The sequence below is a fragment of the Pocillopora verrucosa genome, chromosome 5 (genome assembly GCF_036669915.1).
Source record: "Pocillopora verrucosa isolate sample1 chromosome 5, ASM3666991v2, whole genome shotgun sequence".
NCBI lineage: Eukaryota > Metazoa > Cnidaria > Anthozoa > Scleractinia > Pocilloporidae > Pocillopora > Pocillopora verrucosa.
The window spans coordinates 8,483,572-8,585,452 of NC_089316.1; the positions used below are offsets into that span (position 1 = coordinate 8,483,572).

At 37.5% G+C, this 101,881-nt stretch overlaps 7 protein-coding genes across 16 annotated transcripts; all 7 read right to left on the reverse strand.

Annotated features, from left to right (window-relative positions):
- Positions 1–2,144: 2,144 nt before the first annotated feature.
- On the reverse strand, positions 2,145–6,053 carry LOC131773643 (uromodulin-like). The gene is made up of 4 exons (XM_066166330.1): positions 5,765–6,053; positions 5,478–5,627; positions 4,879–5,001; positions 2,145–2,515 (listed from the first exon to the last, which is right to left on the reverse strand). The coding sequence occupies exons 1-4, from the start codon at positions 6,051–6,053 to the stop codon at positions 2,145–2,147; spliced, it is 933 nt and encodes a 310-aa protein (XP_066022427.1).
- A 5,323-nt stretch (positions 6,054–11,376) lies between these two features.
- LOC131773647 (uromodulin-like) lies at positions 11,377–15,124 on the reverse strand. Its single transcript, XM_059089586.2, has 5 exons — positions 15,086–15,124; positions 13,056–13,325; positions 12,568–12,717; positions 12,327–12,449; positions 11,377–11,904 (listed from the first exon to the last, which is right to left on the reverse strand). Exons 2-5 carry the CDS (start codon positions 13,318–13,320, stop codon positions 11,531–11,533), a joined length of 912 nt encoding a protein of 303 aa, XP_058945569.2. The 5' UTR covers positions 13,321–13,325; positions 15,086–15,124; the 3' UTR covers positions 11,377–11,530.
- Positions 15,125–17,759: 2,635 nt separating this feature from the next.
- Positions 17,760–31,021, reverse strand: LOC136280921 (uromodulin-like). 3 transcript variants are annotated; one of them, XM_066166768.1, is made up of 8 exons: positions 30,873–31,021; positions 25,034–25,137; positions 23,696–24,089; positions 23,402–23,551; positions 23,115–23,237; positions 22,255–22,377; positions 21,313–21,432; positions 17,760–19,684 (listed from the first exon to the last, which is right to left on the reverse strand). In XM_066166768.1, exons 3-8 carry the CDS (start codon positions 24,006–24,008, stop codon positions 19,311–19,313), a joined length of 1,203 nt encoding a protein of 400 aa, XP_066022865.1. In that variant the 5' UTR covers positions 24,009–24,089; positions 25,034–25,137; positions 30,873–31,021; the 3' UTR covers positions 17,760–19,310. The 3 variants fall into 3 exon arrangements, with proteins under 3 accessions (XP_066022865.1, XP_066022867.1, XP_066022866.1); XM_066166770.1 differs by lacking the exon at positions 25,034–25,137; XM_066166769.1 differs by lacking the exon at positions 30,873–31,021 and having other exon boundaries at positions 25,034–25,168.
- A 2,395-nt stretch (positions 31,022–33,416) lies between these two features.
- Positions 33,417–34,200, reverse strand: LOC131799510 (neural cell adhesion molecule L1.1-like; the record flags this gene model as incomplete). The annotated part of the gene is made up of 2 exons (XM_066166331.1): positions 33,417–33,769; positions 33,963–34,200. Coding segments are annotated over 2 exons (591 nt in total), but the record flags the coding sequence as incomplete, so codon positions are not given.
- A 4,923-nt stretch (positions 34,201–39,123) lies between these two features.
- LOC131799506 (uncharacterized) lies at positions 39,124–70,243 on the reverse strand. Of its 5 annotated transcripts, none has more exons than XM_066166741.1 (35): positions 69,896–70,236; positions 66,094–66,512; positions 63,640–63,682; positions 62,119–62,215; positions 61,576–61,788; positions 60,977–61,115; positions 60,434–60,557; positions 60,185–60,233; positions 59,497–59,523; positions 58,789–58,941; positions 58,560–58,605; positions 57,999–58,073; positions 56,339–56,576; positions 55,457–55,744; positions 55,155–55,211; positions 54,781–55,062; positions 54,430–54,562; positions 53,789–53,989; positions 52,991–53,126; positions 52,609–52,732; positions 52,315–52,363; positions 52,169–52,195; positions 51,718–51,867; positions 51,032–51,077; positions 50,846–50,890; positions 50,490–50,550; positions 49,257–50,228; positions 48,226–48,632; positions 44,259–47,846; positions 43,494–43,940; positions 42,194–42,607; positions 41,708–41,796; positions 41,514–41,607; positions 40,684–40,879; positions 39,124–40,221 (listed from the first exon to the last, which is right to left on the reverse strand). In XM_066166741.1, the coding sequence occupies exons 1-35, from the start codon at positions 69,897–69,899 to the stop codon at positions 39,914–39,916; spliced, it is 9,741 nt and encodes a 3,246-aa protein (XP_066022838.1). In that variant the 5' UTR covers positions 69,900–70,236; the 3' UTR covers positions 39,124–39,913. The 5 variants fall into 5 exon arrangements, with proteins under 5 accessions (XP_066022838.1, XP_066022837.1, XP_058973196.2 ...); XM_066166740.1 differs by having other exon boundaries at positions 43,458–43,940; positions 69,896–70,235; XM_059117213.2 differs by lacking the exons at positions 66,094–66,512; positions 69,896–70,236 and adding an exon at positions 64,664–64,877 and having other exon boundaries at positions 39,125–40,221; positions 43,458–43,940.
- Positions 70,244–71,440: 1,197 nt separating this feature from the next.
- LOC131799511 (uncharacterized) lies at positions 71,441–94,098 on the reverse strand. 4 transcript variants are annotated; one of them, XM_059117219.2, is made up of 17 exons: positions 93,837–94,098; positions 91,534–91,659; positions 84,669–85,531; positions 81,762–82,322; positions 81,360–81,413; positions 80,302–80,408; positions 79,532–79,634; positions 79,233–79,308; positions 78,594–78,691; positions 77,791–77,919; positions 76,729–77,324; positions 75,856–76,006; positions 75,527–75,632; positions 74,956–75,004; positions 74,274–74,456; positions 73,547–73,743; positions 71,441–72,919 (listed from the first exon to the last, which is right to left on the reverse strand). In XM_059117219.2, exons 1-17 carry the CDS (start codon positions 93,940–93,942, stop codon positions 72,867–72,869), a joined length of 3,558 nt encoding a protein of 1,185 aa, XP_058973202.2. In that variant the 5' UTR covers positions 93,943–94,098; the 3' UTR covers positions 71,441–72,866. The 4 variants fall into 4 exon arrangements, with proteins under 4 accessions (XP_058973202.2, XP_066022842.1, XP_066022843.1 ...); XM_066166745.1 differs by lacking the exons at positions 91,534–91,659; positions 93,837–94,098 and adding an exon at positions 87,408–87,678; XM_066166746.1 differs by lacking the exons at positions 91,534–91,659; positions 93,837–94,098 and adding an exon at positions 87,070–87,241.
- Positions 94,099–97,278: 3,180 nt separating this feature from the next.
- LOC136281071 (uncharacterized) lies at positions 97,279–101,023 on the reverse strand. The gene is made up of 6 exons (XM_066167284.1): positions 100,847–101,023; positions 100,622–100,685; positions 99,625–99,675; positions 99,317–99,433; positions 97,981–98,076; positions 97,279–97,879 (listed from the first exon to the last, which is right to left on the reverse strand). Exons 1-6 carry the CDS (start codon positions 101,021–101,023, stop codon positions 97,866–97,868), a joined length of 519 nt encoding a protein of 172 aa, XP_066023381.1. The 3' UTR covers positions 97,279–97,865.
- Between the last annotated feature and the right edge of the window lie 858 nt (positions 101,024–101,881).

Below are 101,881 nucleotides of genomic sequence, written 5' to 3' on the forward strand. Positions count from 1 at the left end.
CCCATTGTGATTCAAATCTCTAGTTACTGAATGCACCCAAGTTTTAATGGTTTTTATATCCATGTGCTAGTGGTTTAATTTTTCAATTTTCTAACCTCTTACACAAACGTTTACTGCTTATGCACGAACGAGCTTCGCTTGACAGTCGTTTTCCTCTTGTTTGGTTTCTAAGACTGAGTAAAATGTAAGAATGTATATCTTCATACTTCTCTGCCTGACATAAACTAATAGCCGAAAGAGAAGTTGACGTAAGTTAATGAAGAGGCAAATTTTGAAGTTTTTTCTTATGCCAAAAGAAACGTTTTTGAAAAGCGCATTAGTTCCTTATCATTGCAGGTGGTTTGCAAATTATTTTTGTTAATTCAGTGAAAACAAATCTGCGGTTTCTCCGTAGGTTCGCCTCCACGGCTGTATACCCCGTTTTAAAATTGGACATGACAGATACTAAAAGACCTCCCCCTTCCCACTCCCCCTCCTCAATCCTTCCCCCCCCTTGTTTCTTAGCATGTTATTACAAACCCCGAAGCACTAACAAAGGCAGAGATCAAAGCATATGCCCTTATATGTGTTTAATTGACAACTAACTATGAGATTACTTGTGAATACTTGCGAATTAATCAAAAAAGGTTACAGTATTATTTAAATTGTGACATCGGAAATAAAGATTAAATTTACTTGTAGTTCAGCTTTCAGTTGAGTGTCGAAAATGCCGATCCACCCTGTAGTTTCCTATAGCTGTTCTTCGCTTTAAGATCTTTTTGTTCGTTATTTTTGTTATTGTTATTTTTACTTTGTTATGTTTAGTCGACAGGCCGTAACATTTACTTTCGTGTTCCCGTTAAGACACTCAACTGAGACTGGTCCATGTACATGTAAGGATAAATAAATGTGTTTATTGGGAATTTACACCATTTTTGTTAAATAATAAGACGATGCCCGTCTATTTACACCACTCAAGGAGCTGAGCCACAAAGTGATCCAGCTCATATCACTTTTCTTTGTCGAGACCACCAACGATTTTTCGATATTTTGATACGTTTTTAAAAAACTCGCCAATGTGTTGACCCATTCCCTGTGTTTTCGGGTCTTTCCTTGTAAACGCGAGACAAATGAACATCAAATGAATCGAAGACTGGTCAGTCATAGAATAGTGAAATATCAGGCGGTGGCAGTGGTTTTTCAGGCGGGGTTTACTCTCCTTGTCCTCATTCGCTCTTGATAATGGATTTGTTGTATATCTTTATATATACGGCTTATTCCTACTACTTTACCAGGACAAAAAAGTTGAGATTTTCACCGTGTGAAACTGACATTAACAAACTCCAATTTTAATATCAAATCCAAATCACCTGGACGGAAGCTACATTTTCATGGTGATCGTTAATTCCGATTTGAAATCCGTCTAGAATTTAAAGGATCCATTTTGACACACGGTTTCGAGAGGTTTAAGCCGGCAAATCATTCTTACTGTGAGTCTGGAGGTAAGTTAAATCTCTTCTAAATACTTAGGCACGATTACAACGTCAAACTTAGGAATCATTTGCCAAAGCTATCAGATTTTGACCGTCATACCCATTTATTCGTTATACTTTGGGCCTTTCCCTACTAGCGGACGAAACTAGAATTGTCCCTACAAAATCAAGGGACAAATTTTGTCGTGACAATCTTTTTCCGTCAGTTGCATCCGCATGAAAGGTTTAAAAGCCTTCAAATTCCGTCAGCGCCTGATCTGTTCACGAGACCGACAAGCATAGTTGGTAAAGGATTCCACCTCCAATTTCAAGGATTTATCCTCAGTCGTTTTTAGAATTTTAGAATCCCTGCGTTTTTTCAGCAAAAGACAATTTTTGCCTTACTAGTAGACTGATTTCAGTTCAATTACGCGCTTTTCGTAGCTCATACGACCAATGATTGACAAGTTTATCACGTTTTTGTTTATTAAGTCGATTTTGTCGAATTTTAACTAAGATTTGTCCGCTTCAGCCAAAATTTTTCAAATCACGACAAACTACACGCACTTGTAAAATTTGTCGCTAATGCGGAAAGGCCCTAATTTAACTACGTCATATGTTAAATACCTTATACAAAGATATAAAGATCTATTTATGTATCTTCTTATTACGCGAAGTACATTTGCTTTACATTCAATCTGTAGCACAGTAACGCATAAAACAATCTGGTGGCCTGAAAAGTTTGTAGATAAAGTAAGATCCACAGTTTATCACAGAAATATTCTTTATGGCTTTACAATCAGAATTAATATCATTAAAGCAGACCTTCCTGTTCACTTTACCATCTTCCACTGTAGGATGAACACCATCCAACCAGCCTGGCCAGTTTGTACCACATCTGAATGCTGGCACACGTGTTGTTGGCATTTTAGTTCCTGCAGCTCCCACAAAGCGATACCATTCCTCAGGGAGTTGGTCGTCACACACCTCTTGGTACTGGGGTGTTTTGTAACTGCTCTTTCTACTGGCATCACTCAAGCTTTGATAATGATAGCATGGGTTGGCTGAAAAAGTTCAATATAAATTTTTAAAAAATGTTGAACAATCAAAGGCAAATATTTTTTCTTTAACATCTTTTAGAGAATCAGCTCAACAAACAGGAGACGATATTTGCATTTTGCGAAAAAAAAAACTATGCATTAAGTGGAATGGGAATGGGAATAAGAAGTAGTCCGGAGAACAATCATGATGAACAAAGGAATTAACATAAAATGATACCATCATAAAGAATTATGTTTCTTCTTGCCTCAATAGCCTATCTACGTGTGAGACTTTTTGCACTTGCTGAACTTGATGTTACCATGCGCGTTTGAGAAATTTTATAACCCCAGCTCCCGAACACCCATACCACCCTAAAAGGGATTTGTTGTCAATAACTGTTCCTCTACGTGTGTGATGCCTCTGTCTGCTACAATCAACAAATTAAGTTTTTGTAATGGCAGCGCGTCAAATAACTACATGTTGTTATTGTTATAATTTCTCTCAAATAAGGGATTTACTCAAGCTTTAGGAACTGTAGGGAGAGAATCATGTCTGCATTATGGGAAACGTCTTGTAAGAGTTTTTTAAAAATTATTTTAAACATAATTAAGAGATCATTTATTTTTGAGTTTGCGTTACTATGAAGGAGAATTTCGCCCGCTTTTCATGTTTCGGAAGAAAGTCAGCTGTAAACAATTTATTTTTAAATTAAAGCTGAGCTACAAAATAAAACTTACATTACCTCAAAGAAACCGAACGTACCTTTACATTTGAAACCATTTCCAGTGTAAGTAGGATTGCACTGACAGTTGTATGAGCCCTTAGTATTAATGCAAGAGGCATTCGGATGACATTTGTTCAACTTAACGGCATGAGCTTCACTGCATTCGTTAATGTCTAAGAGAGAGGTTATTATTTGAAATGTCAAATAAAAAAATGTGTCATTATCGCGATGATATTAAGGGTTATTGTTTGTTGCCGATATAGGACATGCCAAGGAAAGACGACGGTCTCGTTTACGTTTAAAGGAACCAAAGGAAAACATCACATACCTGTACAGCTGAGTCCATTTCCAGTATATCCAGGGTGACAAGTACAAACATACGATCCTTCGGTGTTTGTGCAGATCGCATTCACGTCGCAAGGTTGGTTTCTTTTACATTCGTTCATATCTGGAAAACCATAAATAAAGTTTACATTTTATCGTTTTGCCTCCATGCATACAAACGGGCGCATGACATGCAAAAATATTAAGAATTGTATTGTCTGACGCTTGTAGGGACAATAGGATGTGGCTAACAAACGCAGAATTGACATCCTAAAAATTAGCTGTTTGAAAGGCTCATCTTTTGTACCTTAACATGATTGTCTGTTTCTCGTTTATCCTTCCTTACCGGTACAATTATGAGAATTAGTGAGAATAAATAACTGTTGTATGTGTTTTTCATGACAATTATTACAGAGGAGAGTTGCCACACAATTCACGATTGAATGAGCGATGTGGGGATTCAGGTACAAAGACCATAGCTGACTATTCCTGCGTTGTCTCTAAACCTATTCCTATATACCTTGGCACGATTGTCCATCCCCAATGTATCCTTCCTTACAGATGCAGTTGTGAGAGCCATTCGTGTTTTCACAGTTTGCATTCACATCACACGAATGACTTCCATTGTTACATTCATTGATATCTTGAAAGAATAAGCAGTGCAATGAAGAGTTACAACGTTAAAGCTGATGACCATGATGATGGTGATGATTGATGGTAATCAAAGTAATGTTAAATGTGGCGATGAAGATGATAACGGTGATGTTGTGAGATGATAATGTGATAGAAATGATTTCAAAGAAAAAATGCTTAGTTTACGTCATATACATGTCATAAACCTGCAGATTATCGTTGCACTGAGAAATATCGGCAAAGCATATTTTTACATGAGGTAATTTAGTGTTAACAACTGGGTTGAAAACGTAAATTAGCCACCGTAAAGAATAAAAAAGCTGACGTTTCGAGCGTTAGCCCTTCGTCAGAGCGATTTGACGAAGGGCTAACGCTCGAGACGTCAGCTTTTTTACTCTTTACGGTGGCTAATTTACGTTTTCAACCCAGTTGTTAACACTAAATTATCTGCTATATTCTCCCACCGACGCAGCACCACAGTTTCTTTAGAAACTTACCCCTTTATATATTTTTACATGAGTCTGTTTGGCAGATTTACTTCCCCCGATGTAATTGCTAGAAGTAACTAATCTAAATGAATCGCTGCATTCGTCAATACATCAGTAATATAATCATTATTTTGAGACGATTAACATAAAAAATAGCTAAAACAGCTACTGGAAGCAAAATAAAACGGGTCATCTTTGAAGATGAAGGTATAAGTACCTGAACAAGAGTGTCCATCACCAGCGTATCCAGCTTTACATTTGCATTTGTAAGAACCGTCCGTGTTAGTGCAGTTTGCATTCACATCGCAGTCACTGATGTCAGATTTACATTCATCCATATCTAGAAATTGCAAAAGAAGAGAAAATATAAGAAAGTAATCCAGACAAGAACTGATACTGACTAAACAAACAACAATGCTAATAATATAAAAAAAAAAAAATATATATATATATATACTGTTACACTGACGTCATAATCTTTATCGTAGTACAGTATGGGAAACTTGATTAGTAAACAATTAGTTGAGTTAGTGAACGCACGTGTTTGGATCTTCTCTTGAGAACTAGAGCCACGAATGTCGGTATGTAAAATCATTTTGTATCGTTTCGCTTTTCAACATCTTGTTACGTTTCTAAATAAGCAAATCGAATCAGTTAACGTTTTGTAATTTATTTTCAGTCGACCTTTTGCTTTATATGGAACACAAGTAAATAAAGTAAATAAGTGCGACAACTGGCAAGCGTTTGTTGAGTATATCCAAAGCATTGACAAACATAACTTCGTAACTTAACTCGAAGAGAACTGATAAGACCTACCCCCGCTAGCCATGTCACAGTCAATCAAAACGGCATTCCCAGTACCAGTCGGATCCAGCCAAAAGTTGCCGCTTATACTTTCGTTTCCTTCACTCGCCTTTATTTCGAGACAGGACAGCGCCGGTAATTCAGGTATAGAACCCAAGGGAGCTGCAGTAAAATACGTTCTCAGTTTTTCTTTTCTCATTGTCAATTCTTGTAAATGGGAAGGAACGCGGTTAGCTAAGGATGGAGAAAATCTAAAGAAGCGAAAAACCACATGGGCACATAAACTTGTGATTTCTTACCTCTGCCGTTCAATCGTCGAATGTAAAACCACGTGGGCGCTAAAAGGAAATTCTCTGGTCTCGCCTCCTTGGTGCGGTTATTTAGTTCACATATTTGGTATTTTTTATTGTAGTTATAGCTTTGGCAGGTGATCTCTTGTTCGCATTTGACATCGCAGAGGTGAGGAGCTGCCACTGACCATCGTTTGAAGACAGAGCGCTTGAGAGCCATTCTGTGTATGTTTACTTCTGTCTTGCATTGTATCTTTTCCTCTGTCCTGTATTGATCATTAGCTGTGACAAACGCCATGGCAGAAGCGAAGAGGAAGAATCTTAAATTGCGTAACATCCAATACATACTTCTTTGCTTGTACTGAATCTACAAATGTAAAGGATAGAACCCTAAAGGTATATCTTATGTTCCTGCGTAACGACAGTCTATTTTGAAGGGGAAAAAAGTAATTGCTCTCAACCAAGTTGGCTAAATACCAGATGAAAAGATAATAATCATATCACATGTACATTAATGTGTCATCCGAAAGTTAGCAAAAACACTCCATACTGATATTGTGTGTATACAATTTACGTGATGCTTGATAGGATTTCAATTAAAATGGCAAGGAAGAATTTTTAAGCGCACTTTTAGCTGCGGTAGATTGTCTGAGTTTTGAAGATAAACGCATTTTTAAATTTTGTGGAATTACGATTTTAATATGCTGATCTGGTGTTACTGACATAGAGGAAAAAATAGATAGGCAGCAGAGAAGATGGCTTTATCAAACTGGCTAACTACGAATTTAGATACTTAAAGGGTAAGATAAATTCAAACAGTAAGGCCCCACCTCAAACAAACTATCCTCTTCTACTTGTAGGAAAATGAATTTATATCCTCTTCCGACTGCAAAAAATTCAAAGTTTTTGGCCAACTTGAAACATTAGCCAAGGCGGCTGTATGTATTGACAGTTTATGAGGTAAACAGAGAAATGTGCGGCGTACCAGAAACAAATATGTAGAGGTTTAGATAGTATACCCGAAGTAGTAAAGAAACTATTTCTTAAAACTAATGATATGGTGTATTTCAAAGCAGCGTTATTTAGTTTGCCGACAACAATTTACCAAGCTCTAACTCGAGAGTTGAGCAAAACTTATCCTATGTAATTCTAAACTACAGAAATATAGGAGATGGGGGTAAAGAAAGATTCTTATTGAATAGAAATTGTCCTGGAAGTGTTGTTTCTTACCTTCTCAGGATGCTTATAAGCGCCTAACTGCTAGGGAATTATGCTTAAAATGCTCTCTTTCATCACAGTATGGTAGCTATGGTTACGATACTTATAGTTGGCTCCAAGTCAAAACAAAAGTAAATACTAAAAACATTTTATTTTTCTCCACTTTAGGTTCCTCGCTCAGGGAGTTAAACGGAAGGGATAATGGTGAGAAAAAAATTCAACAAAATGAGTATCCGACTTTCGAGCAATATCGCTGGACAATGGCAGCGATGACAAGCTTTTTTTTTCTTTAAAAGAAAGAAAAAAAAAACCTCGCGATTCGTTTTCCTTTGAAGTTCCAAATTATTAAAATCGCGTGCATAACAACTAATCGGTCTAAATTAGCTTTTAAACGTATTTTAATTAGATATTCCTCAAATTTTCTCATAATTCAGTGTTTACCTAAGGAAACTAAATAGACCGTTTGCTAAATAAAGGTTATTAATGGTTAAAGCTCTAAAGAAAGAACGTCTTTGGCTACGGAAAAATCAGTTTAGCCTGAGAAACGCTATTTCAGAATCTTTCATTTAATTTTCTATACCCGATTTCATTTTTTTTTTCTGATAACTTCCTCTGTTCTCGTGAGAATCTTCAAACAAACATTAATTTTTTCCAATGTAAACAAGACTTAATCATGTGCGAACAACATAAAGACTAAGATTTACGGAACTTGGCAGCAGAAAATAATAGTTCAAATTCAAATTTTTATAACAACAAGCCGTACGTACATAAAGGTGTAAGCTTGACACTAATTAGTCACCGACAGTACATTTTTTGGTTGGTAATGACGCTACAAACATGTGTGATTATTTTGCCATCCAAAACTAATTGAAAGGTTTTGAAATATTTTTAATCATTGCACTATTGAATTTGTACCTTCTTGTTTTAAACACCGTTAGATTAACACGCAATAGTGTTTTGCAAATAATGTCGTTTCTAACCTATTTTCGCGGTTCTCACGAAGGCTTCATCGTCAAAGTTAATTTTCTCATACTTACAGGGAAAAACATGTGCTTTTATAAAAAATATTATCCGAACTACAAGTGTAAGATGAGAATTGAAATCAGCCGTTTAGCAACATCAGTTTTGCAGAATAAACAATGAATAGAAATCCCCTGCCCCCTTCGTTGTAAGATGACAGACACGAATAAATAGAAGCTCGCTTTAACTTTTTTCTTTTTGTAAGGGTTACTCTTTCTTCCGAAAATTTCCAAATTATTCTTAACGCAGTTCAAGTTCTCATTATGTGTGACTTGCAACTGAAAAATAACAAAGAGATTTTGTACAAAATACTTTTTGTAATGAATAAATCGAGAAAAAATTCCCAGTATGATCCAAAATTTTCATTCTAATAGAGTCTTACTTTCAATTTTTCTGGATTGCTTGTTTCTTTCGAAGGGGTTTCCCGAAGTTTCCAGTATCGCCTAGGTTCTCATGAAATGTTATTTGCTGCTGAACAGCAGTAGAGCAATTTTGAACAAAGTATCACTTGGAGTGAATAATTCGAGGAATAATTGTATGGACCTAACTTGTCTAACTTGCAGTCCTGAAGTCCCTTTTGTTTGAATTGCGCGGGTGGTTCAGTTTATGAAATTTGAAACTTAAAAGAACCTTAGTGCTAATGCACGGATGAGGTTTTCTTGACAGTCCTTCTGATCTTAATTTCATATAGCTCTCAGCCTTAGACGCGGAATGGTTCTGCGTATAAGACCAATAGCTATATGAAATCAAGAAAATCTTCATCTTCATATTCGAAAACGTCGTGTGGGAGGGCGCGTTTTGCCTCGGCCAGGACACTCGTAAGATACATTTTCGAGTTTCATATAATACCATGAATAGCATAATTTAAAATCGTGTTTTGGTCTGCTGGCGATCAATTACACTTAGACCTCGGAGGAATCACTTTTCATTCTTTATCCTTTTCCTTTCCTGAGTACAGAATTAGGAAATTTAATTCCCAACCCCTAAAGTCAGCCAGGAATCAATTTAATCAAGATATCAGTTGTTAATCAGAAGGGTCCAAAATAGACCTTTCCAATCTCGCATTCGGCCGCTATTTTTCTTTCCATCCCGCCATCCCGCCATCCCGCCATCCCGCCATCCCGCCATCCCGCCATCCCGCCATCCCGCCATCCTGCCATCCCGCCATCCGGCCATCCCGTAATCTCGCCGCAATGAAGAAGTGAACTCTTGTAACAAAGTCAAAACTGGACCTACTACGGAGTTATTTAAGTCTGTCAACCCCAATTTACACAGGAGCCTTAATTAAGCCCGTTTCTGAAGCAAATCAATACTCTCTTATGTCTCTGAAGTCGGTGACCCTTAACTAGAGGTAAATTATGATTCCGCCTATACCCATCCTATCTCTAGCTGCAGAGGTAAGACGTTGGAATGGCGGAATTTGTTTTTTTAATTTTGTAGAGATGTAGGCGTATTAATTGACGTGGTTGATATTTACCAAGAATACAATCGAGGAACCTACAGAGATATGCAATTTCAAGGATTTGGTTTTTATTTTTAGGTGTTCCGGAGGGTCTGAGATGAAACCGATTTCATCTTAGCCTCATAACCCTTTAAATTGCATGAGTGACCGAGACAGAACATCTCTTTACAATATCGATGCTGTAGCAAGCAAGTGAGTAGTGGGAACAGAGAAAACATCAATTAAGTATGCGTTGTTGTCCAATACCAAATTCTCGGAACTAACATCTTAAGAACAATATAGAAGTCGGTAAGGTTAATCACTAATGAGTTCTTGGTAATAAAAGGGTTAATATCACAATGATCTTTCCCTTTCCCTTCATTGTTCAACCCCCCCCCCTCCTCCCTCCCCGCCCCCCTTTTTGGTTGAATTTTAGTGATAATCCCTAAGCAGAAACAAACACAGACGAATCAGACACCAATATATGTTTTTACATGTTATTTCATTTAATAATGTATAAAATGACAGGTAATCTTCAGCATTGCAGTGGCGAGTACTATCTTACATAGTAATAATTAAAGGTTACGATATGAAGTAAATAGCAACAACGTAAACATCATCATATTTAACTTACTGTTTTTAGCGGAGTGTCGAAAATGTTTTTTTCCATCTTTCTGATTCTTAGTTTTCAATTTTATGGTCATTGTTTGCCATTCATTGCTAAAAAATTAACCAGGTTCGATTGATAGATCTGTTTTCTCTACGCTTGGCTCTGGGTTTATGCATTTGGCTAAACGTTCCTTGCTATTGAAATATCTAGGTTCTTTATATTAACATGCCCTGTCATCTACTTTAGTCTTAACGTCATCCATTAGGAAACGGTCCACGTGCAATAAATATTTTCACCGTGAGCTGCATAATTACTAATCATTCCATGACTAGATGCGAGATGGTACATAGCCAATGTGGTGCTTAGTGCCGAGTTAGCTATAATCGTTGTGGTATCCAACGAACGCAGTAAAACAATTATTTTATGAAATTTCATTTAATCCTGGACGTTTATTAACTTGTCGCAATACATTTCCATATAAGGCGACTCGAAATATGAGCTAATGACCTGAGTTGAGTGAACCAATCAGAACACTAGAAATCCGATATCCGAAGTTAAATTTTAATAGCCTATTAAAATTTAACTTCGGATATCGGATTTCTACTTTGTTCCAAAGTAGCCATATACGGTCATTGTTTATCGTTAAACAAGGCCTACTTAACTTTAAGCTGATCCGCTTTTCTTGATACGAGTATAATATATATATATAATGTGATCAAATACACGATCTCTCTTTTATTTACATGAAATACGCAATGACCGAGCTATATCACTCCTTCTTTGAGTAGACCCCCTACAATATTTTCTTTCTGTATTCTTCTGTTTCTTAAGTTATTTATTAACATCGCCGTTGTTTTGCCCAATATCGGGTGGATTCAAGTTTTCTTTCGAAATTGAGACTCTTATGAATACCAAATAAATCGCTAAGTACCCTGAGAAGTTGAAAAATATCAACCAATGGTCTTCGAGGGTTTCTTTCGTGAACCCTACTGGGCTTTGGCAACGGAACAGTAACAGTTTTTTTTTCATTTCTACAGCTCGTCTATTAAGCTCAACTATATCCTGCTTTAGTCTTTATTTTATGAAACAAAATGTTAGTAAAGGCTTTCAGCATCAATGCAGAGATCGCGTGTTATGCTTAACTGCTTTTCCATTCCTTAAAAACATCATTCCCCCATCTTTCGTATCGACAAACAGAGACATCCAATCGGGAGTATTGTTCTAAGACTATATACATGTTTTTTTCTAAGAATGATTAATATCACATTCATTCTTAATTTTCTAGGTAGGTAGTCCTCGGTGACACTAGAAATGAGAAATGTTATTTACAGTCAACAAATGAAAGAATATAGCAGTTCGGTAATCACTAGTGTAACGTTTCAATGATTATGATAAAAAGTAAACTATTTTAGTTCTTTTGAAATACATGTGTCCACAGATCGATTTATGAATCAACTGTTTTGTCATGGCGTTATTTGCTCCATATTCAGTCTGTACCACAATAACGCAAGTGACAATCAGGTGGCAGCTGTTGAAGCTTGTAGATAAAGTATGATCCACAGTTTTTAACAGAAATTTCATTTGAGTATTTGCAACCGCCAAATATTTTACTAAAGCAAACCGTTCTGTACACCTCACCATCTTCCACGGTGGGATGAGTACCATTCAACCAACCTGAGAATCTCGTTCCACATCTGTTTGGTGAAACACGCGTTGTTGGCATTTTAGTTCTTGTAGCTCCCACAAAACGATACCATCCCTCAAGGAGCTCATTGTCACATAACGCTTGAGAAGAGATTGTTACGTTGATTGTATTTCTGCTGGCATCACTCAGGTTATAGTAATGATAACATGGTTTGGCTGTAGAGATAAATGATAATTACAAACGGGTTACCATCCCTCAGGGAGTTCGTCATCATGTAACACTGGATAATTAGGTGTTTGATAATTACTCTTTCTATCGGTATCACTAATTTTATTTATTTATTTATTTTTAGTTTCATTTTAGTAAGGATCCGCTGCAAAGGTAAAAAATAAATGAAAGCTGTTAGAGGAATGAAATTATTATGGTTATTTTATAAGTCTCACACTTAACCAGTCGAAACACCGAACAGCAGCACCTACAAGAGCAGCTGTGCATTACGTAAGCGGTAAAATGTACTTGTGTAGGACATTTTCGGTCGACGACACTAAAAAAGGGATTGAGGAAATCATGGTTCTGTTCTGCAAGTATTTACCTATTCCGCCTTCTGCCTCTCAATTGTTGAAAGGTTTTTTTTTACCTGAGCATGAGTGTCCATTCCCAGTAAATCCTTCTTTGCAGGTGCAATTATAAGACCCAACAGTATTTGAGCAGTACGCATTGTCGTCACAGACGTTGTTGCTACCTCTGCACTCATCGATATCTAATTGGAAAGAAATCGAAAGAAAAATAACAAGGAGAGATTCCTTGAGCAGACAGGAAAGGGATACGGGATAAAAAACTCAGCATAAATTGATTTTGCTTTTGCTAAACTCACTTACCATCCAATTTCATGTCGCAGTAAAGCAACTCTGCTTTCTCGGTGCCAGTTGGATCCAACCAGTACATTTTACTAATTGTGTCTTTACCCTCGCTTAACTTTATCTCATGGCAAGATAACGCTGGCAACTCAGCAATGGAGCCTAAGGGGACTGCGATAAAGATTAAATTACATTTTCAGTGGCTATAAAAGTCACAAAAAATAAAGGGTAAAGACTCACTCGGAAAAGATAGAGTCGGAGAAATATATTGGAGCTGTGAGCTATGATCAATATTGATCAAGATAATATATATTATTCTTTGGAAATTGATTCAATATGGAAGGTGAATTTTGCTCTAATGACTGGAATATGAATATGAGTGGAATATAAGTGTTTGAGTACTTTGTAAATAAAGCATTTAAACACTTTTTCCCTCGTAGAGTTGAGGGTTTTCACAAGGAATCACTGAGAAAAATCTGCTCGTATAATGAATTACATTTGATGCTTACTTCTGCCACTGAAGCGTCCCATGTAAAAGCGTAAAACGTCTGACTGAAAATTCTCGGGCCTTGCTTCCTTGGTTCGAGCGCTCAATTCACAGGACTTTTCACCAATCACATAGTTGAAGCTTTGACATTTGGTTTCTCCCCTGCAGGTGATATCGCAATCATGAGGGGCTGTTACTGTAACCTTTTTGAAGATGAAGCCCTTGAGAGCCATGCCAAGTACGCTTACTTCTGTCTTGCATAGATCTTTAGCAGTAGCGAGGTCCATAGCATCTAAAGAGATCAGCAGGCTTAATAAGCAAGAAAACCACATCATTTCCTCGGATTCTGTGCTGAAACTTTAAGGTATGGACAAATCAATTAAATGCGCTTACAGTTTTATTGGTAGACCGTGGATTAAATGCAAATCAAGCCAAGTAAGCAAACAAACACTGAATAGACAGACCAACAAACAAATAAACTGAATCGACCGCCTACTCACGATTTAGGAATCAAAACTCATTGGACCTCCTTCAAAATGCCCGCTCAAACGTTTCTGTGGCAAGAGATTGCCTTTTAATGATGCTCCTCGTTTTTCGAACTTGAAAAGCGAATGAAGTCGATATTATTGCAAATTTTAATGTTATTGTATTTTTATATCTTCTTGTTCCAAATACGGTTTCTTGAATATCCTTGAGAGAATTCTCCGACGATCTTTAATTTCGACTTTACGAGTTATTGAAGAAAATTAGGCGAACGAGGCAAGCATCAAAGTTGCTCTGAGTTGCCATCATTCAAAATGGCTGCCGGTGGAAAAATGTTGTTTGAACGCCTGAGCTGATGCTCGCTTTCGGCAAAAATAACGAACTAACCTCTGCTCAAAATAAGCGCTCTCAAACTTTCAGCATGGTGTGATGACCGTGTTTAAGAACCACATATTGCGTGATCCAGTTCTCAGTCGCTTCCTAACAGATGCAAAGCCTTTTTGAGTTGAAATTTGATTTTAAGATAACCTCTTGAATTTTTTTATATTTCGCTATGGAATTGTAACCCCGGATTGCAAACTCTAAAATATTGATGCATTGGGGAAATTCCTTTTTTAATCAGGTTAGAGAGTGGAGGTTGCTAGAACTTCAATATAAAATTTCCGTTTTAAAAGAGATGCCCTGTGGTCACCAAATACGAACGAAAAAAATATTCGTCTCTAAAGAAATTAAGTCATGAAGATATCAATTCTTAAGAAAGAAAAAAATACGCTCCTACTGCAATTTAAACTTTTCTCTTCCATTTATTCTCAAAAGAAATGTTTGTTGACTTTGCCTTAATTATCAAAAATTTAAAAGGATGTTGCGTCGAATCATTAATCAAAAGTGAAAATAATTATTATGTTCTCCTCAAAACTTGCATCGACGCCGTCAGTATCCTCATCAATATCCTTTACGAAAAATTTGCTGTTCTTCCTAAACATTACCCGGGCACTTTATTCGCATAAACTACGTTCTCGCACGCCATTTGGCAGAATCTATTTTTTTCCATTTGTTTGTTTCAAGGCACCACAAAACTTCAAAACTTTTGAGAAAACTGAAAAAGTTAAAACGCCTTTGTGCACCAGACCATCATCGTTTTTAAGGCAAATAAACACACCCTCAAGGAACGAAGATAAACGGTGTTGGTTTAGGAAGCATCCTTATACGTAAAGTATTCATTTTGATTATAAAACGTTGTTCATGTCGACTTTTAAAGCTGTTTGAAAAAATTCTTTGAAAAGAAGGGGAATATAGCTCGCGTTGCGAATATGCCGGTTAACAAAAAAATGGTGTTTTTTCTGTTAGTTTAAGAGAATTAAAGGTATCTTTTCAATTTTACTGTCTTACTACTCAGCAGAAAATAAGAAAATGCTCAGAACCATATCATTTTCATGTCCTAATTTGTTTACATCCTTTTTTTGTTTTTTTTCCTTTCAGAAATGAAGAAGTATTATGTTCCAAATGATCTAAAGGTAGTATTTCATCTTTCGAGTTTTAAATTGGTAGGATCAAGGAAAACTGGCTTACCAAACACGTTTTCTCCAGAGTTGTTAGTGAGGATTTCAAAACCTCTTGACAAATGATGCTGTCATCCGGGTTCATCCTCTTATAACTGTCATTAGAGCCACAATGGTTAATAAAAAAGTCATTAATAATTCATTTCTTGTTCCTGTGTGGTCCTTGAGATTATGGATACGTTGCTTTTTTCATTCTTATTTCAATTCTGTAGAACTTATTAATAAATTACCAAATTTTCGTTGTCATTTGAATGTCTTGACGGTTAGTTAAGGTAAAAAATTGTAGTGTAATTAATATTCTGAGAGAGTGGTCATCAGCATTAGCTTAAAAGAAGAAAGTTAAAGGACTAATAAATGATGAAAGGGATCCCGAAGGGCAGAATGTTACGAAGGAATATCACGCTTTTGTTCCTCACTACACACGCAGTTATTGGCGCCACAAAGAAGTAATTATCAGCTTAAATAAACTATTTATTCTACACACATCGAACCTCTTCGCGGGTTTCTTCATATATTTTACTCACGTATGAAGCACGTTTGTATCATCAGAAGGTTATAAATTATTTCGCAGACACGAGTCAAAAAGTCCTGCAAATTTCATTAACTTAAACAATGGAAGTCTCACAGTCCATTAGAGACCATAAAATGATATATGTTGAAATTACGTGGAAGTAAAGGCGTCCTGTATTCTTAAAATATGAGTGGAGAGAACCTCTGCACTTTTTGAAGTGAAGGTTAAGTTTGGAACTAGATATTCTAGTTTTGCAAAATTAACCAAAATCGAAGACAGCTTTTGTACATTGTGAAAACTTTGGAAAACTTCTATGTCAAAGCGATCATGCATCCCGGTTTTTATGAGTGAAATAATGGAATAAAATTGAAATGTATAATTTATCTTCAAGGGGTTAAGATCGCAGTAAACTCCCATCAACTTCATTTATGTTTCTTTTCTTTTTCCTTTCTATCAATGCCACAATCGGCAACGGCTGTCTGCGTCTGCACTGGCAGTAACGGATGATGTAGTAACCCCTTTCTTTTCATAACAACCGTGCTCACCCTGAAGGAATAAAGAAATTATTCTCTTTAACCCCGCACTAAACGACGTCGCAAATAATTGATTATCAGCTTTGATGAGCTGTTAAACATGTCGAACCCCTACACAAAACAGGTGCTCTTAAACGGTGAAGTGTATTGTGTTGTCATATTGTAGTAAGTCATCTAGCTGAAGCTGATGACTCAAATTCCGTCAAACCCACATACATCTCACCCCTAATTAAAACCTCTAACTCCTAGCGTAATGCCCGTTTGGGGGTGTTGGGTATTAGATCTCCGGTGTACTCTCCACGTAAGTTGGAGGTATTTTCATATCAAAATAAGGGATTTAACATTGTTTTCTTTTCATTGGGCATAGGTTCGTAGATGAAGAATTTTTCACAAGGTGACCAATTTGTGGAAGAGGCATCTTGCATCCTTAAAGTACAAATTGAAAGAAACCCTCTTTGCTTTTTCAGTGAATTCTGCTGTCCAAGAACTTAAAAAATGAGTGACGAAAGATTAAGAAAATTACGAAAAACATCCTCCCTGATGATGCCGTAGAACGGCGAAAGCTCGGAGTAAATAAAGAAAGAAAGAACCACAGTAGCACTTAAAGGCTTCATTCGATCAATATCCCATTGTTTTGAGAAATACCGCAAATAATTTGCTTATTTCTACTTCAAAAACCTTGGAAATGTGACGAGTGAAATAACAATAGAGATGCACCTGATTAAATAGCAGGACATTTCTTTCTTTGGGCTACGATCATAGTGAGCTAACCCTTTAATACAAAAAGGAAACCTGGCTAATCTTGAGTTTTTTTTTCTTGTAAAATCTCCAATCCTCAATACCTCTGTATGTTTACCAAAAACATGTATTTTCTTTCCGATGAGTTAATACTTGAATAAAGCCTATGCAAAAGTCTCCGAGTTATAAAAGTGTTTTTTTTTCCAAAAAAAATAGCTTGTATATCAGAAGATTATTCTTTATTCTCATTATGGGGGGAACAAGAAGATATTTTACACAGAACCTCATGTTGCGAATTATCTGTCATCACAGTTAATGGTTGCATTTCTAGCTCAAACATCGTCTCCTATATTTGGTAATGGTAACAAATTAGACAAAAAAATCGCGGTTAAAAAGTAGAATTTTCTTTAGAAATTGAGATTCTGTGGCGTAGTATATATATATATTTGGGGAGAACAAACCAGAGTCAAATGAGACCGAGCTGAACTATTTTTATCACTTGGGAACATAAGGCAACAATCTACCCAAAGGAATTATATCTTGCTAGAAATGAAAATGGCAACCGAGCATTCCAAAGTGGTATTCCTTGCAATTCTTAACTATTCAAGAGAGCAATGGTTTTTTCATTTAGTTTTGTATTGGAACCCCCCCCCCTCCCCCCTTCCCTCTCCTTCCCCTTCCCCCTTTGCTTCTTTGCTTGTTTCAAACACTGATAATTAATGAGGCTAGGCAAGAAGCCTTTCCTCTTCTTCAGTTTTTAATTAGGTACCAGTGATAAATGAGAATTAAACTGTAACACCTCTTGTGTTATTGTTTTTGCAAATTGACATATAAACATATACAATATTAGGTAAATTGTTACACAGGGAACTGATGAAGATTAACTCAATCTGCGGAACAGTTTTCAGTTGAGTGCCAAAAGTGACCCGTAACTGTTTTTCTTTCCTCTGTTCTTTCCTTAGCAATCTTGTCAGACAATAAATTTGCCATTTCATGCTGAGCCAGTGAAATGCAAAGTAAAAAAAGTCTTGAATGATCGATTTGTAATCATTGCAACCATTTTGGGCGTCGTTGTAGTCGTTATTATTGACTTTCTTATTTTTTTTTTCTCTTTGGTTCACTGGCTGTAAACATGAGCATTCGAGTATTCTCTTTTACACTCAACTGAAAATAGTCCATCTAGTAGAGAGTTATTTATGCATAGTTATAGAATTTGTTCGTTCAGTAATGATTCTAATAACATAGAATAGATATCTGTTTGTCTACAATTTATGTTGGCCTTTATTTTGTGATCAACCTGGTCCTTGTTGATATTATGTATGTTTCTTTTTTACCTGCAACTAAAAGCACTTAATTTGATGGCATAATTGAACACTTGTGCAGCAGCTTGAAAATCTGACTGCCGTATCAATGATCATGTTAAAAGTGAAGCACGTTACATGTTGAATCCCAGATGTACATGTACCAACAGATCGATTACTATATCCTGTTATTTTGTTAATTAAATTTGCTTCACATTCAGTCTGTGCCTGCCAATAATGTTTAAGACAGAGATGACAGGTTAACTACGTCACATGTTAAAAACCTTATACATGTGTACCTACGGAGCGATTTATCATGATGAGTCCTCTTACTGCGCAACGTAAATTTAGCTTCACATTCAGTCTGTACCACAGTAGCATAAGACACAAACAGGTGAAGGGTGAAGTTTGTAGATGAAGTAGGATCCACAGTTTTAAACAGAATTTGCAAAGTGGGGTCTTAGTGGACGATTACTAAAGCAGACCGTTCTGTGAACTTCATCATCTTCCACTGTAGGATGAGTAGCATCCAACCAGCCTGACCAGTGTCCACCACATCTGTATGCTACCACATGCGTTGTAGGCAATTTTTTGTATTAGGAGTGGGGCTGACATAGGCTGTTTATTTCCTTTTAGCTATGCTGTTTAACTTGATTTCATAAAATTATGAGTTTAATATCAATTTCAATTTTTTTTTCATGAAAATTAGCATGTAACTCCGTTTGCATATGCTTTTAGGTGCTTTTTGAATTATGAAATGCAAGAATTTAACACTTATCACGACTGTATCTATGATCAAAAGGCGTTATTGACCAAGCTTGAGGTCAAGATGGCTCTGTATTCGACCAATACAGAGGATTTGAATTCCATTTGATCGAACAATTTATCTGTTGTTCTTCAATTTATCTATTCTGTACGCATTCTTGATTTTACAGGGATTTTTACCTGGTCCACAAAATAAGCGTTTTTAATTCAACCTTGACGACACTCTTGATACGGCCGGCTAAAATCTGCTAATAATATGATAATAGTGATAATGATAATAATGATCGTAATAGTGAAATAATGACTAGACCACTTCGATTGCCTCAAGGTACCTAAACCTTCAGATCGATTTATTAAAAACTCAATTTTCAAATCTTTGCTTTTTATTCAGTTTGTGGCACAGTAACGTGTGTTGCAAGCAGATGAGGGAGGAAGATTGTAGATGAAGTATGATCCACAGTTTTTAACAGAAATGTTTGTTACGAATTTGCAACCGGAGTGACGATCACTAAAGCAGACCTTTCTGTAAACTTCACCATCTTCCATTGTTGGATGAGCACCATCCAACCACCCTGACCAGTCTGTATCACATTTATATGGTAGCACACGCGTTGTTGGCATTCTTGTACCTGCAGCTCCCACAAAACGATACCATCCATCAGAGAGTTGACTGTCACAAAACGCTGGTCCAGATAGCGGTGTATCGTAATTGCTCCTTCTATTGGCATCACTCAGGTTTTGATAATTATAACAAGGGTCGGCTATTAAAGTAAATAAAAATTGCAAAAGGTTGCAGTATCAATGGTTACATTTTATCGGTGTTAACATTTTTCAAGTCAATCAATTAGGTTCATTTTAAAGAGTAATTTATGTTGCACAACGATGATGCGCAAAGGAACTAAAATGAAGTGATACTGATAGGATTATAAAGAGTTATGTTTTCTCTTGCTGTAATCGTCCATCAAAGCCTGAATTGTCTGTACCTCAACTGGATGCTACCAAATGCGTTTAAGATATTTTTGATCCTCAGCTCCCACACAACAATACCAGCCCAGAGGTATTCGGTAGTTACATGATAATTTCCCAGGAGTGTGTAATAACTTTCTGCTCTATAGCATCAGCCAATTATTATAATCATAACGCGAATTGGCTTGCGAAAGTCAAATAAGTTTAGGAGATGAACTTTGTTCGTTTGTCTCACGATAGAGTCACTTTTGATGCAGATCGCGACGTTTCGAATGGAATACTGCCAGTCTTCATAAGGCGATGAGGTCGATTGTTTACATATCGCTATTTGTAGCACGTTGGTTCGCTGCTACTGTTGCATTTCGATCCTCATTATTATTCCGGTTGTTAGATGGTGTTGTAGGGGGCACCCCACCCCCACTAAGTCACTTGGTCACGTGATCTGCGACCACGAGGTCGAGAGAAAAACCGAAATCGAAGAGAAGATATTAAAAGTTGTTTCATCGTGTTCAGTGTTTTAATCTTTCTAAATTCGGTTGGACTTCGACAACAGCACTAACAGTGTTAACACCTTTGCTTACGATTTGTCGGCGTACCTAGCCAATATCCTGTCCCCTCGACAGGCAAGTCAGACTACTCGGTTATCAATTCTACGCACTTCTTGTCAACCATCAGCCACAAGAAAGTGCATGATAACGAGGTCATGATATCTTTTGACGTAGAATCTTTGTTCACAAACGTACCGATCGAAAGTGCAGTTCAAGCCGCATTACGAAAACAAGAGAACGACAGCGATCTTGCTACCCGCACAAACTTAACACCTACACAAACTGCCGACCTCTTAAATTATTTCCAACAATTATAACGGGTCGATTAATGAACAGCAAGACGGAGCAGCTATGGGAAGCCCCGTTTCTGTGGTTATAGCTACCATCTACAAGGAGGAATTTGAGGAACAAGCAATAACAAATGCGACTTGCAAACCTAAGATCTGGAAACGATATGTAGATGACACTTTCTCGTCTTAGACCGAGAAGATATTTATTTTCAACTTCTTCACCTAAATATATCTTAAGCGTCAACGAAAACGTAGCACCATGGAAAATCACTTACATATTGATCCTGTGCACGAGGTTCGGAGCCGAACGAGCGATTTTAATTTAATGTTTTTGTCAATCATTGTTATAAGGTCAATTGTAAAGCAGAATAACAATGCATCAGTCACCAGCATTGTTCTTTTAAAAGCCAGGAACATTACCTAAGGGGTCCTAACCATGAGAAACGGCTGCTAATATAAAATCAAAGCGAATTATGAGTAATAAATTATCTTATTTTCTTACAACGCAGCTAAATGGTGTGACGCGGTGGTCGAACGTGTCATGCAAGATCATTCTAAATATCGTAGGAAAGGGATTAAATTCACCTGTGCAGTTCTGTCCATTTCCAGTATATCCAGGGTGGCAGTCACAATGATAGGATCCGTTGGTGTTCATACATGTAGCATCTACGTGACAAGAGTGATTTCCTTTACACTCGTCAACATCTGTAAAATCATAAACATAAAAAAACTGTCATTGGGAAAACGTTGCCGAGCGTAAGCTTAGATGCCTTAGTCTTGTTGTCTTGTGTTTGTAGACGCAAGCACCACATATTACCAATCACCAGATTTTTTCTCGGTTCTCCCAAGTTCAAATATGTTGTTCTGTCCTGTAAGCTTAATCCATCAAGCCAATTGAGGTTTTTAACCACTGCATAATTATTTGATACAATTTTGTCATTGTTACCATTGTCTTCAGGCCTACATTCATCTCTTTTTTATGCAATGTATGCTGTAAAAAAAAAGTCTTGCAAAGACGATAGTGCTTTTCTTTTTAATGGGAATGGTTACAAAAGAAACGCATCAAGTACCCGTGCAGTTTTTTCCATTACCAGTACATCCAGCATGACATTGACATACATATGATCCAAGGCTGTTTATGCATGTAGCATTCACGTTACTAGAGTGATTTCTTTTACACTCGTCGATATCGTGCCGTTCTTACTATTCACTCTAAAATGACCGAAGTTTGGTCGAAACTTCATGAAAAACTATTTTGCTGCTAAAATGCGCTCAAAGACTCTTACTTTCTTAGTTGTAACTGCCCGAAATGTATTATAAAAAAATAGAATAAAGGTTTTTGATTTACGAAATAGATACTGGAGATGGCAGCGATATCCACGGGAATAAGCATGGCTTACTTGTGAAAAATAATTCTATTGGATGCTAGAGCTAATCTAACGAGGCGTGCAAATGCAGGGCTATTTGCTTTGTCGTAGAGAAGTAACGGAAATGCGCTAAAGTTCATATGCTAATCTAATAATGTACCTTGGCATGACTCTCCGTTCCCAGCATATCCCTCCTTACAGTTACAAAGGTAAGAGCCTTTGGTGTTGGTGCAATTTGCATTCTCATCACAAGCATGATCTCCATTGCTGCATTCATCGATATCTAGAAGTATATGTGATGTAGAAAAGGAAATTAAATAGAAAGAAAAAAAATGGGCAGAAGAAAAATTAGGCTCAAATATTACTCAGCTGTCACCGAACTATTACTCTTTCACTAAGTAAATACTGTGCATGTAATAAAAAAAATGGAAGCTACATTTCCCACTTCTATGAACAATTTGTTGCTCAGATGCTTAAGTTATTCTTAACACTTGATCGATCCTTAAATTTATCATTCTTTACAACTGCAGTTGCGCGAGGAACAGAAGTATATTCTTATGCAGTGATCAGCCAATTCTATGAACTTTAAAGAATTGGAAATTCCAGTAATAATCCATCCATGCAGTGCAGTATGAGAGCCATCGGTATTAGTGCACTTTGCATTCACGTCACAAACATGGATTTTCTCGCTGCATTAATCGATATATGTAAACAAAAGTGTTTGTAATGATGATGATCAAAGTGATGATGACGATGACTTTTTTAGGTTTGTATCGTATTAATGTCACTCAAAAACATATTTCCATAAGACAGCGTTATACATGTTTCCTTTTGCCTTCGATGCAAGTGTGTGATATAACCTTGATGTATTCCTGCATTCATCAACTACGTCAACACTATAAATTTGCTTTAATCTGTAGCTGAACTCAGCATCATGAGAAGACCTCACATAGCGGTGAGCTAAAACAGTTGATGGAGAAACACATTCATGGTCATCTTGGATGACGAAATTAAGTGTACCTGAACATGAGTGTCCATCGCCAGTGTATCCCGCTTTACAAGTGCATTTGTAAGAAACGTACGTATTAGTGCAGTTTGCATTCACATCGCAGTCACTGATGTTATATTTACATTCATCCATATCTAGAAATAAGAATAAAGGCAAAGAATAAAGTAAAAGGAAGTGAATAGGGTATCCACGCTAGAACTGATATTAACCAAACAAATATTAGTGATAAAAATAAAAATAACATTAATGTAATTTGTGGTATAAAATTAAGTTAACTCGTAAAAAAAATGAGACCTACCCCCGCTAGCCATATCACAATTAATCAATATTGCCTTCCCAGTTCCTGCTGGATCCAGCCAGTACTTGCCGCTGATGGTGTTTTTACCTTCACTCGCCTTTATTTCGAGACAGGATATCGCCGGTAACTCAGGAATAGAACCCAAAGGAGCTGCAGTAAAAATAAAAATTTTGTTTTCGTCCTATTCTTATTTCTTCAATATAGGTGAGAGGAAACGAGATTGGCAAAGTATAGAGAAAAACTAGCGAAACACTAAAATCAGCGAGACACATATATAGACTTCTGACTTCTTACCTCTGCCGTTCAATCGCCTGATGTAAAACCACCCAGGCGCTGAAAGGAAATTCTCTGGTCTCGCCTCCTTGGTGCGGTTATTTAGTTCACATATTTGGTATTTTAGATTGTAGTTATAACTTTGGCACGCGATCTCTAGTCCACATTTGACATCGCAAAGGTGAGGAGTCGCCACTGACCATCTTTTAAAGACAGAGCGTTTGAGAGCCATTCCTTGTATGTTTACTTCTGTCCTGCATTGATCATTAGCTGTGACAAATTCCATGGTAGAAGCGAGGAAAAGGAATCTCAAATTTCGGAATAGCCAATACATACCTCTTCGCTTTTATTGAATTTGAAAATATCGAGGATCAATCCCCAAATGATGTTATATTCCTGCCTGACGACAGTCTACCTTTAAGGGGAAAAAAAGAGGTGTCTTTCAAAAAAAAACTTTAGACATAACAATCATAGTATATGCAAATTTTGATTAAAATTTGTTGCCTGAAAATTCACCAAAACTGTTTTATACAAACGAAACCTCCAAGCGTCTATCAATCTCAATATATTTATTATACTTGAAATCTCGTAAAAACTAAAATACAATGAGCGAAACGAAAGTTATTAACACACGATTCAAGCTAATCGAAATGTCCTAGATTCGAGTACGCGGGGCGTGCACACAGAGAGATCTAAAAGGCATGTCCTATGGGAAACAAAACTGACTTTCATTGTATACGTTTTGGTATCTAAAAACCAAGATATCCGTTCTATTCTAACTCTAGTATTTCGACTCTATCTTTAACGTTAAACAAGTCCGAACTCTTCACATGATTTCAGTACAGTTTACACGACTTTCTAAGTTGTTCTCTAGAGGTAAAAAATCATCTTGTCAGTTATTTCTTTGAATGCAATTTGTTTTTAATTTTTTATTTTCATTTTTTTTTATTCAGTTCCGATCGAGAAAGCAAATATAATAAGGTTGGAATCTTATTCATAAACACAACAGACTTTTTCTTTCCCAGTTGGATGTAGTCTCATTCCTTTATCAGTTTAGAGTTACGCCCTGAAAGAGGACTGAAAAGCTTTTGAAATGATTGTTTTATCAATATTTGTCATTTTGCAGCTACATGCATGTGCCAAGCTGTGATAAACAATTTAGGGTGCGTTGGTAAAAGATGAGAGCTGGCTCATTTGAAGTCCTGAAAACAATATTTTGCACCGTGTGTTCGAGCGTAAACGCTTTGAATTTTATAATTAATATATCAATACAGGGAGAAAGCCCGTTTCATTATCTTTGTATCATCATAGAGAACAACATTTTTTATCATATTAATGATAACAGAGAATGTCACTTACCCTGAAAAGGAATAACGGATGCGAAACACGCAGTTATCCCTTAGAGCCCTCGCACTCACCAACGTCAAAGAGACTTGATTATCAGCTCTCAAAATATTTTGAGCCTAAAAGATATATAATTTACCTCTTCTCAAAAACAAGTGCCCTCAGACATTTCAGAATGATGTGTTGAAATAATTAAGAAAAGCCCTCCAGAAATAAAATCCGCACTTTACGTCAAATCGTTGCCAAAAAGCTTGGTTTCTTTATGCATAGCATTTGTGCATTGAAACTTGAGTCCGAGATAAGTCCGAGATAAAATTGTTTTAAATATGGTTCCATGACCAAAAATTATGAATTTGAAATATTGATGCATTAAGGACATTTATTTTTTATCAGTTTAGAGAATGGAAATTGCCCGAACCCCCTTGAGAGGTTTCTATTGTAGGAAAGGCGCCTCGTGGACGCAAATTACAACCGACTGAGAACATCTGTGCGGCTTGAAGATAATTAAGTCCTGAAGATTCTACTTCTCAAAGCAGAAACGAAGTACAATCGGTCAAGCAATTTGAACGTTATTCTCTTGTTATTTATTTCAAATCACCTTTATCTCAACTCAGTTATCAACAATTAAGTGAAAAGTTGTCTCCAATCATTTATCCAAAGTTACCCACATGATTCCGTCCTTGTCGTATGCTTTCTTTCATCAAAATATTATAACTATGATTACGATACCGATTGTTTGCTTTAAGCCAATGCATAACAATTAACATGAAAAAAGAACTTCATAATTTCTATTTTGGCTCCTCGCAAGCAATGAATTCAACAAAATTCAGGCTCGAAGTTAAAGTTAATCTGTTTGCGATGTTAGTCAACCAATGGCGAAGATACTTATATCATTAATTTGAAAATCAAATTTTATCGGTGTAAATTATTAGCTTTAGGCTAAATTGGTAAATTTTGACTTCAAACTTGCGAAAGCTAATTTAAAATCAGCTCTTAGGAGTATTTTGATAACGTATCCCTCTCGTTTTTCTATTATCCATTTCCTAACTAAAGACACTCATCCATAAGTTAAGGAAAATTTAATTAACACTGAGGAACGTAAAATTGTCTATTTCATTTGTGCACTGTTGTATAATTTTAGACTGGGGACTTAATGATTTGTGATGCAGTTCATTTATTCATAGTAAACAAGATTCCATTATTCGAGAACGACGTACAAACTTGACTGCAGAGATGAAGCTACAATTCGAATTTAAGTTCAGGGTCAGGCCAAGTAATTTGCAGAAAAAGTCTACGGAAATGCAACAAAATGTTTAAATAACAGAACATTTTTAATTACTCACCACTCAGATATGCACGAACAATTCGGTGACCGTGAAGTTCATTTAAGTTACTGACGCTGCAAATGTGACAGGTTCCTTTTTGTCATCCAACGTGTTCAAGTTCTTTTATCCTTTCTTTCCTTAAATTTATGATGTAGGTTGCTCGCAAATTATACCACTTAAGAATTTCTCGTGTGTCTTTCAACCCTTTATCAACACAATATGATATAATATCGTATGGTTTGTTTTAAAATGAAAGACATAACACGGGTCCTACAAGCTATCAGTGACCATATTTGAATACAAAACTTGTATTCTAATAAAGACTAGCTTTAATTTTTTTTCTGGGTTGCTTGTTTGTTGTTTTTTTTTTACGCGGGGTTGCTCAATCTTTTTAACATCGTTTAAGTGTAACATGCAACGAAGGGAGAATTTTGAACAAAATTTTATTTGAAATGAATAAATTGAGTTAGAATTGTGTCATCCTAAAAACGTCTAGTCCTAGAGAATCTTGTGCAAGAGTCACTATTTTTTAACTCTTTAACATTTGTGGAGACGTCAGGTGTGTTAATTTAAATAGACAGAAGTGACTTCTCAGCCTAAAGCAAAGTCACATTACTTTGACCTGCAGGGCTCAAAGTAATGCTTAAGACAATCTCTGGTCATAGAGTGTCCACTGATTGGCGATTCACCTCTATAATAACAATAACCGTAAGATATCAAAGAAAAGGTGTGCAGTAGGAAAATGTAGCAGTATTTTAAGGTATTTTCATTCCGTCGGTTTGGGAGAGAGGAAGTTTGAAACAATTTGCGCATGCCAATCTCAATGGTCGTGGACTAAACTGAACTGGACAGAAAACTGAGCCGAACCCCTCTAAAGAACACAGCCCAATTCTCTCAGTAACTTCCTTTTACGGTTGAGTGAACAAGTATACGATTTAGGAAAGACGTTTAACTATTTCTATGGCCATTCCTGAGATACTGTAGCCCGCTTATTGGGTATTTTGCTGTGTATGGTCTCTTCTCACTGTCAATATCAACGAAACCTCCAAGCTAGCGCCTATCAATCTCAATATATTTATTACATTTGAAATCTCGTAAAAAAGACAAAGAGCAAAAATAAGGCTATTGACATACGATATAAGCTAATCGAAATGTCCCAGACTCGAGCACGCGGGGCGTGCACACAAATGGATCTTAAAAACACACATATCCTAAGGGAAACAAAACTGCCTTTGATTGTACACGTTTCGGTATCTAAAAGCAAAGATAAACCAGATAACATACGTCTCTCCCAATTCTATTACTCTGGTATTTCGACGATCCTTCGATCTCTCTTCTACTCTAAACTTACTTGCAAATAACATGTGTCTCGTTGACCAAATGAAGCATAATGCCGACAATCCGTAGGCATGTCATACAAAACAAAAGAGTATCGAAAGTTACGCAATCACAACTCAAGATGGCCTTCGTTACACTCTTCATTCACTGCTTAAAGGAATTCCTATTCCGACTCGCGAAAATAATCCATATTTTATATCATGAGCACGTAATTTACTTGATGCTCAGTAGGGTGCCAATTTAATGACAAGTACGAATTTTAAGCACATTTATAAGTTTTGTAGATTATCTGAGTTTTGCAAGCCGTTTTCAGCTTTTATGGTATCTTGACTTTAATATGCTGATCCGGTATTACCATAGCAGAGGGAAAAAGAAAGATAAAAGCGAATATGGCTTTTCCGAATTAGCTAACTCAACCTAGTTGCTGCTGTTTGTCCAAATTTTTCGTGAAGCAATTATGTCTAAGTGTGTATGTTTCCCCATTATTCAACAAAAGGTTTCAATGATCAAAAAGTTTCAATGATCAAAAGTGTCAAATAGATCCAAACAGTAAAACTCAACCTTGTTATAAATGATCCTCCTTCAATGCCATTTTGTCATAAAATCAGTTTATTACCTAAGCGAATCCATGTCCAATTTACGAAAGCACACCCTATTTCATATTATCGAGTACAAAAGTTACATAACACTCGATAAGATGCCAGTTTGAATGGCCACAAAGAATATATAGCACACTTTTGAGTTATATTAGATAATTGGAGATTCGTGAGCCGTTTTAAGCTTTCATTTGAAGGACGGTAAAAATTTTCCATGCTGATCAAATGTTACTGACGGAGAGGGGAAAGAAGAAAGGTAAAATCGGGAATGGCTTTACAAATCGGCAGACTCAAACCAAGTTGCTGTCTATCTACATTTTTCACACAGTTGTGTATGTGTGTGTGTGCGTTTGCGTGCGTGCGTGTGTGTGTGTGTGTGTGTTTTTTTGTTTCTACTTATTAACAAAACAGTTCAGTACTCAAAAGTGGGAAATAGGTCCAAACAGTAAACTACGCCCTATAATATGTATTGCTTCCCAAGAGACTATCAATCGAAATTCTCTTTTCGTCCCTCAGTGCCGCTTGTTCAACAAACTAGTTAATTTTTTTTTCTCTTTGCGCGGTCCGTAATTTCCTATCTCTGCCCACTGGCAACGGTAACGCTTGCGTGAGTCGCCGAGTACATCTCTACGTTCATTGCCATTTTTCATAAATATATCTCGTTTTTTCCGGCTGGGCAGTAATTTTAAGCAAAGACGTCAGTCACTACCTCAAGCCGATAAATAATTTATTAATCCTCTCTTTCCACTCTCTCAAATCCCTTTGGTTGACAGAAAAGAAATTGGAAATGAATTTGTATAAGCAAAAGTGTAATTAAATTGGTTGACTAGCGGCCTAAAACCGTCTGCAATTAATTTTAATCCTTCACAAAAAATACCTAGGTATTTGATTACAATCGAATTAATCGATAGAATTTTCATTCATTTAATATCTGAATTATCTCAAACAACTTGCTCGTATTGAAAGGGCGAGCGAAGTTTTCAGGTCTACTACAAAAACGCTTCTCATTCGAATTTAGTTTTCGTGGAGGAAAGATCAGTACACCCGCCATTGAACAAACAAACGAGCAAACTCTTACAACTTCAAAATGAAACATTTGAATTTACTCACTATTACTTTCCTTGCCATTTTCTTATTGAATAATGGTAAATCTTAGTACATTAATTAATCTTCGATGAGTGTGAATGATACTTTCCGTAAATTGAAAAAGACCTTTTCGCGACAGCCTTGCCAAACTAGTTCCGTTGTTTTTTTAAAAAGTGTAATTGCATTTTTTTTTCTTATGCACCTAATTGAAAGGTGTCAAATTTTGACAAGTACTTGTAAAAAAGATGCGTCAAAGTTTGTTGGAAGCCTTTTAAACCACTTATACCATTAGGCAAATGAAGATGGCTCGGTGAAGTAGCTCTCTTTAATTTGCATTACCTCTTTTTAAGTTACTGGAAGATCTTGCTCTAATTACAGCCCCAAATCATTCAGTTTCTTTTGGAAAGAATTTCGCTAGGTTTAAGAGAAAAAATAAAAATTTTATTCACCAGCCTAGGTCAGTCCGTATAAGGAAAAAGTGTGCCCGAGTTCATGAGTCCAATGCGGACCTCCAAGCTGGCGAATAACATATATTTTTTACTTATATGAACTCCTCGTCCGATTCGCGAAATCACTTCCTGTAACGGAGTAAGGCAAACGCTGACATTAATCGATTCTAACTATGCTGCGTCGCAGAAATGACTTATATGAACGAAACCTCCAAGCGTCTATCAATCTCAATATATTTATCATACTCGAAATCTCGCAAAAACTAAAATACAATGAGCAAAAATAAAGTTATTACCACACAGTTTAAGCTAATCGAAATGTCCCAGACTCGGGCACGCGGATGGATCGAAAAGTATATCCTACGGAAAACAAAATTGCCTCTAATTGTACACGTGTCGGTATCTGAAAAACCAAAATAAATGAGATAACAAACGTCTTTCCCCGTTCTATTACTCTAGTATTTTGACTCCATCTTTAACGATAAACACGGCAGAGCTCTGCACATGATTTCCGTACCGTTTACATGACTCTCTAAGTTGTTCTTTAGAGGTAAAAAGTCGTCTTGTCAATTATTTGTTTGGATGTAGTTTGTTTTTAGATTTTTGGTTTCATTTTTGCTATTCAGTTCCATTCGAGAAAGCAAATATAATAAGGTTGGAATCTTATTCATAAACGCAACAGACTTATTCTTTCCTAGTTGGATGTGGTCTCATTCCTATATCAGTTTAGAGTTGCGTCCTGAAAGAGGACTGAAAAACCTTTGAAATGATTGTTTTATCAATATTTGTCATTTTGCAGCTACATGTATGTGCCAAGCTGTGATGAATAATTTAGGGTGCGTTGGTAAAAGATGAGAGCTGGCTCATTTGAAGTCCTCAATAAAATATTTTCCACCATATTTTTGGGCGTAAACGCTTGGAATTTTATATTTAATGTATCAATAGACGGAGAAAGCACGTTCGATTATCTTTGAATTAGCATAGAGAACAAAATTTTTTTCTTATATCAACGATAATAGATGATAAACACGCAATTATCCCTTAGAACCCCCGCACTCACCAACGTCAAGGAGACTTGATTATCAGCTCTCACAATCTTTTAAGCCTAAAAGATATATAATTCGCCTCTGCTCAATAACGAGTGCCCTCAAACATTTCAGAATGATGTGTAGAAATAATTAAGAAAAGCCCTCCAGAAATAAGATCGGCACTTTGCGTCAAATCGTTGCCAAGAAGCTTGGTTTCTTAATGCATAGCCTCTGTGCATTGAAACTTGAGTCCGAGATAAGTCCTTGATAAAATTGTTTTAACTATGGTTTCGTGACCAAATATTATGAATTTGACACGTTGATGCATTAAGGACATCAATTTTTTATCAGCTTAGAGAATGGGAATTGCCCGAACCTCCTTATGAGGTTTCTATTGTAGGAAAGGCGCCTCGTGGACGCAAATTACAACCGACTGAGAACACGTGTGCGGCTTGAAGATAATTAAGTCCTGAAGATCCCAGTTCTCAAAGCAGAAACGAAGTACAATCGGTCAAGCAATTTAAAACTTATTCTCTTACTATTTATTTCAAATCACCTTTATCTCAACTCAGTTATCAACAATGGAGTGAAGAGTTGTCTCCAATCACTTATCCAAAGTTACCCTCATGATTCCGTCCTTGTCCAAACTTACATGAACGCTCTCAATTTTTTACTTCTTATAGCCTGAAAGACTACTCCAGCCTTCTGCACATACAGAATAAAGCAAGTACCCGCACGACATTTGGTACATTTTTTTTTTTCATTCGATCCCTTTCAAGGCACCGCAAAACCTCAAAACCGCGGAGAGAAAGTAGAAACGAAGGAGAATTCGACCATCATCGTGTTAAAACAAATACACAGGCCTTCTATGGATAGCAATCATGGGTGATATTTGAAACCTAAATCCTAAAATTGATGGTCTGGTCTGTTGCAAAGCAGCCGTAGTTAGTTAAAAATTTTCCAAAACCTATTTTGAGATTTAAGCAAATTAAACTTACTCTACGCAACTCTGGAGCTGATAAATATAAGAAATGCGGTCCTCAATCACCTGATTGTTACCGAGTTAAAAATGCTTTCTTTCATCAACTATGATTACGATACCGATTGTTTGCTTTAAGCCATTGTATAATAACTAACATGAAAAAAGAACATCATCATTTCTATTCTGGCTCCTCGCAAGCAATGGATTTAACAAAATTCAGGCCCGAAGTTAAAGTTAATCTGTTTGCGATGTTCGCCAACCAATGGCAAAGATACTTTTATAATTAATTTGAAAATGAAATTTTATCGGTATAAATTATTAGCTTTTAGGCTAAATTGGTAAATTTTGACTTCAAACTTACGAAAGCTAATTTAAATCAGCTCTTAGGAGTGTTTTGATAACGTATCCCTCTCGTTTTTCCATTGTCCATTGCCTAACTAAAGACACTCGTGCATAAGTTAAGGAAAATTTAATTAACATTAATTGACAAATTATCTATTCCATTTGTGCACTGTTGTATAATTTTAGACTGGGGACTTCGAGTTAATATTGATGATTTATGATGCAGTTCATTTATTCATAGTAAACAAGATTCCATTATTCGAGAACGACATACAAACTTGAGTGCAGAGATGAAGCTACAATTCGAATTTAAGTTCAGCATCAGGCCAAATAAATTGCAGAAAAAGTCTCCGGAAATGCAACAAAATGTTTAAATAACAGAACATTTTTAATTAATTGCCACTCAGATATGCACGAAGAATTCGGCGACTGTGAAGTTCATTTAAGTTAATGACGCTGCAAATGTGACAGGTTCTTTTTTGTCATCTGATGTGTTCAAGTTCTTTTATCCTTTCGTTCCTTAAATTTATGATGAACGTTGCTCGCAAATCATACCACCTAAGAATTTCTGGTGTGTCTTCCAACCCTTTATCATCACAATATGGTTTCGTATGGTTTGTTTTAAAATGAAAGACAGAACAGGGGTCCTACAAGCTATCAATGACCATATTTGAATACAAAACTTGTTTTCTAATAAGGAATCGCTTTAATTTTTTTCTGGGTTGCTTTTTTTATTGTTTTTTTGTTTTTTTGTTTTTTCTTTTCTTTTTTTCGCGGGGTTGCTCAATCTTTTAACATCGATTAAGTGTTACATGCAACGAAGGGAAAATTTTAAACAAAATTTTATTTGAAATGACTAAATTGAGTTAGAATTGTGTCGTCCTAAAAACTTCGAGTCCTAGAGAGTCACCTTTTTTAACCCACTAACATTTGTGAAGACGTCAGGTGTGTTAATTTTGATAGACAGAAACGACTTCTCAGCCTAGAGCAAAGTCACTCTCATTTGACCTACAGGGCTCAAAGTAATGCTTAAGACAATCTCTGGCCATAGAGTGCCCACTGATTGGCGATTCACCTCTACAATAACAATAACCGTAACATATCAAAGAAAAGGTGTGCGGGTACAAAGGTATTTTCATTCCGTCGGTTTGGGAGAGGGGAAAGAAAATCCACATGTTTGCAACAATTTGCGCATGTCGATCTTAATGGTCGTGGACTATATCGAACTGGACAGAAAACTGAGGCGAGCTCTTTAAAGAACACAACTCAATTCTCTCAGTAACTTCCTTTTACGGTTACGTGAACAAGAATACGATTTATATATACCCAAACTTGTGTTGGCTTTCGCTGTCACATTCTTTTCATTATAGAATTTGCACTTATAGATTGCAACGTCCCTTGGCTGGAACCCACGAATAACAAGTTCACTCGTGATCAGATTGTGCTCATGAAATACCGCTGTAGAATAAATACGTTTTCCATCCCTGAGCCACTTAACTCGAGGTAACGGTGCTCCACCAGCGGAGCAGTTCAGCTTCACTGTATCGCCAACATTCTGAACATAAATTTCATTGGGAGGACTGAAAACCATGTTGGGATTCACTAAAAGGAAAGATACCAACCGTTAGAGTGCTAAGAAACAAACTGTCACGTTTAATAAGCGACATCGAGGACATTTTTGTCATAACGGTGGTAGAAGTAGTTTTAGTTTTTTCGTCGTTGTGTCCTCGTCCTTCTTTTCTTTTAAGCGAGATGTCATTTCTGTCGTGCTGATCAGTAACGTCTGCCAACTTTCCTACATCTTTAACAATGACCCATGTTACAGCCATGACACTCCCCAATTTATTGGTTCCTTGACACACATAAGCACCGTCATCGTCTTTTGTCGTGTTCCTAATTATAAGCCAGTTGTAATCAATAACATGCCTGTTGAGGGGAAGTTGATTGAGGGATCTTGTCCATGTGATTGCAGGAGTGGGATAGCCAAATATGTCACATTTGATAATAGCGTCCCATGTTTTATAAGCGGTGACAGATTATTCCGGTTTCGCTTTAAATCTTGTTGGAACTGCAAAACAAAAGAATAAGAGGAAGAAATCATAAACTGAGATCTACAATATATCATGACAAAAACCATGGAAGTATTCGACTATTTTGTGGGCAAACAAGAAATTTTAAAATATTGGCACCTTCAACAGTGACTTTCACTGATAATTCAATTCTACCCAACAAATTCTCTGCTGTACAGGTGTAAGTTCCACGATCCTCGAACATAGTTTCCTTTATTTCAAAATTGCGTTCCTTAAACTGCCTTCTCACGTCTTTTATCGGGTATCCATTCTTTTACCATGTAATTACTGGCGGGGGAAACCCACCCGCTTCACAAGGTAATCTCCCATTTTGCTTCTCCTTGACTGTCCAGGAAGATGGAGGCTTTGTGATGAAGTGTGGTAATTCTTAAATTAAAACAGAACTTATTATCGTTAAAGCATTCATTTTGCAATTTGGAGACTGAATTTGCTATCATTATGGCATTTTTTTGCATTTTAGAGACTGAATTTGCTATCATTATGGTAATCATTTTGCAATTTTAAGACTAAATTTCCTACTGTAATGGCATTCATTTTGCAATCAAGCGACAAAATGTATTATCATTGTGGCAATTATTTTGCATTTTAAAGACTGAATTTGCTATCATTAATTATAGCATTAATTTTGCAATTTAGAGACTGAATTTACCATGATTATGGTACTAATTTTATAATTCAAAAAATCAATTGCTGTTATTTTGACATTCATTTTGCAATTTTGAGACTGAACAGGCCATATAATGTCTCCGATTATAAAAAAATAGGAGAGACTGAGAGCATTAATTGATTTTCACTCTTCTACCCGTATAAACAGCCAATCGTTACAGTTCTTCGACCGCATGTGGAGCAGAGTCGATAAATGTCATAAGCTTCGGCTTGTAATTTACAACGATCGAGTTTACAGTTAACACCAAATCGACAGCATCTTGGAATACAAATGTCATAATCATGATAAATGACGAAGAGAACATATACTAAATATCAAACAAACAAAACACGAAGTAATGAAAACATTGAAATATCACGTTCCAGTCTAGAAATTTCCAATTGTTATTTATATTTTGCAAGTTGAGAAAGTATCCATTGTCATAGAGAATCTAGTCATTACCTAAGGAACCTCTATGCTAATGTGGTTTTGATAATCCCGGTGGTCCTGGTGGTCCCGGTGCTCCTGGTGGTTCTCTAGTGCCCTGCTTCCCTCGCCGACCAGCGATGCCCTTAGATCCCTTCTTTCTCCTCTTCCCATTTTTCCAGGAGGCCCCCGTGGTCCTTCCGGGCCTCTAGGGCCAGACGTTCCTGGTGAACCACGAGCCCCTGGGGCACCGGGTACCCCAGGAGGACCAGGTGGACCTTGGGGTACTCCACGACCTGATGAGATGTTAAAAAAGACATTCATTCATTCATTCAAAGACATTCTAACAGAGGTACATAAATGTAGATCCCAGAGAAGAAGAATCCCTCACCAATCTCTGCCTGAAATAAACGAGTGAATTACTCACGGATGGTTACTGGTTTCTAATTTCAAATCTCTTAACCAGGCTTTTCCGTTACCAGATTTGAAGAAAAGTGTAAAAACAAACGTGAAACGAAGGAATGTTGCTTTTGGAAGAGCTTATGACAAGTGAACTAAGTCATTAATTCTTATTAGTTACACTCAAACCGTTCCTAATAAGTTCATCATTTTTACTGGTGGACTTCTCCCGCAGTTAAGTCTTTCAGGTGATGCCAGCAAAAAGAGACATCATATGTCCAACTGGCACGGACTGCCAGGTTAGTGCTGCGATTCCACCCACGTGATTCCATTAGTCTGTCTTTTACCTTCTAATTATAACTAAAAAGCTGTATGTCCCAAAACGACATAAAAAAATTAGTAGTTTTCAAATAACCGCATTGTTTGGAATAGCTATTAGAAACAAGAGTGGCACAGCAAGACACTCAGTATGTGCTAACTCCTAATTATCGAGGCAGGAAGACAAACACCAGTTCGTAATCTCAATCAAAATGCCCGAAAGGTCTCACAGTAAGAAGCACTGCGGATCCTGAGAGCAAGCGTGCGGTGACGTTGGCATTTTTTTACTAGATGGTTATATTGCAGTATCAAAGTTCCATTTTTATGGCATCTTAACTACACTCCACAGTTACGCCGTACACTGACGAATTTACGTTGGGTTTTGTTTCATCTATATAATATTGACATTAAAAGTGAGTAAAACGAGTAGTATCAAGATCGAACAAGGATTGATTCGGACGTCAACCGACGGGGTGTGTCTAGTTAAGTATCAGAGCTCCCAGCTTACATATTATGGGATGTAATCTTTTTTACTTTGATGGCATAGTTGGCAAACCTCTTACAAAAAAAAATGCGTGCAGATGTTAAATCAAAGTTTTTCTGACTAAGGTACCCAAATCCATCTTTTTCTCTAACTGAGGGAGATTCGAGGTAATTCAACTTAGGTGTGCAAAAATATATCAAGATGCTTGACGTACAAAATTTTGTGTTTGAAATGTTATCTGACACTTGTAGGAGTAAAATTTAATTCCGCTCGTTTCAATTATGAATTTCCACATCCGTTTTTTGTTTGTTGGTTGGTTTTATTTTTGACCGATAATGAAATAAGGTTAAATGATGAGATTTCAAATGATGCTTCATATGTAACCCAGCTATAGCGAGAGCAAATCAGGTTGGCCCTTCCATACACACGAAGTTGCAAATTTTTGGTTTAGCTTAAATCCTTCCTATCCCCTATTTCAAAGGCGAACTTCTACATGTAAAATATGACAGTTACGAATAACGAGTAAGATCGGTGACTAACGAGATAGACACTAACAATTTTGCTAACACATGTACATATCCTCATCAATAATTCTTTAAAATTTCTGTAAAATTTGTCTCTGAACAGGCATGTGGAAGTAATCGACGGATGTATCCCTGAGACTAGAGGTGATGAACTTCTGGGTCATTCCATAATGTTTTCCAATGCAGCGCTGCTGGATGTATGACGGATTTAGAAAAAGAACTCAACTTGATATCTGGAAAAAAGTCAAATCATTCGTGATTGCTTGCCGAGAATCAAAGGAACGTGGGGAGAACGGTTTCTTCTCAAACTCCACTGCGTAATCCGGCACTTGGTGAGGATTACTGTTACATCCATTTACATTTAAACATAAATTTCCGTACCTCAATTATTTTTAGCACAATGTCAAGTTGTCGAAAGGACTTCGGGGCTAGAAATCAAGCTAATTGACGAAACATATCTCATTAACCCCAAATACAAATGAGGAAAATTTTTAACGAACAAAATGCTTTGCTAAATGATTGATTGAAACATCATAGAAAAACAAAACAAACCAAAACGATTAAGGTCGGATTCAATACCTTCTAAATTTCATTAACTCTCTAAAATTGGAATTCAAGTAATCGTTTCTTAGAGTGACAGGTATAGAAATTTATCGTTACCACTGATTACAGTTAAAAGTATATTTTTCTACCATTCCCAAAGACTTAACATGGTATCATCTAAAAACTCCTCGTACCTTTATCCCCAAATTGGGAAGTATAGATAAACTAGACATTTAAGTCGTATTTTGATGGGTGAGAGAAATGTTGATCTATGTCTTCTTCTTCCTTTTCTTCTTCTTCTTCTTCTCCTTCTTCTTCTTTTTCTTCTTCTACTTCTTCTTCTTCTTCCTCTTTTTCTTCTTCTTTTTCTTCTTCTACTTCTTCTTCCTCTTTTTCTTCTCCTTTTTCTTCTTCTTTTCTTCTTCTTTTTCTTCTTCTACTTCTTCTTCCTCTTTTTCTTCTCCTTTTTCTTCTTCCTCTTATTCTTCTCCTTTTCTTCTTCTTCTTCTTCCTCTTTTTCTTCTCCATTTTCTTCTTATTCTTCTTCCTCTTCTTTCTTCCTCTTTTTCTTCTTCTTCTTCCTCTTTTTCCTCTTTTTCTTCTCCATTTTCTTCTTCCTCTTCTTCCTCCTCCTCTTCTTCCTCTTTTTCCTCTTTTTCTTCTCCATTTTCCTCTCATTCTTCTTCCTCTTCTTTCTTTTTCTTTTTCTTCTTCTTCTTCCTCTTCTTCCTCTTTTTCTTCTCCTTTTTCTTTTTTTCTACTTCTTTTCTTCATCTTTTTATCGTGGGGTCTGGCTCAAGTGCTAGGCCCCGGATGAACTCGTCACTTTTTATTATTATTAAAATTTGTTTTTTTCGGCGCGGCTTTGCTCGGCAGTCATCTTTTGCATTTTTTTCACGGTTGAAAAAATAGTATCCATAGCTTCAAGTACATTGATACGGTTCTTAAGGTCTACAAGGAGACTGTCACGGTCAAAGGAAACAGTTGTAAGTATCATATTTGTTTGTTTCGTTCTACATTTGTTTTGTGTAATTCTACTCAAATAATTCGGCACTGCGACTACCGTGCGCTGTAATCCATTGCGGTCCTAGTTTTTTTTTTTTTTTTTTTTTTTTTTTTTTTTTTTTGTAGCGATTTGTTTTTCGTTACCGCACTGTGATGAGCATATGCATTACCACAAAGTGTACTTTATACTGTGTATTGCATATGGATAGAATCTGATCCCATCAGTATCTGGGCAACTGCCCACCTACCCCTCCCCTAACCCAACATTAACCCTAACTTGTCATCAATTGATTGTTGTTGGGGGAGGAGAGGGGTAAGTGGGCAGTTGCCCAGATACTGATATTGATCCAAATTTGTGCCAAATGACTCGGTGATTAAAAGAAAATTGTCATTCTGCACTTTGACTTTTTGCTAAGTTGCAGTAAAGCTAGTATTGCAACCACAATTATTATCATTATTATAATTGCTAATGTTGTTAATATTATTGTTACAACTTTCATTATCATCTCTCTGCCTTATTCAGAGCCTTTTTGTCCATGCAATGATCATTTTTGTTGCTTTACCAGTGGTGCCAAAGCCATGGCGTTGTGGTTTGCTCTTTGCTTATTTGTCTTTTCCTTTTTAGTTTGCCATTTTTTGTTGTTACTGTTGTTTTTGTTTTTTCTTGCGTGTGTGTCTGATAATATTGTGTCTGATAATTAGTGAGTTTTAATCATAATTTTATCGGTAGCCGCCTTTGAGGAGCGAGTCCAATGGGTCAGTTTCATCTGAAGAACAATGTGTAAAAATGAAATTGAACATCAGAGACATTTTAGCCAGTTGAGTCTTAAATATGATTTCTTTATTCTATTGTTTCCCACTTTTGTAAAGTTTTCCAAATCATCTACCTCAATCACTAAACGTTAGGTGACGCTCTTAATATTATTTATCCTTTATGCGTTATGGACACGTTGTAATCCTGCAGTTCACCATGGTACTTAAAATATCAATTACATTTTCATTAGGAAAAAACTTTCTTCTCTAGTTTATTACTGCGATCTAGCTCAACGTTAGTCAACTGCTTCGCCTTTTGCAGCCTTGATCTGATTGATTGTCATTGATAGATTATAAATTACTCAATTTTAATTGACTACAACTTCTCTGTAATGCTTATGAGTTGATATACCTTTGAAAATGGTGAGATGGTGTAACACGAAGACTTTTTACCTTGGTTGTTACGCATGCAACATTCATGTAGGTCTCGCCAACCACTCACTAGCAGTTACTTCAAAAATAACTAAAAAATATATTATACATCAATTAACAATATTTTAGTTACCACCCAAACAATTTCTTTCTAGGTTTTCCAGACATAAACTGCTCTAAAACAAACTGGGCAACATCCTTTCTGTTGACCTCCTCGAGCGCTACAGCTAAATGTGAAATCATTTGAGCTCGGCTTAAACGACATCGAGTCCTCCACATGACCAATAATTTAAAAGCTTTCTCCTGAGGACCCATGCTTAGTCCACCGAGCTGACCAAGATCCCTGTCCCCTACCCCAAGGAATGTTCCAAGCCGAGACCACTCCTCTCCATTCAATTTGTAAGCAACTCGCCGTAGTTCGCGGTCGCTTAAACCATCTGTAAGAGACGAAAAAACAAAATGATAATTTGACGGCAGAAACAAAATGGAAGAAGTGTCTTAGAAGTATTTTAAATTGTACTCATTAGTGACCCCCTTCACTCTCTTGTGGCTTAACTGAAGTTCTTCAAAATATCTTATTCAGTGGTTTACTACTCTGCTTCTCTATGCCTTAAATGATGCTAGCTTCTCTTTAATCCTCGACAGCTTTGGCAATTGTTATATCGAATTTGGGTACGTCGCCTTTAGTTGATTTTTATGAACTTTTTATTACTTGAATTGCTTGAACTTGCACAGTTCCTCCACTATGATTAAAGAATTTGTACCCTTAGGTTAAGACCCCGAAAGTTTATTTCTACACTTATCGATTATTAGTGTCAATATCCTGCGTGGAGTCTTGAATTGGTATCTGATGCAAGAATTAGTTAAATGTGAACAAAAATAAATTTAAAAAAACAAACCAGACTGAGTCGCGTCCTTGCCTTTCCCTGGATCTGGAGATACGCCTCCAGCTGAGTCGTCTGAGTTTGAATCGAGGCTTATCGTGCTGCCATGGAAACCGGACGTTTTCACAGTATTCAATTCCTGTTCTAGTTTCCTCCGTTCAGTTTCCGCTTGACTAAGCCTCTTGTCCATCACGATCTTCATTTGACGAATCTTCCAAAGAAAAAAATAACTATCATTATTCTTTCACTTTTCGTTGAGAAGGGACGAACCTGATGTTTAATTCCTGAGTTTGAAGAGTTTTGACGAGTCACATAGAGGCGTTTATTCAAACGTAGAATGACAGAAGCAGATCTGTTCACAATGAAATATGGATATGCCACAACAGGCAGACAAATTGATGATAAATAGCAGCACTCATAGACAAGAATCATTCTCAGGAAGTGATTTTCATAAGAATCTAAATGTGCTTTCTCTAAGAATCACACATACCCTTTGCATGTCGAGACGCGATAGACATGTTATATGCGTATTAAACTATGAATAAAATGGTTTTGGTCTGAATACTTTCTAGGGTCAGTGTGTTGCGTTATTATGTGAGACGCTTAAAAATTACATCGCCCTTTCCTTTTAAGAATTTGAATGGGTACAACTTACGTGTGCGAGAGACTTGACGAATGGCTGGAGACCATACTATGACGTTTTAAATTATCGTTTGGGAAAACAAGAAGGAATCCTTTTCCTTAAATCGATGGAAAAAAGGGGCGAACTTCAAAAGCAATGGAACAGTAAGCTCGTGATATAATGACTTGTTCCATTCGTCACAGCGGATTTGATGACCACTTACAATGTTTTGAAGTTCCACTTCTTTCTTTTGCCAAAGCTGTTTTTCCTTGCTGTGTTTCTCCGACAACTCTGACTGAAGCTCCATGCACTCTTTTCTGATTTAAAAAGGAATGAAATCAAAGTTGTTAGAACTTCAACCTGTTTGGAGATAAGTATTGCGTAGGGTTATAAAAAATTCAAGAAAATAAAACAAACCTCAACCGTTTTGTCCACTTTGCCTCGACTTCGTCCAGCTCTCGCTTTAGTTTGGATTTGTGACTGTTGCTTAGATGTTCAAGTTCAGCCTGGATTGGATAGATTAAGGAAACGTTTTACAAGCTGAGTTAGAGTGGTGGAATGCTAATCTCTGTAATTATGATGTCGGTAATCCCTTACTTTCATGGAGAGGAAAAAAGTGTACAAGTGCAACACATTTTTAAGCCTTCGGTGATTCTGTTAATGGAATGTCATGAGTTACGGGATCGAAAGAGGATTTAAAACTATGTAGATTGAACTAACATTAAGAACGACGGAGGACAAAAAAAAACCAAAACTCTTATAATTATTACTCTTAATCAAACTTACCTCAGAATTACGAAACTCGAATTTTTCTCAGAGCAGGCATAAACTGAGGATCCCACCCTCAACCAGAAATGCCACAACGCAATTGACAAAGTCATGAGTTAACTGAGAATTTCTTACCTCAAGCTCACATACTCTGTGCTTAGTCTTGCTGAGTTCCTCATCTAATGCATTTGTTTGCAAATCAGCCTCGTCGTGAATTCCATTTCTCGATCCATTGACGACATTACTCCTCATCTCGGTCAACTCCCTAACGCGTTTCTCCAAAAGTTCAATTTTCTTATTCTTGGCAGAAATTTCTAGAATGAGCTCTTCTTTTTCGCTTTTTAGAAAGTTATTCATGGCTTCTAACGATTCCATTTTTTTCTGTGATGACGCAAGTATTGGCTCATTTGCAAGTTCTTTCAACCGTTTGTTCTCGCCCTCGAGTCGTAAAATTTCCGCTTTGAAATTTTCTACGTCTGATGAAAAGCTTTCCACTGCCGCATTTCCGGGTGAGGATTCTTCGATTTTGGTCAGCAGTACATCAACTTCCTAGTAAAGAAGGTGTGGGTATATAACGTTACAGACTGAAATAATTTCCTAGAGTTTCAGAAACCACAAAGTGTCGTTAATGTTTTGTGCTGAATTGAAACACGTATAAAAACCTTTTTGTCCATTTCATTATAGACTTACAGAAAGGAAATGAAAGGTGAAACATTTCAGTGCAAATGACTAGCTAAAGCTAAGACTAATTTTTGGTATAAATGAAAAGTGCGAAGGAAAATAATGTGTCTTGATCCAATTTTAAGACCTACCCTATGACTATTCTAGGAATATTTTTGGGAGACTCACTTGGCAGAAGAATGGGCAAAAACAGTTAGTTATATAGTCATTATTGTGCAATAAGGTATCAGTTGTACTAAAGCAGGATGGTTGGTATAACTGTGCATCACGATAGATAAGTGCTTAGGCTATAATTGAAAAAAAAAAGGTGCCTCCGTGCATACGGTTTTTTGTGGTGTAACAATTCACGTGTTTTTTTAACATTTATAGTGCCTTTAATTTATGTGCTATTTTGCAAATAAACAATGATTACTTTAACACCGCAGTGTGTTTCTTTAAGTGTAAACCCTTGAAAATAATTATAGCTACCTGTTCTTACTCTTTTTTTTTTTAGATGGAAATACTTTTTTTTGGCCCATATTATTCTTTTCATTTTACAACAGTAATTAAAATTAATAGTAACTTCCTTAATGCTTATTGTAGCTATAGTTCACTTTTAAAGGTGCAGCTTTTACATTGACAGTGCCATTAGCTTACGGTTGCGTGCGTGAAGTAACAACGTGAATCCTCCAGTGGTTGGTGCAGGTGCATAGAAGTGCATTTCGCTTTGATAACCAACCTGCTCCAATTCGAATATTCTTCGATTTTTCTTTACCAATTGTCGCGCAACTTGAAGTTGCTCCTCGCCTGTCGAGATTTCGCTTCGCTCGTTCCCAGTCCACTGCGTTTTTACGGTGAGAGTCTGTGTGGGAAAATCAACAGGATCTTGCTTCTCTTCGAAGGTATCCCGTTCTTTAAGGATTGAAATGCTCTCCACCGATTGAAATCTACGAAACTTAAACCTTGAGTGAGAGCTCGGCCCCAGTCTCCCATCCGACGTAAAGAGGCTCTTTCCAGCCGCCAGTTGATCTCTCTCTTGGCCAGCAGTTGATTGCATTCGCTTCATAAACTCGATTTTAAGAAGCAGATCTTCTTTTTGTTGTTGAAGTTGTGTCAACTTGTCCTTATCAGAAGCTATTGTCTCGTGAATAGCCTTTATTTCTTGCTTTTTAGATAAGATGTCTTCATCGGTGGGATGTTTACCAACTAATTCTTCAAATTTCTGAAAGAGAATAATGGTTGAAGTACGTGATAATAAGGTCACTTTGTAGGTTATGAAACCTGCTGGTCAAACAAACTGAGACTGGGTCAGTGAGTCAGTCAACTACTGGTGTTAGTCATTCCATCGGTCAGTCATTAAGGTTTGGTATCATGTCAGCTTATCAGCAGTGAAAACGACCACTTGAGAGAGACTATCCTCGGCGAGTTTTCATCGAAAATCTCACCGCTGAGTAGGATCAAATTTACTCGAAAGAAACATCTAGTCCATTCCGTGGCGAATGTATATACTAATTTCTTAGTACTACCAAAACCATCCTACCTTGATTTTTTCTTTGCCTTTCATTGGTTCTTGGCATTCGCGCTTCAGCTCAGTATTTTCTTGCTTTAAGACCTTGTTGTCATTTACCAATCTTTCTCGGTCCCATATCAGGGTTCCAATACTTTCCTTGATGCTCGACCATGCTTTGCTTTTTCCCGCTGATATGTCGGCGGCGGTGACGCGAAATTTCCACGGGAGTTTCGCTTCTTCCAACGGATTTATCACGTTTGAAACAATTCTGTGACGGGTGCTTTCAAGCTCGTAAATTAAGGAGTCGTTTTCTTTTTTCTTCTGGCTGCTCTCTTCATTTTTGCTTTCCCTAATTTTTATTTCGTTGTCAAGTCTTTGTCTAACCTGATCCAATTCTTTAGCCAAGGACTCAGCTCGTTCTTTGTTGGGACGAAGGCTCTTTATTTCTTGTTCTAGTGTCCATACTGTTCTTTCCCCCTGGTTTTGCTGTGGTTTATTTTCCTTTACGTTTTCTGCCCAACCTTGAGGCTTTCGCGTTTCATCCCCCAAAACCTTGACCATGTTCTTTTCTGTGGTGTTCTGGGCTTTGTTCTTCTCCCCGGGAGATCGAGTTTCAAAATCGCCTTTCTGCAGTTGAGCAACACTTATCTTTTTCTCTAGATGTTTAACCTTTTTGGCCACTCCGCCCTGTTCCTGACCACTTAACTCGGGAACTCCTTTCAGTTTGTCAATTTCGTGTTGCAGGTTTAAATTCATTTGTTGAAGAAGGGAATTTTCTTTCTTGAGTTCAGAAATGCGTTCTTTTGCCTCAACGAGCTTTCCAGTCTCGATATCAATGTCCTCCTCGAGTTCTCTGTTCAGTTTCCTGATACGTCCGTACCGTTCCTCCAGTTCGATGTGATTTTGATGTAGTTCCTCATTTTCTTTAAATAGATTTCCAATTTCCTTTTCGGCGTTCTCCAGACTGCGGCACTGAGAATCAAACTTTTCTTTTAAAGTTTCTAGTTCCCTGCTGACTTGGACGTTTTCTTGGGATGTAACTTTCAGCTCGTTTTCAAGTTCAATCTTCGTGTTTTCTAAAAGGTCTCTTACTTCGGTCATACTTTTCATTTCTCTGGACTTTATTTCCAAACTCTTTTCAAGAATGCCAAATTTATCTTTAGAATTATCATATTCTTTTTGCAAGGCGTTATAAGACTGCAAAAGTTCCTTGTGATCTTCACTTAAGTCTTCAACTTCTTTCTGAAGGAAATCCACTTCTTGTTTTAAGGCTTCTGTTTCGTTGCGTTTGTTACACTTTGTAAGTTTAACATTTCCAGGCTTTTCTTCTTCAACGTTGTATTTACCTGCTATTTCTTCAAAAGTTGTGAATTCGTCAAGTTTTCTTCGTACGTCTGTAGCATTGCTAGGTTTCGGTTCGTAAATCTGCTCTGATTCTTCCCCATCTTCCAAGAGTGCTATCGAGGTTTGATTTTCTATGATGGCATTCTGTCCTTGAAGGCGTTCAATTTCCGTTGTCAGAGCGTCATTCTTTTTCTTTAGGACGTTTATTTCCTTTTTCAATCTCATCGTTTCCAAAGCTTGAGTTTCCAAGTTGACTTCGAGATCTCTTGATTCCTTATTAAGTCTCCGATTGCTTTCCAATGAGGCATTGAGATCTTTTTTGATAACATGGAAAGATTCAAGCTCAGCCGAAAGAGCTTCTTTTTCCTTCCTAGATTCACCCAAATCATGATTCAACCTGCTCAGCTCCATCAAATGACTATCATTGAGCAAAGTTAACTCCTTAATTTTGCTCCTTAGAGTTTGGCATTTTTCCGCCAAGACTCCATTTTCCTTGGAAATCCTTTCGGCCTCATCTTCCGCTGCCTTAAATGCTAATGTTATTCTTTGATCGCTTTCTTGTTCTTTGACCAAGGATTCGTTACGCTCAATCAAAATCCTATTTTCTTCAAATGCTCTCTCTTTCTCGCTTTTAATGAGGTCACATTCTCTCTTAAGTTCATCCGTTGCCTTGACCTCTTCCAAAAGAGCAGCATTTTTCTCTCTCAAGCTACTTAACTCTATTAGTCCCATCACTTTCTCTTCTTTCAATGTTTCAAGATCCTCTTGCATTCTGTCATATTCCACAATCTTTTCAAGGTGAAGATTATTTGTATTTCTCAACTCCTCAATTTCTTTCTCTGTGGCCTTTCTCTCGAGTTTTAGAGCCTCGATGTTTTCTCGTAGGCTTTCGGCATCATCTTTAAGTGCTTCAAAGGTTTCTTTCAATTCTTCGAGCTGGTTAGCTTTCTCAAGAAGAAGCTCATTTTCACTTTTTAGTGCTGCAATCTCTCTCGAAGCAATCTCACTTTCTTCTTCTAAAATTCCCAGATGTTGCAATCCGATTGCTTTTTCCGTCCTGAGAGTGTTAAGATCGGCTGTTATTTGGTCGAAATCTTCGCTCTTTTGATTAAGACGTTGGTTTTCATCTTTCAAAGTTTTGATTTCTTTGATCGCTTGCTCTTTGAAGATTTTCAGAGTTTCCACGTCTTCCCTTTCTTTTGCAATTTTCTCTAGATCATGCATCAAATTTTTGCTGTGCTTTCTCAGCCTATCTACTTCCTTAACCGCGTTGCCCTTTTCGTCCTTAAGAAGTCTAATTTCATCGACGTAGGCGTCTATCGCCTTTTTATCAGCTGCCGCGACCAAATCTTGTGTATGCAAACTTTTTTGCATCTCCTCAATCTTTCCTTGTAATACGAAACGGTCTCTTTCCAACTTTTCAGCGCGGAATATTTCGTCCTTTACTTGTTTTTCGAGTTGACGGCGGTCATTTGTTGCCTTAACAAGGTCTTTTTGAAGTATCGAAAATTCCTTTATACCTTCCTCTTTCTCTCGTACCAGCGATCGCAGCTTATCCCGCATGGACTCAATCTCGTCTTTCATGTTCGTCAGTTCAAGAATTCGCGTTTGTAGCGAGTCCTCAAGCTCTCGCGATTTCGTTTCGCTCTCATCGCGCTCATGTTTCTCCTGCTCCAAGATCTTTTTCTCTTTCAACAAATTTCTGTATCTCTCAGAAAGGTTAGTATAAAGTGTGTCACCCTTTTCTCTTTCTTCTTTGATCACTTTTAGTTCTTTTTTCAACGAATCGAGTTGCTTGCAAAGAGCTTCAGTTTCTTCTTCATTACTTTTTAGCTTTTCTCGCAAGCGAGCCTCAACTTGGTTCTCAGGTGATTCATTGTCATTCAGCTGTGCCCTCAATCGATTACATTCCTCCTTTAGCTCTCTGTACAATCTCAGACCTTTCTCTTCCCTTACTTCAAAATCTTCAATCTCATCTTCCAAAATCTGATTCTTCTTTAATTCCTCCGCTAACCTCGTCTCAGCATCCTCAGAAATCCTCCTTACTTTCTCGAACTCTTTTTTCAACAAGACGAACTTCTCGCTTTTTTCTTCTCTGTTCAACTCATTGTTGATTCTTCCCTGAGGCGAAATGCGTTCGTCTCGACCATTTCTATCTTCACTTGGACTATGGTCAGCTGTGTCAAAGCAATCGAAATCCATAGACGCATATTCTAGTGTATTTTCACTTCTTCCAATGATTTCGCCTTCCATATTAGGATCGAGGAAACTTTCCTGAAATATGAATTTGATTAAAGCACAAACCAGAGTAGCCTTGAGGATTTTAAGATACAACCAGCTTCTAATCAGAATCAATTATTTTATTCCGATAAAATATAAACAAGTACTGGTACTTTTCGACGGGCAACACACTTTTTTCGTATCGAAAGGTATTTCAGCAACAGAATCTTTTTATAATGTAATCAGTACAGCAAGTACAACTCGAAAGACGATTACGTGATATGATGGTATAATAATTATGGTAACGAATAGAAAATGAGGCGAGTATGATTTCGATGACCGACTTAAAAATACATAAATAAAGCGTTACACTTCTGTTGCTGTTTCTATCTTATACCTTTATGCGACACTAAAAAAAATACATAATCCATACCTGTGTACTGGATTTCACCTTTTCCTCCAAAGTTTTGTTAAGCTGTTCTGCTGCAGAAAGTTTGCCTTGTAAAGAAGAAATTTCTTTCGTCAGCTTACTCATCATAGATTCGTAATCCTTTATTTTTTCATTCAGGTTTCCTTGGTCTTCTTTAGGCATCGCCGAGCTTGTGCCATCCTTTCTCGTTCTCCAGGACTTAATTTCCTCGTTGGCTACTTCTAACTGTGACTTGTAATTCATGATGTCTTTGTTTCTGTCCTTGTTCTCTGCCTCAAGATGCTCAATTTTCCCTTTTAATTCGACGATTTCAGCTTCCCTGTCGTCAAGATCATCTTCCAGGTTATCCCTTTCCTCCTCCAGGGAAGACAATTTTTCCTTCAAAGCTGAAATATCTTCTTGGCGATTTTCTAAGGAAAATAAAAAACATACGAAACAAAAATAAAACAAACATAAAACAGTAGTTTTGGAGTCCTACAGTTTCATAAGAACTACAAAATTGTATTGAAATACAACATAACAATGAGTGGTCATAATGTTTATCATGCACACTTTCATGCGGAATACCATGACAAATTTTAAGCTTTCTCAAAATCGATAACAAAAAAGCAATGTTTGTATATAACTTATCCTTCAGACACATGCTCTAAATATTTGAGTATATCAATATCTATCAGAGAATTCGTACGTGGCGATGATAGAGCTGTTAGCTGCCTTCTCGTCTTTCGCTCGCTCTCCTGAATATTCTAAACGTTTGCGCACACCACATTCATGACATTGCTCATCTAAGCAGTATGCAAGACGCTTGACGCATCTAAAGCTCCAATCTGCGACTCCCCGCATTGGTTCTTGATTACTCCTAGTTCAATAAATAGTCTTTACTTTCTACAGAGAAAACTGATTGGACACCTTAGCATTTGGAATCAATAACCACTTAACATTTACGTAGGATGCTTGTTTCTTATAGTTGTTTCAGTCTCATGAAGCCTTACTGATAAGCTGACTTCCTAGCGATACATACATGCATTACCCACCTGTCACATGACCCATTTTTGCGGGCTTTAACTGTTCCAATTCTGCGTATGCCTTGCTAAGTTTTGAAGTCAATTCTTCACAAGTTTCCTTGGCTTCGTCTTTTTGTATTTTAACTTTCGTCAATTCTTTTTCTAGTTCTTCTTTTTCTTTCCCCTGCTCATTTTGCTTGGAAACTTCTTTCAAAGATTCTATGTCTTTTGTTAAGTCCTCAAGTTTTAGCCTCAAATTCTTGTTTTCGATTTCAAATGCGCTTAACTTTGTCTCTAGGTTACTCTTATCTTGGCTAAGAGACTTTTTCTGTTCATCTAAAATATTGAATCGCTTCGTGAGTTCCTCGACCAAAGACTCCTTCTCGGTTCGAAGACAAACGTATTGGTTTTCAATCTCGTCTCTGTGCGCTTTAAGCTTTGCAATCTCATTGTCAAGGTCTCTATTGATCAAGGAATTCTTCTCGTTCATTTTTGTTAATTCCTCCTTTTCCACCTGAAGATGTGCAATTTTGTCTTCTAATGACTGCTTTGTATCTCTGAGGTCTTTCCTTTCCCGTTCCAAAAGGTAAACCTTTTCTTCTAGAATATCGTAATTCTCAATCTTTTCCTTGAGAGAGTCGTATTTCTGTGATAAGTTTTCTAAATATTGAGTTTGCTCGGATAGTTTATCTTCCAGGGCTCTCTTATCTCCCTCTGATTCTGCTACCCTTTTTAAAACATCGCTGTTGGTTTTTGCTTTCTTGGAAAGATCTGTCTTTTCAGCTTCCAATTTTGACACCCTGTCTTCCAGAACCCTTCTAGAACTCTGACTTGTGTGAAGATCATCTTCCAGGGCATCGGCGCGGTCTTCCACGTCACGGAGTTTTTCTTCCAATTCTTGGTTTTCCTTTTCCGCGTTTTGTAACTTTGATAACAGTGATTTAACTTTAGACTCTAATTTCCTTGGATCCAGTGGTAATTCTAGCTCAGACTTTCTGCTCTCTGTAGAGACGAAGAGATTTTCTTTTAACATGCGTTGGGGAAATTACCAACATGTGCTTATCCAAGAAATTGCCTTGGAACATGCATTGAAATGATCTTTATAGTCGACCATGAATTACATCCAAATGTTCCAACACCTTTGCCTCCCGTAACATAACAGTAGTAAATTACCACCTTTTCAGACCTAATTAGAGATCGTAACCTAAAATTTATACTCTGTTCGCCAATCCACCTACTGCTGATTCCAATAGCGATAGTTACCTTGTCTCATCAGTTCTGTTGGCGATGTAACGTTTGAGTTTTGGTCAATAGTCATCTCGCCCTGCAATGAGTAAATCTTTGATTGAGAAAGAAAGTGGAACGGGAAACTATCCTTACAAAAAAATAAAACAGATAAATTAGGGCTAATTCCAACGGAAAAAACAAAAATAAGGGACGAAAAGAATAACAGACTAACCACAGACGGATGAACTATCGAGGAAGGAAGAAAAAAGCTTTCAGCAAAAATTTGATTGAATGGATTAACTTTAGTTGTATATAGAATATTGTAATTGAACTTTGAGGAGAAACAATACTAGCAAGAAAAACCAACAAACTATTTTTGTGTATTGACCTACCTCCGAGGAGTTCTTGCTTTTCCGTTTTCCAGTAAACCCTGGTGACTAAAGCCATCATAAAGAGCACAGTTACATGCATTGAAATATGACTTACTGAACCTTAAAAAATGGTCTAGACAGGTCTCTTAATCATGACTTATCGAACATGACGGTAGGCCTTGTAGGGTGATATCAAAATTGATTTACCTTGATCCACTCATGTTCCAGGCATTCGTCTACTTTCATTCTTTTTCTACAGAGAGGATAATAACAAAGCTTTAAACGATTCCTAGCGAGAATGTCATACTCTATGAGATACTTGTTACCAAACAATTGAAGAGAAAAGATCAAAAGAATTACTAAAACGAAACCCCACGAAAAAACTGAAAGAAAAGACAGAGACAGAACACTTAGGAAAGAACAATAGAAAGAAAACATCAAATAACTCGCTGATCCATTGATGGAGCGAGAGGCAAACATTTTGTCGAAAGATGGTATTAAAAGAAAATTTTTTTAAAATCATATGAGTAAGCAAACCAAGCAATCAATGTGCCAACGGAAAGTATAATTGTTGAATTTTTGGCCCGAATTATTCTGACTTGCGCATTGGCTATTGTTTATATTGCACACTTATGTTATGCAGAAATTTCTTCGACTTGAAAACTCTTCACTGTTGTCTCGCCACGAGATGAATTAGATCCCCACAGCGTTCATTACTCCATTGAACAAAACATTGAGTGAAAAAAGAGAAAGGATTGATTCATTAAAGCATAAGAATGCGGGTTCATAAGCACAGACTACTACAGTAACCTATGAACTTATATTTTCGTGCTACTCATGTTGCCGTATAAACGCTACAATTTCATAAAATGTAATCAAGAATCAGCAAATACTTTGGATCTTTGAGAAGTAGCCTGGTTATGAAGTCCTTGGCCTCCTTGCTGACGTAATCAAACACGTCCGTAAATTCCCAGCGTGCATCGGTAATGCGCGAGAAAGTGTCCGCCTCACTCTCACAAAGAAACGGAGATTCGCCACTCAACCTAAATTGAAAATTCACAGTTAGGGCTCATTTTGTGGCGTCACATAAACATGAAAACGAAGCTTTCGTCGTATTAATGGTTGATTTAATGATTAGATTGATAAAGTAAGAGCTACAAGTGTTTTAATTTTTATGCATATACGTGCTGGGGTTATCATCTTTTGGAACACTTTCATGCAAGAAGCAAACACTCAAGTCTTGGCCGAAAAAATAAACTGAATACATTCCTGAATAGGGGTTTCAATCTACAGCTTTCCACTACTGGTTATAATATTTTCCTTTACAAGACTAGCCATACTCACATAATATAAGCAATAACACCAATCGCCCTGAAAGCAAATAAAAAGGATAGATTTGCATCAGTTATCCGTCGACCGATATAAAATGCCCATAATTAAACTCATCACATGTGACTTATTTTTGATACTATTACCACTAAAAATCTTACCACATGTCTGCTGCTAAGGTTACAGGCTCGTAGTTGACAATTTCTGGAGCTGCGTGTGGAAAGAAGGGCACTACGTCTCAGATAATTTTCAAGATTAACCTGGTTTCGAGTTTTACCAGCAACTTCTTAGTACAAGAGGGTAACTCATCAAAGTTCCATATTAACATGGAAAAGAACTAAATAAAGAGAAAACAGACAAGAAACAAAACTACCAGCACTGACCCACCTACACAAGGAAAACGTCAGACAAAATGACAGATAGTTGACTTTGTTAATTAACCGAGGTAAAATTACCAACGTATTCAGCAGTTCCGAACGATATCTTTGTTTCTTGCTCAGGATCAAACTTCTTTGTTAGACTGAAATCGATCAATTTTATCTTTAAACCGCCTTCATTTTTAAACATCACGTTCTGTGGCTGCAGACAAAACCAAGGCGAAAAAGAATTAGTGTTAAGTGTTAGTGTTGCTGCAAGGAAAACGTTTGGAATAGTTAAGTCGGTAGTGAAGTAGCTTAAAGCTCGGATGAAATGACAGGGTTTTTGACGTTAGTTTGAATGAGACTCACAGATGAATTCTCAATGGTGCCGTTGGCTGAGTACACAACTTTCAAATCGAGTTAGGATGCTGTTTGAATTTTTTTTTAATTAGAGGATAAAAGAGGATGATTTGCTAACCTTTAAGTCTAAATGCATGAAACCAAGGTCGTGCATGTACTTGACAGCCTCCAAAACTTGTTTGAGGATTTTTACTGCTTCGAACTCAGGAAGAGAATCGCCATCAATACGATTGAATAAATCACCTCCTCTGCAACTGAAATAAGACAAATCAACATTGGAGTTAAAGAAAAGTAGTTAAGATTTATCCACATTTTATTGAGAAATAAATTAAAAGTTCACATTGGCGACCAAAAAATTCGAAAAATATCTATGTGGGTGGGAGAGAAAATTGGCATCACTCTTGTCGAAAATGAAACATGCAAAGAGCAAAGAATTTGTATCAGATGTTATACGTTTATTTCGCGCCATGCTGGGGTATTTTAGTCACTTCGTTAGATGTTCTAGAATGACGGTTACGAATAACGTCATACCATACGAGCATTGGGGACGAACGATATGATTCCCTACACGGTATCGACGGTATCTATTCGAAGTTATTTGGTAAATTACTATCTATAAGCTAAGCAGACCAGCTTGAAAACCGTCAGTGAAAGAGACTTTAAGGGGATCTAGATGAAAGAAGAGGTATGTTCGTGTATCAGGGCATACCATTCTCTTGGCAAAATAAGGTCCTTTTTCGAGATGAAGGACATTTTTTATATGCACCGTCGCCAAATCTGCTCGGACTTAGGAAATATGGATGAACCTGACTGGGTGGGGTCGGTAGATTTCACGATCTGAGTATCCATTTCATCATTAAAGCAGCAAGCCAAATTCAAGATTAATTGCATAAAAGACTCGTCCAAGGTAACTTACTACTCCAATATAAGGATGATCTGCCTGGGCTCTTCAAACGCATCGTAGAGTCTAATTATCCGGGGATGGTGAAGGGTATTCATGACGTCAATCTCGCGCTTAAACTCCTCCTTTTGACTGGGTCGCGATTTGATTAACTTAGCACAGAACCTCGTTGCAGTGTCAAGTTCGACGCACTTCTTAACAATCCCAAAACGACCCCTGGGTAATAAAAAAGATTTGTTTTACGTCAGTGAAATGTTAAGGTTAAGTGCATCCTACAAATGCATAAAAACTCAGAACAAGCAGAAAGACGGGTTGGCTATAACCGCCAATTGCAGCTGAGCGCAGAAAATGATAAAAGGAGAAGGTGAGCTTTTTTTTTTTTTCCGCATGAATTTATTCAAGGTACACCTGTTCTAACAAGCTGACGAGTTATAGAAAAAAGCAATGTGGCTGACCGAAACACTTTTTCGCATGGCTCGAGAGCCAAGGTACCAAGATTAAACCTTAAAAGGTAAGTGAGGACCTAAAAATGGAAAAACATAACTTTGAAAAGAGTAGGATGAGCCACAGAGAGCGATAGTAAACGCATCAGGATTTCTATGGAAATAATTCAATTCCAAACAGAATCGTTATTAGCCCTCCCATTGTTAACATACCTGCCAACCTCTTCTTCGATACAGTAGAATTTTTGTACATCGCCTTCCCTAATCGCAACAAAATCTTTTGGTACAAATTCATCTTCACTCTCTGACTCAGTCTCTTCGTCATCCTCAGACAAGACGCTTTCCACTGGGAAAACACAAGTTCATTTGAAGTCTTAATCTTCAATATTTAGCCTACTTTGTTGATCTGGAGGCGTTTATTTATTAAAATCATGTGCGATTTTATACTACAAATGATGTAGGACACGCTCAAAGGGATATTAAAAAAAACTGATTTTATGTAGAAGTTTGATGATGAGGCTTAGAAAGTGAGACAACGTGAGAGACATTGGTGTGTAAGCATACCTTCAACGGTTAACCATCCTGCACACGTGACTCTTCCAGCCTCATTCTGAGCTACGCAACAGTACTCTCCGGTGTCGTCGTCCTCACACTCCCGAATGTTAAGGGTAAATCGGCCGTCTTCGTGTTTAACCACGGAAACACGATCGTTTTCAGTTATGTCAACGGCATTTTTAAACCACTCCAGTTCGTAGGGCGAGTCACCACTGACAATCACCTCGAGAATAACGTCGTCATGTTCAATTGCTTTTATGTCGTGGAGTTCTTTCTTGAAAACTGGAACTTCTATTTGAGTTTTAAAAGGTGATCAAAAATTAACATCATGATCAATTTAACCTTTAAAAACACCAACTTCAGCGAAGGCCATCGACATTTACCTATAGAGTTGTCTATTTCTTCATCTTCCTCGTCGGTTTCGTCGCTTTTCGAAAGGGCTGTAAACGGAAATGAGTTAATCAATGTAATCATTCCTATGGTTATTATCATTACTTTTGTCTTAATATTTAATTTCAGAAATTTAACGTCATCTACTTCTCCAATCGAAAGATCATTCGATACAATGAGGAATCATAGCCTTGTCGATTGGCATCACAGATTCTGTGCACGCTACTAAAAATGTTAGATGAATTTCCTGATGGCTATGACATTTGAATATGAGGTAGCCTTAGTTTATACTTACAAGACCGTTGTATGGAAATCGTCCCTGTACTTATCGCCTTTCCAGCCTCGTTCTTAGCTACGCAAGAATACTCTCCGCAATCATCATCTGCTATATCCCCGATGAGGAGCAAATGACGTCCATCATCATGACGTTCAACCTTCAACCGCTGGTTCTCAATTACTTCTACACCATGCTTTAACCAATGAATCTGACAATTGGTGTCGTTCTCGATGACAACTTCAAAGGAAGCCGTTTCTCCCTCTGTGATAGAGAGGTCACTTAATTCTTTGCTGAATACCGGTGGTTCTGTCAATTAATTAATCAATGACTCAGTCAGTCGAATTAACAAACAAATAATCCATGTATGATTCAACTGGTTGATTTAAACCCAACTGAGAAATCATCTTCTACAGTAACATTTCACATTCCAGTCAAATGAAGACGACCCCTTGCCGGCAATGTATCAGTTAGTTTGCACAACTATCAGTAAGTTTCTTATTAAGTGAGTCAATCAGTCATTCACTTACCCAGGAAACAGTCCAGCTTTTTGTTAAGTTAGCTGGTCTGTCAACTTTGAACCACTCACCCACTCACTCGTTATCTCAGTGACTCAAGCACACGTTCGTTCAAGCACGCACGAACGCACGCACGCACTCCCTTACTCATCTCCCTCACTCATCTCACTCACACACTGAGCCGCTTACGGAGTTTTCAGTCAATCAGACAGTCAGTTAGTCATTTAAGCCACTAAATCAAACATAAGAGAAGCTAATAAATCATGGATTCAACTAGGTATTCATTCATCTCGCTCAAGGCTAGTCCGTTTGTCAATTAGCCGGCCAAAGGTTAAAACAGTCAACTTATTCTGTTCATCAATTGTAAGAATGTTTAGACACTTGCCCTTCTGTCTTTCCTCATCATCCTCTTCTTTTAATACGTTTTCCTCGTTTGTTGTTTCTCCAGCGTCATTCTCGTCTTTTCCTTTACGAATTTCATTAGAGCCAGTTGCATCTTCAACATTCTCCTTGGCAGAAGGAAGAGTTGGTAATGACGGTGCAATCGAGGGACGACTCTTGAGGTTCATGAGAGACGACAAGGTGGATAATCGACGGACCGCTTTCAGTGCGTTAACAGATTTCTAAAAGGAAAAAAAAAGTCACTTGACATGTAAGACCTCTGTTTCAATTGCTTTTGGAATAAAATTCTAGGCTTGCATAGATCGGCAATCATATCTTATGAATTGCTTACAGGAAAAGTATTGCACAAAAGAAAATACACCATATCCATGCAACCATAATTTAAAATGGCCGGAGCCGCTGAAAGCGAACCAACTTGCCTTGATATGCGCTTCGTCGTGAGGACAAGTATTTACAAAAAGTAACCAGGGCGCGGTTCGGAGTCTCTATTATATACAATTATCTTAGATCAGCTTCTCCTTTCAGAGTCGTACGATGAGTTAATAAAATGTGTATTTTTAACCTAACTAATGTATTCAATCGTTTCTTTCACGGCTGACATTTTGGATTGCACCGAATTGAATACTAAGTTTTAGGCTTTTGAATTTTGAGGATGCAAACTGAAGTTCGAAGGAGATATAAAGACTTTCAGACAATAGCCCTGATTTAAATTCTGATCAATTTTCTCGCCCCCCTATTGTAAGCCTTAATTTAAGGTTGTCTGGACGTTACCAATACAAATAATCCTTCGGCAAAAGTAAGCAGTAGGAAAGAATTCAACCAACATAAGGACGAAACCATGTCAAGGAAGTGAAAGCAGAGTTTCAAGGAACACAATTTGCGACACGTCTGTTACCATGGCGACACTTGACGATTCCACACTCGACTAACCTCGAGGATTTCATCCTCAGTCAGCATCTTTGGATGATTGGCACATTCGCTTAAGAAGGGAATCTATGAGTACATGATTGTATAGATTTGACTGACGTGATCTGGGTTGCGAGTGCCCGTATTTACCACACAAGTACCGTGCCTGTTAGTTTAGTTTAGATGATACTTTGCTTGGATTTACCATGTTGTGCATTTGTGGCCGAAATTGTGGGACTTTCATCACGGTACTATTTTAAGACGTTTAGAACTGAGCTGTTATCGGTGAGTCATTAACTGAAAGGTTAACGCTATCAAATTAAAACGTGTACTCTAATATCAAGGATACGTGCATACGACAATTGATTAGAACCATAAATAAAACTCAGTATTAAGTCACTAATTTACCGTATTGATTTCAAATTATTGATTATTGTTAGTTATTAAAGTCAGCAAATCACGTCAAATCATCAATGTTAGTAATCATTCATTCATTGCTTCATTAATATTTCATAAATATCTATTACAATATGAAAGGAATAAAGCAAAAACAAATTTTAATCCAAAGGCAAAGAGAAATTGTGGAATGAGTGGGGAAGGTTTTACATGTTCCTTATCTACCCAAGCAAAACATCGCGGACACAAGTCCTGAAGTGAAACAAAAAATATGGTTTTTTGACTAACGCTTCTGTAACAGTGCTATTAAGGACTTTGGGGAATAACTACCAGCCTCTCACCTGCCACCTTCGTTTGGCTAAGAATTGTTTTAACTTCTTGGTGTCTATCTTGATAGCGTTTGTTGACGCACTTTTCTGTCAAAGAAATAAGGAAAATAAAACCAGTAGTCAATAAATTGATCATCTAGTTGGCCTTAGCATTGCAACTGTTTCGCACTTATTTAGTTGTTTTCCATACTTAGCTATTCAAAGTAAAGCCAAGCTTGGATTATTGACGGTTTCCTATTTTTCTAGTTAAGACCGCTCTGGTTGGACCCTTCCTTTTGAACCATAATTAAACAATAACAATCAATAACTTATGCAAAATAATTTGCATTGTCGAGCAAGAGGGTGAGAACTGATAACAAAAATCAGCTCGAGGTGTTGATTTGATCTGACATCGAATCTAGCAGAACCATCACATGAGAAAACGTAAGTCACTCACACAGGAGAATTACTGATTTTGACCAGGAATGTGAAAGCTTCAAACCTTGCCGCTGCTGATTTCAACATCAATGAAATGATTATGCAGAATTTATTAAATTGGCTCTTTAAAAAATGCTTAAAAGCATTATCATTTACCTTCATCCATTCATGCTCCAAACTTTGCGTAACCGTGTTCCTTTTTCTGAAGTTTCAAAATAGGTACATAGAACAGAGATAAAAATTAAAAAATAACATAGATACTGTTATGCTGGTTAGGTATAGAACGTGAACTGTTCAGAAAGTGATGGGTAATAAGAACTCTCATAGAAACCTTAATGTTAGGCAGACAGACCTTATCAGTTGTAACTAAACATACTAAACATACCTGGGGCTTTTCACCATTAGTTGAGCAATGAAATCTTTAGCTTCGTCAGAAATGACGTCAAAGCTCTCGTCTTCAAAGTCCCACTCGACGGCAGTCACATTGGCTAGGGTCTCATTGTTATCCTCTCCCAGAAGTGGCGACAACCCACTGAGGCTTAAAATGAATAAGTAAGAAATTGAACGAGTGCATCACGATTTTCATGAGAAAAAAAAGTTCTAGAATCAAGTTTACTGTCGCATTACGGGTGTCAAATGAGTCTTATTTCATATAAGTGACGTTGCCACACAGAAATTACGTCACTGTTGACAGTAATATTATATGTAAGCTAATGTACTTTTTTTATTTTTTGGAAAATGAGTGACAGAATTTCGGAGATAGATATCAAAGGGAATCACGATGACATGCTTTTTCGACCTTTCTTAAGGTTGAAACAAGAGTTTTCAGCTAGAAGGGAAGTTGAAGACAATTCTCTTTTTGGGTAAATAGACACCAGTGACTTTATAATAAGCCATAAAAAAACGGCCATGTTTGAGGATAGACAAGATAAAACATGAATCGCAAATGGTGAACGAGCGAAATTTAAGCTATTCTTTTCGAAGAACAAACCGTTCGTGAAGAAGGCCTTCAGTGCTTAGTTCACTTGTTATTTGTATATAAAGCCACAAAATTACCGCACAAAGTTCATATCACATAGTGAGAGATACTTACAGGATGTAAGCTATGACACCAACGCTCCTGAAAGGTAAAACATTGAATTTCATCACCTTTATGGTAAAGAGTTAGTCAGTACTCATTCTTTAAGTACTATGAATGCTCTTAAAAGTTATACTCTAGCTTAAGTTCACTTAAACTAAAATATGTATCAAGCGATTTTCATCTGTTGCCCAGGATCGAAGTCGCCACATACACACCAAGCGAAGTCTCCATAGCAACAAGGAAGTGATCTTGAATGTTCTTCCTGGAACAGGTAAAAATCTTTTCCAGAATCCCTTTCCTTCTATTCGTATCCTTATTAGTGGAGTATATGATCTTTTTCTGATGATAAATTCCAATGACCACTTAACTTCCTTCATTTTTTGTTACTGTGTACAACTATATTGTATTAACTATGATTATTAATAAATATGTTGAGTCAAATAAATAATAAGTAGTTTAGCGATTGGCTATTATTGTTGTAAAAAAGACTAAAAAAACTATCATCGCCAACCCTTCCTTGCCTTTAGATCAATTTACTCTTTCTTTTCTATTCATTAAATTCGGTAGCTTGATCCTCAAATTTCTGGAACCGCTTCAAAACAGCGAGATAATGGAGACTTAAGACGACTTTCGTTAAACGAAGAAGTATGTACTTCAATTAAGCATGAAGTGATCATATAAAAGAACTTTAAGAACATACCACATGTCAGTAGCCAATGAAATGGGCTCAAAATTGACCGCTTCTGGAGCTAAAGAAACAAGACAAACAAAACATCAAAAGGCAAAAAACAAAAACCAACAAATATATAAACAAAGTACAAGCATAAGCAGGGGTGGTACTGAAAAAAAAGATAAAAAGAGATAAGCAAAAAGCAAGATGCTGTTCTCGAACAAATTTTATTAACGAAATTCAGTAGTATTTGTGGGGAACATTTTAGAGAAAACGTACCCATAAATTCAGGGGTTCCCTTGAGAGCAGTCATTCTGACCCCCGGCACGAGCTCCTGTGCTAAGCCAAAGTCGATAAGTTTGATATCCCAGCTGTTCTTGCTTACGCATACGATATTTTCAGGCTGCGGAAAAAGTAAAAAAAAAAAGAAAAAGGAGGTTTTGGAAGCGTTTACCTTCTCCTTAATTACCAGTACAAAACTTAGGGAGCAAAATAATTATTCCTCGTTTGTCCTTCCACACCATTAAATTTAGCTCTTCATCCTTGTTGGAAACTCACGACTCGGGCACTTAAACTGCTTGCTTTTTGACAAAATATTTCTTTTACAATACTTATATGAATCTGATTGCATGGTTTCAAATGAACTAAATATCAGTAATGGTGTATATGTGTAATAAAGGTGAGGAAGTAAGTAGCTGTATCTATAGGCTCTTTGTAAGAAGATTTCCTAACGTGTCGGGATGTAGAAGGAAGGTAGAACAATTTTTCATTCTTCTTCTCAGGAGGTTTTACTTTTTAAGCCTAATGTAAGATATTTCCTACCTTTAGATCTAGATGTACAATATTCTTGGTGTGCATGTATTGAAGACCCTGCAGTAATTGATACATGTAAAAAGAAGCTTCCCCCTCCGTCAAGCAATCAGCATCCGCCACTCTTTCAAACAGCTCACCCCCGGACACACTAAACAAAGAGAAGAAAAGTTATCAGAATAATCATCTTGGGTCTCCAATTAATCTTCAAAACCCTGCTGGTCTAAGTTCAACTGAACCAATTTTGAGAGTGAGAGGTACAAAACTAAAACAAATGGCGAGAAAACGTGCGAAAGGTTAGTACATAAAGTGTTATCATCGATGAGTTAAGGCTCGTTATTTTTAAATGAGGCATGCCTGATGTTTTACTCTTACTGGATTCTTGATCGATAATAATTATGTCATAAATATGGTCTTTCCCGCAAGGAAGCTTTCATTGGACGATTCCAAATCCTGTTACCAACTTATAAAAATACGAAAAAAATTACAGGGAACAAGATAGCCATCCTTTAACTAATTCATGAATAAAATATAACAGTTCACGTTTTCCCTTCCGATGTAACACTTACGTTTGAATTTATCTTTACTAGTTTTAATAAAATGATACTCACAATTCCATTATCATGACGATATTCCTGGACGTTTCAAACGCATCAATCAATCCCACAAGCCTCTTGTGGTGTAGCTTGTTCATGATATCAATTTCACGCACGATGTCATCTCGCGATGAACCGCTGCCAGCCGTACTGAGCCGGATGTGTTTGGCGGCAAACGTGGTCTTTGAAGAACGTTCTGTAACTCTCTTCACTACACCAAACTTTCCTCTGTTCGATGAGAAACTAGATTTTAGATGTCACGGGACTAAAAAAATCACGTGCAGCTGGTTATGTTACATTTTATCTAATCACAAGTGTGTCAGGAAACGATTTTCTGGTTGTGGTTGAGTCATCAAGATACTCGGGGAGGCAAACCATTCCATTGCAAGGTATTCAACACGTCGTCTTTTTTTCTAAAAGGTGTGCCTCTTAGACTCCTTAATGAAGAGACTGTGAGACTAAAGTTTCTCACTGAAGTAAACAAAAGGCACAACGTTTATCGCCCCCGTTCAATCTTAACAAGTGATTACATGCCTGTATATGAACACCGTTGCTTACTTTCCGATCTCCTCATGGACATTATAGACATCGTCCAGACCGGACTTCTTTAGTGTCACGGGTGGTTTGGGTTCCAGTTCCAGATTTTCATCCGCACCTGGGATAAAAATCACACACATGTAATTACCTTATCAACGAAAAAATGGTATATGTGGTAATGCAAAATGACCACGAAAGTAAGAACTTTCTCCCCGTATACAGGAGGCCAAGAAAAAAGGTACTAAACAGAACGAGAACACTAAAAGACAAATAATAGGCTGAGAACATAAGTAAATTTTTTAAAAGCATACTTCCTGCCCTAATAATCTTAAATGAAGTATGTGCTAATCATTACAATGACTCTGCTTGAGAGGCATAAGCACACAGGAAGTCAATATAAACCACAACCGTCACAATGGACAAGAAATCTATAAGTGAGCCATCGATGGAAGATATTTCTAAGAGAGGATTATCGATCTCTCAGGCATCGCCCGGCAGGGGAGAATCAGGAAGGCTTCATAGTGAAGGGCAACCTAAGAAAAAAGGCGAATGTACTGGTATGGAAAAGGGATGAGAATAGGAAAACAGAGGAGGGGAACTAAATGAGTCCAACTGTTTTTCAGATGAAAGATCTTGTCGCGATGACTCGCAATTTTGCGTAGAAAAAGATATGTGCAGCACAATACCAGTAAGTCGGAGAAAGATTCGGCTATGGGTGGTTCGCGTGATGAAATAAACGGCAGTAAAGAAAAAAGCACGTTTATCGAAAGAATCACTCGGGCACGAGGAAATGGTGGGAAATGACGAGAATAGGAAGACCTAGGGGCTCAGGAACAACTGAAAGACTGGATGTGAAGGAAACGGGTAAGCGGGGTGACTAGTTGGGAACGAAAGCCAAAACAAAAATTAAGGACTGAAAAATGGACCCGGCCCCTCAGTAAGAAAATTTGGGATTAATTCAAGTGGGGGAACGGGTTCGGAATGAAAGTAAGGAAATAGTAATAGAACGGATGAGTAAACTGACCATCAGATGTCAAAAACCTGTGGCGAAATTCCATTAACAGCAAATGATATAGTTGATGCACAGTTATTCACGGTAAAGAATCATTGTGCAGTCGCCGTATAGGGCAATGAATCGACTTCTAGAGTTTACAAAGTGACCGGACTCAACTTGAAGATATTCGGCTCTATTTGAAATCATGTGGGTCGTATAGACAATATGGCAGAGAGCTGCCTAGAAGACCTTTCTAAAGCGAATAGGGCACATTCGATAACACTCATCCAGACCATTGCAATCCGAGGTAGAACTGTCATCAGCAAAAAAATGATGGGAACACACATTCCTCTTTTTCTTCGATGATTTATTTCTGAAAACATGTTAGGTAAGCTCCAGGCTATAATGATGCATTTTCTTCCCACACGTTTCCATTGTTTCGCCAACAAACTAAATTTGGCATGTGATGAAGGAATCAGCAAGGGATCTAACGAACCTTAACGACTCGCTTACCCCATTGTGAGTCTAATAACAACATAATAGTTTACCTGATGTGAAAATCTCGTCCCTGACATTGCTGTAAGCGGGATCCTAAAAGTAAAGAAAAATAATTCAATGGAAAGACACATCTTTAGGCAATGACTGTGTTCTTGTCAATTAATATTATTAAACCGATCAGTTTGTGGTATGCGCAGTCGTTAGGCAAGGTAAAAGCAACCACAAATAATAACAGAAGTCGTTAAGCGTAATCGCTATTTTCAGATTTCATGAAAAATTCATATTTTTTTAAATAAAAATAGCGTAGGTTCCGTATACAGCTATTCTCTTGTTTTGATTCTAATTCATGGTACAAGAGATAGACCGCCATTTTGATAGTAGTTTTCCAGCGATCTAGATAAAGTAATGTTGTTTAAGATCGGTAAAAGTCAAGCCCCTTTAGCGCAATTCATCTTCCGTCAAGAGGTAAATAGACATTCAGGAATACAGGACTCGGTATTGCATACATAACAAAGCTGAAACTATCGAAAGTATTTTGCAACCACAGTTTTTCGTTATGGTACAAGATAAGTAGAAGGTTGCAGGAAATAAATTTGTCAAACAACGCTTTGCGTGCATTTGGATTTACCAACAACAACATATTTCAGATTCCTCAGAACGTCTACTACCTTACAAATTCACGTGTCTAAAATAACAGGATAAATATTCCAATGACATACATAATTATGCAAAGAACATTTAGAGAAAAATTATGACAAGATTACTTCGCAATATCAGTTCGAAAGTAAATAAAGTGCGCGTATCTAAATCAGTTAACATCTGCGCTATCTTTGAAGCTAGATGCTGGGATTCATTTGATTTTCTGTGCTTTTTCATCTTTTCACACAGACACTTCATCCGTGAACTTTTCATTTGTTTTTATAATGAACTTAAAACTCAAGCAACTTTTCCTTGTCGAAAGTAATTTGTGTGCGATATTGGCGAGCGATGGTAACATTTTACAAAACGGAACGACTTCATCTCTAATGAGGATACATTAAGGCGATAAAAATCGATTTGGAAGGAGAAACTTACCTCAAATATTGTACTCAGTTGCTCGAAGAATTTGTACATCTCGTTATTTACCAAAAGACGGCATGCAGCTTGTGGAACCCATTTTCAGACGTTTCAGAAATCTCGTCGCTTAAAGCAGATTTAGAAACTTAACTGAGATCCGACCTATCGATGTTGGGCCACATTTTTTCGACGTTGCCGAAGCAAAATCGACTTTTTTGGTTGAGAGGTTAGCGCTTCACAACTCTCACACGGAGACAAAAACAGCGCACGGTTCAGTGAATGTATTGTGGTAACGTTTTCGCCCGCGAATAAAAGAGCACACCATTGAGAAATAAAAATGGGATAATTTAATCAATGATTTTTGTTAAATTGAAAAGCTGTGAATTGAGCGGTAGACCATTCCTTGATTTGATTTGCTAAATTTATTGAGAAAATCTACCTTCAAAACAACAATTTGGCCATGGAATACGTTATTATTGAGGAATGTTTTGCCCCTCAAATTAAACTTCCACAATTTTTTAGGATAATTAAGGGACTGATCACACCTTTTCCGTTTCAAAGGCGTCAGAAAATACCTCTAAACAATGATCTGGAACAGTAGCAATCTTCTATTGAACAAATCTATGAACGTAGCAACTACTTAGCCTGCCTATGAAAGTACAGATGATATTTTTAATGCATAGGTGAAGCCTAGCGATTTGTCTAATGACCCCATGTTTACCTCCCTTTTGAAAATCATTGAGTCTATTTGACCTCCAAAATGTTTGACGAATTTGGCACCTAAAGATCATTGTCACGGCTCTTGGTTTTGTTGGTTAAATTCACGAGAGGAAGACAGGATATAAGCACAACTCGCAAAGGACATATTTAAATGTTGGCAGCAATTGGTCAACCTGGCTAGAATATGGTTAACTTAGTCTTCTCGCGGTGTCTTATGATATTTCTCAACCGTATTGAATTTGTAAGTCAGTTGTGATCTCTACATATCTGTTACTGTTCCATGTTCAGCAAAGAGTATTATCCAATTTCCTTCGAATTTTTTGCAAAATGGAGATAAGGACAAACCCACTATACGGGCAAGCAATCATGTGATGTAGTTTTTTTTTCTTTTTCAAATTCTCCACTATTATTACTTTGTAAACATGTCATTACAATTATGTTTTTGTACAATAAAAAAAGCCGAAAATGGTGCACGTATAAGAAGATCTGTGATAGGACAGTTATTCCTTTTGTCGGCCTTGCATTTCTTACAGTTAGTTCTGAGAATTTCGTGTTATATCAAACAGTTTCCCTTGTATGGCATTCTCATCCGCTCTCATCGCTTGTTTCCATGACAATGCTTAGATATATATATATAGAAATTAATAGTTGGTCACTTGTGAGAGTTGAAGGGTGAAATTTATGAATATTCTGATAGATTCAAAGTTGGAGTATTTTTAGAGACGTACCTCTTGTTCACTTGTCATTTTCGCTTCACCTTGGTTAACAATTACTTCAACAATCTGGCTTTTATTCCTGAAATTCTCAAATTCTTTAACTTGAGCCAACGCGTCCTCTTTCTCTTGCAAACATCGTTCTTGTTCAATTTGTAGTTTTATGTGCGTTTGCTGCAACTTGTTCAGGTCAGCCTTGGCATAACCAAATCTTATTTTTAGATCTTCATTCTCCTCGTCCAATTTCCTGTTTTGAATTTGCAGTGTCTCAATCCGCTTGTTCAGTTCTTCGGTCTCGCTTTGTAACTGAAGAGCAATAAGCACAGTGGCTTTGTTCCTCTCCTCGATCGCTTGGTCTCTTTCCTTAACAGCGTCTCTATAGAGCTCCTCCAGGTGACTATATCGTTGTCGTAAATCTTCTATTTCACTGAGCCCTTGAAAAAAATATTGAATTTTTAATTAAGGGAAAAAAAAGATTTCCACAGAACACATATATAACAAGGCAAATATGTTTAATGACTTTATTACGATATTAAGTACATCATCATTCTTTCGAGTATAAGCAACCAGTTTGTTGTCGACTGACGATTGTACAGAAAACTCTGTGAATTTTAAGTTAACCTGAAATCTTTCTTCGAAAGAAATGCCTTTAATTCTCCCTCATATATATCTATTTATTAATTATTCATTTTATTTTCGAAAAGGTGGATTTGAATGTCTTTTAATCACTGATGGCTACACCAACATTGACAGAATTATCTTTGAAATTCCTCTCTGTTCTGTTAAAATTTTCGCGTACTTTGGGTTTTTAGTCTTGGAGACGCATCTGCTCTGACTTTGGGTTAACGCTCGAAACGTTAGATTTAGAAAAATCTTTATTCTTTGTCTATTTACATTAATAACTCAGTTGATGAAACCAAATTATTCAGAACATACCTTGGCTTGGATTATTCGTTTTTTGTCAAACAAAAGCTCCTTTTTTTTTTCCGACCCGAATGACACCATAATTACCTAACTACAAACAAACCATTCGTAATTCCTACAACTCTTTAACTGAAGGTAAGTATCCAACATCAATCAATTCTTCGAAAGCATTCTTCATGAGATAGGAAGTCACATTTTTGACTCGAAATTTCTATTGAGCTGCACTGTTTCAGTTAAATGTAAAGGGAAGGCTGACGTGATTTCGCCAAAGTTTGCCATAAAAAAATAATAATGAGAACGCCTTTATTTAACGCAACTGAGAAGCCATGCTTTTTACTTTGGGTTAAATATTGTTTTATGAGCGGAAGTCAGATTCAAATTTTCGAGTTATCGTCCGTAATGCACTTGAGATGACGTCAGAAGAACGCAAACGATAATTTAGTTGGGCCTGAATTATTTTGTTTTTCATGAACGACAAGTGATAACAAATGACCGATGTGAACTACAAATAAAGGGGGTAAGTTTCTCAAGAAACTGTGGCGCTGTGTCGGTGGGAGAGTATAACAGGTAATTTAGTGTTAACAACTGAGTTGAAAAAATAAATTGACCACCGTAAAGAGTTTAAAGGCTAACGTTTCGAGCGTCAGCCCTTCGTCAGAGCTGACGAAGCGTTAACGCTTGAAACGTTAGCCTTTAAACTCTTTACGGTGGCCAATTTACGTTTTCAACTAAGTTGTTAACCCTAAATTGATCTGGACTACGTCGAGGCCAGTCGAGATAAACACGAGCGAGGGGCTCCTTGTAGAACGACATATTTCTGTCCTTTTCCTCTTCCCATTCTTTTACCCTTCTCTAATTAAGTTTCTCAGAAGTTTCCAAAGTTTTGATTTTTGGTTCATTAATTGAACAGTGCATAAGCTTTTGCTATGTTCCGTTAGACCATAAACTCCCACAAGACAAAAGAGTGGTTAATTTTGTCAAATACAACACAAGACACAAGACACAAGACCAGCGCAAGAGTTAACAAAAGAAACAGGTCGGTTCCTGTTGTTCATTTTTTTCCTTTGTAGTAAGCATGAATGGGCATGAAACAGGATAAACAAAGAAACAGGCATTTCCGAGTGCCGCTATAGAATATGATCGGTATGAGTAATTAGGTGTTTTTACATCATTTTGAGGTTTCTAACAGGCAAAAAGAATGCACGTCTTGTAAAAAAGCGATGAGGCATTGAAAATCTTACACTACAAATAGATCTTTCGAAGTCTTTCTTTGTAAAAATTAATTGTTTCTTGTGCATGTAATCGGATCAATGGGATGAATGTCAATCACTGATGTTGCTAAATTTTAAAATCAAAATTGTATCGCTGTAAAACTATGAAACGACGTTATTTCTTTCCCTTGAACTCAGCTGCCTCGATTCCCACACCAATCTGTGAATTTTTTATTGAATCCCATCAATTCCGAGAGAGAAGTGTTTGTTTGTTTAACTTTCGATGAAATTAAAACACTTTCCAATTTCTAAAGAATTCTCTCGACCCATCAACTGTGATGAAGGCGATATTTTTACAGCATTCGCCCTGATATTCAATCTTTACGAAGTAACAATCATCGTAACTTTTTGTCTATAAACTCGTTTTGAATCGTCGCTTTTAAATTCAATTTAACAAAACAATAAACACTGACATGATTTGGACTGAACAAACAATGTAAGAATGCAAGACAGATTTGAAACGCTGGAACCGATCCACGATGATTTAGCCACTTATCTATTGGAGCTCTTTGCACAACAGAGATATTAAACGCACGGCATGTTCACAAATCCAGAAAAATAACTTTCAAGTAGAATATCGAAAAATTTCACTTTTTCAAAAGAAATGTGAACCCTTACGGTCACCGCCGGCTATTTGGTTGTAGTGGCAGTTCAAAAAGCTCTATGAGTTATTCTTTAGATTCAAAACAAGAGACCAACGTTATGTTCGGAGATTATCATAATTTCTTGTGAGATGCTTGGACCTGTCTCCACCTAATACTGATGCATTCCCGTTTAAGGTTACACCTACCTCGAGCTGCAGTTCCGATGTAGTCTTGTGTTTCGATTGAATGTCTAATTAAGTCAAAATCTTTTTGTTCGCTTGATTAGCACGGATTCTCGAAAGCGGTGTGCAATGAATAACAAACCGATATTGGAGCCTCGAAGCAAACAATGGACTGGTGGTTTCGGCAATTAGCCCGCAGAAATGAGGACATTGTTCATCAATGAGTCGACGCAAAGCGGAGATGACGAACAAGACCGTCACTTTATTCGAGATTCTATAAGGAGGCCTCCAGAATCTTGGCCTCAATTGAGTTGCAAGTTTTTTAGTTCGTTATGGTGACTTTTCGATCGAACTTGTTTTAGTAAAAAAATGAGGAAACAAAAGAAATTCGATAATCATCTAGCATGAAGATAAAACGTAATAACAACATTGAGCGTAAAACTCGGAATTCGATACACTAGTATTCACTTTCATCGCAGAGGATTGTGAAAATTCTAAGCTTATAGTGAGTTACATACTTTTTTTTCTGACCAAAGGTCATTTCAATACTTTATCACTTGATTATGAAAAACTTCCATGGTATTTGACGACAATGAACATGGTTACATAGTGAACAAATAAATTCATCGGTGAAGTAAATTGTGCAACAATTTTTTTTCCTGCATGAAGAGAGAAAGCACATTTGTTAACGCGCTGAAGCAATTTCTATGAATTAAGCCAACCAACATAGCGCACATATCAGTTATATTACTTTGGTTACGATTCTAATTGTTAGATGTGACAAAGTGGTGTCATGCATGGCATAATTAATTCTCTAGACTACCATGTCATAGCGATAAAAATGATCATAACTCACCCATAATTGCTGAAGCGGCTATCCACTTTATTCGGCTTCAAAGATGCGAAAATAAATTAACCTGAATACTCAGCTGAGCTCCCCGAATGTTAAAGTGATGATTAGTCTATGTGCATCCAAATACTGTATCAGAATTTTTTTGCAATATAAGATTTGTCAACGAGTGTTGTCATATTAAGCAAGTTTTCTATCCGCAAACTACTCATTTTCACGTTTTCCAGCGTGACGGTCATCAATTAAGTACTCTAGGACACTAAAATCGACGTTTACCACAAGGAAACGAACTGATTCCTGCGCGATGTGATGTAAATTTGTAGAACTAGCAACCTTTCTGCGAAATACTTCAGTTGCAGACATTCACTTTGCATGTATTCCAAATTATAAGCCCTTTGTGGACATAGGCTTGTGCTTATGTCAACGATATGGTTGAAATGCTTTCAAAACTAAGAGTTGTACATTATAATGGAAATACAGTGCTGCATTACCGCGTTTGCCTTTTCTTACCACTAGAACAAAAGGCTTCTCATGACAACTTGAAACGGTGCCTAAATGATACTAACACTGTCTAGAAATGCAAACAGCACGTGAATTCAAGGATCCTTCCTTTCATCTTTATGCGTGCGTTTGTATTTGTTTTCAGTTTTTTTTCTCTTCTAATTTAAGTACTACAAGTATTGCGCGTCTATTTTGGCTTTCAAACACCATTATCGCCTATATATCGACATGATATAACTGTGCTTAACTAAGTTTCTTTCTCAGAGTTTTCACGCCGATCGTTGGAAGATTTTAGGTGCTTGCTGGAAGATCACGAAACTCGATACAAGCAAAACAGAATGTCAACTCCACGCTGCTAATTAGAGTTGTCAAAAGGAACTTGACCCTGAGTGGTTTTAATTCGTGTCGCATGATCGTACTGCGCGCAACCTCTTTCCACCATCCCTTTCCTCTACCCGGCACTACTAATGTTGCATCTTTAGATTGTTCTCAACCAGCAATATGCTCTCCCATTTCCATCATCACTGAGTGATGTTGCTCGAAATTGATAACGGCTGATCTAGCCAAGGTCGTCGTCATGGTTACCTCGTTTGTCTCTGGCCCTCGTCATAGTTACCTGGTTCGATCGCATCGAACTAGGTACGAACTGCAGAAAATGCGTGGCTTTCGAGGAGTTTCAGATCAAAGAGAAATTTTCTTCAAAGATACTAATATCTTTGGTTGGGTACGTCGCTGTTGATGCACCTCAAAAACTTTAACCTAGCTATTACAATTTATAGTCGATTGCAATTTGCTTTAACCTTCTCTATGTTCCTTAACCATCCGCTGTTGTCAGTCTTAGCCAACTCCGGCCGATCATCGAAAACTCATCTTAATATAATTAGAGTCGAAAGGGAAAAATAAACGAAGGGTGTTGAGGAGCAGGTAACGGCAGAAACAGGACTCAGAACTTGGGGGCGAGGAGGGGTGAGCTTCCCCTTATACTGTTTGTTTGTTTGTTTTTTTGTTAGATTAAGTTGTTTTTTTTTTTCTAGTCTGTTTAATGGTTTGTTTTATTTTTCGTTTGGTTTGTTTTGTTTCGTTTTATAAATTACTTACGATCTCTCCAATAGCAATACAACATCACACACCAAGAAGTGACTTAACTGTAAAAATAATCCTCATTTTTTATGTATCCCGTAAAATAAGGATAACAAGAACAAATACACCTAAGAGGAAGAACTTAAATTATTACTATACATCTTCTTGTTTATAAAAAACTTTCTCTTTTTCACTTTTCGACATTTACTCAAAGAAACTTCTAATATATAAACTTAATGAGATATGACTGATGGAAAACATATTTTCTATGGAAAAGTTGTAATTTCGATTAAAAATTCTTATATTACCTATGTTATGGTCGGACAACATGCATTTGTCATATCATCTATATTAAGAGGAGGAAATATGCATTGAAACAATGAAAATCCTATAAATATTTTGATTTGTCATTTTAAGTGCAACCATCTTCGGCAAAGGGAAAGGTACTATTAACGATATGGATTACATAACTCTCTGATACGTGCCACACGTTTAGGGAGATTGAAATCTTTGGAATAGAGAGATGGGAATATCAAGATTGTTATATGCAGAGTGACACTCGTTAAATAAGTTATATTATTGGTGATCTTCCCCTCTATGGCTGCCCTAATTCATGGCTTACGTTGACAGAATTTCCAAGGCCAAACGGGCGTGCTACTTATCAAATATATAACTAAGCGATTTTCTTAAGACAAATAGTTCAGAATTTCATTACATGCAAATAATCTATATTACCTACGCCATTACACAAAGTATTTTTGTGATGCTTATCTTATGATTAAATACTCAGGAGGATTACAGTATCATCAGTTATGGTTACTTGGTAATCACACCATAATAGAGGGTCTAATTTTCAAAGTGAGACAGAAGGAATCTTAACAGACCATGATGAACGTCAGCCTACTCTTTCTTTTGACCTTGTATTTGTCTCTTGTCAATAGACATTTGTAACTTTTTGCTCTCTTACTGATACCTTAATCTAAGTACCCGAAATGATGGATCTTAGCATCGTTATAAATATTTCGCACTGTTTTTTCAATGGCTAGCTGATATTGTTCTTTCCAAGGGAAACAACAATAAAGATATGAAAATGGGCATTTTGCACTAACGTTCATTAACAATAACATGCGCTTACCTGTACCGCGTTTTAGTAACTAACGAATAAGTTAATATTAAATGTATGTCGCTCTTAAACAATTCCGGTCTTTCTTCTCTTCTTACTGTTGATGCCATGTCGAACGAGGACAATGCACCGAATATGCCGAACTGCACCGTTTAAGCCGATTGTTCTATGATGGTTTCAGATCAACAGTCTGTCATGGGCTCATCCGTTGGTGAAACTTTTGTTAAAAAAGGTAACCATCATGATCTTGGGGCGATCAAACATCGCTGACAATCAGTCTGAAATCTTGCTAAGGATTTCGTAGAAAGTCACTTTGTTTGTATTACCTAGGAAGGAGAAAATGCAGTATGTTGAAAAGTGCAACTAACCCTAATTTTATCCAACGTCTGGAGTATTCTTATCCTTTCAAAAAATCCTGGGAAAAAATTACTTTTATAGGTGAAATCCTTACGTACAATAGGTAAATCCTTACTACATAGGTCTTAACTTTGGCTTTATCTACCCCACAACCGAGCATTTTGGAACCTTGGGCAAACAATTGCAATCAAGTCATGAAGTAAAAGATTTAAAAGGCATTCTACGCCATATAACTATGAAGTTACTTCTGACAGACTTATTTAGTGATCTTATCACCGTATGTGTAAAAAGGTGATCACGGGAGATCGACTGTTCCTGCAAATATTAAATCTACTTCCATGACGGCATGAAGGGACTCAAAGAAAGAAGGATCTATTTTTCCCGCGTTAATGGCTAAGAGAACTGCGAAACTATAAAAAATAAATAAATAGAGGGAAATTGCAGTGATGTTTCTTTTTCGTTTTGCGGAGATATCAGCATATTGAAAGCGAATTAAAGCATGCAATATTGAAATAAAAAGTACTTTAAATCGGCGTCGATACCATGTCGATGAAAAGTTTGAGCTATAAGCAATTGCCAAGGAAGTCTGCTCTCACCGTTTTCATCAGTGTTGTTGGGTAAATCTCTACTCTCGCGTTTCATGAGTTTGCGGTATCGCTGTATGATACTGCGACGTTCAGTTGACGCTCTCTTCAACGTGGATGGTGCGTCATCACTCATCTGTTCCTCTGACTCAGATTCAAACCGCTGAAAAGTTTGCGTCAGGACAGCAGACTCTACATGTTCTGGAATACTGATGAAAAAGCACAAAATTACGCAAATAATTTAAAATTGATCAGTTGGTTCACAACGAGTTAACTTTAAGTTAAAGATCATCAACATTTATGGTGCCGGCTAAAATATTATACATGGTCTCGTCAAGATGTTTCCAAGTGTGTTTGCATTTTTGACAATGCCTTCGACCATTTTGTTTCGAATTTTCAACCTGTCAGAGCTAAAAAAAACCAATGGCAGCTCACGACTATCCTTTTACTCTAGCCACCACTCTATAATTTTTTCCTAATTGTACACCGATTCTTCCTTTCTATCTTCTACAACCTTTTGCTTGATGAGCCAGTTATTTTTTCCGCGTATTTACCGCTACTTTAAATTGTTCAAAATGTACTTTTTAAAATTGCCCCAAATTTAAAGGTAGTTAATTCTAAATGTATCATTTTGAAGTTGCCTTCAGTCTTTCACCAACTCTGTGCTCCGCAAATAGGAAAGGTTTGTCAAAACTTTGTGGCTTGCATTCTTGTTAGTAAAGTCATCAACCGTGTTTACCTTCCCATGCAGGGCACCAGTCCTTCCTCGAGAACCTTCCCGTCCTTCCTCGCACGCTGAGCCACCCACTTCCAGCTCTGTCTCGCCTGATCGTAATTTGCGCGCGTGTTTATCACGTGCAATGTTTCTCCAACAGTAAAACTTAGTTCGTCCGGAGCCATTGCCTTATAAGGGTGAATTGTCCTGTACGGAAGAAGATCGGAGATACACCCTTTTAAACCATCATCTGACTTATTGTACAGTTCTATTGAATTGTTAATATCTCGTTACCTTGAACTTTGAATGTCACGCAACTCTTTCGAATTGGAAATGTCTACAGGAATATGGTGGATGGGAGAGGGGAATTTTGTCAATAGATACAACATTTCAAAATCACGGCATTTTATTGGCTCCCAGAGGCGTGATTTGCGCTCGTAATTTTGCGCCACTTCTGTCTTCCACACATTAAACCACCTCGAGATTGTCAAAAGTTAACTCTTTTCACACTTTAACCGGTACAATATCAAGCAGACGAGTAATGAGAATTAAGAAAAATATCAATTAGGGGATTATTGGTTGATCCAATTCCAAGTTCTCCAAACTAACATCATATAAATTGTATGGTAGACAGTAAGGAGAATCACTTATGAGATCTTGGGAGTTAAAGGGTCAAAAGTCGCCCCTACGCTCTCTATTTACCTACCTGACATAAAGCGAATCGTAGGGTTTGTCTCCAAGGACCTCCTCGTAATCTAAAGTAAGAGTAATTGCTTGATTAGAACTGAACAGAATAACACAAACTAACCGATGATTTAGCGATTTAACTTAAAGAAAGTCGATAAATTGGATCACGTTGCCCCTATACATCCAAGAATGATGCTCGTGTGTGAAATTTGAAGGAATGATGAAAGCACGAGAAAAAGTAAAAGTAAAAAGAGAGAAACAGAGTGACGTTCAGTGAAAAAATTTGTGATTTGAAGAGCTGAGAGGCAGCATCAAACTTTGAGTAGCGCTTAACTATATTCCCGATTATGGCTACTCTTAATATTTCCATTTCAGATAATTGTAAAAATTATGAACCAGTTGTTCGGACTCTTCGTCGACGTCCTGGACCTGGCTTTTACAAACCAGCTGAGACGAAGCGGGACAGGGATGGGGGGCATTGCGCTTCCCCTCCCAAAACGCAGCATGAGCACTTCACTCACATCCTGAAGCTACTCGACCATTACAACCTTTAATAGCAGTAAAGATGGTAGATGTGATGTGAGACTTACTTAATACTTGTTGAGCCTCGATTCTGATATACGTGCACGTGCGTAAAAGACGAACAATCCGTGTGGCGTGATCCAGGGTCGCTCTGGTGAGATCGTAACTGTTAAGCTAAAGGGTAAGAGATGTAATATACCAGTGTTAAATTTGAGCTCATACATCAATTCAGCTTTGACTAAGCTTCTCCGTCATTCAAGACATTAAAGTAAATACTCCCTCACAAACAACACACTGACATCAAATAAACTTTTTCATTTTTTATTATTTGTTTATAGAAACACCAAATATAAAACAGGGAGAGAAAAACAATACAAAAAAAATTTTCATTTTTTACCTTCAGCAGCCTATCTCCAACTTGAAGGCCAACGGCCTTACAGATTGAGTTTTCCTGCAATTCGATGACGTAAATACCTACACGGTAACCACCAGAGACTTCTACTCCCAGGCCATCCAACGATTTCTTCTCGAACCGCATTATACGAGGACTGGGAAGAGACAAGTGGGATTAGTTACCATTTTTTTTCATTTCCAAGATGTGAAAAACAATTCTCCCTACTGTCTGCTTTACATTTCTAATAATTTTTATCTGAGAATTAGGTATGAAATCCAATAATTTTCCCTGATTGATATTTTTCTTTCTTCTAGTTACTTTTCTGCTTGCGAATTAATGGACATTGTAGGAAGAAATTCATTTTGGTCATTCTTGGGGTTGACATAGTAAAAGTGAGCAACATACGAACATGACTTTTCTCTGCCTTGTAAAAAATTACCGTACTAACTTTCGTTAATTTTTAGCACAATTCAAAGAGCATTACTGCTCAAATTTCCTAGTTATATTGAGAGAATATTTTGTTCTTGTTTTTGTTTTGTAGTTGCCGAGTTGTAACACGCTGATTAAGAAGATCTGTTTTGTTAACTGGCTTGTGCAACAAACTACTTTGCGAAAAAACTTTGAAGACCGTTACTAACCATTCTAAATTACGATTTCATCTCAAACTATATGGTATTTGAGGATAATTCAGTGATACTCCTTCGAAATGGAACGAGTGAAATATTCGGTTCTTCCTATCCTTGAATTTTTTTCTGAAACCAAACCACGCTTTAAGGCATATGAAGACGGTTTCAAATTAATTTCACACTTGACAATCGCATGCAACATTTTAAGGAGCAGAGGGTCAGAATCGTGGAAGATCTTAATTCTAATTACCTTCTTCCCAGTGGAACAATCGTTCCACATGTAGAGGATTTCGATAAGTTAGAAGTCAACCCATCATCGTCCACGCGTACAGCAGTGATGGTCGACTGAGCCCGAACTAATGTTCCATCTGCACCCATCGGCGTCAAAAACGTTCCCGACTGCAGTTGCGACGTGCTAACAAACTTTCGGTTCATTGGTGATCGAATGTTGGGTTTTAGAGTGCTATGATTATGCGAATCGCTTTCCTTTGCATCCGTGGAAGTCTGAGAATCGTTCCCAGTCCCTACGTCCGGCCAATCATCTGCGACAATCGTTTCTAATTGAGTGTCAGACGAAGGGCTGTAGATGGTCGTTGGAGTTCGATGCCGGTCGGGCATAAAGAGGCCATACCCAGTGAATCTGTTGCCATAGAGATCCGAGCTCGAATCAGCCAGAGACGAATCATTGTTTGAGCTCATGGAGCCAAGGCTTGAGTTGTAAGAAAATTTGGAGTCACGTGATATTGAGCTGTCATTTGATATGAGTGACAGTCGGTTGTCGCCATTACCGCGTGAGAGGCGTCTTAGTACGACAGTGTCAGATTCGGAGTCAGTATAACTCGTCGGCTAAATGGAAGCGAGAAAAAAAATGTGACATAAATCGTAAATTTTATCGGTTGTAAAATAACGAAGAAGAAAGCCTCGCCTTTTAAACGAAGTCGAACGAAAGCGGAGAGTTTAGAAGATGCTTCAAGAAACAAAAGGAGCATGAAAACGAGTCAGAGTTTCATTGTTCATGTTGTTAACGTCAAAAAGGCTACTAGTGAAAAAGATCGCAAAACTGATGAGTCGAAAATTTCTTGAAATTCGTTTCCCTTACATGAACCTACAGTACACTATTCAGCTTGCTGACAACAATAAAAGTTCGCTGTATCATCTGAACGCGAAATCGAATCTGGCTGTGGTTCGAATTCTCGCTTTTCTTTTTTGTACCACGCCCGTAATAAAGGTTTTCAGAAATCTCTTTTTATCTTTCCATTTTACATCAAAATAAAAGATCAACACCACAAAGGAGAAATAGATCTTACTGTACCTTGAACTCACATGCCATAGGTTTTCCTGAGATCGTTCTAGTGACGTGAAGCTTCAGTTTGTCTCCAGACTTCTTGGTAACCTTTTCCAACGAGGAAGCGATTATCTTATCAAGGTGTTTTCCATTGACCTAGATGAGTAAACAGGACATGAATGGTAAGATTTCAATGCAATGAGTGCAATGTTTAATTGTACAATAATAATACCCCGGGACAAATTTTTCACTTTTGCCCTTTTATACTACAGGACTACAGCTCTCCATATGACATTTTACTAAGCAAAGTTAACTTAAAATCTCTATTCATTAGACGCCTCCAGAACTTCATGATCACGTTATATGAGTCTGTTATTTACAAATTATCCAGGTTATTTAAAAGATATGTTCACCGTCAGGTCTTCATCCTACATTTTGGGCGGAAATCATATCCTGGCCCTTCCCAACCCAAAAACAACGACTTACGGTCTACACTCTTTTTCATAAGTAGCTAGCAAAATATGGAACTCTCTCCCAGACACTTACAAAACATGAAATTTTCAAGAATTCAAGCAGGAGATCCTCATATACGAAGCTTTTCCACGGTAGATCTACAAGTTATATTTCCCTCTGCATGCATAATGTTGTATATAGTTTATAAATAATATTGGAATTGTAATATAGCATATTTTATTTTATTTTAGCTTTTTTTCTCCAAGATATTAGCTCTACAGCTACACTGTGAAATTCGAGCATAAATAAAGTATATGTATGCATGTATATGTATGTGGGCGCAGAATGTTAAAATTTAAATTAGTTTAAGTCAATACCTTCATGACGTAATCTCCAATTTTCAGACTGTTCTGATCCTCTGAAATAAAACCATGCTTTAAATCTTTTATATATAACCCGCATTCGAAACCAAGACCTAAAAGATGTAAACAAATAACTGTTTAGTCCGCATCAAATTTCAGGAAAGTTGTGAATCTCTGTCAGAGTTAAGTTTAGCGATGTTATGTAATAAGGACTGAGTAAGCAGGTGGAGAGTAAAGGTACGGAATATCTGTTTGAATTCATACCTTACAACCTTTAAAACAATTCATATGCACACAGAGTAGATGAAAATATGTGAAAATCATATTCGTGAACTGCAGTTGAAGAACGAATAAGGAAGCGATCCTCGCAGTTATAAACACTAATAATAAGTAATTGTGAAAATAGGACCTTAAAAGATTCAGGCCTGTACGGGATTTGAACCCATGACCCGGCTCTGCGATACCGGTGCAGCGCTCTAGAAACTGAGCTAACAAGCCAACTGGGAGCTGGTTATTATGTTTAGTTCAAATAAACCCACAAGGTGGTGAATAAATGACTGTAAACATATCATTCCTTCAGTAATGTGCGCGAAATTGCAATTACTACACATAAGTGAAGTCTACTTTCTATAGAAAGATGACTACTACACTTACCGACTTTAGATTTCTTCGGTGCTTTGAGGTCCAAGTCAAAGCTTAACTGGTATGTCCCAATTTGCCGCTTGAGAACCTGAGAAACGTCATAAGCAGAACGATGAATAACTCACAATTACTTTATGTTTGTATCAAGAGGTACAACATTGGTCATATGGGTTAGTAAATTTTCCGTTCCTTGCACTTTGCCTTTCTTGCCACGCTCTGCAGCACAAACTCGACACTAAATATGACAGATGTTTCCCTATTACTCAGCAATCTCACACAGAAGGAGGCGCACAAATTACCCCCAGGCTCACCATATTGAGTGTGGTAAGAGCTCCATCCAGTAAAGATCTCACCAGGTTTTGGTCACCCTCTGTTACTGGAATATCGTTGATGGAGACGATCTCGTCATATTTTCTAAAAATTAAAAAAATAATGTTCATCAGCCATTTTACTTTTCTTCTCGTAACAAAGTATACTATAGTGCTAGAATTCGCATCAATGGAAAAAAAAACATTAGCTACCTTTAGTCACTGTGCTTTATGCCTCTCGTGAGGTACACAACAGGATCTTTCAAGAGGTAAGGAGGGCACTGTTTCATAGTATTTTGTTCTCACATTCCGACTGACAGATTTTGATCGACTCTTTATTTTGTGCTCTTAGAAGTTCGTTTCGATTATAATTAATAGCACCACTATCACCATAAAAAAATTGCAACTTTGATTCAAAAACTCGTAAGTTCGTAAGTTATTGAAAGATGCAGTAACATTTCATCGTTCAATTTCACAATTCAAATGTTCCGTACGAACGAGCTGCGTGCTCCTCCTTTCCTTATACCTTTTTGACAATTTGAAATTCTTTTTTTTTAACACCAGAGTACAGCGTCTTTCTTTACTTCCTGTTTTTAACCTCTCGAACTCGAGGGGTTTATGGGAACTAACAACCCAAAGGCAGTGGAGCCTTGTTGGGTTGGTTAAAAATGTAGAACACCGATGAAAAGAAGATTTTAAAATCTATCTATCACTAAACTACGTGTAATCAACTAAATCAGTCGAGCAATAAGCTAAATATAAGCATTAATTACCTTATGTTCCTCGCGCTCCCTAAACCCTTGTCAACATCAATTATCGCGGTAAAAGATCTTCCATTCATGGAAACTCGGGCCAATTTGATAGAGTCCAATGGATCATCCTAAATTACAAAGAAAAATACCATTCCTTACTTCTTTTTCTAGCCTTTTCGTAATGAAGAACGCATGTTTTGTCAGTCAACCCTATAAAACCCTAAGAGTGACCAGCATCTAACTTCTCCTCACGGTTTTACTGCTGAATCATACAATAAGATCACGAGAATTAAGGAAATGATCTTCAACCTAACAAAATTATATAACTTATCCTAATCATTAAAATTTCCTGAAATGCGATTGGTGCATCAGCTGCTTTATATATCACTAATCACTCTGTACATTTATTATCAAACAGTTGTAATCGGACAGCTAGCTGTAATCGGACAACTGTAATCGGACAGTTGAAGCAGCCAATCATACTAGGTCCACTCAGCTGAATCCACCAATCATAGAGTTGATCACAATAACCATAGCAACAACCACTTATCCAAAGAAAAAAAGGCAATTTCCAAAATGAAGGAATTTTGAACTAAAGACATGGTCTCCACTGGAGATATTTGTTTTAGGCGTATTTTTTTTTTCGGAAATTGAAATGGTTATGATTAATTGAGAACAGGATTTCTTGTCGTTCAATTCTGTCTGTAATCATACTTGTGATAAACAAATCGGACTACCGCTTCGTGGTCGTCCAATTTTGTCAATCACTCGTATGATTACAGACCGAATTGGACTCCACTCGGTCCTATTACCATTATGAATCAAATTCTCCCAGTCAGTACTTAAGGAAAGTTTTGTAGAAGAGTATGGAGAAATGGATACTGATATTACTTTGTGAAATGCTAAAAATCTGCGGGAAGCATTTTGGCCTCCAACGTCGTTTTTTCTGGTACTTTATCGCTCCATACCACAATGACATTCATCGCCATTGCCTTCAAATCAGCCTGACAACAATTTTAGTGCCTTCCAAACAAGCTGATATCAAGCCTGCCTATGTTACATATCACATATCAACAAACCTTTTCTAAAGTTAGACGAATTTCTTCACTTTCGGTGAATGACGTCTCTGGAGACTAATTGGAAAAGAATATTAGAAATTTTCAAATGGCAATAAAGGGCATCAAATATACTGGTTAAGGTCACACTATCACGAAGTAGGGTGCTAAGTACAAGTAAAGGTCAAATTTTATAATTATTCGCATGGTAGATAAATGTTAATTTAGCCTTATGGAGGAAAAAGAGCCGAACTCTAAAAAAGAATTCTCTCCCCTGGAACCGGAATAAAGAAGATAGCTATAGCTATTATGGGTCTATGGGTCGAGTGAGGGCGGAAGGGGAAGGAGATCTGTCTCGTTTACATTTTTTTTTGGCTTCAACGACGCCTTCATTGACATTGCATAAGGAAGATGATAAACTATTACCTCAAGTCCTCCACCGGAATCACCCGCACAAAATTTACACTCCTTGAGAGAACACGGAATTGACAGTTCACTAGTGTTGTTCGCACTCAAACCGGTTTTTGCTAACCGGTTCAGCAAGTGATTATACTCCTCTTTCAGTTTTTCTAATTGTTCTGCGGTGGAAAAACATTTTTGTATTGCTTCGTCCCTAGCTTGAACAATGCAAGCAATCTCCCGATGTAACCTCTTTCGTTCCTTCACAGACTGCCTCCACTGTTCCTTCGCATGGTCTCTTTCTCTCTTAAAAGTCTCTGACTTCTCCTCTAGTGATGTTACTCTAGCGTCCATTTCAAAATTTCGTTGCTGAGCCTTTGTGAGTTCAGTGCTCAATTTTCTTACAGATTGTGTGTTCTCGGATCTGTCCCTGAAGGTAATATTTTCTTCTTCTTCTATGGAGTCATTTGAATCTTGCTTCGTGACTTCGATCTGCTCAGATAACAAAGATGTCTCCTGCTTGACTCTCTCTAAGGCTTCCTCTTTTCTCTTTAGCTTGTTGGTAAGATCATCGCGTTCTGCTTTCACCTGCAAACAGAATGCAACAAAAACTTATGAATAACTAACAAGGATGATAACAAATGGATGACAGACCGACTGACTGAGTAATGATCAAATGACTGGCTGACAGACCCACAGATTGACTTTGTGAATGACTGACTGCTTGACTGGCTCCCTGACTGACTGACCAACTCATCAATGGACGGACTAGCCCACATGCTGCCATATTGACACATTAATGGTCAATTAATTGCAAAATTAATTCACTGACGCAATGACTAGCTGGGTTCATGACTAGCTGTGTAACTGACTGATTAACTGACATGGTTATTGGACTAATCATCGTGACGGTAGGCAAATAAGTCACTAACTGACCGATCAATAGGTGTGCTACATGCAGACCCTCAATTGAACACAAGTCGTTCTAGATTTCTATACAACTCCTTTTCAGATAAAACTTTACGTATTTCCATTTGTACCAACTGAATGGGGCTTAATGAGGTGCTCACATAGGTTCCTGACAAGTTAATATTTGTTCGCTTCGCTATTAGCCTCTATATTAGAAAAAGGACTGCCGCATGCTTCCAATCACCTCAGGGAGATGTGGGACGTAACCCAAAGAATAAAGAGAGAACCTTTGTCTAAGATCTTCCGATACTTAAACTTAACTTGGAGGCTATCATGAAAGACTTCTTCAAGCTCTCATTGATTATGCAAGTCTAGGCTACCGTAACTGGAGTTATTACGAGTACCTTGGCTTAATTACACTTCTACAATTGATCTATCTATTTTTTTTTTCAACATTTGATCAACAAATTGCGATGATATCATGTGCTCAAGATTCATTTTTGGAAGTTTTACATTCAGGCTAAAAATTTTGGTATGCACAAACTTGTTGCGACAATGAGTTTGTAACCAAACCAATCTACCATGATAAAGCGATCACAAACTGTTAGTATAATTTTGAATCAGTCTCGCCATCTAACGATATCTAACTCATCCAATACGAAACGTGGTAACATATTGAAACTGAAACGCATTGCACATCAAAATAAAAACCTAACTTTTCATATTATACATCGAAAGTTGTGCGTGCTTTCTTCCAAGCATCGTTGCATGCCGAAAGGAATCCCCCGCCGAAGGCAAAATATCAAAAGCCACAAGACCTTACTTTGCACAAAGGAACAGATCGCGCTGTATTCACACTCTTTCAAAGTGTCATTAACAAGAGTACATGATAAGATCTGTTAGGCAACAATACAAATAGGTTTTGCTCTGCTTAGATCGTGAGATAATTAATATGTAAGAGCAACAAATTAGTCATTCTATTGTGAAATTCATTCTTGTGGTATAGTCATTAACATACTTTAAATTTTTGTGGCGTTTGTCATGACATCCATCAAATATGGTCTACACACAGTAAATACAAGTGACATTAGAGGTTCGGAATACGAACTGACTGTACAGTTTTGAACTAAACATGGCACAGAGTCAACTAGAAAGACGCGTTTTCGAAAGCCGAGTAAAGAAAAGAACCTACTGGGGCCTACTCTAGCAAAGCAAATGATCATGTTGATAATTTTATTTCTAAACATTGGAGCGTTCTGTACGTGAGAAGATGCAGTACCGGTCTAGTAATCAGGACGTATCTGTGGTTTTTTAAGAATAATTAATTTCTAACGACGGCCATTTTCTGAACGGTGCAAGCGCACATTTTGTGCCCAAAATTCCTCCCCCCTTTGCTCAAAGAAAACCGCGCGACCATGGCATACTTCAAACATCACCTAAAGTGTTTCTTATATTCGTTTGAGAACAAAATGGCAGATAATGAAATAGGGAAACTCTATAACTGTGTAAACTTTTAAGACTAGCTTTCTGGTTAGAGAAAACGGGCTCAATAAACTTTCCTCGCCAACTTTTTTGACACTGTTGAACCTTTGTGGACACGGTTTGATCATTCAGTTATTTCAATATAATCAGTATTTGCAAGTTCGACCACTACTCCTAATACGTTGTTACATTGTGGTTTCACTGTTATTTTAAACACCATAAGATAGAATAAGAAACAGCTATCAGCATGAATAAAACGCCTCATTTTCTCTCGGAAAAAATACCCGTGTTAGTGCCATTCTTAAGACAAGCAGTTCTCTCTGGTCTAAAATTCATAACCAAAAACACCCTGGAGAGAGATCTTTGATTCCTCTATCATAGAGTCAAACCCACCTCTATGCCATCATAACTTTCTTAAGTTGCTTCTTAACGTAATCAACCGACTCAGAGGGACTTGACTTTAAACTGCCTCGAATGCGCGCGTGTCTGTGTGATAACACGCGCGCATCACACGCAAACACACATGGTTTAAAGAACTCTTACCTTGTTCATTTCTTTTACAAGGGAATCTAATTGGTCCAAAGTATTCTCCCATTTACCCGTTGCTTTTCCCCATTCCTCGAGTGCTCTGTCCTTTTCTCTAACTGCCTGATTCCTTTGATCAATAACTGTTGCAAGTTCTTCCAAAGCGACCTCTTTCTCAGTTTGTGCAGAAATAAGCCTTTTCTGAACGTCGTTTAAAAAGTTCTGTTTATCCGCATCACCACCAGAAAGAGCGTCGTTCAGATTTTTGACGTACTTCCTCAAAGCGATGGCCTCCACCACAGCTTTGATCCGAGACTGTTTCAAACGTTCGCACTCCTTACACGAAGAAGTCTTCTGAAGTGGAACAGCGCTTGCTTGAATGGTGGTCTCGAGGTGTTCAACTTTAGAAGGAAAAATCACATTGTCCTTTGTCTCCAGAGGTTCTAATTCAAGGTCACTATACGACATTCGAGTTATTTTGTCGCTTGCGTCCACCTCGCAGTTATCAAATTCTTTCTTTATCTTCGTGCCCAACAACTCTTTCAAATTTTCGATCTCTCGCTCGGCTTCCTTTAATTTTTCGTGAGCATCCACCAGATCCTTGTTCATTTTATCACACTCGTTCACGGCTTTGTTTTTCTCGTCTAAAAGCTGCGCATTGTGATCCCTAAGGACAGTGACTTTTTCATTATCTGATATAGAAATGGCCGAATTCCTCTTATCGTCTCCAGCGGGCTGATCTTTATTTGTCTGCTTGCGTCCGCTCAAAGACATCGAGCGGAATAAACGAGAGGACGTTTTTCTCTCGCGCTCGCCTGGTGTAGATCTCTTTGGCATCTCGTTGGATCTTATTTCAAAACAACTGTTTCGTTTGGACGCATCTAGAACAGAGAAGCAGAAACCCAAAGGGCTTTTTAGTACGGTAACTAATAAGGCTTATTCTTGACCTACGGCAAATTATTGCAATGACATCGCGTGCATGGTTAGCGAGCAGAAAAAGACCCTACTCTCTAGGGTACACTGCGATCAATTCTAGTGGTGTTTGTTGTGGTGATATTATCGTACTCTACTGCGTTTATACTTTAAGGTGCGACTACTAACGAGTGAAATATAAATGAAATGAATTAACGACACTGAACCAATATTTTGCTGCGCAGATTTATTAGCTTTGACAACATGCGCACAAATCCTTACCAAATCCTGCCTATTCACTAAATGTCATGTTTCCGAGAGAATGAAGTCAGTTTGTGTACGAAAGCTGCTGTTTCGCAAACAAATTCGACTCCAAAGAAAATCATAACAAACGAGGTTGTAACAAAGAGCACCTAAAGTAAACAGCAGGATTATTTCGCTGTCTGATAAATAAGTTCTACGGAGCATACACAAGAGTAATTCGCGGGCTATATCTCTCATATCTTGGGTGCTTACGAGGCTTTTACGTTCAATACCTAAGAGTAAGGGTCTGATATAACCAATACCGCGGCTTTATAAAGTTTAAGCTACTTTAAAAATAACGAGATACCGTGAAATCCACGATGACGAACAAAATTGAGTTTGAAAACACATATCTGACCTTCCGTACCGAAGGGGTAAATAATTGTCACTTGTCAGTTTCACTTTTCACTTAATTCACATTAACTTTCGATTCTGCCTCAGCGTGCGTCACGCTTTTTCCCACGAACGGGTGATCTGAATTGCTGCTTCGATTTTAATTCTTTCCGTCTATGTTTATAAGCTGCACCCGTTCATGAATGACAACCAACTGCGACTCAATTAAGAACAGCAGCAACTATTCAGAGAAACAGATGTAAATATGAATAATGGGTCGACGCATCGTAGTGACACTAAAGACCCAATCTTGTCTTTGTCGAATTCGCTTCTTGTTTCTGGCGAAAATTTTAAAATTACGAAGTTATTTTTCAATTAAAAATCAAAACACGAGTACCCTGATAGTTCAATACGTTATCTGTGCATTTGCATAATGGAGAGCAAAAATTTTCTGTAAACCCTTCAGACCAAGTGATTTTCAATTTCATTTTCCATCGACTAGAAACTTCGATGTAGGTCCTTTCATAGAAGAAAGCGCAAATTCACCGGCAAGAAACGTAGGCCTGATCTTAAGAAAACCTGAAAGCTCGTTGCTTTTTGACACGTCATATTGTTAAAGAACAAAAAGGCATCTCAAAATTTTCACATATCGTGAATTATTGCTTTCCGCGCTGGGCGTAAATCGCAAATGACAGGCAAAACATAAACAGCAAAACACAAACCTGAAAGCGCAGATTCCAGCTTCACCAAGTTAAACATTTGATCGATATTTCAGACAATAAAATCCAAAAACATCAACCATATTTATACTGATCAATCGTGGTAACGAAGTTCACAGAAGGCGAGTAATATTATAGCCTGCATTTGTTACCTCTTCAAATGTCAGCTGTACATTGGGATTATTCAAGAGTTTTATAACTTAAGCCTCCTTGTCGGAACTGTCGATTATTCAGACAAATTTAACCACGTTTTCATCGGTGGCAAGTGAGGGACGTTTTTGTAAATGATCGATTTGAAACGAGCCGAGCGGCCACCGTCTCGCCCTCGACGGTAAAAGCGCATACAATGGTATTGAACAGGAAATATAGGACGACTGTACTCAAAAAAAATTTAGCGACTGGTTGCGCCGACATGTCTCGCATAGCTTACAAAACTACGCCCGTGCAATGCCATTCTTTCATGCGGTTTTTCTAAATCATTTCAACTCACCTAAATCGAAGTTGTCACACCAATGAGAGGTGAAGATAGATTACTCTTGAGAGTAGTGCTCGAAATCGTTCGACAGATTTTGCTCAACAGTATTGTAGCCAAAAATAACCAAAGTTGAAGCGCTGTATTCGAGAGGAGCTCGCGTAATTAAAACGTGCTTATGGCCCAAACAATCCCACTCATCGGTGATGCGAAGGATATTTTTACCGGCGAACAATACGAGTGGAGATCACAGTTCATTGCGCTAAGGGTACCGCGTTGAATATTCATGTTTTGTCGGTAGCGTCGGATGTGCCTTATGCTAATTGAAAAAGGCTCCAAAGTCAATACGGCAGGTATTGGGTGTCACTTTACTGGTCTCAGTTGTATATGGTTATTTATAAAGGTGTCAACAAATAGGTCCCAGTCATTACTTTTCTTGGGGATTGGCTGTGTAACGAAAGACTTCCCTGTGGTCTGAACTTAATTAATGTAACCTTTTATACCGCTAATATTACTATCCATGTTCTCAATACTTTTTGATCTTCTTCCCTTTCGTACCAACAAGGAGAATTCCTTGAACAATCAAATCCTTTTAGATAAATTGGTGATCATTTCTCTTTTCTCCTGCTCTTAATAAATAATTCAGCAGTATTACTGTAAGAAGCTATAAGATGTTGGTTACTCGCATGGAGTTAATCCTTAAGAAGTATTTCCAATGGCGAAGCATATGAGAGCGGACTTAAATGATACTAGAGAAACCCACATAACACTGATCCATTCCCCACCTCTGTCACCGAAAAAAAAAAAAATTAAAAGTAATATGTGGGAAAAAAGTAGTTAAAAATCAAAGAGGGAGAAAGAGACCGCTTCCCATTCCCAGTCACCCCTCCCTTGTCAAGGGTGATTCCACGCTAACTATTAAAACTCCCAGAACAAACTTGTAAATTTTTCCAGTACGGTTAACCATACAATTCTTATAATGTTACTTCAGAGAATTCAGTATTAGATCAACAAATTATCCCCAAAGTGATCTTTTCTTTATTCTCATCACTTATCTGCTTGATATTGTATTGATATTGTTGGGAGAAATTCTGTCTTGGTCAATGAAGGGTTAAAAGAGGGTCTTATGATATTAACTATTAGCCGTAAAATGGCAAAAATTTCAACCGTTAGCCGTAAAATGGCCAAAATTTCAACCGTAAGCCGTGAGAGCCATCACTCTATGAAGACCCTCTTAAATGAAAAGAAACACCGTTTAGCGTTGTTGAATTCAGTTGATAGGCCTGAAAAGGAAAGCTTTATAAAAGATTCTCTATTCGATCTGTTTTTTATCTTCTTTTAAGTCAAAGATTACAGTTTAAGACTCTGAATAAGCTTTAAAGAAACTAGTGGAAAAATCGGGGCTAAACAAACAAACCTGAGAATATAAGGGAAAGACTTTTAGAAGGGCCATAAGCCATACCCCACGCAGTCGAATAGGAAGGATCAAGCAGTTCTTTCTTCTATGATACACGTAAGATATGTGATAAGTCTGATACTCCAAGGTTTAACTCGGAATTAAGATCATTTGGAAGAAATACACCAGTTGATAAGGTAGTTATGTTGTTGTCTTAATTAGCTTGCAATGTAATAGCGGGATCTTTATAACAAAGGAAGATTCTGCTGAGAGTTAATCGGATTTTGTCTTAGCGAATAACAGCGAGATCTCACAAGCGGAACCGTCGAGCTCAAAAATACGAACATTTTTGTGAGTGATAAAATCAATAGGTAAAAAAATCTCATTGCTATGAACTAGGTAATTAAGCAGTAGAGATTTACCATTTGAAATTATTCCTTTGATTCTTTGTATTCAAGCTAAAATTTTCTTCACGAGCAATGGCTTCGTGTTGTTTGGTTGATTACTTCCTAGACCTTGTTCTGTCTTCAGCTCAGTGTGCTAGCTTACTTGGAAAACTAAGCCGTTTAGTCTACCTTTGTGGCCGGCGTGATCGATACTACTCACTGAAAAGAATTTAAGGCTCTAAGAGCGCCATGTATGCATTAAAGGCGCTGTGGCCGACACCTGCGCTTTCCACGTTATGTAAAGCCGTTCAAATAGACCTGCAAAAGTAGCTCGTCTCCTCCAGGAAAAACGCATCATCAAGGAATAGTTAAATTGAGCTGCACAGTAAGAACGAAGTAATCGACACAACAGTGGCAAATTGCCCACAAATAAAGCACCCTCTTGAGAAAGCTTTTCCAGATCTTTCCATCAAGCGGATTGAGAGGCCATAAGGCAATATCACATAGTGAATTTTGTAAAACATCGTTTTAACTGATAAAGAACTTGTCATAACAATATCAAACCCCATGGCTTTTATTTTCAACCCATTCAACCCTGTAAATCCATTTTTTACTTTACACACAGGGCCGAGGCCATTAATCCTTTAGGAAGAAGACCCTCAACTAAAACCCAAACGAAAAAAAAGGGGAAAAAAGTACAGAAATTTTGTGCCACTTAAAGCACTCTGTTACTCAAGGCGTATGATACACTTGACGCAACCCGTTCTCTCCTCCCCTCAACTTGGATCTTTAGGTCTGCGTCAATATCGCCAATCCATTGCAACCACCTTAGTCTAGCTCTAGTCTGTACGAGTTATTCTTTTTTGTAAGAAGTCTAATGAGGTGTACATAATAACGAAAGGTGACCATCGTTGCTAAGTGACCGAGTAGCAGACAAACTGTTGACCGCAGATCGCGTGATTTACGCCTAACTGGCTGCAGATCAAACCTCGACCTCAAACCTTAAGTCTGATAACATGTTTAGTGTCTAGAAAGAACATCAATTCTTACACAAATTTAAAAGCTCGTACACTTGAACGCCCTGCTTTTAATTCTTAATTCAACACTACAAGTGCGACGATTTTGCACCAATCGAGGTAACGTTTATTAGCCCACGTAAACTCGTTAAGCAGCAATTAAGAACATAAGGGCAACACATATATTGCAAAAGAATATCCCGTTCAGTTCGTCGCGCGAAATCCGTAGAAAGACCGGCTTAGACTTTCTTGGCAGGTTTTGATAATTTCAAAATAGAACAGGGTTTCAGACATATATTTACAAGGAATTCTCTCAGCCAACTGTTAATTACTTGCGATAAGATTCGCCCAAGCGATGATGAAAGATTACGTTTTTTTTCCTTACTTTTTCAAAACTCCAATCGAAGTGATGAGCAGACATTGCATACGACCGTCAGTAAATAACATCAATCAAATGGTAGATTATGCTAACCATACGATAACATTTCTGGTCGTTCCGGTTCTGTAAACGATAATCGATATCCGCCTCTGCAAGTCAGATAAGGCGCTCAAAGGGCAGTAAGGCTGGTAAGTGGGTGGAGTGCGTAATGCAAGCCCACTTAAATAGTTCTTTCAGCATTTATTTCATTTCCGATAACATGATTCAAAAATTAAATTGAATATGCTGAACAATAACGCGTGCATGCAGCGTCAATTAGCCCCGCACGAAAGCCATGGAAATCAAAACATTTTCTTTGCATGTCATGCAGAGGTATAAAATTAGCAAACGCTGTTCTCGGTGCAAAAATACTACCATTACATATAAATACATCTACCGCCTACACGCACCACTCCTGTAAGGTAACTCAATCTTTGCTAAGTAACGAGTAGGTTTAACTAATCATTACTATTTTTACAAACCAGGGCAGTACAGCGTACTTTGTCTCAAATGACCGGCAAGTCTAGAAATGAATACTATTGAAAAACTGCTCATAATTAATCCTTTCAGAACGACCCAATCAAAAAAATTTACCGTTATCACGGCACGCCTTGTTTTCCCTATCATTTTTACCAGTAAAAACCATATCATCTTTCACGATCATTTTTTTCAATGGCGGGTGCAACATAAGAGGTTGGGCGACTAAATAATGCCTCGCTCTCGTCTACTTCATCGACTTCCTGTTGTACACTGCAGTACATACCTCACGTCCTCAACAGGGATAGCCACGTGCCACGTGGCTACATCCCAGTGTGTTGCATAACAGAGGGGTTTTAACATAATCGCTGCCTTTAGAAAAGCAATTTTCATTAAAAATCAATCTCATACTTCCTAAGACAATTTTTTTTCAACTTGTGTTTTCTCTTACCGTAGTGTATTTCGCCGGCCAAGGGTGATGATTGAATAGCTTTTGTATGGATGTTCTCAATAATTCCAACACTGTTCGATCTTCCAAGAGCTTGTTTTTTCAACTCAGAAGCAGGGGAAGTAGAAGCTGTAAATCAAAGAGAGAATAGTGTTATAAAGTATTTTAAATCGACATAGCCAGGCCGGTGATAAAAAAAAAGATAAAAAAAATGATATTAAGATAACAAAGAAACAGAGAAAGCTTTTTTTTTTAAACCATTATTTAATGGATTTCACACGTTGGTGAATTTCGTTCCACTATGTTGGACAAAATATATATAGGCTCCATGGTTTTTCGAGATCAAAAACTGAACAGATGCAGCTTTCAAAATATTTTAAGAAAAGGTGTGGATGCGTATCATGGTGGAAGAAGGAGCCCTTATCTTCTAGGATATAACAGACTCCGCAATTAACTTAGTTTAGCAGCGTGCCATCGAGATGACCACGTAATAACAACAATGATCGAGGAGGCACCTAGCCATGAATTGCTTCTCTAAGTTTTGACATCCAGAATAAAGAAAAAAGCTGGACTAATTTTGTATTCTCAAGGAACAGGGAAAAAAAGCTACCTGATAAGAGTTTTCTGGTATGCTGATTCGATTAACGTTTGTCATAACAATTGTGATTGATAAACACATAATTATAAACAGAATGTTGTTCAGGTAACCAATTATCTTTTAATTAGAGAATTTCAGATGTTTTTTTTTATATCAAATTCTGCTTTTGCGTGTTTTATCAATGTGAAAATAAGAAGCGTGAGAAGTGTATTGCCAATTATCTTTTAATTAGAGAATTTCAGATGTTTTTTTTTTATATCCAATTCTTCTTTTGCGTGTTTTATCAATGTGAAAATAAGAAGCGTGAGGAGTGTATTACCAATTATCTTTTAATTAGAGAATTTCAGATGTTTTTTTTATATCAAATTCTGCTTTTGCGTGTTTTATCAATGTGAAAATGAGAAGGGTGAAGTGTATTATTGATCACTTCCAAACCTATCCATCCCCTCCTCCCAAGCTAATGAAACCCCCAACCTTTCTATACCCAATTCCGTTTACTAAAACCATACGAGTATTAGGTGTACGGTGAAGGCGCCAAACAAGCTGACGATCCAACAGAGTGGAATCGACGGGTTAAACCAAGATAACCTGAGACAATCTGAGATAAAAACCCTGACACACTCTGAGATAAAAGCCCTGACACGCTCTTTAGTGTTGGAACAATTAGCGTAACAGGAGTTTTATCAACCGTCCGTAACGAAAAGCGATAAAGGTTTAACCTTAAATTCGATAGCTCAATGTGGACTTCGATTAGTCTGCCCTGTGCCATGTAACACAAGCAGATTGCGTCGTTAACCGCGTCTCAAACTCGACTTACTGGATATAATCACTTTGAATGCAGTCACCTTAAAGAAGCCCTATTTTTGTGGTCTAGTTTAAAAATTATACCACCAAGATAAAAGAGATGGAGGGCCTTGCTAATTAGGCGCATTCACCCGTCAGAGGCAATTTCCGTTGTGTTGTTGCCTTCTCCGCCAGCTATCTGTTATCGGAAATACGAAAAGGAAAAGACAAAGAAAATCATGTCCTGTAAAATTCCTTCAGTCCGATATCTCCACCCATGACTTCAAGAATTTGTTGGTGTTAGATAAGTTTGTCAATCATCGTAGGAAACAGAGTAAGTTGAAAGGAATTTTGGGACGCTCCGCAATGAAATCATTGTACAAATATCGTACCGTGATAAACCGCTAATGATGTGTGCTGTTCCAAAGACATTGAAACCTATCAGATTCACAACTATAGGTGGCCAAACGATTAGGCAAGTCACGAAATTTAGAGATAATTACAAAATAAAAATTAACCAAAAAAGGGAAGAAAGTATCAACGATCTCTCTAAAGGCTGCTTGTAAAAATTATTTTTCCCCATTAAACTCCGTGAAATTGGCGCTCATTATACATAATAGTAATACATGTAGTTGCAGTCATTACATCTTACTAGAGAGTTAGGCTTATAGTTACATTTTGCGTCGTGCGCTTTCAATCAATCCAGCGATTGGGAGAAAAGGGGAGAGCGATTTTTTCTTTTCTGCTAAACGAAAGCTTTAAGGGCACTTAGGCAGAAGACACGCAATTTTTTTCTTCTTTGTGGGAGAATCAAAGGACGATGAAAGAAAGGCCATTCTCGAAATCTCGTGTGCCATTGTCTGTGAAAACCACGCAATTTATAAACAACTACTTACAAATAGATGTCAGTTGTGAACAAACTTACCAGGGAAAGGAGCATAGCCATAAATGCTTAACAGCAAACTGCCTTGCTTCAGACTATTTGCGTTTGGATCGCTTGTAAGCGGGCTACTATCCGCTGAAACGCTCATCTCTGGGCGAAGAAAAGATGCTTCAATGATCACTTGAGTCGAACGCGCGTCATTTACAGTTCTTGTTGATAAAATTCTTTTGAGACCTCACGGTGGAAAACTCGCATGGAATCGACACTTCGCTGTCACCGCTGACTAAAGCATATTTTCCTTTGTTGACCTTTTCAAACACTACGTGGACTCCTGCAGCAGAGTGAAACATAATACCCATGCATTTTTAAGCGTCCGTCGACCTTCATCTGCCCATCTGACCTTTCGTTACCGGTATATGACGTACATATACTACCCGCTCGTAGATAAACATAAAGGAAACTTCAAAGTAGATTACCTGTTCTCGGCTTACATAAAACACCAAATAATTTGCAACGTAATCCCCTCTAATCCATTGAATTGTTTGACACAATTTTACCCTTTCTGCGTTAAGAACCAACCACTTTCTTTGTGAGTAAATATACTTTGTTACCGAGCGTCCCACAGAGACTCATCTTCCATTGAATTTTAGATCCTATTCAAAGCGACTTCTCCTCAGGGGAGACTAATCCATTCATCAAAGAAATATTTGGTGAACTTACTCAATTCTGAAATGCCTTTTTTGTAAATTTACAAAAACACCTGACGGGTGCCAAGAATTGACTGGCATGTTTTAGTGTTTTCATTGGATCTTTTGAAAGCGGCGAGTATAAATAGATTTTTGCAGGATACCGCCTAGGTTAAAAAAAAGAGATCAATTTCTAGACGTGTGGTAATCGTTGCAAGGTGATTATCGAAGCACTGTCATTAAATGACACAAATGCGTCATGCCCGTGATTCACTGATATTGAGGGGAAAAGTACGCCATCTTTTTTAAAGGAACTGAAAATCGTGTTTACACAACATTCCAGCGCTGTTTGAACATGCCTTAGATTTGGCCTTATTCCCCAAAATCGCGTTTATTGAAATTGATTAAAATTAAGCTCTTTAGCTTCAAGGTGAAAAAGAGAGGAGAAATATATAACTTAAGGGCAACATTCTTTTAACCAAAAATAATGGAGAGTTCAAGATAGCATCCATGTTGATCACTCTACAGAAGAAAAACCTGCAAGTTAAAACGAATCACATGAAAGGTGCATAAAGTATGCAGTTCAAGTCGTGGGGAAAAAATATGGCAAAATTCGACAGCGTGAACAACCACGTTGTCATGGTAACGTTTTCAAGGACGTTGGTTGGAGCCTGGTACCGAACTGATCCCTCGCGCAAAATAAATTGGGTGGAGAAAGATTTACTTTTTAAAAAGTGTGACGTGATCCGAGATATCAGTTAGATGAAACAGGATAAAAAAAACTTGCGTTAGAAAAGCATTAAACCTTCGCCTGTCGGTTGCCGGCGCTTGCGCTCATCTCTGCTAACCAAGAAGTTGGAAAAGACTATGGCTAGTTCTTTCTTAAAAAAAAAAATAAAACAAAAAAAAAGCACAACATTCGGGATGTCTGAGTTAAGTTTACGGTAACTCACTCGGTTGAACGGTTTATGCATTGTGCATCGCATACCTTTCACTAGGAAAGAAGGAGCAACCACAGGGTCGTTTCGCTGAACAAGGGTATGCAACTCAATCTTTAATTTTATGTTTAATGACATTAAGACCCAGAGATGTTGTTTATGTATTCCACTTCATTGCTATGAAGCAAGTTCCCAGCTACATCCCAGCTATATTGTACGCTGTGTTACTGTCGCTCCCACTACAAACAATCGCCACAACAACAACAACATAGTTTTCATCATCATCAGCGTCATCAACTATAACGACATCGACATTATAAATGGTCAAAGGAGATTCGAATTAAAATAATCATCGAAGGCAACGTTATTGCATTACACCACAACAGCGGATTGGCCTTTTTACGCGTACGCGTACTGTATCGCAAATAAAGTAAAAGTGATAGCCACTTACGGATTATATCATGATAGTGGATTTTCGTAAACCTTGCCCTGTTTTTATTCAAGCAATGTGAGAGTATCTTACTCGCACTATCAGTGCACTTAATTAAGTTTGATTGGATTTCATATCTTTTATGTTGGTCTTACAATGATCGTGTAAAACTTTATCCAATTGCTATGGAAGGAATTTTCTACTCCATACTTATATTGTGTAGAATCTCACTGTTGTTGCTACGCAAACAAAAAATTTATGACCGCTTATGTCTCCGCCGGGCTAAAAAGACAATTCCCGTCACGGAAGGAATCATGTAGTCTCCGACAGGACACTAGGCTCGATTACCAGCCGCTGTTTGAGAAAAGCTCAAAGTTCTCCTCGAACCGACAATGGCAATGAACAGCAATTAACTCTCATAATTAGGTCAATTCACCAAACTAATTCTCTGAACAAAGGAGGTAAGTTTTTATAGAAACTGTGGTGCTGCATTAGTGGGGCGGGGAGGAGGAGGGCATAACAAGTTTATTTGGTTTTATCAACTGAGTTGAAAGTGTAAATTGGCCACCAGAAAGAGTTTCAAAGCTAACGTTTCGAGCATCAGCCCTTCGACAGAGCAAAACTGAAGGTTTGAGATGGGAAGCAGCGGGCTTTCAGCTGCGGGAATTCACATGGAAAATTTGAGGCTGAATCAACTGACAAAAACAAAAGAAAGGAAATACTGCGTGGAAATTAAATAGAGACATGATGAAATTCAAATGACTCATGTACGTTATAACAGAGGTGCGCTCTGGTAACAGCGTTTGTGTAATGAATCAGCATCGCTGGTTTTTCGAATGATTCAACTTCAAGTTTTGATAATTTCAAGAAATATAAACAACGTTGTAACGTTAGATTTGGGGGCCATTCAAGAAATAGTCGTAAAAGAAGACGTCTACTAAACTACATGAAAATGCAATCTTACCTCGTCGTATCATCGAAAGAGTACGCGCCGTTTCACCATAATATCAGCGGCCGTAATTTAAATCCCATTTAAAGCGAAATCGCATTTGTTATTCTGAGTCAAACTTCCAGTCCTCTAGGAGATTTTGTACGTTTTCTTTAAATATCTAAGGAAGCGAGTAATGTGAGGTCGTCTCCGACTCTAAGAACAATTGGAGGTCGCTCAGTTTCCAGAAAGTCAAGAAGCTGTTGTTGAAAAAGCCAATCAAAATGCCCAGTTGGAATCCAGCCAGGAGTGGCGTGGCAAGATTAAGCGGTACAGACTGGTTGTCTGGTTGTAACATCGGACAGTGAAGGAAATATTTTGTCTTTTAGAGGTCTGCTGTTGAGTAATATTTTATTTTCGGGATATTTTAACAGCAAAGAAAACAAAGTTCAGAGAATAATTGCACCCAACGAGATCGTCTCTGCGGATACTGTACGTTTTTCTTGGGAAGATCTATCAACGTAAGACAGAAAGGTGTGGTTAGGGTCGCTTTTAATCTCTCAGCAGGAGTGTAGATCTATATGAAACCCAGACGTAATTTTTTTTTTGACTCTAACAAGGCCTGAGGCGACTATTTCTTCTGACGACTTCTTTCCCCGTTTTTTCTTGATCCACATCTTAATAAACCGGGCTTATCTTATTTAGCATTCAATATTTCTTGATTTTGAAGGGAAGAAAAAACCCAAGTAATTCTAAATATCAGTTTCATAACAGAGTTTATTTACTTTAAACTCAGGAAAGAGACAAGGTATTTTTATTTCAAACTTAGCCACTAAAAACAGTAGAGTTTTGCTCTGGTCAGAGGGTTATAACCATGATCAAAAAGTTGCAGTAAATAAACAGGAACAAAAAATCAAATGCCGGAAGTGAATGGAAAATGAAGAGGGTGATCGCTGACAAGCCGATGAAAGCAGCTTTGTAGGCTCACTTCCTCCTGGTACAAGTGCGGAGCATTTCTTCTGCCAACTCGGGTGTCCAATCTTTTGTAGGTCTCAAATTATCTTTAACTTTTTCGAGAGAGCTTTGATTCTAAATCCCAATACCTGGTTACCAAAAAACAAAAAGAAAACAAGGCTTTTCATTTGTATCATGAATGTAACACAATCAACATAAGCAACTGAGGAGATATTTACTCCTCACTAACCTTCCTCAGCATCAATGTAGTCCTCATCCTCAGGCTCAACAACATCATCCACAGGATAAGTAGCTCGGTTTGTAACTAGAGCTTCACCTTTCTTTCCTATAAAATAAAATGATACAACAAGAAAATCTCAATTCAGATTTGTAAAATGCGTTTTGGTATTTGCACAAAAGCTTAAGACAACTATATCATAACGAATAAAATATCAAAAGAACCACCCGGGAGAGACGCCAAACGCGGCAAAACACGCGCGATTCAATTAAAGGCAACTGCTTCCAAAGCCAATCACACACATTTTCACAGCATGAAGTTATAAATTTACGAATCCGTAAAGATGCCGTAAAGTAAGCGTTAAGATCCTCTTTACGCGTCTTTACGAACTTCTTTACACTTTCGCAAAGAATGTCTTTACGCATTGAAAACGGTAGTACGTAAAGATCACGGAGAGAGACTAAAAACGCCATCTTTACGTGCCTTGTAAAAAGTCATATAGAGAATATTTACGATATTTTATGACGACTGTATTACTATTACTACTGTTAAAGACGCGTAAAGTGTTAAAAGCGAAACTGGTCAAAATACCACGGTAATTCTACGGAAGATGGATGAGCTATAATCCTTTCACTTCTTTAAGTATTTCTCCAAATAGAAAGTGCTTAATTATAGCGGAGCTCGTAGAGCGTAGCCTCATAATTATACAAAATTGTAGTAACCCATCGAGCCGAAAAAATTTGGATGTACGACCGTACGACCGTACAAGGTGCCACTTTTAACATGCGTGGTCAACTGTACCGCGGGCACGCCAACGCCACGGCTTCGACCACTAGTCCAATGGTCAGTGCACTGGGCTCCGAGTCGGACGACCCGGGTTCTAGTCCTGGCCGGGGCAAGGCGTCGTGCCCGTGAGACGTGCGGGGAAAAAAAATGCGAGCTCCACTTTTAGGCTTGGCTAAATCTATACATTATCCATCTTGATCCTTATCCTTTACGAACATTCAATGTTCTTTACGCAGTCCTTTTCCCAGTCTTCAATGTTCTTTACGCTTTCTCTGCATTTACGGAACGCGGAACTTGTCCGTAAAGAAGAGGCTTTATATTTACGTTCTTTACGCAAGAGTTGAAGATGCGTAAATTTGCGATTTCACGGTATGTATTGTAACAACACAAAACTGCATGAATTCAGAAGTGCATCCGACGCCGCTTTTGTTATCTTATATTATTATAGTTGTACCCTTCCAATCAAAATGGCGCCGAAGCCACGTGCGACGTATACTCTCACACTAAATTGCAAATGAACTATTTGTAACAGTGTATTGCGTTTAGAATTGACGGAACTCACTTTGCCTCGCAGTTCTCATCCTTTCGATGAACGATCTTCCAGTGGAGACTTTGTTCTCAATTGCTTCACACAAAGCTTTAAGTAAGGGGACTACTACTTTCCCTTCGTTTTCCAAATCTGTAAAGCAAGTATTTCATTTTGTATTTATCCAGACACAGTATGTTATCAATTACAAATAAAACTGACCAAAAGCAGCTCACTGTTTCCTCTTCCTCTCCCTCATTCCGCCCTTTCTCCACTTAATCTGGGCTTTCAAAACTATTGTCTCACTCGCACTTAAGTAAAATAAAATCATATCCTCATCTCACCTGAAAAATGTAACTCCTCCTCTTTCTCTCTATGTTTTATATCTTTACACACTGCAATCAAAAGAATAGTGAAACTTCTCAAACAGCTGTGTTACTGGTCCTAGGGATGAGGTACTTAACAAAAATTTCCCCTCTGAAGGATATCATTTTCTTACAGCGAGCAGCAGAGGCCTTTTTTTTTCTATCAATAGAACGTAAGCTTAGTCAAGAGAACATAAGCTCGTGTTTTCTTCATCCTGAGCCAGCCTAATAACTCAGATTGACTGCATGAACGTTCAACTACAGAATCATTCAGGAACTGCAGTTTTAACTTGGAACAACTGAGCTGTTCTTTCCGTCTGCCTGTGATTTCGTTTTTCGAACGGCCGCTTTTTCACGTCATTGATTTAGTCAGCGAATCAATCGTGCGACGATCAATTATCGAATAAAGTATTAAAACACATTTTTTTAAACCACTGAAAATCGTTAGGATGCGTCGTTCCAAAGTCAAATTCAGTTCGGTTTACAAAAAACGAACCTTCCTGGAGACTTTCGAGTACTGTTGCATACTGCACCACTGGGATCGGCAATTTCAAACGTCAACAAAGATTACAACATCGATGAAAATAGAAATAACACGTGATGTTGAGCTTATTGCTTAACATCAAGTGTTATTTCTATTTCTATCGATGTTGTAATCTTTGGTGAGTTTGAAGGGGGTTTTTCTGAAAATCAGTGATGTGCCAATATCGATATCAAAAACATGCTTTTTACCATTCAGCTATTAATTACGTTTTGTGGTTGTCAAAAAGAAATAACATCTTATGAATAATAATTATTTGCTATTCTTACATCTTTCATGATTTAAAACGCTGTCCTTACGCGTTGGAAATGAGAAAACAAATAACAAACTTGGACATGGACATGAACATGACTTAATATGACAAAACTGGGTGTCTATGTCTTAGTCATTTATACCCCGTTTTGATTTCCATGTTACTGAAGTTGGCCTCTATACCAAAGCAACCTCTCTCAAAACTGTCATCCCTTTCGCACAGAAAAATAGCTATCTTCTCGGATATCTAACAACAAAATTCATTATTTGATTCAGAGTTTGTTGACGTTCAAAAATGCAACCATTGCCCGTGCGTAAATATAGAACAACACCTGTACTTTTCGTTACTTATGGATATTGGTCAACAGACTGATGTTAATTTTTGTGATGCGCCCTCATAAATCGCACGATATAGAACAATTGATCTTCGTTTCGAATCATCTCTGGGAATCGAATCAAAAACTCGTCCAGGCCTTCTCGAGAAATTTGAAGGTATTTTTCGATGCGTTTCGACGCTCCTGGACTAAACTGGTTTTCGTCGTGGAGGAATCGTTCGCACTCCTCCAGGTTGAAATGATTCGGCATGGCTTAACACGATTGTCTTCACTTCAGTGCTCTACAGTTGTGCTATCTACTTTTCGCTGAATTTCCCACTTGCGTTGCTGAGAATTCCGCACAAGCTGGTTCAGTAATCTTGGACTGTATACTTTCTCTTGATTCAGGCTCTAATTCAGCATTACACGTTCCGTTCTGCGATCTATCTATTCGACTGCGATCTATCTATTCGATTACAGTCTATTCTTAGGGTTACAAAAATGTCACATTTATTAGCTGAGGAAACCACATCCAGATACGTACGTAATTCTGTGCGATTCATGGGCACTAATTCCCTATTAAAGGTGGCTTTTCTTGACAATCATGCTGCTAAGTTCCTTCCGGCTTAAACGCCCTGTAAATACCTAGTTTCATACATCACTGCTCGTTGACTCTGTACTTTTACGGTAACGAAATTACAACTCATTTAAGAGTCCGTCCACGAGAGGACCAGGCAGGCGTGACACATGCTTTCTCACCGATTTCTCTCAAACTTTCACAGTCCAAAGTAGTTTGGGCTCCCGGTTAATCCCTGGGGTACAAGGGCTTTCACATCAAATCCCAGGGATAAAACCCAGAAATTAGCCCTAAAATTGTACTTTCAAAAAATATCTCCCACACTGATAGAATGCGGTGGATCTTATTTTATCCGACAATTTTTTGAACCTTAAGCAATGGAAGGTGTGAAGTTGGATTGATTTGAAATTATTCTCGCCAATCGAGAGCATTTCATAATTAACCATGTCACGCGACAATTTTAAGAGACCGAAAATTAGGCTTTTTTAATTGCTAATATCTCCAATGGGCAACGTTACATGTCGATCAACATGTGATCACAGTAAAACCCAA

Excerpts from the sequence above, each read along its gene's own strand:
- LOC131799506 (XM_066166740.1), bottom strand. Across the intron at positions 60,558-60,976 it reads TTGTACATCTAGATCTAAAG|CCTGAAAATATCGTATGCGT; the intron begins GTAGGAAATATC and ends CTTTTTCCGCAG. Across the intron at positions 58,942-59,496 it reads GGTGTCATAGCTTACATCCT|CCTCAGTGGGTTGTCGCCAC; the intron begins GTAAGTATCTCT and ends ATTCATTTTAAG.
- LOC131773647 (XM_059089586.2), bottom strand. The coding sequence starts at position 13,320 with ATGGACCTCGCTACTGCTAAAGATCTATGCAAGACAGAAGTAAGCGTA. Across the intron at positions 12,718-13,055 it reads GGGACGCTTCAGTGGCAGAA|TCCCCTTAGGCTCCATTGCT; the intron begins GTAAGCATCAAA and ends TCTTTATCGCAG. Across the intron at positions 12,450-12,567 it reads CTGCGACATGAAATTGGATG|ATATCGATGAGTGCAGAGGT; the intron begins GTAAGTGAGTTT and ends CTTTCCAATTAG.
- LOC136280921 (XM_066166770.1), bottom strand. The coding sequence starts at position 24,008 with ATGTATTGGCTATTCCGAAATTTGAGATTCCTTTTCCTCGCTTCTACC. Across the intron at positions 22,378-23,114 it reads CGATGGACACTCATGTTCAG|ATATCGATGAATGCAGCAAT; the intron begins GTACACTTAATT and ends ATATACTTCTAG. Across the intron at positions 19,685-21,312 it reads AAATGGACAGAACTGCACAG|CCGACCCTTGTTATAATTAT; the intron begins GTGAATTTAATC and ends TTACTTTAATAG.
- LOC131773643 (XM_066166330.1), bottom strand. The coding sequence starts at position 6,053 with ATGGCGTTTGTCACAGCTAATGATCAATACAGGACAGAGGAAAAGATA. Across the intron at positions 5,628-5,764 it reads TCGACGATTGAACGGCAGAG|CTCCCTTGGGTTCTATACCT; the intron begins GTAAGAAATCAC and ends ATTTTACTGCAG. Across the intron at positions 2,516-4,878 it reads TGATGGACACTCTTGTTCAG|CCAACCCATGCTATCATTAT; the intron begins GTACTTATACCT and ends GAACTTTTTCAG.
- LOC136281071 (XM_066167284.1), bottom strand. The coding sequence starts at position 101,023 with ATGCCGAATCATTTCAACCTGGAGGAGTGCGAACGATTCCTCCACGAC. Across the intron at positions 99,676-100,621 it reads TTTTGAGAGAGGTTGCTTTG|TGTGTAAAGATATAAAACAT; the intron begins GTATAGAGGCCA and ends TTTTGATTGCAG. Across the intron at positions 98,077-99,316 it reads GATGAGAACTGCGAGGCAAA|GAAAGAAAGGTGAAGCTCTA; the intron begins GTGAGTTCCGTC and ends TTTATTTTATAG.
- LOC131799511 (XM_059117219.2), bottom strand. The coding sequence starts at position 93,942 with ATGAGCGTTTCAGCGGATAGTAGCCCGCTTACAAGCGATCCAAACGCA. Across the intron at positions 74,457-74,955 it reads TACGATTCGCTTTATGTCAG|GACAATTCACCCTTATAAGG; the intron begins GTAGGTAAATAG and ends TCTTCCGTACAG. Across the intron at positions 73,744-74,273 it reads CTGGTGCCCTGCATGGGAAG|TATTCCAGAACATGTAGAGT; the intron begins GTAAACACGGTT and ends CTTTTTCATCAG.